General features: G+C 41.8%; 1 protein-coding gene across 6 annotated transcripts; it reads right to left on the reverse strand.

Annotated features, from left to right (window-relative positions):
- Positions 1-22,616: 22,616 nt before the first annotated feature.
- On the reverse strand, positions 22,617-102,450 carry PIK3R1 (phosphoinositide-3-kinase regulatory subunit 1). Of its 6 annotated transcripts, XM_019496014.2 has the most exons (17): positions 102,350-102,411; positions 97,736-97,828; positions 95,945-96,685; positions 50,512-50,604; positions 48,517-48,591; positions 46,058-46,189; positions 44,938-45,139; positions 44,669-44,748; positions 33,337-33,439; positions 32,568-32,666; positions 32,298-32,478; positions 31,663-31,788; positions 30,564-30,706; positions 30,102-30,278; positions 29,928-29,996; positions 28,066-28,236; positions 22,617-27,559 (listed from the first exon to the last, which is right to left on the reverse strand). In XM_019496014.2, the coding sequence occupies exons 3-17, from the start codon at positions 96,297-96,299 to the stop codon at positions 27,370-27,372; spliced, it is 2,196 nt and encodes a 731-aa protein (XP_019351559.1). In that variant the 5' UTR covers positions 96,300-96,685; positions 97,736-97,828; positions 102,350-102,411; the 3' UTR covers positions 22,617-27,369. The 6 variants fall into 6 exon arrangements, with proteins under 6 accessions (XP_019351559.1, XP_019351558.1, XP_059581101.1 ...); XM_019496013.2 differs by lacking the exon at positions 97,736-97,828 and having other exon boundaries at positions 102,350-102,450; XM_059725118.1 differs by lacking the exons at positions 97,736-97,828; positions 102,350-102,411 and adding an exon at positions 102,036-102,055.
- Between the last annotated feature and the right edge of the window lie 41,729 nt (positions 102,451-144,179).

A 144,179-nucleotide genomic window follows, 5' to 3' on the forward strand; every position in this document is an offset into this window, starting at 1 on the left:
TGATGGGTAGAATAGCCATGTATTCTACAGAGCAAAAATTCAAGAACTAGCAACAGAATCTTTATTATGTTGTTTTTGAGGAAAGTTTTCCAGACTTGCTGAAGGTGAATTCAACAGGAGAGAGTGAGCACACAGGTGGTTATTTCTCTTTACACCTTGTCTAGTCGCTTCCAAAATAATCATTTTAATGGACCTTTCATTTTGGCAGGCATTATGGCAGCCCTCGAGAAACCTGGATTTTGCTGTTACCTTTACAACTACGCACTGGTAGTTTGCCTTGCCTATTTAGACCATGAGCTATTTGGGGCAAGGACAGTCTCATACTGGGTGCGTCTACGCAAGATACTTACTGTGCAGTAGCCTAATAACACTGGGCAGTAGTGTGCCACTCAAAAAACATGTTAATATGCTACTGTGCAGTGTTATAAAGCTGCTGAGCAGTAAGCATAACCGTGCCTCCCCTACCCCCCGTGCACCGTTGTTACTGCGCAGTAGCAACAAGTTAACCAAGTACTAAACTTAATGTTCAGTAACTAGGGCACATTAATGCATGTGTAGATGTGCCCACTGTGTGCCTGTTTGGTTCCTAGCACAATCAGATCTTGACCTCATCTGAGGAATCTAGGCACCCTAGAAATTAAAATAACTGCCCCAAGCCCATCACGATCCTTGAGCTGCTACACAGTGTAGGGAATATAACACATCCTATATCCAAAGAAAATCAGAAAGAAGAAAGTATTGGTCCTATGGAGTGTTCAAAGTCAATTAAAACAGAGAAAATCTCTGAAAAAAAATAGTACTTAGTTCTTGCTTACAAGATAGGATGAGATCGCTGCCATGGATCTCTGCCAAAATCACTGCCAAAATAAGATCCATATTTGAATATTCCCAGGTTTGATCCTGTTTTATCTTTGGGCAGTGATGAAAACTCTAAAATATATTAGTTTTAGAACTCAAGGATCTGTAGGGTAACAACTTAATCCTCAAATGCAGATAAATCTAGCTTCCTTCCAAATTACTTTTTACTTTTGGCAGAAGTCAATGAATGCCTGAGGTCAAAGGTCAAGGGATTCTTCAGTTCTCCCAACAACTGTATTAAAATTCAAATCCTTTGGAGCTACTGGGAAGAGGACTTGTACTTCTAGTCATTTTGGCCATCATATCCTTGTTCTAACAATGTGTCACCCAGGAGCATTGTCTTATCTGCACAAACAGTTGAGTGTTAATTCCATTGAGCAGTATCATTGTACAGTTTAAACAGGAGGAGGGCATTCATTTCAGGTCCTATCTGTATGTGGATTATGTGGTGTGTGGATGATGTGCACTTATGTGCATTTAGTCTTTCACTTGATTTCTGACCTGCAACCTGATACACTGACACCATCACAGCAGCTGAAAGACACTCTACCTGAGGGAATCCTAAAGCAAGCAGCTGTGGGCAGAATCTCCAGATGTACCTAGAAAAGGCCACCAAACCTGGACAACAGGGTTCTTCTGAATTACTACAGGCCTGATGGAAATCTCTCTTAGTTCTTATAGTAGTAACTATGTCATTTCAAATAAGCAGGTTACATCCAAATGAAATGTCAATGGTATTTTTGTTGTATGTCACAGGAGGCAGATAGACCACAATCTTTCAAGAACTTACATGTGTTCAGTAGAGATTTTAATAGGGCACCTCAAAGATATAGCTAAGCGCATGCCTGTAAGATCAGAGCCTTCAACATATGTCTGTGTTTGTTTAGTTCAAGGACAATATCCCTGAAAACTGTGAAGCATAATGTGTCCTGGCTAGGGATTGGTAATGCAGAATGAGTAAATAAGACCTTGCTTAAGCTTTTTCCTCCCTGTCCAAATGAACCAAACTAACTTTTTCTGGGACTGGATGAGTTCCTTCCTGAGAGGTTCCTTGTTGTCTCCTTTCCAGGCTGCACCACCCCTTGTTTATTTTTAGGATCTAGTGGTAAAGTCCAGCAGATTCAAAGCCTCTCTTAGGGTCCTGTACCTTCTCTTTTGGCTCTACCATTAGCCAAGTCCACCCCTAAATGCACAACACAGTCTCAGAATTGCTGAAGGCTCATTAGCACCTGAATTCAGGAGCGAAATGTGCTCCTGTGGGACCCACTTGAGAAGTGTCAGCTTTCAGAGTGGCACAAGCTTTAAACATCTCAGTGCTCCGCTGTGGTTAACAAATGAACTATTGGATTCCTTGAGGAAGGGACTTAATATCTCAAAAGACCAGAAGGGTAGGCAGTGGATGAAGTGAGATCTGTACAAGCATGGACATGGCTTTAATTTTTTTTTCAAGTTTTTCCAGATGTAAGAGAAAGGAGCCTCAAGAAGTTACTGCTCTGAGGCATCCAAAAACATTTTTGAGTCATATAATTTACAAATTGGAATTTCTTCCTTCTAGATGAAACAAAGTGGGAACCTCTGCCTGTTTTAGGTGATAATTGGAGTACAGTGAAGATCAGAGCCCTGACAGTTGCAGGGGATGGTTACTGAAAAAAGATGTAGCCATGAAGTCACTGACTGTAGATCATCCCTGTGCTTTTTATATACTCACTAGTGAGGGGCAAAACTGAAGATATATATCAAATTCAGGGTTTCTTCTCTTTGGATCTGACTGCCAGGTACTGAGCACTTCTGAGTTCTCAATGAGTCCAATGGGATCCAAAGGTACTTCACATCCCTCAGGAGCTGTTCAGCATCCAGTAGGACTGTTCTTTCAGGTTATTTGCAGTAACTTCCCAATGAATTGCACAGAGAGTTATCAATTAGGCTTCCAATGACTTCAGTGAAAGATGTGTGAATAAACCTTCCGGCATCACCCGAAAATGGAAAGGCTTTAGTGTCATAGCATGTGATATGTCTACTTAAAATTCCATTATGAAGTTGGAAAACATTTTGTTTGGGTGTCCTATGTGGGTTTGTTTGGGGGGTTGGAGCTGAAGGGGTATGAGAATTAGAGAGGAGAATGTATACAGATAGTACTCACACAGCACAAAAAAACTATTCTGAATGTGATTATACTTAAGCCTTTTCCAGAGATTTCTTTTTATTGTTATTAAGAAAAGATTTGATGCAAGCATATGCCAGAGCTTTGTTGTGTGTGTTTGGCTGTGTTGGCTGCAGCGAATGCATTTGAGGGCATGTTGGTTGGCCGGTATTTAGCCTAGGGAGTGTCTAGGCACATTAACACACTTACAAATGTGTCAGCTGGTTGTTGCTTCTTTGCTCTTTGTACAGCATTAGTAGCCACACAGGAAACCACACAGACACAGCTGGCTTCCAAAGAACCATGTTTACATGTTATATACAAACATACAAGGCTTAATGACACATACATATACGCTGCTCCTCAGGCAGGGTTCTGGCAGCTTCTTCCCCCTATGACAAAGAAAGAGGCCCAAAGGAGGGCTCACAATCTATTTGCAAGGTACTATCCAATTTCTTTATACTGATCTGGTTTCTTGATTGTGTCTGGGAGTGTTTGGCCGCTTTAAGGTAACTCATGCGCACATTTTTTTTTACTATTTTGAGAAGACTAGACGTCCATACCTCAATCACTTTTGAATCATGGTCTGAAACTAATGGGGTAGCAGCCAGGCTAAATCAGGAGAGCATCTGTGGTAAGATTGAATGTTTGTGACAGATGTTTCCCCGTTGTTCCTAATGCCCAAGACAGTGCAGTGTATACCAGTTAAATGCGTGGATGTTACTCACTGATACTTTAGTTACAAAGCTGTTAAATTACAGTCCCTATCTAGATACAAACTTAAGATTTCAGGGAACTGGATTCAATCCATTGGAAAGAGAGGGAGTTGTAACAAATTTCAGGTCCAATCCAGGTTCTTTGGACATACTGTGATATTAAAATTCTATTTATGATATGGGTCCTCTCTATCCCAGCTCCATAAGCAGAATGGGGATTTTCCACTTCCTCAATGTCACACTGATTTTTCTTTTTCCCTGTGGACCTGTTTCTGTACATAGTAAACTGCTATGTATTGTTCATTATTAACAATGTGAGAAAAGTGTTCTGTTTCCATACATTGGATGTCTCATATAAACAAAACAGGTCCCAAACCAACCTTAGTGCTGTCCCATTTCCATCTAGAGATGTTATCATTTATTGGGTATTGTTGCTTCCTGGAGCTGAGCCTGCTATGTATCCCCCATCTATTTAACTCCCTTACTATCATTTCTTATGCTACGCAATAATATGCACTAGGGAACCTTATCAAACATTCTTTGAAAGTATGACTAAGAATATCCACTGCAACCCCCTCATCTACCATAGCATTAACAGCTTTACAAAATCCAAACAAGTTATTTCAAGCCACTCCTCCATTTTATAATTCCATGCCTCTAATCAAATTATGCTTCTGCTAGCTGTTTTCTCAGTAATCCTTACAAAATTGTTTCATAGCTAAGCTGATTGCAACAAATTCTCCTCCACAGAATCAGGTCCTGGCCCAGAGCTTTTAGTCCCTTCATTCCAATGCCCATCCTTTACAATTTTCAATCCTTTCCCCCTGAAACCTCAAGAGATGTTCAAATTAAGGAAAAGCAGTAGCATGGAACTAAAAGTCCTGCTGCAAGTAAGTTCAACCTGCTGCAAGTAAAGTCTATTGCCAGCTTTTTCAAAAGGACTTTTTCTTTTATTCCAAAGCTCACCAGAAAGGTAATCATTGAGCATTAAAAGCATTTCTTCTATCTTAGACTGACTGCAGTTGCCACCTCACTCTCAGAGCACTGTAAGACATGGTCTTCTTGTTCCACTAATTTTTTTTTGAGATTTCAATCTCTTTCTGTTGTACACTGGTACAAAGAAAGGATTTTTTTTCTTTTGGTTTTTTTGTTGTTGAAAGAGACCAACCCCATGCACTCTAGAATAGCCAACAATCCAGTCACTAGATCTCATACTGTCTCTTCTTTAGGACAAAGGCTACAACTTCAGTTTTTCTCATGGCATCTCATCACCCTAGCCACCAGGCTGTTGGCTGATTTGGGACAGGTCTTTCTCAGTCTCCCCTCTTGGAGCAGCTCCACTGTTTAGAAATAATTAAATATTCATTGGAGCAAGGACATGAACCTTGGTCTTCTAACAGTCCACATAAGTAACCCAGGCACTGCACTATAGAGTCAGTATTCAGACCACTTTCTCTCTGACCCAAAGAATGTTTAATAATTACTTTTACAAAGTGGAACAGCTCCAACAAGGGAGATTGATTGCTGGTGGGGTCCAGTAGTAGCACTAGTCTTCCAGTCTTAACATTCAGTTATAAACAGGGATCCTGGTTTTCTCTGATAAAAAGGAAATCCCCAATTTTTGGGTTAAAAAAGTCACCCACATTTTTCCATGATTAAAATGAAACACCACTAATATATAGAGAGAGATATAGTGGGGTTTCATTTTAATTAAGGAAAAATGTGGATTTCGGGTTACTTTTTTTAACCAGAAAATTGGGGTTGGGGGGTGTTGTTAATCAGAGAAAACCAGAATCCCTGGTTATAATATTACACTGTTCTGCTGGAAGGTATAGATAGGCCTTTCCTTCATAACACCAAGAGCCCCTCTGGCTGATCTGTAGTGGAGATTTTAGAATCAGCAGAGGCTGTAGATGCGAGTCCCATTAACTTTTTCTTTTTTAATTTTCCAGTTTTCATTATATACAGATGAAGTGTTCCCGCACCCTGACCCTCACTTCGAATAAGCTTGTGGCAGTGAACTGAGGAGATAAGACTTTGCTGAGGCAGAATAAAAGGAGGAATGTGACCAATTGCAATGACAAGCTTCCACTGGGTAATTTACCACACAGTCAAATGAATTCCCTGCCCAAGGTGTTAGTGCAATACATAGTCCTAGGCAGTCACAGGAGTCCCCTGCTTGACTCCAAAATGATTCTGTGTATGGAAAAGCTAGTCAATATACCACCAAAACAAATTGGACTAAATCCGCCATTGGTGTCAGGACTTCTAACCTTCACAGATGAATCATGTCCACTTATACTAGTAATAACTCTGATCCAAGAGCTGTGCTAATGGGGATTGCAAATATTAGGCACCATTTTAACACTATGGCAGTGAACATGCTAATGAGACCATTAAACATCTGAGCATGCCCATTGTAAAGTAGATGCTTCCTAGAAACACAGGCAGAGCATTTCTAATCTGGGTTCTCATTTGGGAATAAAATAGCTGTTTTATCATTAATCTCCTGTCCCACGTGATTACCATGATTTAATTCCAAAGGCTTCTCTTTCTCTGACAGAGATAAAGCAAAATGGCTCTGAAGCTTTCAAGTAAAATTCAGGTTAAATAGGGTGGGACCTGGAATGGATCAAAAACATTTAAGGTGACAAATTCCCTCTTGTGATAGATGCTCAGTTAGTGACCTGAATTAGTTTCTATTATCTTCCTAGCACTGAGTGGGAGTTGGATGCTTAGAATGGCTCAGAACTGTTTTGCTTGGGTCTGGATGTGGTCTCTTGCTCAAAGCTTGGGGGTATTCAATTGAAGTCCAGCTGTGGCAGAGTACTTTTGGTTCCTGCCACTTTAAGGTTTGAGAGCAAGCAGCAAGGCAGCTTACAGGTCTGGTATAGCCTTAATCAGGTAGCCACATGACCCCAGGAGGGCCCTGGGACTGGAGGAGGGGGCAGAGCAGCCTCCATTTTAACCTGGGCCCTTATTGCTGGGGCAGCAGTCTGCTGGTGGCAGTTGAAAGAGCAATGCCTGGCTGAGCTGCTGCTCAGAATATCCTGGAAGGTAAAGGCAGGAGCTACAGGGATGGCAGGAGGGTCCTGGTCCTGGATATGACTGAAAACTGCACCCTACCAGGGAAGGGTGATCTGGTGGGACTGTCTGTGGCAGGGCAGTCCCCCCAAAATGCCAGGCCAGTTACTCCCTGGTGAAAGGTAAGGAAGGGCACCTTAAAACCCTAGCTCCCACAGCCTGGTGGGTTACCCTGAGCTAAGGACAGGCAAGGGGCCAGACGCAATGAGAGAGAGGCACCTGGGTCCATAGGGTGAAAGACCCTTCTGGCTGCAGTGAGGGGGGAGAGAGAGCAGCCCCAGTGAGGGGACAGGGTATGTGGAGGCCTGCATAGAGTAGGGCATGCCCTGGCAGCCCAAAGTGCAGTGTGTGAGAGGGGCCAGCAGCTGAGCTCAGCCCAGAGTAAGGCATAAGGCCATGAAGCTTGTGCATTAGGGTCTGTGAGAGGATGGCCTGAAGTGCTATGTGTATACCTGCTGGAGAGTGAGTGGGCAAGCCCCAAGTGCTGCATAGAGTAGGGCCCGAGGGAGACCTGAAGTGCTGGTGAGTCAAGGCTTTTTTTTTTTCCCCCTCCCCAAATGCTGGGAGCTGAGGTGGGCGGGGAAGCCATTGCTGGGGCTCAGAGTGGGTGAGAGATGGGCTTGTGTGATTCAGAGGTTCGGCAGCAACCAAATCAATTCGGGACAGTGATTTTTTTTTTTTTTTTTTTGATTCACCAAATTGAATCGCTGTCCCCCGAATCAGCCAAATCCAAAGCAAATACTAGCTGCTTTGCAAAGGCCAAATTTGAATTAGATTGGGATCATTTTACTATTAATTGGTAATGCCTAGAAATTTTAACCGAGTTTAGGCCCAGTGTGCTAAGTGCTACACAAATACATGGTAGGATACTCAAAGAGCTTAAACGCTAACAAACGAGGTAGGAGGAAAAAATGTGTGTTTTCTTCAGGTGAGATAATGTTCATGAGGAGATTAAGCCCCTCACATTCACTTAGGAAGCTGGTGACAAAATTAGTACTAGAGTCAGCTCTGTTGCATCCTAGGCTCTCAGCACCAGACCAAACTTCCCCTGAATAAAGGGAACATGTCTCCCTTTTTCTGTCTTCTCTAGAAGATAATTTAAGCTCCTGCTCCAAAAATAAGAGAAGGTTCTGTTGAAATCATTGGGAGTTGGTGGGGCTATGATATTTTTAACAAGGACTATGTTATTTCCTTTTAGTTTGAACTCTGCATATGTGGATAGGCAATTAACTAATCTATTATAGGCTGCCACATACTGGATGACAGCTACTGAACTCTCTGTTTCAAATTGCTTAGAGAGATACCTTCATTCTTCTTCCCCACTCAGTTAATGGGAAGAACAGCAGCTGGGAGGAACATTTGCTCTGGGTATAGTGTAGGCTACATTAGGGATCAAACATTTAAGTACACCATTTCAATATTTATGAAGAACCCATTTAGATTTCAGCTGTGAACATGTTTAATCTTGTTTTAAATTGAGCCTCTTAGAATGTTGCTGCAAAAGCTGAGAAATATTAGAAATTAAGCTTGCATTTACCTCTGAAGCACAAGGTCACTGGGATTCAGGAATAATACCCCCTTATTGGTTGTATTGACAAATACATAGCACAATTCTAGTACATGAGGTATTGGTAGGACTGGCGTTTTTACTATGTGCCCATGCTTCCAGGAATTCTTTACTTTGAGGGGAAGGAAACAATAAGATTGAAATTCTTAAGGTTTATTTTTAGCACAGTGATTGAGTTCTGACATTTTACAAAATATTTCATCTGAAAGCTAGTGAAGTGTGAAAAAGAAAGAAAAATAGTGGTTTTTGATACAGACTATTCAAAATTCTGAAGGATACAAAATCTACCCAGGGATTTGGGTTTGAATAGTGTAAGGGGTCTGTAGAGATTTCATGCCCCATGAAACTGAGGATTTCTGAACCCAGAATGAATTCTGTAATTTAGGCCATCTCTTGTCACCAGTAAGTAACTCTCTTTTTTTTTTTTTTTTCACATGAGAGTATAATAGCTAATACTAGCATAGTAAAGGGCCCTCCCCCATTTTAATATTTACCAAAACACCCCTCAAAATATATGAACCTCTAGAGCAGGGGTGGGCACTTATTTTGAATAGAGGGCTGCTTATCAACTTTTGATGAGCTGTAGAGGGCCACAAGAGTAGCCCCACCCTTTGACAGATGCCCTGACCCGATTGCCATTTCGGGACTGGAAGTCCCACCTCTAACCCCTGACTTTTGCCATTGGAAGTCTCCACTTCTCATCCCCTGGAAGTACTCCTTCTGGGAGGTGGGGTTTGCCATCTTGGAACCAAAAAGCTTAAAATCGTATACTAAAAATCAAACATCTACTTACAACATGTTTTAATTTTATTAAAAAAAATATTGTCCTGATTTACATGTTTGCATATATATTACACCCCCCCAATAAAGTCTTATTCTTGTATATTGTGTGTGGGATTAATGGGGGGGGGTGCTGGGTTTGTGAAAGTGTGGGGGTGTGGATCAGGTTTTGGGGCAGTCTGTGGGGGGTGGGGAGCTTGTGGGAGGGTGTGTGTTTGGACAGATGTGGGGTTTTGGGGGGGGGGATATGCGTGTGTGTGTGTGGGGGGGGGAGGGTGTACCTGCTTGCCTCATGCCCCTCCCTCCCATACCTCACAGCCATCACTGTTAGTGGCAGCAGCAGCAGGCAATGGGCCCTTGGGGTGTTCCTGGTCCATAGCAGGTAGGACCCCCTGGCAGTGTGCAGCTCCAGCTGAATCTGGGAGCTGCATATGGCAGCACAGAGCCAGCCTGGCCTGCGGGCATGTGCCTTCAATCCAGACAGAGTTGGCTCTGTGCCAGCACGTGGGACTCCCAGCACTGCAGGCAGGATCTGTGCACCATTGGGCTGGGCTGGGCAAGCTTTATGCCTCCACATGGGGCTCCTAACACTCCAGTAGGGAGCCACACATGGAGGCATGGGGCCCACCTAGCCTGATAGTTCACTGACTGGGAGCTTCAGGGAGTCGCATGCCATTGGGCCTGGCAGGCTCCACGGTGCAGTGCTGGAAGCCCCACATGAAGGGATAGAGCTGGCCCAGCCTGCTGGTGTGTGCCTTCAAGCCAGATGGAGCTGGCTCTGTGCCAGTAAGTGGGATTCCCAGCACTCCAGTGGGGAGCCACATGTGAGGCATAGAGCTCTGCAGCCCAATGGCCACAGGAATTGGGTGCTGCAGGGAGTCCTGCACCATAGGGCCAGGCCAGGTGGGCTCCATGCCACCACATGCAGTTCCTGGGATTCAGCCAGAGCTGTGTGCTGCAAGGGGGGGCTCTGCCTGCAGTAGGCCACGAGCACCCAGAAGGCCCGCTGCCTGCTGCTGTTCCTGCCGCTGGTGGTGAGGGCTGTGCACTGTAGTGGGGGGAACCATACCCACCCACAAACTCCACCCCCTTGCTCTAGAGCTAGTGTGCCTGACTTTGAAGACATGGGAGGCAGTGTGGAAAAATGTGTTTTTTGAGCATCTACAGGTACAAAGTTAGTGTGCACCACATTTGTATCCATTATTTATTGATTTATACAGCATACCCTACCAACATGTTAAAATTGGTCTTTTTTTCTCTTTTCACAAGAGGAAATGGACTCCTCCCTCAGCCCTTATAACACTGACAAATAAACCACTTCCTCCCCCTCTACCCTGCTAACCTCACATACGTAGCCTTGAGATGGAGAGGTACCTTGTGTTCTAAGAAAGGTTAGTTGACATTGACTCTATTAAGCTAATTTGGTCTTGAAGCAACCTTAAGAAAATGTCCTTATGCCGGTCTACACGTGATTGACTGTCAAAACTAGGAGCTAGTTATCTGAAGTAATTTTAAGGAGCTCTGTGACTCATGCCATAACATTTAAATAAGCCTAATCAAAGGCAGCAAAACTATTTGAACCACATATCACGTTCATAGTACAGAAATTTGAATGTACAACCATTGAATATTCTGCTTAAATTTTAAAAAGAAAAGGGGACAATGATGGGAAAACAATATTAAAATTGAGTTATATCAATAATTGTGATTTTTTTTTTTTTCCTTTTTTATATGCACAGCATTCTGAAAATGTGTTATCTCTCTAGACATTCAAGTAATGATTTTCACTACATGTGTGTTTTGGTCACCTGTCTTGTGTATGGTAAGGCAAACTAAAAGCATATACATTACACTAATAAAATAACCTTAATTTGAGCAAGAAATCTGAGTTGCATTTGGAGACCCATAACTTGGATTTCTTTACAAAACATTCATGCAAACTTCAAATATATAGTACCAAAGCATTAACTAGAGCTAGGTAACTTATAAAGAACTTCGTCAACTGAATTACTTAATGAAAGTTGCTACTTGGCAAATGCTCTGTGAGCTGAGTAAGATTTGAACTGCATGTGTTTTAAATATACCAAAAAGTATGTATTGAATGAAATATTAACCTAAACTTCTATTTCCTCACTTTGTTCCAATGAATATTCTTCAAACAATTCTCCCATCATCAACTTGGGACTCTCACATCGTGGATCTATTCCAGTTCTAGTCAAATCTAGGGACGTCAGATTGAATCTTTTAATATTGTGCATTTCTTTAAGGATAGAAGGAAAAATCGGTGTGGTTTATGAACAATTAAACCAGTAAATGCTAAACAAGAAAACAACAGAAACCAACTGGAAGTATATTAACTCAGCAAGTAGGAGGCCAAATAAATCACCTTAACAATAATAAAACCTTTAGAAATCTGGCTGACATTCAACTCTGACTACAGGGACTGAAAATAATTCTTACAAGATTTTTGTGTAGAGATTTAGGGGGATTTAGTGACCCCAGAGAAATTGCTGGCTGACACTGACATGTACATGAGAAGTGTCTGTGTCTGTTTATCAGTCCATTTCCAATGCACATATGATTGGACTATAGGAGCTTGGGGAGGGAGGAGGAGTTGTGTTAATTCTTAAACTAAAGTTCCTAGAAGCCTTTGTTTTCAGAGTTGGCATCATTAATCAATTTACTATAGTTAGTATATATTGTGGTATGCTACACAGTTCAAAACCATATTCCTAGAGCCATATAGGTGTGGCCCTGGTTCTATAATTGAACTCGCACACTCTTTTAATTTCTGATGTAGATTTTAGTGTACTGTTTTTGTTTTCTAAAAAGATAAGCCAAAACTAGCTTGAATCCATCCCTCTTTTTTCAGTATGCTCATTCAAATCCCCAAATATGACCAGACTCATTTAGTTTGAATTCTGGTTTAGATTCAAATCTGAAATGGCTTGATTTCTTGGTCTGTTTTGAAAGGCATTGAGTTTTTCTGTGAAAGCTCATGATTTCTGTCATCTCTCACAAAAAAACCAAAACCATCATGGAAAAACCTCCCATGATTTTTCTGTTTTATAATCCAAATCTGAAGCCAAGCCCTAGCCTTGATTAGAGCTGAGCATCCAGATCCAGGCATCACTTCCAGCAGAGCTCTAATATACAGAAAAGAATAAAGGTATCAAATTGGTTGAAGGCGTTATAACCTCTTTATCAGCTGCATGAGCACCCAACTCAGACTGAACCTACTTAAAGTTTTTCCATCTTCAGGAATAACTACAAAAGGAAGGTTAAACAAAGGAGCCAGACTGACTAATGTGTAGCGAAGGGCAATCACCTGAGATGTGAAGCACAAGTTAAATCAATCACTAGAATTAGGCACCATAGGGACTTGAACTGGATCATCCTCCTGGGTCTCCTGCATTCTCATGAGTGCCATAACCCTGAACTACATGTGAAAGCATTCCCTTTTTTTGAGAAGAAATTCTTCCTTAGAGCTGAAAGAGCTCTGTGAATCACAGCCTTCCCACAAGAAAAGTTTGATGCATTGGCATTTTCTGACCCCCTCCAACCCCCTGGTTTTGTTGGGAAAAATCCTAACCACCAACAACAGGATGCCTAACAGTGCATCACCTCTTTCTAATTTTCAGTCTATACCTAAACTGAACAGCATTACTAGGAATGGATGGAAAGTCAATACTAACCTGTTACTAAATGTCATTTGTGCAAACATACAAGTGTATCCCTGAATATATAATGCATCTACTTAATCAGGTTTATTGATAACTCAAGATACAAGATTATAAAACAAAGGGTCTTAGAGTGCAATACCTGAGAAAACTTAAAAAACCCTCCAAACTTAGGCTTTATGAGAAGGTGGAAACAAACATGCTGTTCTATCACTCTATGCTGCAGATCTCTGTTCTTTGGCTCTACTCCCTCTTCCATTTTCAGATGGATCTCCCACTAATATGATTTATAGAGAATGGAACAAAACACTGCAGGCCATTTGCTCTCCAACAGCTCATTACCCCTTTGATGGGGAGGCTCATTCTCAGAGCTGAAGAACCAGATTAATTTGAATCCACTGAGGTGAAAAGCTGGAAGAGAGCTGCCAGGGCTGTCAAGAAACATAGCGATTCAGCAATCTCCTGTGACTCAACGGTGGGGCTGGGATTTTCAAAGAAGCCCGAGGAAGTTAAGGTGCACAGTTCCCACTAATAAGAGCTAGCACTTAATGTCCATGAAACTATTTAAAAATCCCATCCTAAATTTGCTCCTCATTGACTGAGGCCTTGGAGAAGACAATGAGGTTGTTGAGGGAGAATGTAGATATCATTTGAACAGTAAAACGTTACAGGTTTCCCTTGCTTTATGCTGGATATGCATTCCTGGAAAACAGCGCATAACTCAAATTTGCATAAAGAGAACCCACTTTACAATGTAACAAATAGGGATATGTTCCAAGATGTCAACTGTACTGACCACCAGACCCATTTCTACCACTTTTACAAGACAATTTTGGTGCTCACCTACAGCAGACAGTACACACAAGCACAGGGTGGTGGTGAATGTTTACTTGGTGTGAAGAGAGTGGGGTGAAGGGTCTCCAGTGTCAGACTCCACATCACAGGTAGGAGGTACAGGATTAGGGAGAGGGATAGGAGATAAGCTAGCAGGATGCTTAGAAGCCATAATGGAGATGGCAGCTACAGAAACACGTGTTGCAGACAACAAGGGAGGAGCATGGATCCACACAAGAAGCTACATTTTGGTGCTCGTCACTCCCACAATGCACCACAAAAAGCAGCTGATGGTGGGCTTCCATCACGCTGATCGCGTAAGTGTGAATTTATCTTGCATATAAAGACTTTTTGGTATGAAAAGGATCATCACATAAGAGGTACTTCACACATACAGAACCTGCATAAAGCAAAGGAAACCTGTACAGTAGAACCCCGTTTTACACGTATTCAACTTACTCGAGTCTTGCGTTTATGCAAATGAATGAGGATGATATGTTGAAAAGAATAGCTTGTCTTTCAGATCCAAGGCTCTTTTTTGTGGGGGCTGCAGTCACACTGAGGAAGTCTGATTTAGAAATCAAAAAGGCATAATAAAGTTGAAACCCAGTGGTGTTCTACTTGCAGGTTCATTTTCATATGACAACATTTTCAAGTCCCTCCAAAAGAAAATGATCAGGAGTACTTAAATGCAGTGCAGTCCTGAGTAAGCCAGAATTGCCTATTTTGTGTACATGTAGCTCAGTTGCATCTCTTTTAAAAAGAATGTATTGCTCTCCATTTCTAAGAATTATGAAGGCACCTAAAATCACCAGTGTTCTTTGCTAATTTTAAGTTATTTTAAGAGACAAATTTAATTTTTACAAAAAGATATAGAAAGAATTTACAAGCTTTTTATAAAGCACTCTCCTGCAAAAGCAATCCAGGAAGGTGCCTAAATACTTGTATAACTGGTCTGTATTAAGCTCCATGCTATTGTGTCTACTTTGCTACCAGTGCCTGAGTGTGGTTATTTAAGTTATTCACAGTTCAGGTACTAGAAGCCCTGCTTGCTCTTGAAGGTTTGCTGTTACTTCCAAAAGTGCATGTTTGCCAAGATTTTTTGTTAGGTAACAAGGCATTCCAAAGGATCTTCCTTAGATAACTTGAGGAATGCTGGGAATCTAAGGTTATTATACTTGATGGCATATTTTTAAAAATAATCTTTTTCTTGTGCACATTATCCCTTGTCAGCAGAGCAGCAGCTACTTGCTTGGCCGCTTTGTGCCATTTCTTTCAAGTCTTCCTAAGGTTCTTTGCAGAATTTTACAGTTTTACCCCTAAGACTCAATTCTGCAATTCAGTGTATCTGCCCAGAGACCTGCTGAAGTCAATACACCTGTACAAGGACAAGGCTTTCATTTTACTGGAGGACAAAGTGAAAGTCTCTCCCAATGCAGATTGATGAGATTTCTTTTCATTTTAACTGTGGTATGTGTACAGGGCTGTATTTTGAAAATGCTGCAGGGTCTACAACCTCCTTGAATCATCCAAGGAGGGAGTCAATAGGGAATATTGCTCAGCCAGGCTATGCTGAGGTACAGATCAATCGGATTGACAAACTGTTTACCTGTAATAATATTCATATTGCTGTTATCTTCATTATTACCTCAGATTCCTACCCTGAATACTTGGCCATAGGTCTACTGACAAGAAGGAGAAGCTGGAAAAGCAGGCAGCTGTAATTCCTCCTCAGAGAAAGAAGGAAAACAGGTGTGGTGATTAACAGGTTGACCTTATAGAAAGAACCTGCCAACATTTCTTCTCATTCAGCCATCTTTCCTCAGTTGACTAGGATCACATGACCTGGCAAGAAGCTATATTATTAACTGACAAGTACCACAAAGGGTATTTGGTCCTACGCCCTCGGGTAGCCATTATAGAGGACAATTCGATTGTTCTTTGTCCTCTATTGATACGAAACTGGATGCCTTCATGTCCTCTATTTTTCTCTTGAAGAGAGAAATGGAGGACATAAAGGCATTACGTTTTGTATTAATAGAGGACAAAGTAGCAGAAAACTGGAATGTTCTCTGTGATGGCCACCCTACTACACCCTAAGACCTCAGCCAGACACAGCTATAATAATACCATGACTTATTTTGGGAGCAGATATAGAAACTGAGATGCAAATATTCCTGTGTTATAATATTCATCTCTTGTTACCTTTAATAAAATAACTGGTATTAAGTCTGAGGAGGCTAAATCAGTTAGGCTCTGGGAGCAGTGCAAGAAGCGCGGGTAAAAGCCTGATGCGGCCCTGTACCCCGAAGCCCTCCAGCGACCCCCCCCCGCCCCACTGCCACGGAGTGCCCCCGCCAACCCCCAGCAGCAGATGGAGGTAAGCAGGGCCCCTGGTGGGAGGGACTAGCTCCAGCCTAGCTGCAGGGAGACGGCTAAGCCCCAGGGAGTCTCGCCTCGCCCTGGCCTCTGCTTGGCCCAGCCCCCCAGGCAGCTACACGAACGGGCTACACGAACAGGTGCACTTGACTGCCTTGCGCATGAGTTAGTGTGGAGTTTGCACAGGAGGGCCCGAGGCCCTGCCTGTGTGCCCCCTTGGGTAGGCATTCCCAGCCGTAGCCAGCCTACCAGCGGCATGCCACGGATGGGCATGTGCCACACTCCGAGGGTCCACTCTGGCACCTCAGAGGCCTCTACCCAGATGGAGCCCATGGTTCCGGGCTCCACGCAGACGGAGCCTCTGGCTCTCGGCTGCAGGGGCTGCCTGTCACTTTTTCAGGCTCTGGGGCCTGGGAGCATGGCCACTTCCCCTTGTGAGGTCTGCTCCCTTTTGGGGTCTCCAGTGCACCAGCTGGAGGAGCTTCAAGATTGACTCCTACTGCCAGGCCCTTCTCCCCTGGGAGGCAGAGGGTAGACCACGGTCTCCTTCCAGGACAAGGGAGGACTCGGGGACCTCCCCTTCTGTCCAGCCAAGGCCTACTGCACCAAGGTCCCTGCCCGCTGGAGCTTTGCAACAGGTATGAACCTCTTGCAGCCCCAGCAGAGCCTGCTAAGCTGCCAGCTCCCGCAGGCAACACAGGCTCAACTGCAGCTACCGCCCGGCTCTTCCCAAGGCAAAAAGCAAAGTGTTTGTTGTGGGAGACTCCATCCTGAGGGGGACTGAGGGGGTAATCTGCCGCCCCAACCCCTTAGCCCAGGAAGTCTGTTGCTTCCCGGGAGCCCGAATCCAAGACATTGCAGAGAAAGAAGATCCCTAAACTCCTCCAGTCCACTGACCATTACCCAATGCTCCTTATCCATATGGGCACCAAAGACACAGCTCAGAGCGCTCCCAGCTGGGTCATGAAGCACTACAGGGATTTGGGAGCAAGGTTAGAGGGTCTGGGGGGGGGCACAGGTGGTGTTTTCTTTGATCCTCCCAGTCTCGACCTGTGGGCTGAGGAGAGAGAGGAGGATCCAGGTAGTAAACCAAATCCTGCAGTGCTGGTGTCATCGGAAAGACTTTGTCTTCCATGACCACAGTCCAGTCTTTGGTGAGAGAGACAGTGAGCTGCTGGGAAAGGATGGCCTCCACCTCTTGCCACTGGGGAGGAGGCTCTTCTTAGCCAGACTGGCTGACCTACTCCACCAGGCTTTAAACTAAGCCTGTTGGGGGACGAGGGGACTACCGCCACTGCTGGCCCACTGAGCAACTTTTGCCAAGCCAGCAGGTCAAGGCACGTAAGGGAGCCCACCCCTGCCTGAGCCCTGGAACAATCTGCAGGCAAGGCTGGGGCCCCCAAGGGGACACTTTCCTGCATGTACACAAATGCCAGGAGCTTGGGGAATAAACAGAAGGAACTTGTCCTCCTGCTTAACACAAATTATTACAATGTCATGGGGATAATGGAGACCTGGTGGGACTGCACCCATGACTGGACTGCAAGTATAAACGGCTATACCCTGTACAGGAGAGATCAAGTGGATAAAAGGGGCAGGGGTGTAGCTGTCCATGTCAAGGAGAGCTACGTGTCCCTGCAAGCTGATATTGGTGACCAGGGTGGATGATCTTTGAGATCTCCTCGTGCTCTGGTGAAGTGCTCAAAGATTGGAAGAAGGCCAACATGGTGCCTATCTTCAAGAAAGGTAGGAAAGTAGTTCTGGCAAACTACAGGCCCATCAACCTGACCTCTATCCTGGGAAGGTTTGTTGCGGGTAGGTCTTGCTTGACCAATCTTATTTCCTTTTATGAGCAGGTGACCTATCACCTGGACAAGGGAGTGGAGATTCATGTTGTATATCTTGACTTCAAAAAAGCCTTTGATCTGGTATCCCATGATCACCTCTTGGCAAAACTGGCCAACTGTGGCCTCGGGTCCACCACAATCTGCTGACTGAGGAACTGGCCCATGGTCGGACCTAGAGGGTGGTGGTTGATGGAAGTCAATCGTTATGGTGCGCTGCGACCAGTGGGGTCCCTCAAGGCTCTGTCCTTGGGCCTATATTGTTCAACATCTTCATTAACTATGTGGACATTCGAGTCATAAGCCGACTGGCCAAGTTCACCGATGATACCAAACTCTGGGGTAAAGCATCCACACCTGAGGACAGGAGGGCAATCCAGGCTGACCTTGACAGGCTCAGGAAATGGGCAGATGGGAACCTGATGGTGTTTAACACCGAAAAATGCAAGGTTCTCCATCTTGGGAGGAAAAACCTGCAGCATCCTCATGGGCTCAGCAGTGCTACATTGGCAGGCACTACGGATGAAAGGGACTTGGGGGTCATGATTGACCACAAGATGAACATGAGCCTTCAATGTGATGTTGCAGCTAGTAAAGCAAGCAAAATGCTGGCTTGCATCCATAGTTGCTTCTCAAGCAAATCCCAGGACGTCATTCTCCCGTTGTACTTGGCCTTGGTGAGGCCGCAGCTGGAGTACTGCATCCAGTTTTGGGCTCCACAATTCAAAAAGGATGTGGAAAAGTTTGAGAGAGTCCAGAGAAGAGCCACACACATGATCAGAGGTCAGGAAAACAGACCTTATGACGACAGGCTGAGAGCTATGGGACCCTTCAGCCTGGAAAAGTGCAGGCTCAGGGGCGATCTGATGGCCACCTATAAGTTTATCAGGGGTGTTCACCCAGATCTTGGGGAACGATTGTTCACCAGAGTGCCCCAAGGGATGACAAGGTCGAATAGTTATAAACTCCTGCAAGACCGTTTCAGGCTGGACGTAAGGAAGAATTTCTTTACTGTCCGAGCCCCCAAGGTCTGGAATAGCCTGCTATCGGAGGTGGTTCAAGCACCTACTCAGAACGCCTTCAAGAGAAAACTGGATGTTTATCTTAGTGGATCCTGTGACCCCAGCTGAATTCCAGCCCTTTGGGCAGGGGGCTGGACTCGATCTTCTGAGGTTCCTTCCAGCCCTAATGTCTATGAAATCTATGAAATATGGCCCTGAACATTTCAAATATTTCTATCTTCTTCAGTGAAAAATTAACCACAGTACAACTCATTAAAATGAACGCTTATGGGACTGAGAAAAATGTTCATTAAGGAAAGTGTTCACTATCCTAGGGTTAGTCAATTTGCTGCAACAGAATGAAAAAAAATTGGTTCCTGCTGTTGGGACTGTTAAAAGATTCAGTTTGTTATAAACAGGGCTTGTTATAGTGAGGTTATACTGCATGTGAAATGACAACACACCCGAATTCTAGAAGCTACCTGTTTTATCTTGCAAACCAGTCACATCATTAGAATTAAGCGTAGCACATCGTACTATAAGGATTCAGATGAAGTTTTAGTATGCATGAATGAACATCCTTGAAATGATTCAGATTTCACTATCTGATGGAAACAAGGAATCGAACAGCAGAAAAATATATAGAAGATTACTCCTAAATGTAATTCTTTTAAAATTCAAACCCAGTGTAAATTGGTACAGCTCCATTAGTGTTTTAGAAGTAATGTTACCAAGCAGTAAATAAAAACACCAAACTTATAGTTTTGTAATAACTTTCTCCTGAGGTGCTGTAAGCTCCTTACAACCCTTTATCCTCGGAGTATGCCAAGAAAACAGCTAAATGCTTCTGTACCCATTTCCTAGATGAGTAATAGCTATTACCTTACTCACTTGTATGAAATGGTATGGTTAAGGTCAATTAATTACATACAGAACCTTAGACACCTGGTTTGTCATCTCCAGTTTTAACCATTAAATGGTACTTCCTTCAGGCATGTCACTAAAATACTTACTGTGGCTGGATTGACTGTCTTTCATGTTCTCATATCTGTCAAAGTAATTTGGGAACCTCAAATGCAACAAATTGCTTAATAGATATGGCAAGTACAAAATCTGCAGACCTCAATAGTTGTATTTGTGTACAAAGCACAATTTTTTCCAAAATTGTGGAAAGAAGTTTTGAAAAGCATGCAAATAAAACTCATGTGTGCAGAGAAAACATTTTCTCTATTATGAACACATTTCCTGGTTTTCTATGGGCTTAAACATCCATGTAAATAGTTGTTAGTAAAAGATTCATATTAGAGCTAAGTTTAGCATTTAATTAATTGTGTTTATGCCCAATAGTGTCATGAGAGAGCTTTTGTTTGCTTAGATGACTTGTGGAGGTAAGTACGTGGGTGCTGTTATACTCCAGCTGTCAAATCTTATTCCTTTGAGTATCTGCATGTGCCAAAATCAAGGCTTAAACTCCTGTGGTATGATATGGAAGGTTCATTCAATGTGGTTTTGACGATAGATAGATATGGCCAGGCACTTGCATGGTTAATGTTCCTAATTTTTCAAAGAAACTTCAGCACTTTTCCAATCGGTTGGTCGATGACTTCAATCCCCATTTTGAGGTTAAAGTGCTAATCTCCACATAGATCAGCCAAAGTTTGGATAGTGGTTGATGGATCAATGTATCTGTTTGAATAATGTAGGAAGAGCCCTTGCAGAGTTTTTATTTTTGGCAGCTGTTTTATTTGAGGGCATAGTTCCTTAAAAGATCATCACTGTTCTTTATAAGAATTGTGTCCTCACCATCAGAGTTCAAAAAAAGAATGTTTTGTTGTGCCAAAGTTATTATTAATGGCATAATATCTACAGTGAAATTGAAGTCCACCTGAGACCCCAATCAAATCTGCTCTCTTGGACCTGAGGGAATACAGGACTGCTTATTGCACTGTTTTCAGCCAGGAAAGTGACAACAGCTTCCTGTATTCAGTGATTTCCTCTTCTACTATTTGTGATTCTAAATTAGCCCCACATTTAGATAGCCTTTTGATGGAGGGTAAGATAATTGATCCTGTTCCTGGCTGAAGTCTTGATTTCTGCAGTGACTTGGTCCAAGACATTCAGTCTTTGTAAGCTACAATCCTATGAAGTGTCAGCCATGTACATCCATTTTTAGGAAGAGGTTTCTGTGACCCAAGGTACCCCACTGACATGTTAGGAAAACTCAGTTACATTAGTGTTTAAACCATGGAGGCTATTCATGCAACTTGCTAGATCCTGCTGGGGTGGAGGAGGGGGGAAAGGACCAGTAATAGAATTAAGGGGGAAGGGCTAACAGTAGCATCCTTAAGGATGTCACATTAAATCCATGCAGTTTCCAGAAATCCTGAACAGAATTTTTCATATGGTCTGAAGGAAGAACAAACTGAGGTGTTTTCTATTTCTTCTTTTTGGGTTCACCACCTCACACAAAGCCACTAGTATGGAAACTGGCTCACAAAAAAGAACCTCTAACCCCAAAAAAGGATTATTTTCATTGAAGGGAAATAATCAGCCCCTCAAAACTTAGCAGGAAAGGGGTAGCAGTTGAATGCAATCAGTAGCATGAGATGGACCATCTGGATGTGTATGTAATCAACCAAAAGGGAACGACAACATTTCTGCAAATTGTTTTTTCTGTTCCTTGTCAAGGGTGTTTTCTACACATCTACTATGCAGTGCAGAAATATGCTTAGCTAATCATATATTATGCCAATAACCAATACAAAATGTTCTTTAGTTCAATAGCACTCAAAAAAGTAAACTTTTATGGAAACTGGATCATGTGGACATTTCCTTGTTTTGAAGAGAAGACTGTATGTTGCTTAATATACAGTCTGGTAGGGGAAAAAAAAGAGTTTCTATGCTTTAGTTTTAAAGCATCAACTATTTTCACTGACAACAATTGCAGCACATTATATCAGTTAGAGATCCACCCAAACTTGACAAACTGGAATACAAAGTTAATAGCATCCTATAATAAATATTTTATATCTGAATGCCTCATATTTTAACAATATCATTATCAACAATAATTATTTGCATTGCTGTGATACAGAGAACCCCAAGAGATAAGAGTTGTAGTATATTCTACTATGCTATATTATATTATACAAAGCTCATGCAGATTCTGGAATGGAACATTTTCTGCACCTGCTTCCCCAAATAAAGTCCTGAATCTTCATGTATTTTTCAGTGGGAAATAACAGAAGAGGAGAGCCTGATTGTTTCCTCCAAGTTGTCTTTCACGAAGTTGGGAAAATAAAAGACATGTTTTCTTCTAGTCATGGTAGGTAAACCAACGCTAAAAAGTATCCTCTCTCTCTCATATTAGTTCCTTCTGTTCCTTTAGTGAATTGTATACATGCTGCTAACTTCCATTTTGATAGAGATGAAAAAACTGACATGGACTTCAGTAACGCCAGGATCACACTTGGAATTTGAAGGCAGAAAGGACAAAGTTTTAATTATAGTGATACCTATTTAAGCAAACTGCTGTTTTTAGAATCAGTCCACACAGAAGACTCTCTCAGTTGTTCAACTCTTACTGTCCACTCAGTAAATTAGTTTAAATCATATACTCAATGAGCACACTCATTTCTACTTAAAGAAAGGAGCAAAGATACAATAGAAGCAGTGATATAACCTGTGAAAATATTTTCTTAAATAGTCGTTATTGAGACTTCAACCAGTCAAGTGCAGTTTCAAAACAACTTTTATTCTGTTTGAAGACCTAATACAATTTTAAAGCAACTTAAAAACAAGACACAGCTCATCAAATCTATAGCTTGAACAAAAATTTCAAGGAGGCACAATTTTAGTATTGCCTTGTAAAGGCAATTTACAAGACATCTTATTCTTCACCTCCTCAAAGACCATTCTTAAAACAAAGTAAATTTAATGTTTTAAAGACATTTAACAGAACAGAGCTTTATTTTTAAAACAAGAATAAAAAAATAGCAGCATCTTGGGCAGCTAATGCAGTCTCATAGGGACAAGTGCAATGTAACTAACAGCTCACACAGTCCAGTTTAGTCTTCTATTATAGCAATATTTCATTATTCTTTACAGAATGTTGCAGTTTGGAACCTTGTCCCATGGGAGGCATTGTGCTTCGAACTGCCCATTTCAAGTGACCCTGAAGAAAAACAGTATCAGGATACACTTTCCCAACTGAATACCATGCATAGCAAAAGCACTGTGTTAAAAATCAGCAGAAGTTTTCCCAATTAGAAGCATCTGAAGGTTTTCCCAAGCAATAAGAGATCATTGCCAATTACAAGACAAAGCTATTTCTTTACTACAGAAGAGTTGACATCAAACAGAAATTTGAAGATTTGGCTTTACAGATTTTTGACAAAAAAAATATTTTATGATAAGTGAACCAATAAGACAAGTTATTTGTTTTAGAAACAGACACTCAGCCTTCTGTCAAACTTGCACTGACAAATGCTTAGTGTGTGCATGTGCGTGTATGCATATGAGTGTGTGCGAGAGTGCACGAGAGAGACAGTGTGTGCATGCGTGAGAGAGTGTGTTAGACAATTAAGCAAAATCATGTGGCCGATTCAGCAAAATTTGTACATTTGGCAAAAACTGCACCTACATAATGATCCACACAAACACAACCAAGGGCTCTGAATTTAAACCTGAATTTAAAGAATCAAATGCTTCGTCCCACTGCTCATGATCACCACATTCTCTCTTTGTGCGTCATGTGAACAACCTTTTAAAAGCCCCACTACCGCTCAGCAGAAACTTTGTTTATTTAAAAACACAAAAGCTTTTAACCAGAGTAGATGGAAAAAATATATCTGAATAGAAAGTTCTATTAAAAGCACCATGTGTTTTCAGTATATCAACATATCTTTGTTTCATGTTCATATGAAGTTTAAGTTTCCAGGTATATTCATCTGTTTTAGCTCAACCAAGACTGGAGTGGAGTGTATAACATGAAGGGGTTGAAACTCAGCAGTCAGAAAGGTTCAACACTGTACAACACATTACAGAATTTCACCCCTGTGGAGAAAGACCACATGAAGCTTAGATACTATATAAATCCCACTGACGCACTATTTTGAGGTTTTAAAGTGGCCCTGAATGAGTATAGGAGGCTTACGCAGGCAGAATTTCAATTTAAGATGCCTTAATGAAAAATAGTCTTAACTTTGTGCTCATTTGTTGTTGTCGTCTATGCAAGAAAAGTGAGGGCCAAATCTCACATACACTAGTTTTCCCCTCCTGTAATAACAGATATTCAGGGTTAAGTACAGACAGTCAAAAAGCCTGAGGCTGAATTGATTTAATCTTCACAGGTTAGTTTAAGCTGTGTAGATTGAACCAATAAGAAAATGAACAGACATTCACTTTTGATTCCAGAAATGCAGCCACCTGCCTGCAGTGGTCCTGGCCAGAAGCCCAGGGGTGCTAGAACATGACTTTCCTGCTCAGCTGCAGCAGACAGTTTGGCCCAAGTCCACCTGCCCACCCTGTGAGGGAGAAGTTGTGGGAGGGATGCAAAGCATCCTGGGATGCAGTGGGACTGTGAGTTAACTTGAATCTGAAGGGGATCTGTGACAGAAGTTCAAGAAACTGATTTAACTTAAATCAGTTAAGTCTGACACTACATCCATACAGTTTATCTTAAACTGGTTTCAGACATTTCAAAAGTAGTATATGTGCACTGAACTTCTGTTGTGTTGCAAATGTTAACCAGTTTCCAATCACTTATACCAGTTTATGTATAATTTCTGCCCCTAACCCAGGTGACAAACTGGTAAAGCACACCTGAGTCCATGGAACTGCACACCAAGTTGTGCCAGCTAAGAATTACACCAGTTGACTTCAGTAAAATTCCTCTGGGTCTACAATGGTATAAGTAAAAGGAAAGCCAGGTCTCAACTGTCTAATTCCTATGTTATTTCCTGGAAAGTATTTTAAGTGAAACATTCCTATTACTCACAGAGCACAAATTTAATATTTTACCTCAAACAGGTTAATTTTTTAAAAATTAATATACTTTAGAAATATATTTTCATGTAGTGTGACAGTTATTGAATTGCTGTACACTGAACGAATTTATGTTCGTGAGCCCTTCAGAATGACATTAAATCCAGAGTAATTGACAACCTAAGGAAAGTCATTACAGAAACACACTCAGCTTATCTTACTTTGAGAAGTCTGCCCAGGAAGAAGAGATGAGTTGCAGACTTCAGAAAAAAAAAAAAAAAATCACAAGAAAAAGAAAAACATAAGAAAACAAAAAATGTTCAGCACGGTTTTGAAAGAACTATTTCTGATAAATTAATGGCAGTTGAACTTTGCTCTCTGACGTGAAAAACTAGGTTCAAGTAAGAAAATTCCAGAGAAAAGCAAAGTCAATAAGCTTATAAAATAAAAATGAAAACCTCACAGCCTCAGAAATGAATGGTAATGTAGAAACTATGGGTGATAAACTAATTTTCTTATAATATTTCCTAAAAGTAAAAATTTCTAAATACAGACTTCATCTTAAGAGACAGATTTCTAGTAGGGTCAGTATTCAACGAACTCAATGGGATCTATTTTTTCCAGGTAATAATGGATGTTCCACTTGCATCTTAAGTGAAGAACAGACTCAGATATTCACCTACACTAAAAACCTTCAGGATTCCCCACATCCATCACTGCTATGATATGTGAAGTAGCAGCACAAGTTTGTGTGTGTTGATAGGGACAATAATGAGAAAACAATTGGAGGCCACCACAGAAAATAATTCTACATCCTGTTGGTTAGTGGGACTCTGACATTCGTTTTTTTTTCAGTGAATAAACCCTATAACTCTTTGGTACCTGAAATTTTAATTTTTTCCTGAAGGTGAATACACCTTTCGGTTCATAAATTTGTGAAAAACTATAGAATATTGATTCTGGAAAGCCCAAAAATGTTTTACAAAAGCAAGGTTTCCTGCTCTTAATTAGCCTGCTGTTCCGCATAAACTTGGGAATCTTACACATATACTCTAGAGAAACTTCCTTCATATGAAAAGAAAAGTACCTTGACATGCTGACAAAAAGTCTACCAAGGTAGGTTAAGATGTCATTTTACTTGCTATGAAGAATCTACGTGTGTTAATTTTGAAATTAAAATGGACTATTCTAGTATCCAATTTTTCCTTTGTTTTTCTACAGTAACCATCAGAAATGGATACACGTTTTTCTTCTTCCAGACACAAAGACAATCTAGACTGAAGTCCCAAAAACTTTACAAAGCAAACAGCATGGTACCATATTCTAAAGATATTCTTGAAACAATATTGTTGGACTCAATGATACTTTGTAATGTTCATATATTTTATTGAATAAAGCAGCTTTGAAGCTTATCAGGCACTGCCCAACAAATATTTAGTCAAAAAAATTATGAACTTTTTAAACATTGAGCCTGCAGCTCAATATTCTATACAAAGAAAACTGTAAAATATTTCATAGTTTTAATTTTGAGGCCAACTTTTCTGGCATCCTGTACACTTATAAAACAAACAAAAAAAAACAAACAAAAAAACCAACAAAGTGAATATTAACAAAAATAATAAATCAAGAAATCATTTTCAGGCAAAAAAGAGAGAGAGAAAAACAGAAAAAAAGCTTAGCCTATAGGTACACTTGAAAGAGAACTACAGCCTAAAAAAATTCAGTATTGCATAGCACAGGCTAAGGATTCAGCTTTCAGCAAACAGAAGAGAGAAAATAGAAGCAGTTTGGTATTGATATTTTCCATCAATGATAGTTAGTCATCCAGGATTATGTACATTATTATATACTGTATGCCATTGAAAGTCCTGTTTTCTTCAGTCTTAAATATGTTCTTAAAACAGGATTTTAAATGTCTAAACAAACACTTCCTGGCACTTTGTTATTACGTCAATTCTTCTGAAAAACGTACTGTAACTGAAGTCCTTTTAAAGTGTCCCTTATAAACGAAAGTGCCATTCTGCTACATATCATTCATCAGAAACAAACTCCACAATGCTGCGTGTCTGGATCCACTGAGTATTGTAACACCAAATCCGAACCAGGTCACAGCCAAGAAATTCCGTTAACTGAATTACAAAGACCTGTTACACCGTGGCTCTGCAGAATCCAACATTTTAGCTGGTAAAGCTTCAAAGAGATCGTAAACAAGCACCATGGTTAAAGGCCTCTATGTCCCTGCAGGGAGACAGGTTTAGCATTTCTCTCTCTCGTGTTTTTCTCTTAATAAAAAGCACTTTAGATTAGAAACATTCATTCACAGCTTAATACTGTGATCTCTCCCTCTGCAGTTGCGAAGAAAGCTCTAGTTCCATCTGAAGACAGACAGCTTTGATACTGCAGCTCAACTTCATCACTTAAGTTGAAAGGAGCCTTCTCTCTCTCCTGAGGCCTCAATGTTGTTGCATTTTTTTAAAAAAAAAACCCAGGTATCAAGGTCTTCATCGCCTCTGCTGTGCATATACCGGGTAGGCTAGTGTGACATTGAGGGAGTCATTGTGCTGCACAAGGGATGTATGCTGGTAATGTAGCACCAGTTCTTTCAGGGAGTTGTACAAATTATATGGCTCTGCAAATCCATACCCAGTTGGAGTTTTGTTTATCACACAATGCTTTACTTCACCATCCACCCTAAAGGGAAACAAGAAAACAAGAGGTGGTTTGTAGGTTGTCAGTAAAGTTGAAATATTATGAAACAGCTCAGCTTGAGAAAACTGGCAGGAAATAGAAAAATGTTGGTAAATGTAGAGAGCAGTAGTGCTCTGCGTTAAGAAAAATACTACACATCTTTAATTTAACCAGAATCCTTATCGTAACATGCTTTAGCCTCTGCTTTGGGAGGCAGAAGGTACAAAGGACTAAATGACTCAGGATCCAGGAGCTGTTTCATGCTTTTATTCCTCTCCCTTGTCTACAAGGCCTCTCTGTGGGGGTCCACAGGACTGAGCTCTGTCAGACAGGGATGCGCAGCAATGAGGGGAGATGACCCTGCACCTGGTAGCCTGATCCACCCCCACGGAAGGCAATGGGGAATATCTGTCCCTAGCTTAATTCAGTGCCTCACAGGCAACAGAAAATCTGAAGTCACAGTCACTGTGAACTTCAAAATCCATGCAAAAAATTATGAGGATACATACACCACAGAGCAGGCATAGCAGCCTTGTTTGCTGCTTTCCCGAACAAGGAATGTTCCATCCCGTTTTCCCCTCAGCAAATTTTCAGCTTGGCTTCTATTGATATTTCCTACATTCCACGTTCGCTCATCATGATGGGGCAAGTCTTCATCATCTTCCACCATGGAGTATTGGCTGTACAAATAAAACAAGGATGATGCAGTGTTTCAGAGCGAACACTAAGTATAAGCAACTCTTTCCCTCAAATCACTTTGTTCTAGATTTGAATCCCCATGTCTTTGGCCCCTGGCTTCTACCCTGGTGAGTACAGAGATACATGGCATAAAAAAAAATCTGCAAACTGTAAACTTTAATTAAAAAAATGAAACGAAATGTCTAACCCTTATTGTGACTCTAAAAGCAATACAAATGGATGAAGTGCTATCTTCCAGAGGTTGCACTAAGTGCTTTAGTACAACTGCTGCTGCTCATACTTTTGACAACCAGTGAATTCAATGCTGAAAGTTATAACTCTTTGGAACTAGTGGAACAATCAAGAATCACATCAAGATCACACAGCTGTTCGGGAAAGTTAGGTGCACTATTCAAGACAGGCACTTTATTCATAGGCGCCTCTTGGTGCAAAAAGGGGAAACATCAGAGAATTCTCTTTCCTCTTTCTTAGACCCTCCTGGTTATACTAAAGGCCAATAGAGGCCCTTCTCACCCTGCACATTTCCAGCAGCTGTAACAGAGGGCTCCTCCCCCTCTCTCTCAGTGGTTTCATGGTCATGGCTAATAGCGGGTATGAAGTAGGAGCCCTCAAGTGGGCTCCAAGGGCAGCGCTTTGGGAGAAGTCTGAGAACCCAACCTCTTTCCCAGAAGCTGATGGCTTTAGAACAGTGGGAGTGAACTTTTTTCCAAGGTGAGGCCACCTGCCTGCACAAGTGCCCCCCCCCCCCCCCCCTTATGTCTGGCTAGCAAATATCAGCTTTCTAATTTGGTGGACTCTTTTTTTTTTTTTTTTTTTTTTTAAAAGAGTAAATAGGGCGTTACCTTCATCCCCAATTCTATGTTTTTAAGGATCCTCAATCTGTGTCCCTTCAGTCTGGGACACAGATGCCAATGTCCGCACTTAGAATACAAACTCCTAAGTTCTGCTCTCTCCTTCCTGGTGCATGCCATCTAGGCTCCGTTCTCTCTTCACACACCATTTAACTGAATTGTATTCTTTCTGCTACAAAACTATAACCAGTTCTCAGAGATGGAGATTCTGGCTTTCTAGTTATGCTCATTTTGATTTAGTCTGGATTTTTTACCATAAAAAATCCATGCCTGGAATTTAATTTGAACAAACTGAGCAGAAACCTGAGGTTTTACTAGCAAGGAAAACTTTAAAGTTGTAGTGTAGTACACTACACAGATGAATCATATTTGAGTATAAAAGCAGAGCAGGACCACTTGCTGACTGACTATTATACTATTCCATCAATTTCTGGTGGTAGTTGCTGACATAATACAGCCAACAGCATTCTGAAATTGAGAATTTTTTTTAGAGTTTCTTAGAGAGGTTTCAGCCACATAATACCCCTGTGAATTATCATGGTCTGCATTTTACAGATAGGTAAAACGAGGTAAAGAGTGGTTAGCTGCCAGCTCCTTTCCATACCCATCTGCCCAAACACGTCTTGAAGGGTGTATGGAAGGTGACGTATCCTTTAGAAAAAGAGAAATAACGTTGTGCTTTTTCCAACAGTCTCAATAAACAAGTTGCCATGTGCAAAGCAGTTCCAACTACTACTGTGCCTAAAAAGATATGCATAAGCTAATTTTGCTGGATAAAATTATTTGAGGTATTTGGAATATTCAATTCCTTCAGTACTTACTCTTCAGTATTTTCATTGCCCAGCCATTCATTTAACTTCTTTGGTCGAACACCTTTTTGAGTTAGCCACCTAAAAATAATTAAAAACAGGTTTATATAATTGTCTCTGGAAAAAAACTGAACATTGGATTACCAAGAATTCAGATAAGGCTTTTTTCAACATAATTGTACTCACATCAAGTACTGGTCTCTTGTCTTTCTCAACTGTATGAGGTCTGGTTTAATGCTGTTCATACGTTTGTCAATCTCTCTATATTCAGCTGCTTGTTTCTTTAAATCCTCTTCCAGTCTGCGTCTGCTGTCCACAATTTCACTTATTCGAGACTTCAGTTTTTCATAGTTGTGCATAATTCTGAAAGGAAGAATTAGGTTAGTGTTTTTATTAGGTCCTGTTACCTCAACTAGCTTTGCTAATTTCACTTATGAGTATCTAACACAAAATTTAATTTTCAAGATTTAGCTACAAATTTTGCAAACTCTTACCCCATCCATCCCATTTGAGATTTATTTTGCTTAGGTCTCTGTAATTGTAAACTAAGAATCTTGCTTTTGTTCTATATAATTACAAAGCTTGTACTTTTTTTTTTTTTTTTAACTGGATCCTGTACATTTTTAAAGGGCTAATTTTGGCACCAACCTTTGTATTTCTTTCTCATTTCCTTCCCGTTTAAATTTCTCGATGTACTCCTTGCTGTATCTTTCCTGCGTCTGGCACTGCTCTTCAAATATTTTTATGGTCTCATTAAATGCTTCAATAGCTGTTCTTTTCATTTGAATTTCCTGAAAATAAAATAATTACCATTACAGATCTGGGAAAACTGAAAGGATGGTTTATTGGCCTGTATCACTGGAAAGGAGTAAGATACCTTGACTGTACTTTAGTAACCCTAATGCAGACTATATACGGTTTGTAGACCCGTCTGATATAGGAAAAGAAGCTTTAATGAAATTACAATGAGGCTGCTTTGCAGGAAAGGATGTAGAGTTACTTGCAACCTTTCTTTTAAATATGCATTTGTTTTATTTACATGACTGGAGCTTTCTGACAATGTTCTTCATTTAGACTCAGTACTAACTAGGTCTTTAGAGGTACAGTTGGCACTCCTGAAATACCAAAGTGGAGCTACTTAGACCCCCCTCAGTACACTTCAAATCCCCCCCCCCCATTTTTTTTTTAAGATACAATTCGTGTAGGTTTTAGAAGGTGATCATCATCCAGGAACTGTGGAGCAGTATCACACTCTTGGCACTGCAAGGCTGTGTTAGTTATTGGTTAAGATAACAAAATGCAGGAGAAAGGGTGTTTGCTGTCTATTTCTGTGCTGTTTCTAGGTGTCAGACACCCCCCACCAATATATGTGAAATCACTTTTGCCCCAAATAAATCATAAAGTACTGTGCTTATCATGCCTTCAAGGCATGACAGCCTGACCTCATAAGCAGCCAGTATGCAGAATTGCTGCCAAGCCAATGGGAGTTCTGTGTCTGAAGTGGATGCAGGAGTGGGCCCCAAAGGACAGGGTTATATTGCAGAGAGGGTGATGGTTCAGCCATGAGTAAGCAATTCCAACCTACTGAACTATTCTATCAGCCAATTTCTCTTCAGGAGTGTGCGTGGGGGAGGGGAAGAAAAGAACAGAACAAAGAAAGCAACTCAAAGTTACAAAGAGGGTTTACATCAACATCTTTCTAAATCTTGCTCTTTTTCAGTTTTGTTTCAAGGATAGCTCAGCTCACCTGAGATGTTCTGGTGTAGTCTTCATAGAGTCTGTCATATTCTCGGCTCTTTTCTTGGAACTGAGAGTTATATTCGTGTAATTTCTTTCCCACTGCTTCAATACTGTCTTCTTTTACAACTTGATCCTGAGACAATAAGCAGAATTAAATATATAACTAAATCCAATAAACACACAATTACACAGTACAAAATCTTAGAATAAAATCAGTTTACAAAAAAACTTGACATTTAGAGAATAATGTAACACTATAACATAATGCATCTTTTTGCAATATGGAGAAGCAATGGACTTAATACGTCCATAATATGGACAATAGAAATGATGCCAAGTACAAAAAGCAATTTTGCACTGCTAATATGCAACATTCTGCTGAAAATAATGTATTTCATCATTAATTGCTATGCTGTTTATTTACTCTAATACATTTATTTTCTTATTTGCTAACTTCAGTATTTAATGTTTTCAGTATTTATGCACAATGTTATATAGTTATTTTTCTTGAATAAACATGTTTTTAAATCCAATTTATTCCCCCAAATAGTAACTGACTTGCAGTCTTCCCATACTGAATGATTCTTCACCTTACAATGATTTTTCTTTAAAGTGAAATCTCAAGAAAACCAAAAAATGTACCTGCTGATACTTGGATACAGGATAAAGTAATTTTACATCCAGTTTAGGATTATACTGGGCTAGAGACTCATTCCGGTAGTGGTTTATTAGCTCAACCACAGAGTTGAAAGTTAATGGGTCGGAAAAGCCATACTTCCCATCTCGATGAAATATTTTGATTAATTTGTTATTTCCTCCTTTCCTGTAAATAAAGTTTGGGAACAGTCAGCTACACTCAAGACACTTTAGTATAAAGAACAGCATACAGTGAAATATCAGAATCTGCTTGACCTTAGTGTGAGCGTATAGTCTCCATGCATCTTTGTAGAAGCATCTCGTACTAGAAAGGTGCCATCAGCAGTGTCTCGAAGCTTCTCATTTACTTCCTCCCTAAAATGAAAGCAAAAGTAACCAATGATTTTAGCAACTCTGCCAGTCATTTCTCCCTAATCATTTTTTTCCTTCTTCCTTATCATTTGATTTTCTTAAAAATGATATCCTGCTGTATTTCAACAGCATTCTCTAACTACAAATTAACAGTGACAGTCATAGTTCTGCTGGTGAACAAATGGAACACAAAATATGTTGCACACAATACCCTCCCTCACACAGCTAGAACAGATTTATATTTATGAAAAGTTCTTCATACTTGTTCATACAAGCCTGCACAATTGGGGCATGCAGTGGCAGTCTAGTCTACCTATATATAGTAAGGTTAGAAATGCTGCTTATATATGGCACTTTTGATTATCAAAGTAGTATTGTGCCCAGTGTTTTGGTCTTGGATATGAGGGGGGAAAATTGCTGGTTCTCGATGTTATCCTTTCATTCTAGTGTTTCATACATGTCTTAAAATAACAGAATAATTACCAGAAAAAAATATTTTACACATATTACATTCTGACTGCCAATAACTTTTTAGTCATCTTTGGAACAAGACCAATTATGGTATGTTTATATTGGAAAATGTCCTGAAAATGGCTCCCAATACCACAGTATTTTTTTCTAACTCAAGTGTAACATAAAGAGAACAGCAAATACATGCCTTTAGCAGGCTTACCTTGAGATATCTCCCCAGTACCATTCAGCATCTTGTAATGACATGTTGTTATTCATACCGTTGTTAGTTACAGTACTAGGTTTTGGGGGTTTAGGAGGCAATGCTGTAGATGAGAAAAAAATCTCTTTGTAATCCAGGTATAAATTAAACAGTATATACCTTAAAATTATAAATCATTGTATGAATGAAAACAAAATCACAGCGTTGGAAGAAAACGGAATGACTGCAAAGTACAGGTTTCCCTTACTAGCAGCTGTGAAAGATACCAAATAAATCAAAGGATTTAACTGAAAACAAACTTAATTGCATAATAAGTCTGTATTATACCGAAAGACTTGCATTTGTTAGGAGTAATTACAGTTCAAACAAAAACACAACTCCTGAAAATATTTCCTGGCCAAAAACATTTAAACTAAAGTTTATTTTCACCTTATTCCACCTTCTACAGAGAATGACCATCTTCACCTATTATAAATTATGAAACATGTAAAGCTTCCTCTTTATTTTTTTCTTCCATCTAATGATGCAAAGGAACTTTTTTCTTTCTTTTTTGCACAAGAGCTGGTGTAGGTAACAAAAAGCAGCAAACCCACAGCAATACTGTATGTTGCAAGAGGAGGAATTGGGTTGCTCTGCTCCACAGCATTTTATACAATGATTTATCACAAACCACTTCAAGAAACATATCTATGACCCAAATATTCTGTCTATTAATCTTAGTATTCTACAGGATAAATGATGGTCCAAATGCCAAGGCTGATTGAAAACCACATCCCCTTTTCTCAATGTCAAAGCTGCATACATAGACCAGTGGGTGCCAAAGAAGATACTGCAGCATTTCTGATTTACTAGCAAAGAGGGGCAACAGTGGAATAAGGATTAAAAATCCAGCAAGCTTTTTTAGTTTCATAGTAAGCACAACACTGTTTCTGTACAAGGCTGTGTGCTTGGATGCAAAACACAATGTCAGTACTGCAAAGTGTGTCAAGACAGTAAAACAATTTAAATTTCCTATTATAAAGGATGCAACATCAGGAATTCAATTAATATTGATAGATTTTAAAAGCCTGTACATTGATATGTAAATCGCTGATTTAGGAACTACAAAGTGTTATTATAGGATCTCTTGTTAATCATAACATGGAGAAGAAATAGAAAATATATGCAATACACTTAGTTTGTAAACAAACAAAACCTACTATATGAGAGAATAAAATCAAAACCAAAAACACCTCAGTTCTGTTCAATTCTGATTAAGTTAGCAAAAAGGTATTAGACTACAGGTTATGATTCTATTTGCTACTCCCATGCACTAAAAAACAAGTTAATCTCAATTTATGAAAAAAATGATAGCAATATCAATCAAAGAAAGTAAATCTTAACCATCTGAGGAAGATTTTGTAGCAGCTATCATAAAGACCCAAATGAACTAGTCTTCTGTAATAAGACTGCAGTTTTACCTGGTGGATCCATTTCTATGTAAAACATCAAGTCTGTGCCACAATTTATATCTGCCTTAGAATATTCTACATCCAGTTCTTCCATATTCCAAACAGTGTTGTACATTTCTATGAGTTTCAGTGAGTAAGCTCAGTTATAAGAAAAGAGTCAGGCTCTCTTTGTAATGGTGTCTTGGAATTCATTTTAAAACCTATAAGGGGCTGCACTGTAACCTATTACATCATAATCCTCAGCCAATCATGTCAAAATAATGTCACCAAACCACTCCTGTTTCATCATTTTGTTTTACACTAATTTTAAAACAATTTCAGTTTCAGAAAGAATCTACATTTAGCAGAATTCCAATGTAAAGCTGATGATATATACAAAAAACCTGAGGATGTTCCCCTTACTTAGCTTTCTATTTCATTTTTCTGGCTCTTTGCAGCATGGTACAGTCCACTGCTGGCAGGTTGACAAAGGCTGATATGCTGCAGCACGTAGCTCTTTAGCACACACCCCCCTCCCAGTCTTGGTTTATAGATAGGCAGGTTGGCAAAAGATCACCAATCAAAATTCTTTAGAAGCTTTTTGTACCTACTGTACATTTTATACATTTAAAGGAAAAAACATCTTGCACCCCAGACGCAGAATGAAAAAAAATTACATTCCTACCCAGCTAAGAGTTTAAACTTCTAAATAGTCACAATGATTTGATGCATTTGATGCCATTATACAAACATACTGGAGTGAGGCATATTTCCAGTAGCATTTTATAGTTCAATACAATTGTTAATCAGTTGGAATTAATTAATTTTCAAAGCTAGAAGCCAAATATTTTTTCCTTGGATTAAAGATGTTAATGAGGTTTTTTTTTTTTTTTCATTCAATGAAGTGATTCAAAACTCAGCAAGATCCTGAAAAAAAATGATTTTTCTGAATATATAAAGCTTGTCCAGAAAATTTAGTCTGCCTTTTCACATCCTCTCTCTGACCTTTTCTCATCAGGGTATTTGTGTTGGCTGTTTTCTGAAGCCCTGGCCCTTGTCAGTTTCTCTTTTTTTCAATCTACTTTATATCATCAAAAGCCTTCTGTTATTTAAAAGTATTCCTTCCCAACCACACTTAAAAAATACTGGACTATTACTCTCACAACCTCCACCAGAGAATCATCTGCTCTATATACTGTTTATCACACAGTGCCATGCCATGCATATTCATAACCATGAATACTTTCATATTTGTTATAGTCTATCTGGGCAAAAACAAAAACCAAAACAGCAAAAATAGATAAGTGACTGTAGCAATTCACAATGCAAATATCTGAAGAAATCCTTTTGAGTTGGCAGGGCTAACAATGCATGCAGATTACAAAAGTACCTGTTATATAACTAAATATTTCATTTAGTTAAAAATTACTTCTCCCAAATATGGCATGCACATCTACCCCCAATCACAATAAGCCCCCCACTCCCCATAGTGTCATCCTTTTAGAGAAGTTAACATACAAGGAAATATCTACAGTGCCATCATCAGCAATAAATGTAAATAGTAGTTTCTCATTATGTGATTATGCCTTAACCCATTTTGAAGAAGCCTTTCTCCCCACCCCATTTAGGTAGACATGCTCTTAAGATGCCTTCCATTTGCATAGTGTAACAAGATACTGAAGATGATCCCAGACACAAGTCCAAACATTGAACTTGAGGGTTTAGCCCATCTGTTATCCAAACAGTTGAGTTGCTGAAGTACAATGTTTAAATTAGCTTTTGAAAGATTTCTGACAGAATGCATTGTTACATGCAGATCTACTAGTAGGTTAGTACAATTTTAACTATAAAATTTATTAACAATATTGCTGCCACCAAAAATATGTGCCCAGGATTTACCACTGGCAAATTTTGGACTGTCACACTGGTATAATCAGGTTCTTGTTCAGCCCAAACTCGTCTAGCTGGCTGTGACACTATATGGCAAACCAGAATAGGCAGGACAGTGACAGACAGGTGATTTTCCATTGCTCCAGCATAACCCAGATTAGGTACTGACTTCCATTTAAAATATGTTACAACTAGAAAGCTTCTACCGGCAGATTAACTGTAGTAAGGGAGATAAAATATAATGATACTGCACTTTCAAAAAGGGTTGGGGAGAAATACATACAAATTCAAAGCCACTTACTTTGTAAATTATGCATTGCAAATACTTGCCACCCTCCCCCGTAACCTTGTACGAACAACCTGAAAAATTTTAGCAGTGCTTTCTCATAGAAACCTTTCTAAAATTCCTTTCAGAGACTTCTTCATATAAAATAGGTAAATTCAGTTCTAAAAAAGGTCTTCCAATTAATCCTCCATAAAATCCATTAGAAAGAGCTGAAACATGAAGTCAGAAACATCCAAGCCTCCTCTTCTATTCTTAACTGATTAATGCTCTGTGCTGTGCAGAGGGTATCCACTCTTTTCTAGTTCATCATTAAAAAGTGAACCTGATTCTAGTACTGTAAAGAAAAAAAACCAGAAAAAAATCCAGTAGCTTGCACGTCTCTCAGATAAAGATCTCAGTTTCATGATTAACTCGGGCAGGTTCAAATATTTGCTGAGCCAGGGATTTCAGGTGGGGGAGGGGGAGCCAATGTCAAAGTAAAAGTTGTCATCAGCTAACAAGTGGCCAATGCAGGACTAACTCTCTCATTTTAGCCAAGTAAATGAGAAGACCATTGTAAATAGACTTAAAATAGTCTCTGTAACTGGCTGCTGAGAGCAGTATTAAAGTAACTGACTGTCAAGAAAAGCACTATGAACAGCCAAATACAGGAAGTGGCTGAGCTACTTCAGAAAAAATAGAATCAAAGCCTTCCTTGTCGAATTCTGTACCTTTCAGAACAGCCCAGTGCAAAAGTAGTTTGCATGCACTGCATCACCTTCCACACACTTACACAGCACCACAAATACAGGTGTCACTTGACGACCCTTAGAATGAAGTTATAAACTGTTTAGTATGATTAATATCAACCAATAACACTAGAAAAAAAAAGTGCATCTATCTGTGGCGTTTCCCAATATGTAAAGTGATTCTCTTCATTAGCTGATGAAAAAAAGGTAGTTGCAAAGAGCATGGAAGTGATTTGGTCAATTTTCTTTATCTAATGTGTGGTGGAGTGTGTACTTGGTGATGGAAGAGAGAAAAGAAACCACTTCCCCCATCATTGACCGACTAGCTACCTTTACCTTAAGTATTCCCGATTCATTTCAGCGCATGTGGAAGGAGAATCAAGGCTAAAGACTTGTTGAAAGGAAGGAGGAAAGTTGTTTATAGCTTTGTTTCTTTTAGCTTGAAATAATTCATCTCTCCCCTAAATTAGCTGTTGTTCCTCAAGGTCAATTTAATCTCCTCTGCCTTTGAAACTGTTATTGCAAAATGTTGCTTCCTAAAATCCTAAACTAAACTAAAGAAAGTACACAAATTCCCTGCAACTAAATAGGGAAACACGACTGGCTTCTTTTGTCCCTCTTCTCCTCCCTCCCAAAAAGGGCTTGATTTGTTAGTTTATCAATTAAATGATTCCACCTGCCAAAAAATTCCTTTACTTATTTTTTTTCTTTTTCTTGCCAAACAGTTACCAACTGAACAACTACCAATTCTGGGTGTCCTTTCAAGCAGCATTGCCTGGAAAAAATACAACATATTTCTAACTTGGATAGTAAACTGTCTTTCTGCACTAATGATCAAGCACAGTAACTAATAAGCACACTATAACAACAAACATGGAATCACAATAATTTATTGGACAATGCTGCACACAGCCGCAGTTTGAGGCATTATCAAAGCAGTCCTGGTCTTTGGGCTGACACAGAGAGCAGGAGATGACACTTTGGGTGCATCCCCATATGCAGAGGTGTGTGTTTGCATATTTGTGCTGCTGCTTTGTGCCCCAGGGCACACCCCTGCACATGCACTCTGGCACATACCACATTATCCCGGGTGGGGTAGGGGAGGCAGGGGCCAACACCTGTGCTGGTTCCAGCGGCCTTACCTGGGGGCATCCCAGGGCATCAGTGGCACTGATCCAGCCACATGCCACACGGAGCCTGGCTGGCAGCCAGAGTATGGCTCTGGATGGCCAGGCTCTGTTTCTAGTGGTGCATGCTGCTAACATGTGCACTGCCCTACTTTTTGTGGCAGGTTTTTGGGTTTTTTGGAACTGGGACATCCCACTATCAAATTCTAGCACTGAACTGCAAATTAGCAGCGCGGTGCACAGTTGCACATTTGCCACGTGAGTTTTGCAGTGCCTCAAACTGCATGTGTGCACTCATCTGGACACACCCTTTCACTCTTCAAAAGGGAAAACACAGCATGCAGTACACAAGCCCCATCAGTTGGCCACAGTATAGCATGGTATTCTTAAACAGGATCAGCTATAGCTGTGAAATATTTACCACTTTAAACATGTACTGCTACTTGTACACAGGCAAGACTAAGCTGTCACACTTTTTTCCTGGGGATAGACACTGATCTGGCTAGTCTGTTTAGTTTTTAATAACCCATGCAAAGCAGAGTTCTCACCTGACCTCATTGATCAGACTGCGGTTTGCATACTGACATATGTATATACACATCAAGGTATCGTTGAGCCTTAGTTTTAAAAGCTGCATTAACTTGAGTTGCATTTATCAGATCTATAGCTTTACAAATTTACAGAAAAAAGTCAAATTTCTACTGCTTTTTGTGATCATACTAGTTATTACTTCCAAGAAGGTATAGCAGTTTGTGCCTCAAAAATGCTAATACAGTGCAGGAAGTGGGAGACAGAAGAGATCAAAAGGTTGAGTAATTAATTTGTACAAACTCCCGATCATGTAGCACACACATTGTTTTACCAAATACCTTCAACCAGGTATTGAGGAACAAACTCTGCACTAGCATCAAACTTTAAACAAGAGAACTTAGTATTGCTAAGGCTGGAGATTAATCAGTAATATTTTTTTCTTCTTTAATAAATGAAGCTTATAAAAAAAAAAAGCTCATGATTTTTATTAGCTTAGAAAGGGAGCCCCCTGCTGGATGAAGTGCAGAATGTAAAATAGCTACAAATGGGGGGGGGAGGTCAAAAATAAATGTGCTATTATTACCTTCTCAGCATATGCCAAACTATTCTTAGGACTATTAGCATTTACTTAATAGTGTTGAATTACCAGTATTTAAGCTAAACTTGAGACACCATATACAAAATACTGATAGCTGATAGTACTCTTAAATATGATTTTATACAATGTAATACACTGTAAGACAGGTAAGAACTGTGGGGGTTATTCTGCACAGCCGATACCAAAGGGAGCTTTGCCACTGATTTCAAGGGAAACAGAATTGGGCTTTTTTATTCCCTGCTCTATAATGGCACTAAACAGAAATAATTACCAGAATTTACAGCCTGACCTATTTACTATTACATGTCAAAAGTCGTGCTAATGTATTTACTGTTGAAAAATAGTATTTGGTTTTTACCTGAACCCCTAACACTTTTATGACCAAAGTTTAAGCAGGTGACCAACTATATATGGGAAAGAGAAGTAAAAGAAAGTGTCATTACCTCATCTCTAACCCTATAAATAGTAAAATCGGACCCTTCACACTTAAAGGATGTAATATTTTACAATAGAAGACATCTTTTATGATTGGTTATCTACAAGCTGGGATTTTAATTCAATTGAGATGAACAGCCTAGAATCAAAAGCCAGTCATTCCAAACTCACCAAACTGAACTGAAGAAATCATCAGGCCTTTTACACCTGAAAACCCTTAAAGCACAAGTCTCACTTTCTCTTTTAAAATATGGAAATATCAAATGGTATATGCCTGATGGTATTTTAATCTGTATTATAGTTAAAAGTACTTTTGTCCCAGCACTACTGTTTCATGCCTAAGGATCCCATACATTTTCCTAATCATATACTCATCAATTCAATACTAAAATTCCCAGAGACCTGAACAGCAATTTTCTCCTTGACATTTTTTTTTTATATTTGTTTAGTTCATCAAGCTTCAGTGTAAAAAAAAGTGACAGATAATCCATCCATGTTACCTACTAATTCTGATCAGAAAAAAGCAGATCAGTTAAGTAAAACTAGATAGGGACAATATAATGCAGAAAACAGACCTAATTAATAATTACTCGAATCACCAACCATTTTTCTAATTGCTCTTCTCCTGCAACATTACTTTCTCTTCACAAAATTTCAGTTATACCCAAAATGTATTTAAATTTGGCACCTTTTATGTGAGGTTAAACTGAGTTCTCAGAACACAAATAAAAACATTTCTGCTTTGTGTTGGGTATCTTGACAGATTACAAGTCATTACACAGTTGTGCAGCACATGGGCCTAGGAAGTAACCCTATGTTTGCTACAGAAGCCTTACATAAGCACACAAATAATGCAAACAAGTCCTATTCTCCTTACTTCCTAATGCTGCATGAAAAGAAGGAGTATCTGCATTAAAAAGCCCAGAGCAGTTAAAATATTTACACACTCTATGGCAGGGGTGGCCAACCTGCAGCATGTGCCCTGAGTGGCACAGGCAGTCTGTGTGCAGAATGTGGCAGATTGAGAAGGGAACAGAAAGCAGAGCAACAGATCAAGGAAGGAGCACACGACGGGAAGCAGAAAGCTATAGGGCAGGAAGCAGAAAGCAGAGTGGTAAACTGTGCAGGGGGCACGGGTTGGGGAACAGAAAGCAGAGCAGCAGATCAGACAGAGGAAGAGGATAAAAGAGTGACACTTGGGGAGGGTACAGGGCTAATTTATGGCAGTCTTCCTAAAAAGGATTGGCGCCCACTGACCCAGGGGTTGTTACAATCTGCTCAAAACACTTGGATTAAAACTAAAATTGTTGAAAGTTATCCTTTATTTTTCTAAGAAGCTTCCTTTATTTTAATATCTTGCATCATCCTGAGTTGGAAGCTCAAGCCAGTGATACACAGTATATTATGAAAGAGCCCCTTTAACTTGACTTTTTTGCAACATACAAGAAAACAGAAATTAATTTTGGCAGTGTGTACAGTTTTCCATAGAAACAGAGAATTGGAAAGAGCCTCCTAGGACATCAAATCCGGTCCCCTGCATTCACAGACAACTATTTACCCAAAGATTCCCCAAAATCATCAGTTCAAACCCTTACAAACACAACCACAAAGCACAAAACCAGAATCATCCTAACACGTAAGGTAAATCCAGGGGAGGTCAGGGCTGTGCCAAGGCCCTGCCACTACAGTAACAAGAAACTAATTGGTGAAAATATATTCAGTGTTTCCTAACAGAAGAGCAGATATTTTAGCTGGGAACATCCTTTACAAAGCCTTGAGAAGAAATTTTTAGACTTCAACTCTGATGCAGTATACCTCTGAACATTATAAAAATGACAGTCTCCAGTTTTGTGTCTTCAGGAAGGAAAAATGTCCTCCAAATAAAGGAAATACAACTGGAGATGCCATCTTAAGTACAGTCAGCATAACATGGAAACATTATTTGTATATAAATATAACAGAATATAAATCCTGTGTTTTTATAGTTTCATTTTACAGAACATTTGTTTAAGTGTTAGAAGCACTGTTAAATTAATATGCAAATTAAAAATATCCACTCTGATAAGCTGCAAATATCTCTTCCCTATTTAATAACAAAATATAATTTTAACAGTTTCAATTTAGTTTGTAGCAAGATATTTGTAATGTAGTTAAAAGTTAACATTTTCTAATTTAGTTATAGGGAAGGTCACATTTTTAGAAGAGCTCAGTTCCTAGGTAGTCACCAGATTTTCAGAAGTGTTCAGAAACTCCCACTGAGATCAATAAGGTGGAGACACTCTTGAAAAATTCAGTCTTCCATGCAAGCTTTGGAAAATTAGATTGTTCATTAAGCACAGAGTTGTATCCTGATCTTGCAAGAAAGTAGACTTAACTTTTGAAAAATACTCACGCGTGCAAATTAGCACCAGTACAGAAATAGCGGTCTGGGAAACTAACCATAAACTACCAAGTTTGAAATTTTTGGTTTAAGAGCTTAACTATACACTAAATGCATAAACACATCCATTAATGAACTGAACAATAATGTGCTGAATACCATCCACTGTATGAATTTTTCTCTTGCAAAGTGTGGACCTTGATGAATACAAGTAAGAACTTTTATTCTTATAACAGATCCTATTAAAAAGCACAGTTAAAGCTTTGCTGGACTTTCCAAATTAACACTGCTCTCCCAAAACATGAATTACCTCAAAAGATGTTTCTTAAATATGGTTTTACTAATTTGATGCAAGGTATTCTAGGGACAAACCCATAGTGTCTGATGGGCATAGCTGTGTTTCTTAAAGTCTTTTAATAAAATATTCTCATATCCCAGCTTGTAAAACAACGTTGTCACTTGACTGCTAATTTCTCTGTCCCTTTTCAGTTCTAGATGTCAACATTTTTCCATTAAAGTTTCTAAATGCTAAGGGCTAATAATGCAATGTAACAAAGTGATCTAAATAACTAACCTAAGATACTATCACTTTTTCTTGTCCCTATGCTATATGACCACCAACCTTCCGGTTTAGAGCTGCCCACATTTTATATCAAAAGTGCTTGCAAATTTACCAGTTTTAGTACACACTGCTACTGTTTCTGAGTCTTCATGAGATTTAATAATGTATTTTATTTGTCAAGGCTTCTAACATGGCAAGAACAAAATCGTTCTTTGATTCAATTAAACACAAGTTATTTTTGGCTTGGAACAAAATATGGCCAACAGTTCTTAAGGTTCTGAGTCCTTCCATTTAATTCTGTCTTTGTACATGCCTAAAAGTAATGTAGACTTTTGACATTCCCCCCCAAAATTTTAAGATCACATTAAAATAGAAAAGCAAAAGAAAAAAAAAGGATTTGGAAAATAATGCACTATTGTTCTGACAAGCCTGCACCAGGCACTCCTATTCCAATCCAGTCGTGCAAACACCTACTGATGCAACCTTTTTATTGTACTTCAGAAGAAGAGAGGCAGGAACACCGGACCATGTGTAATATTCTGTCCATAATGGTCCTCCTCACCTTAAGTACCACTTGCTAATACATTGTAAAATGGATTACTTGAAGCCACTGCTTCCAGTTCTTCCATATCAAACACATTTCTTTTGCTGAAGTGAGAAAAATAGCTTGCCGGGCAGCAAAATCTCTTTCGCACAAGTCAAGCAATACTACCTTGGTTACATGAAGAAAAGAAAGAACTTTTGATTTTAAATGCCACCTGTTGCATAAAGTAGCGCTAGGCTCAGGTTTTAACAGACTTCGAGCATGCAAATGCACCCCCACCTCCTGCATCAGCTTTCTGCAGAATAAGAATTTGACACTATTTTCAGCATATTTGGATTTAAAAAAATATAAACAACTATATAAAGAGAGATACATGGTCTTCAATAAGTACAAGTCTTTTGGGGAAATTTCCCTTGGAAAGACTGAAAATTCATTGAGAACTTCAGAACCTGGCCCACACTTAATAACATAGAGAAAAGGAAATATTTATTGCCTCACCGATATCTGACATGCCTGACTCTCTATGCAGTTTCTAAAAACAGTAAAGTTCCTAAGGGTAAAAAACTAATCTGCAAAAATTATTCATTCTAAAACAATTTTATTTAAAAGACAGTTCTCTGAAAACCAATTAGCCTCTAATACGTATCTACTTAATTCCACAATCATTATATTAAATGCACTTTTGCCCTTAAGCTTACTTTGAAGAAAATAAAATGTACATTTAATGTTTCCCGAACCAATTGTTATTTTAAAATTGTCAATAAATAACAACATTTAAAATATAAACTGTTTTTTTTGTTTGTTTGTTTTTTTTTTTTTACCTGGTACAGGTTGTCTCTCATTCCATTCACTTGTGATTAAAACATCTAGGATTTTTATGTGGTGCTCAGCATTATCAGAGCTGCAAGACATTGATTACACAGTAAGAGTTGGAAAAAATATATAAGCTTACATTAGCATCCTCCAGAAAGTAGTTCATAGGCAAGATCTAAATACTAATTGCATGCTCATTTATTAAGTTAACTTCTCCGTATTAAAAAGTTACATTTAATGTTTATGGTATAGAATATAATCACGATATATCACATACCTTGATATCTGGAATTTGAAAAGTAGAGGGCTAAAAATTTCAGCAAGGGATCTTGCATTCAGAAGATTTTTGCTGGAGGCTTGACAAAGTCTGAGGAAATGTTTCAGTAAATACTGAAGGGTGAGCCAATACTGGGGAGGTGTATTTGGAGATCTGATGAGTCTCTTCAGCAACTGAACATAATCCTCTGAGCTCTGCACTTCTGCAAGCAAACAGATAAAAGTCTCTTGATATCAGCAGAGACGCATTCAACAAGTAAAATAAAGCCAATGAAAAGTTCCCCTGGAAGCATACTTTTTACAGAGGAAAAAGAGGTCTGTCCTTCACAAGAAACAAGCTCCCATTTCTTCTTTTGAAAAAGTGAAAAACTCAAGTGAAAGAAAAAACAACTATTTAAAAGTCAAATGGAAACAGACACTAGTTTGGTAAAAACCGCAACATGTTCAGCATGTACTGGTGGAAGTCTGTCTTGTGTTTAGCGTCATACACGATTGGGTAATTCTGAGATGCAGTAGATAAAACTCACAGGTGCTATTCTAACTTTGAAGGTTACCAGCCACAATATCCTGCCCCCAGACCATGCAAGAGCAGAGTACTAGGCCAACAGACTGAAAACTGTAAGGTGTGCTCATCTGAATTGACCAGGACAGAAGGATGTTTGTGGCTCATCTGTTTCTGAAGCTTCATATTCCATAACTGTCAATGGTCCCTTAGAACACCATGTTCTCCGATACATTTACTTTGCCAGAACTGATAAAAAGTTAAAAATTAGCTTCTTTCTACATATAGAGAAGTCCTTGGGTTGTTGTTTTTTTCAACTGGCACTTGCTTAGTCATTTTTACTTGTTTTAAGGCATCAAACCATGTAATCTCTTACAGTTTTTTTACATATGCATGTAGATATGTAATGCATCTCTTGGGCTGAATTTAAGCAGCTTTTATCACCTAAACAGTTCATACATTGTGAGTAGAGAAACCCCCCTTTAATCTGGGAACTTCCTGTGGTGTATAAAACCCTTCCCTATATGATGTAGGGTGAACTGATGTGTGCTGCAGACTTCAGATTCTAAGAAATCTTTTTTTTTTCTTGCTGCAAGTAAAAACACTTTTGTATTCATACCTTGAGCTACAGAAATCATTTCACTGTACACAGATGCTGGAATGACTGGATTTGGCAGGTCCAGGAGATATCTCTTGAGAGCATCTGATAAGGTCTGCAAGTCAATTGTGTCAAAATCCAATGAAGAGAGCTCTGAAGGAAAAATATAATATTTTCCAGACATAAGATATTTCTGAATTTTGTAGGGCCTTAAAATTATTTCACAGCAAAGTGAAACAACTACCCTAAATTTGATTTACAAAGAACAATTTGTATGAATTATCTTGAGGCATCTAAAGATGCATCTTTGCTGAGACAATATACAATGTGCAGCATTTCCAATAGAAGACACGAAATTGTACAGCAGTATCGTAAAGTGCAGGGATTGGATCCTTCAGTCATACAGAAATTAACTAATAAATAGCAAAGTATTAGGTATTTGCATACGGTATTTAAGTGCTCAAACAAGGGGTATATTGTGTGAAAATGTTGCAATACCTCAAATATTCATTAGCACTGTGTGGTCCAATAAATGGTTTTACAACACAAAAAAATGTAAGCCATGTACCCCTCTAGTGGCTAGTCTCCGTAGTGGATGACAGTAGATTATATCATTAGTAAAGTGGATCTGTAAATTGCTGATAAACATCCTGGCTTTGGACCCTACAGGCAGCCTATTCCAAGGGTTGCTATGACTTTACTGAAACAGTTTCTGATGTAGCCACTTTTTCTAAACATATTTTGCTTTTTTATAAACCAATCATGTAAGCAATATAAGGCATACCTTTATAACATAATGCTGCAATTTATGCCTGTTGCAATAGAGGCAAATTGTTATAGTTCTGCAAGGTTATATCGCACCTGGATATTTTTTAACAGGCCTATATTTTACATGCAAATATTATGCATATACAATAATATAATAAGCAGCAACACAAATCCAGGTTTGGTGCAAATGAAGTTTTTCTACTGGTTTCTTAATTAGTGATTTGGGTTCCCAAATCTGGAAATATTTTTTTTGAGTAAACTGAAGAACATGAACAAGCATTTTCAAAATGTGATATAGTATATCACCTATTACATTATAGGTGAATACAAGAAGTCAAAAGGAGCAAGATGTAAAATTTGAGGTGCGCTTGCCCACTGCAAGGCAGGTTGTTTTTCCTGACAGACATAAAACACTATAAAAACGCTTATGGGGGAAGAAATTGGCAGGAAAATCTGAATTTACTAATACTGGAAAAAACAAGTAATTGTACTACTAATACTACTATATATACTGCTGTCATTAGTAACCATGATGCCAGTTAGATTTAAAGGAACAATTCATTTTTAATACCCTCAGTTATTAAAATTGAGGAGTAGAGAAAATTCCTGTTTTCATTTTGCATATTTTGTGCTCTTGGTAATACCAAGCGTAATATTTCATTTTCTAGACTTGTTCACTGGTAGGATGCCCTTGCAGTTTCATGCACACCTTGGTAAAGAGAAGCTCATGAGCACACTGCCGCAGACCTTCCAAGAGTGTGTTGAGTACTGCCATTGTAAAAGCAGAGCTACTGCTCTTCCACAGTTCAACTGGGTGTTGCTGTGTGCTACTATTTTTCATCTAGATCGGCAATATGCTTGGCCCGTGGCTCTGAAGTTTAGCAGGGGCATGGACAGAACTGCTAAGTTTAGTCTAATCTGGCCACAGACAGCAGTCTGTCTGACCAAGCACAAGTACATGGCTGCAGACTGCTTAAAAATGGCCAATGGGGGTAAAATTTGAACCCCCATTGCACGAGGGTTCAGAGGAAGATGTTTCAAAACAGAGCATCTTCTGTAACTTGTGTCTACTGTCTGCACTGCCTCCCAGCCTGTTACTGTTTTCAGAATGGAAGGAGAGAAAGCACGTGGAGGGAGTTTGGTCTGGGTTTTTTTCAGCCCCTGCTGAAGGGTGGGGTGAATGTATTGGAGCCCCCCCACCTGGGGGGGGGGGCGGAGAGGCTCCTGTACACCTGGCCCTACCCTCTGGTGCCAGCTAGAGAACTCCTAGAACGAGCGCCTTCTGCTCCTCCCCATTCTGAAAACAGCACCGGCTGAGAGGGAGCAGGGGCTGTTGCTATGGGAAATCAGCTGTAGGCTGCAGCCTGCAACTAGATTCTCCTCCCCCCTGTAACCAACACTGAGCTTCTGTTTGGTCCAGGGGATCGCTGTAACTCAGAACACTTCCTGCAAAGCATTCTCAGTTACAGCAGAGAGCTGCACTTCTGTCTGCACCCCAGTTTATTACCTGTGGCTCATCCCAGAAAATGTTAGCAATTTATTGGATTGGGTTTTTTTGGATGCTTGCATTTTACTGTACAAAGTAGATCCACAACACTATACAACAGTGGGCCTATGTTGAGAATTTACCAAGATGTGCTACACTTTTTAAAAAAGTGATCAGTATTACTACAAGCCCTTCACAGTACTGTAAAATGGATAACAGTACCTACCACATTCAAGAATTTGTCTTAATTCTGTGGAGCTGCTTGACCCTTGAGTTCTGTACAAAGTGGAACACTCCAGACCTGAAAAACAGAATACATTGGAGATGTGACCCTCAAGTCCCTGTGCCTTACTATTTTTTTCTTCAATAGCTTTTTACAGTGTAATTTAGTGTGATTCTCCCACCCATCATTCTTCTGCTTTATGATAAACTATTGTGCATGACTGCCTGGATAGAGCAACTGCATACCATGCAGTATCCCACACCTGACATGTGCCTGAAAACTGCCAGGCCAGCAGAAGCTGTCAGCCAAGAAATACTAGAAATCCAGTCAGTCCCACCTGCCCCCACAACTCTCCCAGCACTGGCTTTAGAAGGCCAAGACCAGCAAAAGGAGACACGGACACCAGCCAAAGAAAAGGTTTGTCTGCACTGGAGCAGAGTTCAGCAGTGAGGGACACTCAGACCTCCACTGCCACTCCACATTCCTTTCCAGCTGAGAAGCAGATGGCCTTTAATGTCCTGGGAACTGCTGCTCCTTTGTACATGTGCCTTGCCTAAGTGTTATCATAACATGCAAAGAGAAAAAAAGGACAAAGGCATAAGGTGAAGACACATGCCCTTTGGGCTGCCACCCCAGGAACACAACTTAAACAGATGCAAGACCTATATATTCTGTGTTAAGGGGAAGGGTGCGGTTAAAAAAAAAAATCCTTGACAGAATAATTCCTTAGCTAACAAAAGGACTGTTTGGCAGCTATTTCACTGCTTCTACCCCTAGAACAAATAGGCATCTATGTATTTGCATATGCTTTTTTATGTGGTCATACACAAAGGAGCACATATGCAAAAGAGCAGCTCTTAAAGCTGTCAGGCAAAGGTGGTGTTGCTCTGTTTTCAACAGTTGCCCTATTTTAGCACCATTTCAATGGTGAATGAAGCAATCCCCATGTAGGTTTTGTGAAGAGCCTGTGAATCCCTCCAAATGAAAGATGCCATTATTAATCAAAGAGTGTTCTTCATATTAAAGATGCTGTCTGCTATTTCCTTAGTCCAGAGGAAAATATCCCACACGCAGGGATCCAGGCCACACCCAGGGATACAGGATGTATACCATTTAATGAGATGCATGTGGTCTCTTGAAAACAGTGGCTGCCTGTGCTAGTTACCACTAAACACTGGCTCTCCCTATTGGCATCCACCAGCACTCGTCCATCCATTAAGGCTGGTCACAGTCATGCCAACAAGAGAGTAGTCAGAGCCACCCACAAAACCTGTCTTTCTCTCCCACTCCCTAACTGCAAGACCAGTGGGTGAGCAGGAGGTAGTAGGCACTTAATTGCCATGCCACCCTAAAGAAAATGACATCAGAGGATGTGGATAATGATGCCAGGGATAAGGGAGACAGGAGACAGAGAAAGGGACACAGTGGGTTAGGCAAATAGGAGGAAGAAAGAGACGCAAAGGTGGGGATGCAGGTACTACAGAGAGTAAAAGGGGGAGAAATGGAAGGGGAAGGGCAGAAAAAAAAAAAAAATCAAAGCTCATAAAAAAAAATCCTTGCTGATTGAGCAAAGAGTAGCAATACAAAACTGGATCTTGAAGAGTAAAATAACTTCTACAGCTTAGCATACCAAGCAATTTTCCCTCTATCTTGGGACAGTATGTTGCTGCTATTGTTCTAGCAGTCAGTTCATTTTATACTTATGTATTTTACTGTTTTGCCAAAATCCCACTAATTTTTGGATAACAGCTAACTCTGTATTAGGTTGCCAAATGTCACTTGGTACAATCTATGACATTACCTTTATAACCTGAGTAACCTCTGTTGAGTAATACCAATAAAATAAGCCTTAGATTAGATTTACTTGAATGCCAATTGAGCAATGTGATATATAAGAAACCCTAGGAATGGGGATTCACAAACTCCACGCGTTATCTGGGAATCTTACATATATTATACAAGTAACTGAAACATTAGTAGACTATTCATGTTTCTTACCTCTCTTTTCGATAGCCTCCACTACCTTGATAAGGAACGATGGAGCCACTTCAGGGGGTGAAAACTGCTCGGTGAGATCTGGAAGTGCAAAAGCTATAAAAGAGAAAAAAAACTGGTAAGATGCAATTAAATGCAATTTCCATTTATGCAAGTCATGAGACATAATGTGACTAGTTAATTTTTAAACTTTAAGCAAATTCATTTTATCAGCTATAAAATTATATGCTGACATTTTGCTTATCAGTCCTGCATGCAAATTAGGTTGATATGCAATCCTTTGGAAAGCCATTTAAAAAAAATGCACATGCTATATACCAGATTTGAACAAACAACAGATATCCAGACATAATTAGCAAAATCCTAATAACTCCCTAGCTTGTTCAGTATTGTTTCCCTTTCCTTTTAACCATGGCTGCTGCAACAATGCAAGCACACACATTTTATGGCACTTTGCCTAAAGTATTTGGGTTTCAAAACTTTTTGAATGTCTATAGCTCCATTCTCTTAGACTGAATGATGGTTATGACCATAATAGCTACATAATAACTGTATTTTATAACATTTTCATTAAAAGAATTTCAATGGTTTACAAACAACTAATCAGTTTTCAATACTCTTGTTTGAAAAGTAATTAAACTAAAATTAACAAACTTAGAATTGATATTAGATACCCCAGGGATAAAAATAAATAATAAAGGAATGTTCTGGCTCTGTGATAAGAAGGATGACACAACCCTAAATGCCTTATTTTTGCCAAAAAAGTACTTTCACCAAAGTTTAACAACAGTCCTGTTTAATTCTTGGAAAGTAAGAATGTTTATGAGAAAATATTTTCACTATACAGCTGCCAGCAACATCTGGCATGATTGATGGATTATGATGGATAAAGCTGAATCAATCTCTGGACTGGAAGTTGGTATTTGCTTAGAATTAGCAATCGTAACTGGAGTAAATTCAATATGCACAAAAAGAAGACAATCCCAATCACTCAGATACATATACTGGTGCTTCAAAATAACTGATTTCTGAAAACATGAGTAAAATTATGAGCATATCTGACTTGGAGAAAACATTTAAGAAAAAAAAGTGAAAATTGGGGCTTCTTTATGAGGGACAAAAAACCATGGAAGGGGGACAGTTTATGCTGATAACTCACCCTGGTTCAGTGGTGAAAACACCAGTTAGAAATAAAAAAGGAATACATAACAGAAGTAAAAGCATTTGATATATAAATGAAAGCATGTGATATACACTGAAAGCAATGCAATGCAAAAAAATTGTGAAGGGAAGCTAAAGAGGATATATGTTCAATAAATATTGCTGTTCTGTATTTAGAAAGAAGAATGGTGAGGTACTCCTACAAGGATGATGGAATACTTTCCAGTCTATTTGAAGCTAAGGAGGGTGTTAGCAAATCTCGAAACTGATAAATATTTTTAGCACTGCTGTAGCTAAACGTGCTAATGCGATTCTTGGATTTACAAGCAGGGGAGTAGGATCAGACTTTATCCTTGTACAGGGCACTGGTGAGACCAACAGTGGAATACTACATACCATTCTTCTGTCCACATTTTAAAAAAAGATGTTGAGAAATTGGAGATGGAACAGCAAAGGACTCAAAAATAACTCAAGGAATAAAGAAAATGACTTACAGGGAGTATGAAGAAGCTCAATCATAAGATAGATAGTATATAATACCTTCAAGGGAAAAAATACAAGCAACTAAAAGTTTCTTTGTGGTCACTTAGCTGAAAAAGGTGTAATAAGAACCAGAGGCAGAAAGATGAAGCCAGGTATTTTCAATTTAGAAACAAGGCATCCATTTTTAACAATGAAAGTCAATTACCATTGGTACACAAACCAAGAGAAGTCGTAGATACTGTATTTTCTCACATACAACCCATACCTTTTTCCCCCAACATCAGACACTCAAAATTAGGTTGCAAGTATTAAGCAGGGAAGCTGATTTTCTGACTGGGATAGAAGCACCCAGCTTTGATTCCTGCTCCACAGTGCAGCAGCTGTGCTATTACTATTCAGTCAGCTGAGGGAGTCATTTGACTTAGGCTTTATACAGACATTATTGCTAGCAGTTTGGGGAGTTTGATCAGGTTAAAAAGGCGCCTATGATCTAAGGTAAATAGAGGTAGGGGGAGGAACAGGTGGGGCTAGTGGAGTCCACTGCGGGGATTAGCAAGGATAGTGGTATTTGCAGGGGAGTTGGTGAGGACTGGGATGGTTTGGTGAGGCTAGCAGGGTCTGAAGGGGGGAAGATGGGGAGTTAGTAGGACTGGAGAGCCTCTCCAATCTTGGCAATGCCCTTCCCCTCACTATCCCCAAATCACCCTGGATACTGCAAACCAGTCTGAGGGCCAGTTTTATTGGCATTCACTGGTCCCAGGAACCAGATTCAAGTAAGTTGGGGGGGGGAAGGGGGGGAAGTTTGGTGAGATTGGGCATGGCTCGCAGCTCTGCAAGGTCACAGGGCTCTATCTCCCTGGGGAACCAAGGGCTATTTTTAGCCTTTAGACCCATACCCCCACCTCCAGACAACCCCCCCCCCCCAGTGAACCAATTCCCCCTGATCCTGCCTAGCCTTCTCCCCACCCAAACTTACTTCCATTGGCTTCTAGCACTGGGAGCAGCTTACAGGTTCAGGAGGGATTGATGGGCATGGGGGAAGGAGGCAGGGGGCTGCTGACCATCTGGGGATGGTCCATCTGGGGGTGGGGGGCTAAAACCAGCCCGGTGCTGGGGGTGCAGGGAGTAATAAAAATGTAGCCTCAGGTCTTAGGCCAGCAGCTACGCTTCCCCAGCCCCAAGGCCATGCTTGGAATGTGTACAGAAGTTCAGTTAGACTGGTTTCACTGTAGCTGATCTTAATGCACCTCCAAGATATAATTAAATTAGATTGGGTTGGCCATATTTTGACCAATCTAACCTCCTTGTCCCAAAGGGCATCTGTGCAGTTTGCACCAAGATTGACTTAACTAGGGATCTAAGTGTAAGGTCTGCACACGGGTGAATTAAGTTAGATTGGGTAGCCATTTTTAATGTGATCTAACCTCCTTCTGACCTCCCAGAACATCTGTGCCTACCCTCAGTGGCTCATTGCTGTTCGTTCCATATGTGTTAATGATAGTCTTTCCTGCCTAATGATCTTGATGTTTAACTAATCAACTTTTTTTAGGGCAATTTTGCCGTCTGGTCCTAGTCCTTCTACTGTAGCTCTTTTTGAAATCATAGATCCACCCATGGAGACCAACAGCTGCAGTTTCAACTTCAGATTGGCAGGAACTGGATGGTGAGTCAGCTGATTAGGTTCTCTCTCTGCTCTCTGCAGCCATAATTCTGAGATTTTTTTTCCCTTCATTGTACCTTTCAAAAACAAGGCATGTATTATATTTCAGGGTGTGTGGTATGCAAAAATATATGGTATTCCATCTCTGCATGTCTTCAGACCAAGGGTGAACATTATTCTTTAAGAGATGCCTTAGCCAAACACAACTTATACTTTATACAAATATAAGTCACTGTGTCTAAAAGCAGGCTAAAATGTACTAGCATCCAAGGGCAAACTAGACTTCTTTGTATGAAACTTACTTACTTATCATAAAATATATTCATCCAATATAAGGCCAGAAGAGACTATTAGACAAAGATGTCAAATGACAGGCTTCTGCTAAGAACATACTGTATTCAAGATTTAATATTTCACCTGATGCTGGGACAGTGAAAGAGAATTCATTTAATCCAGGGGTGACTAAGATGTGGCTCAGGGGCTGCATCTGGCCTGCAGACCTGGGTCATGTGGCCTGTATGGCTCCCTACAAGTCTGGAAATTTGGTGCCATGGCAAGTGGTGGCAGCACTAATTGCCACATCTTCTGGAGCCATGGCAATTTATACTGCTACCATGCATCTTGCTGCCAAATTTCTGGACCCACAAGGAGTCCCATGGGCCAGATCTGGACCATGGAGCCAGGTCATCTGGCCCACAAGGCTGGAAGTTTGGTGGTGGGGAGAGTGACAGCTGCCACAGCTCTGGCAGCCATGGCAATTAATCCTCCTGTGGCCAGATCCCAGGTCCATAAGTCAGATGCACCATGGGCCCAAGATCCAGCCCACAGAGAAGGCTACTTCATGCTTTTTAACTGGTGGTGCGCGAGAGAAAGAGAATGGATGGATTTGTCAGTGTTAAAGGACATTCAAACAGAAGGTGCTGAAGCATGAACAGGGCAGCTCTATGTTCTAACCCATTGCAGCTTCTTTGGTTCATGCAAAAGAAAGAACTCCAGACAGCTACTCCATGGCAGTTTAACAGCCTGTGCTAGATACTATAACAATAGGTACATTACAACTGCCTACTTGGAAAAAATCTCTAAGGTGTCTGAGGAAAAGAAATGTCCTTCAAATCTGTTCTAGCTGGAATTTTATTTCTCTGAGTGAAAGTTGTAGACCAGGAAGACCAAAGCTAAAAACCAATCTAGCTGGTATGCTAGGAGAATGCCATGTCACAACAGGAAGCTGCTGTTCAGAAAAGCATCTCAGAATTGAAGGGCCATAAGTTTTGGACAAAGTTTCTTTCTATATTCAACCTCAGCTCTCTTGCTTTTGATCTACATTTTAAGAAGGAGATGTATAGCAACATATATAAGCATGAAGGAGGGGAGCAAAATTCAAATAAAATCCTCGGTCATGTTACTCTTTGGAGAACAGAAGCAAAGGTTTGCTCTAGAACAGAGGTTGTCAACTAGGGTCCCAGGGAGTATGCGGGGGTGGGTGGGGACAGAGCACTGCTACCTCACAGGAACAGAGGTGGGGCAAGAGCATGGCCACTGCTGCTCGCCTCCCCCAACCGTTCCCCTCTGCTTGGCATCTGGCCGCTTGACACCCCCCCGGGGTACTCTTATTAAAAAGGGGGCCACCAGGGGTACACTTATTTAAAAAGTTTGAAAACCCCTGCTCTAGAATCATTTCTCAAAAATCACCTGAAAAGATAAAATAGATAGAAGAAAAAAGTTGAAACCAATTTATGTCCATTTCTCGTCTAAAATAAAAGCAATACTGACCACTCTCCTCTGCCTCTTGCCTTGGGAAACAGTGCTGCCAACATTAATGCTGATTTTCAGTGGGACTGTGCTCCCAATTTTGAAAGTTCCACCAAAAATCTCAGATGCCTAAAGCTAACTAGTAAAATCCTAACCTTGTTCCTCCACACCCCCCCCCCCCACCCCCAACACACACACACTTCCCCTGCAAAGGTCTTAAGCTTCTGGAACTCTTACCATAATTGCCGGGAACTGTAAATGGTCAACACCCCTGTAAATGAGGGTACCTACAAGCCAGGCATTTTACTTGCATAACTTAAGGCAACCATGACTGAAAATATAAGTTTTGAATTTTATAATGCAAATGTAAAACTACCAATAATGCCCTTTCAAGACACCAACACAGTATTTCTAAAAGCACAAGACTAACTTACAAACTATTTGACCTCTCTACAAATCCTCTTTTTGAGATATTTAGTGGATTAATAAGGGTTAATGAAAAGGAAACAATCTTCTAGAGTTGGTTACATGTGCACATATATAAAATATATTCATTTAGAACAAACTTTATTTTTTTTTAAGTAAAACTTCCTGTATTTTTTCACCAAAAGAAAATAAAGTAAAGAATATTATATTGCATTATTATAGAGGGTATAGAAGATTTTAATTTCATTTCTGCAAAACATTGTATTACACCAGAGAAACTGAAAATAGTTCAAGTAAATACTGAAAATTGTTCAAGTGCTTTTGAAAATATCAATAATGCTACTCTAACTGCATGCACTATAAAATATTCCTGGATTCACAGATGTTTAAGCTTTGAAATCCACATTTCAGTACCAAGTATAAAATAGATTAGTTTTCTATCAAAATGCATACATATGGCAATTGTGAGACACTATGGTCATACTTTAATACCTTGTTAGAAAAGACTAGTGAGCAAAACTGATAAAACCAAATTTTGTGATAAGAGAAAGTTTTGGCATGTCACATTTCAATATATATATATATATATATATATATATATATATATATATATATATATTCTATAAATAAATACATATTTTTAACCAATTCTAGGATTTCCTAATCCCTGCTTTTACTTTCCTTATAAAATTCCCAAGAGTCTTATACCGTCATTCATACTTCATACTATAAACTTTCCACCCTTGGCACAAGACAGAAAATTATGGTCTTTTTAAGTTGAAAGACCTGAGGAAATATACGCCTGCCAGAATAAAGACTTTACAACATGCTCAGAACTAAATGCCAATTTATAACGTTTACACAGAAGGAAGCCAGGTTTCTTCATGGTGCCCTTCATTTTTTAAATGCTGACAGGAAATGGCAAGCACTGATCAAATATGACAAACTTTGGAAAAAGTTGGTATTTTGACTTCTCAAGCCAGAAAACAAGGTATAGTTAAAAAACCCTCCTGAATATCGATTTGATGTTTTAGAGCAAAGCACAGTATGCACACACAGACATCTACTGAGAACGGAAGAACACTTTTAAGCATAGCACTTCAGTCAAAACACAACAAATAAAAACCTACATGCAACCTGCATTTAGTACCTGATTTTAAAATTATCTGTTGTTTTGAAGACTGCTGTAGCACAGCACAGAGATTTGAAGAACTAAATCCACTTTTAATAATCTGAGCAACTTTGTAGATTCCTTTGCTACAATCCAAAATCAGTTTTTCGCTTAAATTAATCATTTTGCTTTGAATGAAACAAAATCTGTGATTTATATTTTTAATCCACTGTCTCCAAATTATCAAGGCTTTCAGGAGTTGTTATATTCTATTAGTGCTTTCTTTGCCAGTCATTAGGTCTGGGGATCAGTATGTATCCCAGATAGTAGAAAGGCTTCTCATGACACGTTGTAAATGCTGGATTTTCCACTAGCTCTATTTTTACCTTGTCACCATGATAACCAATCAAATCAGGCAGAAGTCAGGATTCCCTCCAATCTGAGAGCTCTTCTCTTTCACCAATACAGACAGGCCTGAACAGCACTAAAGCAACAGCAATGTGTGGGAGAGCATACCTTAATGTTTAAACGCTGCCAACATAGTTACAAAGTGCAAGATGAAACCAGCACACAGCTGCACCTTTCAGGGGAGTTCTCAGTAAAAAGAGATATTTAAGAGTTAGTACCTGGCAAGGACAAGTGGAAATTTAAAGCTGGAATATTGGCTCCACAATTTTCTGAGCCAAAGCTTTCATTACTGCTGGAAGAAACATGAAAGTGAATAGAAAAAAATTATAACTTAAAATGTAATAAGACACGCCATGGAAAAAAGGTTGATTTAAAAGTATTTTAGAGACCATACACTAATGATTGAATTTGGTGCCGAACCAAGACTAGCCACACATTCTTTTTCAGAGTTTAGAAATAAGTGTGCATAATTGCATATGCCTAAAAACCGCATACAATAATACCACAGTTGTATAAGTCTAGTATTTGATTGTAGGTCTTTTATTTTTATAAAGGGTTAAGTATGTGCACAGATATTCAATTCCTGCATGCAACTGAATCATTCAACATATGAATTGTATGTACCCATTCTTCTTGAAAATCATACTTCACACTCAAACATAAAAGTTCATCAGATGATGGATGCTAACATTAAATACAACTAATAAGCAAACTGAGACAATAATTCCAACAAGATGAGTCAACAAAATACTAGGAAATAATGAACACTAGGGCAATAAGAAAATTAGGCCTTTAACAGCCAGTACCTATACATCAATGACCTCAAAGAATATGGATAGTTACAGTATAACCTGTGATGTTGTATGGGCATTAAAATGAAGTGTCCATACTATTAGTTGAAAATTTATGGGAAATATAGCCTTTCCTAGTTGCTTCCAGTGTTGTTTTAGAAAAGAAATGGTTACATATTTGGTAGGGGAAGAAAAAAGGAATGTAAAAATAGTTTCTCTTTACCATCCATCTTCCCTGAAGTAGTTTCTAAATTGAAATCAGAATCCATAATAACTGAATTTAGATGGCTGTGAAGCAGGTTATGTAAAATTTAAAATAAACATGCAAATTAGAAACAAAGCTATCTCTGCACATCTGATATATGGTCTGCCTACCAAAGGCATTAAGGTAGCTTGCAAGACAGTTTATCAAAAGTAATTACTCTGATGTAAGGTAAGACAGTCCACATATTTGTACAAAAAATAACAGTGCCCAAGATACAGAAAGCACAAGACTCAAGAAGAGGGTGGTCCTTTGATGTATTTGGCATTCTCCATGCTATAGTCACAGTCCACCTAAGCCTAGGAGGCCCATCAGGCTAGTATGGCCAAGGCAGTGGTTCTCAACCTTGTAGACTCAAAGTACCACTTGGAAAATGCCAGCTCTTCACTATCACATACTTTTAACTATGGAAAAAATAAAAGAGCAATTCATCTGTTGCAAAGACCTCGGAAAGATCGCAACAGATTCAAGAATGTTTTAAACGCTATGAATTCCTATTTGAAATCTCTGTTTATCTACTGCAAATCACATGTAGGTATTTCAACCTCTATTAGTGACAATAGTGAGCAGGAACAGATGTCATCCTTAAAAAGATCTCATGGCACCCTGGCTGAGAATCACTGAGAAAAGGTGTGCTAGCTGCCATAACTAATGGCAAACAAGGAAGTGCCATTTACATCTACAAGCATGTATTTACAGATGGGTTAACTGGATGACAATCCTATCACAAATCTAAAGAAAGGGCTTGGATTTGCTTCTGGAGCCATAGTATAGCACTGCATCACTGCATACCTTCATGCTAACATAGAATCTACAATGCTTGGTGGGTGAGCTCTGTAATCACTTGATGAAGTCTTTCATTCAGACTATTAGTTGCCATTGCCCAGTGAGCCTGAACATTATCTGTTTTTTTTTAAATATGTACCATATTGAATTTTGGCAGAAGAGCAATACATGTTATTATCACAAAATTCACACGTTTTACTAAAATATCACTTCATAGCTCAATGTAGCTATTTCTTTTTATTTTTAGGAAGAAAAAATACAAAAGGACAGTCCCTTGTAGAAAGTTTGCAGTGAAATATTTTTAAATAACAATACCAAAAAAAATCTCCAATTTTTGTAAATTGCCAGATGGCACAGGCACCAAAAAACAATTTTCCCACCCCTTAGAAATGAAAGAACCCCCCTTAAGTGTTAATATCCTTAAGAAAGCAGAAAGCAAGGTTTCAAAAGGAAGATTACATGGAGATCTGACTCTTAGGTTCAAATTCCAGACCAGGACGGCATTGGCAAAAGAAGAATCTGGGATTACAAATAGCTACTCCAGTTAACTCTGAGAATTGAGAACTACAACCTTGCCTTGGCATTAACAATTTTAAAGATCTTAATGGCAAAAATCAAGCAAATGAGGTATCTATAGTCACCAATCTCTTGTAAAGAAAAGTTTTACCTGGATTATGGATAAAAAGAAAGAAAGTGGGGAGCAAGGGGAGAGAGACAAGGGGGAAGAATGGGTGAAGTCCATCATAAATTAATCAAGTACTATAGCTGCCAGTAAACTGTTTGGAAAAGTTGTGGGGGAAAAGCAGGCTAATTCCTTAAGACTCTCATTATCCAGGAGATTCGGCTAACTATATTTATGTCTACAAGAGTGCAAGTGCCATCCAGAACCACTGGAAACATGCATTTAACATTCTAGAGATTATTACGATGGAGTTAACGAACATTTTAGTCAAATGTTTTAAAAGGAAACACTGATCCTGGAAATAATGTGGTGGAGAGGACTCAAGCATCAGTGTCACATGTGATTATAGATGGCTTAATAAGGTTGGTACACTATATTTGTCTTTTTATTTTTTATCAAATGTTGTCATCTGGACAGTCTGTACTGCCACAGGCCACCACAAAAGTTCTGAGAGTGAGGGAGATCAGGGGAAATGAGGAAAGAAAAATGTCTCTAAAGTAAAGAAAGAAGCAAATTGGCCATCAAAGCCAAAAGACTTTGGATTAATGAAGTTTTTTGTTTGAACAGGGAGATGTCGCAAATGAGCTCAAAGCTATAAGCACTGCTGAAAAGAAAAAGTAGTAGAAGAATGTCTGCTTCTCTCCTTGCCTGAGAAAGATGCAACTGGGAACCTTGGGAAAGATGAAGCGGTGGCATAATTCACACCAGAAATGCCTTCAGTAACAGGCTGCAAACCAAATTTTTCATTTTAGTCAGCCACTGGCACAAATAAGTTATTAAGTTATGGATGATGATGATGATGACCTTGAAGACAGAATTATCAACTCCATTCAGACATTCCATATAGACATTACTGCAGAAGATTTTAGCCACAGTAAGTGATACATATGTGTATTAGCAAGACAATTGCTATAGCAGAATGTCAGCCCTCCTCTTCCTTTAAATGGAATGGCGAAAGCACCGAATGAACCAACAATGCCTTTCCTATGGCATCTCAATGACCCATTACTGGTCACGGATAAACAACATCCTATTAGTGCATAACTTGGATTTTAACCTTCTGAAAAAACCCATGCACAGAAATGCACAGAATAATAGTAAGAATTCTTTCAAGGACCAAAAAAGTTTGCTTGTTAAGAGGGATCATGGAAGTAAAGAGGGGAAACCCTTATTCACTTGAGCTTCTGAACTGTAATCAATCTATAATACTGCTCAAAAAGCTTAGTGAACTTCTGTAGAATCCTGTGAATAAGGTAGGAGTTTATAAAGGAAAGTGTAAAAATATTTTTGTATAAATATTGACAGAAAACTGTGCACATAGCTTTATAATGCATGTGATATTTAACACAATGTCACTATCTGGTTTTTTTCCAAGCATGTAAACACATGTACAATATGACCAAATTATTCACTCTAATCAACATAGTCTAGGAAAGACAGTAAAAACTGTCTGTTACTTCATTCACCATTGGCTATTCAAATTTATTGCAAACATACAGTCCCTATGTAAATTACTGCTGTAAATGTGCCAACTCAAATATTTTCCTAGAAATAGTTTTAGCAATACCAACAAAACTAAATGAGCAAAGATCTGCTTAATATCAGGCTTCAGATAAATGGAAGAAACTAATGCAGAAGATAATCTCTCCTGTAGCTGCATAAAAGATATTGCATAGCCGAGGGCAGATCTAGGATTTTGGAAAGCAAGGTGCAGATGGTGTGGAACATCATCACATATAACACAAGACATTTTTCTCCAGTTAAATTGAAACTAGAAGTGTTACTAATATGGTAGGGGGCTAGCACTATATTATTCAGTTTAACATCAAAGCAAAAAACAAATATAACTATTGGCATGTGCCTTAATTTGCTAGAGTATATAAAACAGTTTTAAAAAACAACAGGCTAGTCAAAAATAGTCAATGGGTATTGAATCATTTGTCCTGTAGTCATCATAGTTAAATGAAAATTTCTTACTCAGACTCATAAAATAAAATCTAGCCTTGAGCATTTTGACAGTGCCTCCAGTACTAACTTGTCAGTCATTTTTCCACCTGAGTTAGTATTACCAGAGATAAGGGTTTTAGGTAGAGCTAAAAACATCTGAAGGGCTGTAAAACACAAGAGAGACTACCAGAAATGGCTATTAGAACAAAACTGCAGAAGGGATAATCTGAATCGTGCAATATCAAGGTCATTAAAAAGGATAGAGGGTGGTTAACATCTCTGTAGAGAAGACAGATTAATAGGAATCAGGCAGATACGGAGCCATAAAGTCAATTGACTTCTTCACTCCTACCTGAGTAGAGATGCCACTGCCCCTTCCAGGAAGTTGGTTTTAAAGTTTGGGTGGAGCACAAATTAAAGGTAGGGAGGGGAGGAGGTTGCAACTGTACCTCCCCCCCCTCCCAGATCTGCCCCTGTGCACGGCTGTCTAAGGATATTTGGGTGAAGGGAAACAGGGGTAGGTGCAACTGTGAAATAATAAAGGAAGCAAAGCTTAGGGGAAAGTTTTCCATGAAAAATAATGTTATGGTATGGGCACATGAACAAATTAGTGGGAAGGAAGCTTAAGTATGAAAATAGAGTAAACCACTTTGCATTTACCGTGGGGTAAGAGCATGTGCATAGGCAGTTACTGAGGAGCAGACAAAGATTATATACTACAAACCAAGTTAGGGTGTGAAAGTATCTTCTTACAATGCATGTACCCATAGGGGCAGATCCAAAGGAACATACATGCTTCCAGGTTGAACACTATAGTGCCTAACTTTTAAATTACTAGCTCCCTGGAGTGGAATCCAGGCACTTAGGGCCAGATCTAGACATACAAATCTGGCACCTAAACTGAGACTTAAGCAAAAAAACCCCCCAAAACCCAACCAACAGCTTAGAAAACCTACATGACATGCACTTAAATTCATGAAAATGCTGTACTTTTGACTGTGAAGTTCCATGGAGCCTGTTCATAGGGTCTTGCACATACACAGAAGTGCTCCTTTTTAAACATGGAGCCCTTGCTTAAGCTTTGCTGTGATCTAGGTATGAGGCAGAACAACATCTAGCCTCCCTGAGCAGCCCAGTTGTTATAGCATTTTTGCATTCAACTCACATAGCCATCACCAAGTCTAGCTACCGTTACTTCACTCAAAAGCATGCTAGAGAAGGTAGTGCTAGTGTTGGTGCCCACCTTTTTTACAATTGCTTAACTAGTGTAGCTTAGCTCCCCCAGGAAGTGGAAGACTTGGGTTCTAGGATCTGCTCAGCCTCAAATGATTCTCAAACCCATACATCTTACTTCCCAGGACAATGCCCTAACCACCAGACTATAGTGCAGCCTTGGAAACTAAGAACACAAGTCATGGGGCCAGAAGGAGAGCAAGTAAGATGCCCGAAAGTCAGGGCAGGCATAGATTCATAGAACAGTTGGGTTGGAAAGGAAATACTGCAGAATACTGTCAGCAGGTCCTCTAGTCCAATGCCCCCTGCTCAAGGCAGGATCATCCCTGACTAAACCATTCCAAGCAAGTGTCTATCTAGCCTGCTCTTAGAAATTTTAGAAGATGCTTTTTCAAATCTCTTCCAAGGATGTCAATTCCTAATCTCTGGGTAACCTGTTCCAGTGCTTAACCACCTTCATAGTGAGAAGTTCTTCTTAATATCCAACCAAAATTTCCCTTACTGCAATTTAAGATTATTGCTTCTTGTCATACCTCTAGAGGCCACAGGAAATAGTTTATCATCATCATCCTCTTAAAAACTCCCCTTCCTGTATCTGAAGACTGTGATCAAATCCCCCCTCAGTCTTCTCTTCTCCAAAGTAAATAATCCAATTTATTTCAGCTTTTCCTTGTAAGCCATGTTTCCCAGGCCTCTAATAATTTGTGTTGCTGTTACCTGGGGAGGAGAATATCTAGGTTCTGGTTCCTACTTTCAGGATTATCTTAATTTCTTATCCAATAACTGTTGAAGGTAAACTGTATTAATAGCCCAAGAAGCAAGGCCCAGAAACCCAAGTCAAGTCCTGCCCAACTGAGTTTTCTAAAAGGTTAATACAGCCAAGCCCTCTCTTGCTTGCTTTCCTTCCAGCCCTGTAATTCTTGACTTCTTTTCACCCAGTGGCTCAATTTAAACCGTAGGGGTAAAGAATGTCCCTAGCCATCCTAGAAAACAGACTACTGCTTAGGGCACTTGTACGAAATGGGAAATACGGGCTTGAAAACTAAAAGGCGAAATAAGACCCAGAATCCAGATCTGATATCCTGCACAGAGCTCGTCCGAATGTGCACTTAATGCGCAGAAAGTTTACTAAATTGTCCCCTGCCCTAGCAGCAGGTAGCTGCCAGGGCTGGAGCTGGCTCTGATCCTGAAGCTGTGGCTGGGACATTGTCCCCTACCCCAGCAGCTGCTTGCTGCTAGGGCCTGGCTCTGATCTTGGACAATGTCCCAGCCCCAGCTGTCAACCAGAGCTGCAGCTGGGAAGCAGGCAGCTGCCTGGGGGAAGGAATTGTTCTCCTGCCCCCTAGACCGACCAGGAAGAATTTGCTCCTGGTCAGTTATGTAACTGCGCTACTGCGCATTAGCTTTTTCATTGTAAATCTACTACTTGTAAAACCGTGCATTAGCCTATATTAATGTGCAGCAGCTGCTGCACATGGTTACATAGTGATGCTTTACTGTGCAGTAGATTAGTCTACTGTGCATCAAGTATCTCGCATAGATGCACCTACAGGTTCTCTAACCACTAGGTGATTACAGGTGGATAGCTCCTCTAGCTGTGTTTTTGAATGAAAGCAGCTGCAATTGCTGCACTTTGTGCTGACCTCAATGCTGGTTAGGTGTGTGTTAGGTATGCTCAGAGCTCACCTAATAGATTGGGTCTCTCAGCAGGCACAGGGGATTTGTAGACGACACTTTAAAGTAGGTTAACTGCCTTTTGCACTGCTTTAATGGCATTGCTGTTTGCATATTGGGTGATGTATTGCATGTTAATTCCAGCTGCTGTAGTAGCACATTCGGCAGCATAATGTGCCCTAAATGACTTCGGGATGCTGCAAAGTAAAACATCTCTGAGGAGTTTTAGTTTCCTACCCTTACAGCCACGGAGGGAAACAGGGCTCCATGCAGCTCAGGGGCTATGCAGGCAGCCTGGCAGTGGCCCAGGAAGGCAGGCTCCATAGAAGGAAAAAAAAAAAAATAAAGCAGCAAGCCTGGTAATTTCTCCCCCCCACCCCAGCCTGCCTGAGCTCATTTTAAAGAAAATACTGCTTGAATTTAGGGAGAATTAACGCCCCCTTGTCATGCACAAATGCCCACAGATACCATATAAGCACCACTGGAGTGTAGATCTAGGGAGCTAGATACCTACCTGGTTGGACCAGAGCAGCTGACCCAGGGAACTTTCAGGTCTAAAAGGGAAGCATCTAATGAGTTCCAGCAGCTCCAAAAATTGGCAATTAGTGAGCAAGGCTACTTTTGATGGTGATTTTGAACTTGGGTGCCTAGAATCTGCCTGAAGTCTGTTTTAGCAACCTATGTTCTTCTTTGGAATTAGACCTTATTCACTATTAGAATCTTGAACAGAATGCAGAACTGGACAAACCAAATGTCCTGATCTGGTAGGGCAAGTCAGACATAATGTACTGATTTCTGGCAAACCATCTGACTAAATATGATGCTGTTGCTGCTTGAATCCTAGAAAAAAATATCCTTAAAAACAATAAAAGAAAGTTAAAAAATATGGTGTCATGGTTTGGAAAATGGTTGCCTGTGAATAGGCAGGCAAAGTGAGTCTCTTAGATACTAAGCTTTGGTTTAAAGCCAAGAGGTGACAGCGATTGTGGAATATTATTTTTCTTCATTAAGATTTAATACCTTTAACAACTGCTTCTAATTATATTTCACAGCTATTAATTCAACATTTCATAAAGTCTTATTTCTATCAACTGTTGAAAGGGAAATGATAGTGTCTGTGGTGGGAAAGACTTTTGTACATAATGTTCTATCAGATTAGACCTCAGTAACTTTATGAATTATGAGCTGTCAAGCACTTTTCTTGTCTGCTATAGAATATACTTCTTAGAAATAGGAGCTATAAATAAGACAACAGATGTTTTTTGTTGGCTTCAACTGGAGCATAGATAATCTCAAAAAGTAGTCTGTCGTTAAGAGCTTGTTGTAAAGACAGTATTCTGCTTCCCTCTATGGGTGAGCTATTGTAGTACTTCTTTAAAGTCTGATTACATTTAGCTTTTGAAATCTCTGCCACCGTTCTCGAACAGTTTTCTATAGGACATGTGCAAACAATACAACTAAAGAAAGTTGTTTTTTTTTGGGGGGGGGGGGGGATAAAAACATGCAAGCTTAACAAAAAATATTACATGCAAACATATATTATGTATCCCAAAGCTACAATCATAGTGATGATTAATTTAATAATTAACAACCCATTTTTTATTATTGTTGTTATTAACATAGTTTCATAGTTTCATAGATGTTAAGGTCGGAAGGGACCTCAATAGATCATCAAGTCCGACCCCCTGCATAAGCAGGAAAGAGTGCTGGGTCTAGATGACCCCAGCTAGATACTCGTCTAACCTCCTCTTGAAGACCCCCAGGGTAGGGGAGAGCACCACCTCCCTTGGGAGCCCGTTCCAGACCTTGGCCACTTGAACTGTGAAGAAGTTCTTCCTAATGTCCAATCTAAATCTGCTCTCTGCTAGCTTGTGGCCATTGTTTCTTGTAACCCCCGGGGGCGCCTTGGTGAATAAATCCTCACCAATTCCCTTCTGTGCCCCCGTGATGAACTTAAAGGCAGCCACAAGGTCGCCTCTCAACCTTCTCTTGCGGAGGCTGAAAAGGTCCAGTTGCTCTAGTCTTTCCTCGTAGGGCTTGGTCTGCAGGCCCTTGACCATACGAGTTGCCCTTCTCTGGACCCTCTCCAGGTTATCCGCATCCTTCTTGAAGTGTGGCGCCCAGAATTGCACGCAGTACTCCAACTGCGGTCTGACCAACGCCCTATAGAGGGGAAGTATCACCTCCTTGGACCTATTCGTCATGCATCTGCTGATGCACGATAAAGTGCCATTGGCTTTTCTGATGGCTTCGTCACACTGCTGGCTCATGTTCATCTTGGAGTCCACTAGGACTCCAAGATCCCTTTCCACCTCTGTGCCACCCAGCAGGTCATTCCCTAGGCTGTAGGTGTGCTGGACATTTTTCCTCCCTAGGTGCAGCACTTTGCATTTCTCCTTGTTGAACTGCATCCTGTTGTTTTCTGCCCACTTGTGCAGAACTATAATAAGCAGAATCCACTAAATAAATGTAAGTGAGAATGAGTTTAAAGCAGAATTAAAAAAAACAAAACAAAACAACCCCACCCCCCCCCGCAAAAACAACCCATCTGCTTCTGAGGTCCCCTCTACACATTATAGGTAGCCCACAATTAAGTGGCTAATTGTGCAATCACCTTGAGGCCAGCCTTTCTTTTACTTTTTCATGTCCTTGTGACAAAGTATTTAGCAGAATTTGCAGATTCTTAGAATCAGAAAAGGCCATGCTGTGAGTGCTTCTGCTGGGGCCTTACACTTGAGATCTCAGGGCTGTCAACCATGCGCCTTCATCTCCCTCATCCTCTTTGTGACCAGCCATGTGTGCAAAGTACCTATCACACCTCAGCTGTAAAGTTAGACCTCAAAAATGTGTACTAACTTTATAGCTGCTTGCTGTCGAGCTTTCATTTCCACGTGTAGCAGGGTCTCCCTTGAGACTGGGAGCCCTGTCCATGAACACCATGTTCATCTTGTGCGCTATGCCTAATCAGGGCTGGGAGTCCCACAATCAAGGAGACTTTCCCCAGCAACTGTGAATCCTAGCAGCAACCCACAGAGGCCAGGAGCCAGCTGGGTCCTGGTAGTTGTGGGGCATGGCTGTAATCTCCCGGGCTCAGGAGTGTGTGAAATGAATGAGGCTGGAAGATTGTGGCTGCTGCAATCTCCCTACACTGGGGTTTCATACACCCTCGAGGCTGTAAGATTGAGACAGCTGCCTCTCCAAGCCACGGAGGTGGATGGGGTGCCCCCCACAGCTGTGAGCCTCTCAGCCGAGGGTGCTCCCAACTGTGGGAGATTGCTTCTTGCTGGTACTGAGGGAAACCAGGACTGGGCTCCTCCTGTACCAGTGATTAGCACAGATCCTGGTCTTCTCCATTTAAAAATCGCACATTCGCCGATTTAAAACACCCTGCAAATGCTCTGATAAATCCCTCCCCTGCCCAATTCATGATTAAAATGAAACGCCAGGTAGGTATCAGTTGAATACAATGTTTTATTGATATATTTATCATAGTCCCGACAAACTATGAACTATTTTCAATTTTAAAGCAATTTGGAAGCCTACCAGTGCCTCACAATCACTATAAGAAGATACATTCTGAATACCTATAAATCCTGACATTTGATTTTAGGTTTTCTTATCATGAAAAAAAAAAAAACCTCAAAAAAACCCACAGAGCTCCCCCTGCCCCCTTCACTCATCAGGATGCAGGTACAGCTGTGACTGTCCCTTGCCACTGCTTTGTGGTGCTGAACAGACCTGACATACCACTGCCCTGCCCATGCCATTACTCCTCACTCCCCACCCACAGCCCCCCACCCTCCAGCCTTGCTGAAGCGGACCCCCAGCTGCCAGGGACCCAAGTCTGCAGCCCCCTGAGCCCCGCAGAAGTGCCCGAGCCCTATCTGCCACCTGTGGGAGTCAGCAGCAGCTGCTATGGCAGAGCAGAGCCCAGCTCCCCCCTTTATGGAGAACACAGCCCATGGGGGGCAAGGTACATGCAGGCTGCCTGTTGTGAACTGCTCGCTATGGGCTTGGGCTCCCCGCCCTGCTGCCCACCCCCAAGGGCCTCTGTGGCCCAGCGGGTGGGACCCAGCACAGCAGGGCAGAATGGGGCCAGGTAGGGAGGTTTGTGCTCCCACTGGGAGCTCCATGCTGCCATGGCAAGGCACCCCCTGCCCACCTGGCAGCAGCAGAGGGCACAAACCCATACTGCCACCCCAATGCTGCCAGGTGTGCAAGGGGCACCTTGCCATGGCAGCATGGAGCTCCCAGAAGTGGCACAAACCTCTCTACCTGGCCCTGGTCTACCTTGTTGGGACAGGTCCCACCCATTGGGCTGCGGAGGCCCTGGGGGGTGGGCAGCAGGGCTGGGAGCCCCAAACTCACAGTGGGAAGTCCGCCTCTGCCCAGTGCACAAATACGAGGGGTACATGCCCCCCATACCTCCCCGGAAGTGCAAACAGGGGTGAGGAGCCAGTCCCCCCCCCCAGTCAATGAACTGCCTGTGGCCCCATCCCACTCCCCACCTGGGCCTTGAGGCCACATATGGCCCTGGCTGAGTAGCAGCAGCTCCAGCTCCAGTCCTGCCCAACTCCCTCCCTCACTATGGGGGCCTCAATCCCTTCCCTCCCATTAGACTTACCTGCGGGAGCTACTCTCCAGGCTGCTTGGTAGCTATGTGCATATGTGAGCACACACATTCACATGGTGCCCCCTGCCCAATTGCCCTCCTCCCTTTCTCCCCAGCCACTTGCAGGCTGGAACTCTGCCAGCCTGCTTGGGGAAACTCACCATTTCCTGGGCATTCCTCCTTTAAAGGAGAAAATCTGGGTTTTACTCCTCTTTCCCATGGCAATCAGAAAACCTGGATCTTTGGTGATAAGGCATGATGAGATCTAATGCATGATCCCACTATCATACCTTCTGCCATGCACGTGTAGCATAATGGCAGGAGGTATGATTGTGTGGATTGCACATTAGAGCTCATTGTGCCTTTCCCTGCACATATAGCAGGCCCCTAAGGAAGGGAGAGTGACCAGGGAAAGCTGAGAACAGGAACACCCTGACAGGATATCATTGCTGCTGCAATGGGAGCATAATCATGCCATTTATTTCCACCACTGTGCCTGTATCAAGACTGAATGTTATCCCTTCACTGCAGATTGGCAGAGGTACGTACATATAAAAATGCTGGTTCAGCAGTTCCCACGCTTTTTCTAACTGATCCTCAATTAGAAGCCAATGGACATTTCAATGTCTGGCTTATTTCAAGTCCATCATCCAAAGCATCCGAGTGCAAAGCATACAGCAAGATGCCCACAAGTCATGATGGTTTCTTTACATGGTAAATCTGGGTAACTAGATTGAAGTACCCTTTGTGATCTTTAGCATAAATATTTATTATTTTGGTATTTGGGGTTGGGGGAATATTTTCTGACCATCAATATTCACTGGGCAAGGGTTTTTTTGTTTTTGTTTTTTAAAAAAAACAGTATTCACTTTTCATTTCCTGTTGACCTACTGCATGTCCTGAGGCACACTATCTCCCCCTGTTGGTTAGAATAGCTGTTCCAGAAATTAAAGCAATGTTGTGCTCAAAAGTGCTTGAGTAATCCTATTCAGTTCCCTTCTAAGTAGGCACCAGTGAATAGGACAACAGAAATATGGCTATATTTTAATGTTCTAGAGTTTTTTTTTTAAAAAGTAGCAAAAGGTAGTAGGGGAGGAAAGTGGATATCAACACAAATGTGTGTTCCACCAAAGGCTCTGTTTTGTGACTTAATTACAAGTCTGCTTCATAACTTGAAATATTACTATTGATATTAAACAATTATATTAAAATAGTATTCAAGAGCCTTGACCAGAATTAGGCATTAATATATCTCAATTACTTGCACAGTGGCCATCTCGATTATCTTATCACTTAGTATGTAGCTTCTTGGAATGTTACCTTTCTATCAATATTAAAATAATTTTTTCTAGCATTATTTTGAATGGGACCATGAAATGTAGAAGTAAATTGTAAAATTTTAATAACAGCAAACTTTATTTTAAATACATTGTATGTAGGCTGCTGACATCATTCAAATAAGTTACACAGGTTTTCGTTAGGAAATTAGACCTGAGGAAAGCGCAGTTTGTGACAAAAGCTTCTCCCTAACTATACAGTTGGTCCAGTAACAGACATCACAAAAAAAACCCTTCCTCCTCATACATTTTCTAGAATACCATAGCTACACCAGTAACCCCACTACATTATGAAAGAAGAAAATAAAGCAGTGATGCTCAACCATTTTCTTAAACTCATGGTGCTCCTCAGAACCTATCAGCTCTTAGCACTCATTTTTTATTATAAAAAATAATAGAGCAATTATTTTATTGCAAAGAACTCAGAAATCACAACAGGTCAGAATGCTCTTGACACTATGGATTCCTATCTGAAATCTCAGGCTTTATTCAGAAAGAATGCTTTATTAAGTGGCCGCCAATGGGGAAATAAAAAAGAAAAGGAGGGTAGGGAAGGGAGGGGGGAACAACCCAAGAAAATAAAATAGTCTCTCTCAAAAGTATCCACCAGATGAAGCTGAACGCAATCTTCCTTTACTGCAACAGCAACTTACTGTGCACCATTATATCTGAAAAGTTAAATTGTTTAGGTTTGGAAGATTTATATAAAAAACACTGACAGAAGCGTTTGGCAGACAAAAGCCAAAACAACTACTTCATCTGGGGAATTATGGAAAGCATTTATAAGCATCTCTCCAAAGTACAGAGGGAAGTTAAAGAAGAGTGTTAAGCAGTCACCCAGCAACAAAAGCTAACAACTGCAACAGAATTCCAGTTTTAGGATGGCTTTCTAAAGGGCAACATATTTCAATTTAGGGTTTTTTCTCTCCCCAACCCTCACCCCCCTGGAAGAGAAAAGGTGAGCTGCAGTTACTGCTCTAGAAATCTAGAAGTACAGAACAACATGAGAAGGATGGTAAATCAATCAAATAAGAGACAAATCTGCATTTAATCCATGCTCTTGTGAACTCAAATTAAACTAAAGTAAGTTAAACATTCAAAGTCATTAAACTATGGCCTGATATGACATGAATATATCATCACAATAAAAATTAGCACTAGAACTTTCCAAAGATGAAACTGTCTCTTAAATTTATGATCTGAACTGAGGTTAAATTTAATAGTGATAATCTAATTAATTTGAGATTTTAAAAAAGACTTTTTCTTTGAATCCAGTAATACCCTTGAGCCCTAACACTTTGCTACCTAAATGTCACATATTGCATGGAATAGCATATGGTATTGGTATACATAATTTCAGTGCACTTCACATTTTTAAATACTGCACATTCCTTAGGATACTCTCCACATGACTTTTTTACAGAATATGAAATACTAACATTTATTCTGCAGGAGTGCCAAGTGATCTACACTAACACCTTCCTAAAGGTGCTATAAATTTGGTCAAATGGTCCTGTCTTTCTCCTCCCTTACCCCCATCCTCCACCCCCAACAGTAAACTTCTGTTTGGTCTGGGGTAACCTTGTAACTCTGAACCTTTTGCAGAAATTGTTCTCAGTTACAGCTGGGAGCTGTACTTCTCTGTCTGCACTGTCAATGACTGCTAGGAACTTGGCATTTCTTATTCAGGGCTCATTTGCTAAGTTAACAATTTTATTTCACAAAACTTTATGAACTCAAAGGAGTAGGCATCTTAACTGACTTCCCATTTAAGTCTAACTTGACAAAAAATTTGCTTTTATACACTGAATAGCTCTGTTCAAGTATATGCTCAAGTATATTCATAGAATGAATTACAAAACAAATAACTGAAAAGATCAACCACACTGGAGGTAGCAAAAAGTTAACACTAAGATCTTGAATTCTGAATTTCTATATTTGTAGGTAAAATCCTGACCATGTTGAAGTCAATGAGAATTTGCTACTGACTCCAGTGGAGATGGAATTTCACGCCAGGCAGCTTGGTGGTATTAAGTTGAAGAGAGACTGGGAAAATATGCAAAAGTTCCTTCTTTAAGAATATCCACATTTAAACTCTAGATCCTTGAGCCTCTGAGACAAGTCCTTCCTTCGTTTCCTTTCCATACAATTCTCAAGTGCTCATTGAGATTTCCTTACATAAATCAAGACAGATTTTGGCGCTCAATAGAAAAGTAATATTTTTACACGTCAGATTCTAACTCCAACATGACAGCAAACAGCATGTTAATTGGGGAGGAGACAAAGGACCGACAGGAACTGAAATACTCATGAATGTGCGCGACCAACTGGTGGCCCTGGAACTCTATGCTGCAGTCACAGAGTGGTTTTACTAAGAAGTCCTTGAGTCAGGCCCATTGCTACAGGGAGGAAGTAGGGGGGCACTGACTCACCACCTTCCCTGGGTAGAAGCTGATGGGATCTGAAAGTGCTCCAAGCAGCTGCCATGCTTTCCCTGCTGTGGTGCATCTGCTGCTCCCCTGCCAGCCACTTACCACAATGCAGGGGGAGGGCAGAAAGAGTAGCTGTAGGGGCTCTTACTTCTCTGCCAGCTGTGAGAAATAGGAATAGGTGCTTGGGTCAATCATACTGTTGGAGCCTAGGTGAGCACCAAGCACAAGTGTTCATAAGCTACGATATACAAGTCTATTGTATATTTGTTAAAATGTTCCCAGTGTACAGATTCCTTCCCATCTCCACAGATGATATTAATGGGGAGGGAGGGAAGCGGGAGGGAGAAGCCCTGCCCACAATACCAGCTCACTGGTCTTGTAAAACATAATTAAAATTTATGTAAAAAGAGATGGAATCCACTTACCTCTTCTAGTCACTCATTTTCAAGATATGATACATGAATAATAAAATATCTACACAATTACGCAAGCTATGATAAAATGTATATGACTCCAGCTATGACTCATTAAACAGTGGGTGGAGATTTCCTAGGGTTCAGAGGCTCTGGCTGGAAACAGCTTTCATTCTTCCAGGCTGGCCAGCAAGGACTTGGAACCAGTTGCCCTAGTGTCAAAAGGCCAGCTGGTTTTTATTTAAGAACAACGACAACAACAACATTTCTATCTTGCTGAAAAAATAAAAGTTCTGGTCTTGTGTATTGTGCCCAAGAGGGAATCCCTTGGTTCTGTTCCTGCCAAGACAGGACCAGTTACCTTTGACACAGCTGCAGAGAAACTCCTCTTTAGATTTTCACTATTCATAGAAAGAAATAAAAACTCATTTGGACCATGCTAAGAAAGGTGAAGGACTGAGTGCCTACCTGCCAAAAAGGCAACCCAGAAAGGGGCAGAAAGAAATAAGAACAGCCACCAAAAGAACCACCAAAGGACAAGGAAAAGGAACCTATTTGTGATAGGCTAAGCCAGTAGCCCTTATTCTTGAAGGTACTGCAATTATCTTCCTTTAGCACTCGAACAATATTCTTTATATTTCCTTTTAGTTTTACCTTTCTAAGCTTGCCTGTGCAGCTAGAACTAACTTTAGTTAGTTCATTCCTAGCATTTTCACACATGTTCATGAAACACTTCTACAGTTCAAGCTGCTTACAACCTGCTGACTCTGCAGATGCCTTAGATAACCCACCTCGTACCCATTTCACAACCAACACCTAAGTTTCTTTAAGGACATACTGGGTGTATGTAGCCTGCTAGCACCTAAAAGCATTCCTTGGTTCTAACATGTTGTGCTAAACTTGCTGTGGAGTGTCTCTTTCAGCAAGGACCCTTAAAAAGCAAGTGACCAAAACTAAAGCTGTGCTTTAAATTAAAAACAGTGGATTTCTTACCAAGAAATTAGTTGGTTTCTCAGGAATCATTAAACTCTTCCATTTCTCCTTTTCTCAACTCTTTCTGTTTCAGTCTGTTTCATACCTCATCTCCATTAATATTTAAATCAGGGAAGATTTGGGAGACAAAGCCTAAAGCAAGTCCACAGCACTGCTTCATTAAGGTTTTAGATTAATACAACTTCACATCCTAGGGTTTTGTGCTTGGTTAACTAGCTGTATCTAGTTAAGGGTGAATAACGCAAGTCAATAAGTGTTCTTATCTATGCTGCCTGAAGCTCCTGAGCAAAGTTTCTTGAGAAAAGACTGGAATGAAAAAATGCTAGGAAAAAGATGCAGGCTACTCTGGAGACATGCATTCATTTCTCTGACTTCTGTCTCCAAGCCAGCCTTAGAATTCAATCCAGTTTTAAGGTTTTAAATGTTTTTTAAATGGATGTGGTCTAAATCAGGGAATCCTTTTAAATATGAGACTATATGACAACAAGTTACCTGTAATATAAGATGTATACGGTATAATGGGAGCCAGTGGCATAGTCTCCTACAAATCTGTCAAAATAAAAATCAGAAAGGGCCTAATTCAAAGCCTTTTTAAGTAAATGGCTTTCCATTGACTTCTGTGGCTTTGGGTTGGGCCCAAAGCAAGCTTACTCTTTTTTGACAGAGGAAACTACACATGGACTGAAGACTTCACTGAGGCCTCAAACAAGAATTCAAATCACACTAGCAGTCAGATGAAAAGAAAGTTCTAGATTTTCCAGTATCTGACCCTGAAAGAAGAAAACCTCATGATTTACTATTGAATGGCTATCATGTTGAGCCTAATACAACAAATTGGAACCACATTTAATTCTAGTTGTTCCTGTTCACTTTATAGCTTCCCCAGCTTTAAACATGCTAGATATTCTCCCTCGGCATTTGGTCCATTTTTCTTCCTCTGGCATTCTGTAATTTTGCCAGCTGACGAGCTTTGCTTTTCATAAGTAGATCTGCCAATTTAAACACCAGTCTCCTCAGGCAATCAAATAATGAAACACACATGTATATTCTCGCACGTAATGTCAGATCCCTAACACAAAAGATTCCTACAATTTTGGTTTTTCATATGAACCTAAATTCATATGTTCTTGGTTTTCAAAAACTGAGATACTGCGGTTCTCCCATGGGTCCTATGCTTCCCATTCATACACAAAAGCTTTCATTTTTGTGCACCCTTTAATTACATGTCAAACTCCAGCAGACGCACGTGATGGCAAAAAAGTGAAAATTACAAGACTGTACAAATGGCTTCACAAAGAATATTCATACCGTTTTTAAAAATATGTAATATAGAAGACTGGTGTGAAGCAAAACAGATTCTTCTAGAATAGAAAGAAGTCCCCGTAATTATATCATGTTCATATGAAGAAAGGAAAAAGTAATGAGCTTTCTGTTTAGATCCAAATGCCAATACTTTTATCCTTCCCTCTCTCCATTTGCTTTGACTTTCTCTCCAATGGTCAAAGCTCCAGAGTACCATATTTATTCACCTACCACATGCCCCCAAATCAGACGCATCCCTTTGTTTTGGGAAAGCAGCAAGAAGACATTTTGTTTTCCTTTTAACCAAACTTTTCGGAATCAGCTCCTCATTTTAAGACATGCACCCCAATTTTCAATTGCTAATTTAAAAAAAAAAAAAAGGCAAATGTGCCATGTGAATAAATAAGGTAAGTGTATCCAAAAGAGAAAAAAAAATTGACAAGCTTTGTCTCTTGTACTGGGCAACAGACACAGATGTTTGGAAAGATGAATAGGTTGGATCATACCTCTTGATTCAATTAGTCTTCAGGTCTAATAGAGGCAGAATGAAGATGTTAGCAAAAGTAATCTTAGAACAAGTAGGCTAACCGCGGTCATAGGAAAATTAATCAGACATTAAATCCTGGAACATCTCTGTCAATTTGTCATGCCTTAGAAAAATTCATGCTCCATTTCCACCATGACTATAAAACAGTCAACCCCTACTATTATCACAGATAGATGTTAAGGAAAAGTAAAACAAAGGTATTTCTAGTGTGCTTAGATAGGGCACTACAGTATGTGTGTTTGTATGGTAAGATATGCTTTAGTTTCATGAATTTAGCACAGACAATTTGGACATTTATATCCCATAAGTGGGAAAGGAGTGAAAGAACACTGCAATGTCACCACATGTTCACTCTAATAATTCTTTACTTCAATACTTAGATTTCAGTTGGTGAAACTAGAGAAGGAAGCTCACATGATGTGTTGATATGATGTGTTCTAAGAAGAATCGGCTGGAGGCCCAAAACTAGGTGACTAAAGCTAATGATCACAGGGGCAGATGGCATTCTCCCTCTGATCAAAGCAAGCCCTATATACACACAATAAGCCAAATTTATCCTCTTTGTGGGGAAAAAGGAAACTCAAACTGAAGTTTACCTTAATTTTGGCCCCAAGTATGGCTGTTGAAAACATCTGCCGACATGACCCTTTCCTTGCCACTTCTTCCCCCTCAACCTGGAATCATTCTAATATATTGTGTCTGTCAGAAAAAAATGGCAGAACTGACATGACTAGTAACATTTTACAATTCCTGACTTGTCAAGTGGCCAGCAGAGGAGTCTCGCTACTCCATTTTAAAGGACTGAGGTCATGTATGACTAGAGGAAACTGTGGTGGCAAGGTTTGGGAAACAGCAACTGGATTCATTTGGAGTACGTTGTGGAAGATCAAGTTACAAGTGTTTTGCACATAAAATTGAGAAATATCTACAGAAAAAGAATCTGAATTCATGACAACTGAAAGAAAAGAAAATAGCAGCTAGTTGTCTGAAAAGCTGAACACCACAACTCTGGTAGAGCTATATGCTACCACCCGCTCTCATGGATGAAAATGCCTCACAAGCATAGAAATTTAGGTGCTTTCCCCTCCTCTGTCCCCCCCCCCCCCCCCCCAATTTCATCTGAAAGACTTGAGATGAAACAAAGGAGTCACCAGCTACCTGGGTCTCACTGGACTTCAGGCTTGCTTTCTGGATCCTGATATTAGGAGTAGTTTCAAACTGGTAGCTTTACCTTCTGCTTGGGTGTGTTACAAAATTCCCTTCCCTCCATCCTTCCCTTGGGTCATTCCAGCTAGACCCCTCTCTCACTTTCTATTTGTTTCAGGCTGGTCAACCAGGTGACCTGGCTGGATAAATTCCTGAGGGGAGAGTGGGGGGATGCTTTCTTCTTCCTGTAGACATTTTGAAAAGCCACAAGCAAAGTGCCTCCAAGTAGATTTTTGGATGATTCCAGTAAGTAAAAACTTGGAAACTAGCCAGGAGTTAGGTTTTATGTCTAAGCAGATGCATGTCCAAGACTGTATAAGACTCTGATTTCTTATGTTTGCTCAAAGTGTATTTCTGACTTCCTTGTTCTACCCCCTCCCCCCCTATCAATAAAGGTATTGGGTTACAACGTGCCTTGCTGTTTTGCTGTGGAGCAGGGACAGGCCAGCCTTTATGCTCCCAGCTTGGCCAGCAGAGCTTGTCTCTTTACGTTCCCTCAATCCTACCTGAGGTTATCTTGGGATGCTTTGGGCTGAAAGTGTGAGGTTATCTTGGGATGCTTTGGGCTGAAAGTGGCACCCAGAAATATTACCAGTGGACAAAGCACCCCCCAGGGTTAAAGGGTCTGCATGCCCCGGGCTGCACAGAGCCCTGCCAAAGACCAGTGCCCAGGTGATGGCAGCGTCACCCCAGGATTGCGTGTGTTCCCCAGGAAGTGGAACAGCTGTCTGTAGGCACCCCATATGAAGACTCCCAAAGCAAGGTTTTTGGGCCTGGCACAAGGAGGCAGGTGGCTCTATGTAGTAGTGCCCCCTATTGTGCCACCACAGAGCACACCCCAAACAATGTTTTTTATTTTCCTTTTGGGAACCCAGGTAAAGAGGAGGAACACATAGCAATCCCTCCTTTGTATTGGAGTCCTCAAAATAACTACCTATGGTGGTATGACAGATGTTTTGCATGGTTAGACCAGCACAGAGCAGCCATTACAAGGGCTACACTGGCTCACCACGCATTCTTCCACATGACAAAGATCATGGCTTTGTCAGGTCCAGGTGATCACAGTCTATTTTTATTCTCATTCGGTACACAGAATAGATCTACTCAGGAAACAAACAACCAAGAATGCAAAATGAAGAAAACTATGATCTGTAGGACTCTCATTTAATTTGTTTCAGAAATCAAAAAAAAAAAAAAAAATAAATAAATAGCAATGAGGCATGGAACTGCAGGACAGGAAGAGGTAGTATCCTGATGAAGACAGCTGGAAGGCTGCCTTGAAGAATGGATTCTGTACAGTGAACGAGTTTTGCAGAAAAAAAAGTGTGATCATGCAATTAAAAATGCATTATACTGGGTATACACCAAGAGACCCAATTACAGTTCCACGTGCAATATACAAGTTAGGAAATGGCAGAATTAAACTGCTTGATTTTGCAAATGTAATGTTCTGTTGAAACAATGTGTGTGTATGGTACTCTCTCTCTCTCTCCACACGCACAAGCTTCAAAATTGTAAAACCCCATGTTCACCCTAATATATAGCAATTTGGTACAGTGACAGAACATTAAATTTAAACTGTAGCTGTTTCATTTCCTTATAAGAAACCATACTCAACTAGTTACTCAACTGTCAGGCAATCCTAACAAACAAAGTATCCTTGCCAAACTATCCAGCACTGTGGAGCATCTATACTTACATTAATGAAGATGGCCAAATACAAAGACAGCAACAATTTGGCCAAAAAAATTCTATGTATAGACACACAATTTTTCCCAAAACAACTGTAATTGAATGTGTGGCCCATAATTTGAAATAGACTCCTACTGCTACGTTTGCAATACTTTATTTGTAAATGGAATCTAAATGATGAAGAAATTAAACCAACAGCATTAACCGTGCACCAAAGCAGAGACTGAACTGATTGAGGGATGCATGTTTGCTTAATCAACAGTGATAGGTGCAACGCCCTGTTATGCTGCAGGTCAGACCAGACTAGATGGTCCCTTCTTTTCTGGCTTTAAAATCTATGAAAGGGCAATCAGTAAATGTTTTCCTTTTAATTAAAGTATACAGTAATCATTTATATGCAATTTAATGCACTTTAAGTATAGTAGATTTATAACATAAAGCTAGAATAATTACAGTATTTGTGATCCAAATTCTATAGTCTCTCAGGCAAAATTCCCATTGACCTGGTTAAAGGCTGCAGAATTTTTCTCTATGCTGCTAATCCTTGACTATAGGTCTGGTCCTCTCCCAACAAAGTAAAAGTGGGTTTTTTCTTCAATCTAGGCAAGAGTAGGATCCAAGCATGCTATTTCTTGTATTACTAGTTCTTTAAACAAACAAAGGCACCATGCACACATATAGTCTAGTGCTTAAAACTCTGTATTTAATCAGACTCTGAATAAAACATTTAGGCTCTGTTAATAAGTTGTGAGAATTTATCTTCTAAGCAAGCACAAACATGTTCCATTTAAGCTATTAGACACAGTTTATCATTGACTATGTTGGATTGGATAGTTAGAACAGATAGTGGAAAGTAATGAAGACTCATTTTATTGGTGTACTAATACTGTGTCATAATAAAACCACAGATATATGTCTTGGAGGAAACATCTGGAGAAAAAACGATTACAGCCTCTAACACTCTTCCCCTTTTCTTAGCTGCAAAAGCATGTTAAAAAAAACACAACCAAAAAACAGGTTTTATATCTTTAGTCAAAAATCAAGATAGCCCTCTTTCCTAATGATTTTTAACTGTGAGATTTAACATTAACTGTGATAATCAAGTGTCTTCAAGAATGTACACTAGCACGGTGCAAGAAAGCAATTAATATTGTATTTAACGCGAGAGCTGTTTTTGGCTCTATAGGTCAACAGAATTATACAAACAAGTCAGACAAATAAACAGCTCAATAAGAGGTCCTTCTCAGCAGGACCTCTCATTAAATGTCCTGTGGTAAACAGTTACCCCAGTGATTTACTGTACCAAAAGAAAGTGTCCTAGTAAGAATAAGATTACAAAAACCTAGTAACTTAAAATTTTGAGACTGCAAATTACACAGATTTTAAAAAAATGGAGGGGGGGTTAGAGATGTCAGCACTAAGTCTGAACCCAAAAGGAAGTTAGTAAAACATAAAGCAGAAGAGAATAGATGCTAATCTTTCAACTGATGGTAATAAATTACAAATACAGCAGAGCAGAAAGAATTCAACACTCAACCCCCCGTGCCCTTGAGGACCCCTTACTAAAAGAACAGAGAGGTCTTTTATTTCCAGATACTTGATACAAAGCTTTTACTACTTACCATTGTGTAACTGAATATGTATTCCTCAACACTTTCTCTTACCAACAGGCCAGAATGTGAAGACCACAAAGAGAACTTAAGTCTCAGAACTGGATTACACTGGAAAACAAACCCTCAACCGAGTCTTCCATTTCATAAGAAAATTGCTTATGCAGGCTAATGAGTAACTATGTTATTTTGGCTTCAGAACAATTGACTCCATTTGGATTGGCAAGAATATAGTTTAAATTATATTCAAACAGTTCTACAGATTCCACTCCAAACTACCCAAAATAACTTGCCTCAAAATGTCAAAAGATGACATTTTCTGAAGTTTCTCTCAAGGGAAAGACTACACTGAAAACAATACAATACATACAAAAAAAAAAGAAAGGGCTAGATCTCAACTCTTATGGCAAGAGGCACAAAGGGGCTGAAAATCAATCAGTTCTAGATAACTAAAGGCCCAAACAGAAGCGACAGTTTTCGAGCAATCCATCCCCTGAAAGTGCTCTACAGCCATGATTTGACACACATGCATGCATTCCTGTGCTGAAAAACATTTAACACGCATGCAGAGCACTTTTAAAATGGCTGATTGCACAAAAAATTTACTCTGGTTAAATTGGGTATTACCATTAAGATGCTCAAAAGCAGAGTGTCTTAGGGAACTTGTGTTCCCTCCAGGGTTAATTTTGCACATGTAGCTAATCTGTCTGCAGGGGGAAGGAGAGGTAGCTGCTGGCTACTGAATGGAGGAAGGGACAGGGAATGAGGCCCCACTCACCTTGCACCCTCCCCAGATACCCTGGCTGGGTTACTGGGGGGAGCTGGGTCAGGTCCCCAAGGTGAGGGGGCTCTATTCCCCTGTCCCCCACTCAGCTCTGGCTATTCAGCAGCCATGATGGAGCTGTCAGCTGCTAAATGGCCAGAGCTGAGGGGGAGGAATAGAGCCCTCTTGCCCCATGGGCCCAATGCAACTCTGCCCAATACCCCAGCCAGGGTAGTTGGGGGTGAGGATGCAAGGTGAGGGAGCCCCCTCCTCCTTCCCAGCTCTGGCCATTCAGCAGCTGGGAGCTCCCTTGCTAACAGCCCCAGAGATGGAAAGAGGGGAAGGGGGTGGTTTGGCAGCCTACGGGGAGGTTGCTAGAATGCCCACACCTGCTGGCCTGGGTTGGTGCAGGCTGACTCCAGTGCATCCCCACCACCCAACAGGCAAACGTCTATTAGTTTGAGGGGAGGGGTGCTCCAGCTCATGTAAATCACTTTATGTAAATTGCAATGAGTTACAGTGGGACCCTATTGTCTGTCTGCACCCTAAGGATTTCCTGTGTTGAAGAGCACTTAACTGATATGAAACCAGCACAGCCAGCTCCTGCATTACTCCCTCTAGCTCGCTTTGGGGTAGGGGATTTAAGTCGGGACAGAAAGAGGATATGGCTCGAATACAGTGAATTTAGCCAGTTCCTAACTGGTTTAGCGTGCTTTGCAGACCATTAATAGGGCTGTGCGAAGCCTTGGTCGCCGATTTAATTAGGCGGAGATTTGGCCTCATTCGGTGGCTGAATCTCTGAATCCGATCAGGAGACCCTTTAATCTCTCCAAATCAAATCCGAACCCTCCAAATTGATTTGGAGAGATTCAATGATTCGGACATAGCCACAGCTTTAAATGTTTTTTCTACATACCTCAAGGTACCAGGCATCTCGTGAATGCTGAGATGGTGGGGCAGATGGAGCATCCCACGGGAGCACAGGGGGTCCCCCCAGCACACTCGGCAGTAGCTCTGGAAGTGGACCGGACGCACTTTCAGTCTACTTCCAGGTGCAGCACGGAGCGTGTGGGGGACACCACCCAGCAACTGGTGTCTCCTGGGTCTGCAGGGTACCTGGGAAGTACTTCTGGTCCACTTCTGGGTCTGCCACTGAACTTGCGGGGGCCCCTTGCACTCCTGTGGGATGCTCAATACATCCCATCATCTCAGCGTTCACAAGCCACACTTAGTACCTTGAGGTACGTAGAAAAAACATTTAAAGCTGTGTCTATAGCCGAATTCAGCATCAAATCTTCAGATTCAGCCAAATCAAATTGGGACAGTGCTCCGAGTCAAATCAGTCCCCCAAATCAGGCCAAATCTGAATCCAAATCAAATATGGTCTGCTTTGCACACCCCCACCCATTAACAACTGGTGCAGTTTGGAGCAGCCTCTGCAATCTATGCTAATTAACTCAGAGAATCAAGGTGCTATACATTGCAAGGAAGAAAGTGGAGGAGGGGGCAGTTAGGGGAGCAATCTTGATTTAATGCTATAAACACCACAGACATTTTCTATTCCTCCATCCAAATCCATCAAGTAGCAATTAAACCTAAAACTCTGAAATGGAGCAGTAGACCGAGTTATTGATAGTGCTGGAAGCTATATACAGGTGTGAAAAGAATGCAGAGTCTTTCCACTTTTACTTATTCACCTACTTTTTTAGTTTCTGGATGGATGAGTACTGCAGCCTGACAACATTTTAACTTTTTTTAAAAGTACGCAAAGAAAACTCTCCCCAGGAATAGGTTGCGATAGAACTTGGGGGAGATTCTCTATGTAGTAGTCCACATCCTCCTTAGAGCTCTTGAAAAACAACCTTGTTATGGAGAACAAGTTTTCTTTTCATTGCTGAAACACTAAAAAATGAAGTCTCAATGTATAATGGTGCCAGGGTGCTTCACCAGTGCTGTAGCTCAGGGTCCTTATGCTCCTATTCTTGTCTACTGTCTGCATACATCAGCTGGATGTGTCAGATAACATACCACTGTTCCTCTTCGTGTCAGGCCAGGCCTCTCTTGGTCTGCTGTCTGGTACCATGTAAACCAGTACTGCTTGTTCCATGGTCAGGTTGTCAGCACCTAAACCAGCACCCCCACCTGGGCTAGCCTGGGTGAGGAGAGTGTGTGGACACCCAGCAGGCCTAAAAAGACCTGGCAAAGGGCAGATGAGCTCCCTGTGAGCCAACAGCCATCCATAGCTGGAGAGGACATGGGTGCCGCCAGGTCACTCTGCCCGAAGAAGTCACCAATGATCAGGGATCTAGGTTTTCTGTTTCCCATGGGAAAACAGAGGAAAATGTGCATTTCACATTCAGAGAAACCCCGATTTTGCAGTTTTGCAAAGAGCTCTCTGCAGGATGGCAGAGTTCCAGTCTGCAAGGGGTTGGGAAGGAACAGGAGGAGGGCGGTCAGGGAGGGGGTGCCACATGCGCATGCATCTGCACATGCCTGCCAGGCAGCCTGGAGAGCAGCTCCCACAGGGAAATGGGGGAGGGAGGGGGACTGAGACCCCCATAGGGAGGGAGGGAGGTGGTTGGGCAGGGGTGGGGTTGCTGCCCAGCTGGGCAGTGCACAGGGCTTGGGGTCCAGGACCACAATGTATGGCCGCAGGGCCCTGGTGGATGGGGCCATGGGTGACATATCTGGAGGGTACAGGGAGCCCAGCTTCCCACTGCTGAGTGCACTCCCGAGGGGGCAGGGGGGACCCACATCCTGCAGATCTGTGCACAGGGTGGGTGCAGGCTACCTACTGTGGGCTCAGGCTCCGCACCCTGCTGCCCTCCCCTGGGGCCTCCACAACCTAGTGCTGCAGGGAACAGCAGGGCCATGTGGGAAAGCCTGTTGCTGCTGTGAGCACTGTGCTGCCCTGGCAACGTATCCCCTGCAGCAGCAGCAACAGGGGTGGTGGCAAGGGGTTGTGCCCCTTGCTGCTGCTGCACGCACAGAGGATGCAGCAACAGGGCAGCACAGAGATCGCAGGGGCAAGCAACTTCCTTGCATGGCCCTGCTGTTCCCTGCAGTGCCAGGTTGCACCCACTGGGTTGCAGAGGCCCCGGGTGAGGGCAACAGGGCAGGGAGCCAGATCCTGAAGCAGGCAGTCTGTGCCTACCTCATGCACAGATCTGGGGGACACAGGTCCCCCCTGCCCCCCACCCAGGAGTGCTTGCAGTGGCAGGGAGCCACCCCGCCCAAGCCTGCAGCAGGCAACTAGCAGGCAGGAGTTGGAGGTGGGGGGGGAGGGAGTGGGGTTCCACTCCACTGCAGCAGCCACCACCTCCTGCTGGGGGCAGAGGGCTGTGGATCCAGGTCCCTCTCTCCATAGCCCTGGCAGCTGAGGGTCCCCTTTGGCAGGGCTGGAGGGTTGTGGGGGGGTGAGAATTAAAGGGCATGAGCAGGGCCAGGGGGATGCGGGAGGGGAGTGAGGGGTGCTTCATTTTAAATCATGGATTTTGGGGGTTTTATCAGAGAAATTGCAATTTGTTTTAATCAGGGAAAACCAGGATCCCTGCCAGTGATACAAAGCAATTCAACTAACCTAGGAGGGTTGTTACAGCAACTAAGGTGCCCCAATAGTCACAATAGTCTCAGAACTGACTTGACTTCTCTTCCCCTTCTTGGTGAAAAAGAGGCTGAAACCTTGTCTACAGAACAGAATAGCTATTGCTGCTGTATAGGCATGATGACAGAGCCTCATAACAAACATATTTTAAGCCAGCAGATGTCCTATTATGTTGTTACAGCATGCATACCAGAGACTTTCTTGACACTGCTACATTGGCAAAGAGGTGTGATCTTTTCACACCCCTAACTGGCATAGTTATACCATCAAAAGTTTTAGTTGAGGCCAAACTGGAGTTACATCATCATGGTAGATGTAGTCCAGCCACAGAGCCTGGCCCATACAAGGGGAAGTTACAGAAGGCACCCAAACTACAACACCCATGCAAAAACAACAATGCCACTTTGAACTGAATTATTTTTGGATTCTGGATAAAATACTTCAGCTTTCAGGCACACTGGTTTCTGACAGAAAAAAAAGTTCTCCCAAGAAAAATTTCCACTTTCATGAGCAATTTTATTTGGAAATACAATTTTATGTCAAACAGGTTTTTTTATATATTTTTCAGCCAAACTTATTCTTTGCTTATTTCCTGAAACATGCCGATCCTCTCCCAGACTTGTGAATACTGGATGCTGCCAGAACTGGCAGCAATCGGAGGGTGTACACCTGTCTTCTACCAGCAGGTCTGCCTATTGAGGAAAGTCCCCCATCCCTGCCAGCAGAAGGAATCCTCTCAACCTGCATGATCTGAAGTATGTACAACTGTCTCACCACCAAAGATCAAACCCAAGACCTCCTCCTGAAAAGGTTATTTGCACTATTTGTGCTAGACAGCTATGCTCTCAAGCTAAGGTGTCAGACTCATGTTCTTGTAGATTGAGTGGGTGCAACCCATGCACTTGCACAGCCAATATATTAGACAAGAAAAATGTTTGACAAATGCCTGAAATGTCAAACTTGGTTTGGTGATTCACAATTAGTGTTTAAGTTATTTTCTTACTGTGTGAACCAGGTGCCTCAAAGGTCAGCAGAAGATTTTGATATGTCTGACCTTTAAATCCCTGGCTTAGATCCTTACCTACTCAAGCTATGGCATTAACTATCATTGCCTTTCTAGACCAGCCACATACATTTGCCCAGCAAGTTACAAAAACAGTCATAAGTAGAATCATGGAAATTAGGAATCCTGGATATTATCTGAGGATCTGGGAAAGAAGTACAGTTTATGTTGGATAGAGGATAGGGTAACCAAAGCTGGTATAGTCATTCTGAAAACCGCACAATGCAAAGACTGGGGTCTGTTAGAGAGCTGGGTCCTAGTTTCTTACTGACTTTACGTAAGGTCTTAGTTAAATTATTTTTGAGAAGTAGAGAAGAACCGTCAACAGCAATTTACAAATGCATTTCTGAGCTGGAGTTTGTGGTTTTAGTCACTATTGACTTAGCACATGAAAGGTCATGATATAAAATAACATCACTTAAAATACTAAATTGTAACCAAGTACACATCTATATAAAACAGAAGCTGTAAGATTCAAACTCACAGAATACTTTCTTAGGATTCAGGGGTAGGGGAATTTGATTTTTCCCCTCCTCTGGAAAGGAGCTGGTGATAGGAATGACATCAAATATACTACATCTAGTGCAGTTCACCTATTAATCATCATATTTAAACAATGATAAAGGAACTATTTAGATAAGCATTATCTATGTGAAAGTGGTATTCTTGTATTTGGTACAAGACAAGAAACAATGGGGACTGAGAACAAATCTGATATATTCTGGGATCTCTTGCTAAAGGCAGGGAGTCTCTCTTGCTTGTTGTCTTTTCAATAAGATTTTTTTAAAGTCTTTAGACAGACATTGAATATGTAACTTTAAATACTTCATAATGAAACTCTCTTCCTACTTATAAGCACCAGTTACCATCATAAGTGATTATCTTTGATACTAGCCAATTGTAAATGTTTTTGTAATGAGTGTCAAACTGAAAATATTCTATACTATATATTCTGTACTATATTCTGAGATGCTGAATGTACCCTTGAATCCACCTGTAATATACATATCGGCTATAACGAAAAGCAATCAATTTGATACAGACTGTAAACTGGTGCAGCTATTCTTCGCACCAAATTAGGTTCAGTTATAGTTAAGCACAAGGTAAAGTTAAAAATGCTGTTTTGGTTCGAAAATGGTGACAAAAACAAAAAACAAATTTAAACACACATATATAAAAGCAACAGAATATCCTTTCCAAGAAGAAAACTTCAGGCTATGTTCCGACTGTGTATTTTGCTTGAACAAAGTTAATTAAGTTAGTCTTGCTAAGAATGGAAAATCTTTTCAAAATAAAACCTAAGACTGATGTTTCAATTTCCCTCTGTGCTAAAATAATCCAACTATATTCTCAAATCTACAGTACTTTCAGTACAATGACAAAAGCATTGTTAGAACAGATAACAGAAGGGCCTTCACTACAGTTAAATAGATATACTAATCATGCAACTGCCTTCTCATTCCTAGCCATTAAAATAGAGTAATTCTTCAGATTTCAGCCTTCAGACTGATTTCACGGTTGTTCATCATGGAAACTAGCATTGTGAGCAAGTTATACAAGTGAAAGATTTGGAGGCAGCTGTATTACTAACATCTGTGTTCTTTCACATGAGGGAACATACATGAGTAAGTGCCACCATGCAACTATTAATGCAGGTACGGCCATTTGCTGATGATACAAAATTATCCTTTCCTGGCAATTATTTAGCAGCTGTAACACACCATGTGTTGCTGAAACTCAAAAGTTTATTTTCTCATGTATACACCTAAATGAGAAGTATTTTACACAGTCGTGGGTCCTGGCCAGTAGAATAGGTTAAAATATCCCTGATTAAGATGAGAAGGCCAGTTTTGCATTTGTGGTATTTTAAATCTTTCCCAGGTGCATGACTGTAATGGAGGCTTTAAACAGTTAAGAGTACTACAAAAGGCTAGAAGAAGGCAAGTCAACTAAAAAAACCCTAAAAAATTACTCAAAAAACAAAACAATAATTAGCTAACTAATGACACAGGTAGGGGTCAATATTAAAACTACTCCACTATAAAATGAATGGGTGAGTACTCTTCATAGCATAACTAGATTTTTTTTTATTTATCTAGTTTACTGAAGTCCTTTTACATTTACTAATAAATGTTTATTTCCTACTGCCAGCAGGTGGGCTTAAGCAACAACCATGAACTGATCCTAATCTCGATGCTTGACATATAGGTTAGGGACAGAAGTTACACACAAACTGGTAGAAGTGATCAGAAGCCAGTTTAAATCTGTAACACAAGTTCAATGCATATAAGCCACTTTCAAAATGGCCAAAACCAGTTTAAGATAAGCCTGGATGAATGTGGTATCAGACTTAACTGACTCAGTTGAAATACTAAGTGTCTAAGAGTATGCCTGTGCAGAGAAAAAGCAAGAATGAATCCTGCTATTTCTTCCTTTCCCTGCAATGCTCAGCCTTCCTATTGATTAAATCAGGGGTGGGCAAAATAGGGCCCATGGGCCAGATCCAGCCCAACAAATGATTCTATCTGGCCTGCAGCTGGCCCTCTGAAGGAGAATTGTATCCAGCCCATGGCTGCCCTGGCTTTCAGTGCCTTTTGTCCTTCTCCCTTCCCTGAGCTGCAGCCAGCTACAGCAGCTCCAGTGGTCAGGCAGCCAGCCACTTCCCTCCCTGGCCTGGCCCACCTCACCCTGCCTCGCTCCACAGCCCCCAGCGTACGTTCCAAGGCAGGGAGCACTGAGGTCCTGGCCAGGCTTCTGCCCAGTGAGGCTGCCTGTGAGCAGCTCTGACCCTGCAGCCATTGGCAGACCAGACAGCCTGGCCCCACAGTGAGAGTCAAAACTCAGGTATGGTTCTTCCCATTGTCAAAGAAGAGGATGCAGGGGGAAGACAGCCAGGACCCACAGGTTATCTGGGCCCAACCGAGGCCTGGCCTGCCAATGTGGTGCTATACCGTGTTCCCGAGTGCTGCTTTGAGCCGTGTCACAGCTGGCACAACTCCTGCCCAATCCTGAGTCCCTGGCACATGGCGGGCTCAGGCAAGAGCTGCTCTAACTGCACTCATGTGGAACAATGCAGCACTGGCTTGTTCACATGTTGAGGTCTCCAGACAGGGAAGAGGGTACAGAGAGGGGGGCTGAAGACAGCACGGCACTGCCCCAGCCCAGGTTAACCCACAGCTCCTGGCCCCCTTTTTCCTGCACAAGGCCAGGCCAGTGCCATCCTATGTTTCCATGTGCTGCTTCAGGCCACATGGGTACGGCTGCCACAGTTGCTTCTCAACACAACCGCATTCAGGGACTCAAAGCAGGGGAGGGGGGTGCAGAAAGAGCTGTGGGGGGCATGTGTGTGTGTTTCTGCACATGCATGCCTGTGAGCATGTAGTGTCTGCACATGTGTGCAGGCATGCATGTGCAGCCCTCAATAGCTCAAAGCTTGTTAAGTGGCACTCCAGCCCAAGTAAGTTCCCATCCCTGGATCAAACGTTCCACCCCACTCCAGAATCCTGAAATGCAATTTGAGCACCACCAACCATTATTTCTGAATATTATAGAATTTAACAAAAATGTAACCTCATATCAAGTATGTGCAGCAAATCAAGATGCAGGCAATCACTAGCCTCAGCAACAATGCTCTAAGCATTTTTTTATGTCTTCTTTACTCTGAAAGGCATAAGTCATTTTCAGACCCAGAGTTAACTTTGTATGGAATGCATGCATCTCCATCTCAGTGCTGAAAATTATTTACATCACAAAGAAACAGTACATTGAGCTTATAAAACAATTATTAACACAAATAAAACTAAATTGTTTTTATTTCAAGCATACATAAGGGCATTTAGTCTCCCTAATTTGGATCTTCTGCCATATATTGATTGCATCCTAAGTTTGGTCAGTAGTTGTCTAACCCATTTGGAACAGACAGGCAAGTGCTGTGTGCCATGTGCCATTATCTATATGTGACTTGTTGATCTATATTCTTTCTAGCAGGAGGGAGGGATTAAAAATCCATGTTGCATTTCTCTGATAGTTAAAAAACCTCTAATGTCTATTAATGCTTGAACTCATTCAAACAGTATGCAATATCAACATACGTGATCATTTTAGCCTCTTCTAAAAAGCTCAGTAACTTCCTGAGCAGAAAAAAAAATTGAAAAGAGATTACTATGAAAGTCTGCTCTGGTTCCTAAACTTACTTACAAAAACAAACTTAAGAATTCAGCATAAAAAATAATTTAATAAATTAAACTTGTTGGCAGTGTCCCTGGAGGTAGCAGAGATAGACATTCCCTTCTCCAGAGTTCAAATGGGAATGGGGGAAACAGGACTATGTCCTGCTGGAGCAAAAGGGATGACATTCAATGGCACAAATTAAGGCTGCCATTGTAGAGCCCTGACCTGTGCCAGGCCTAAATGGCTATTCTCTCCCCTCATTTCATTCAGATGCAATTTAATTAAGAGGGAAAGAAAACGCTCAAACCTGTACCATTTCGATACGCTTTAAATTAAAAAAAAGGGAAGGGGAAGGGAAGGGAAGGCAGATCACATGAAAGAGAGTCTTACAATTTCATATAGTTATCCAATATTTTAGCCCTAAAAATGATTTAGAAATGGCACACTGGATGATCAAGCTTCCCCTGGCAAAGGTCATGATTCTGCGGATACAAGATGCATTTACATATCTGAACAAATCCACTAAAATTTAGTGAGGTTATGATGCAGAGGTATCTATTGGTATTTTCAGCACTATGACCAAATACTGTAGGTAAATGAGTGCACAAAAACTTGAATAAAGCTACCTAGAAAGGGAATGACCTGAGGAATACAAAAATACAAAAGAAACACAGACATAGTAAATAGTAAAAAGTTAATTAAAATTGAGAGAATTTTAATTATTAAAATACTTAAAAAAGAATGAGTTGAAATGAAAAAATCTTTTTGTTGGCTTAAAATTGAAGGAACTTAATGATAATACTTTTAAAAAGCCCTCCAACTGCTTTGCACTTACTAAAATATGTACTCTCCCCCTGCACAAAGCTGACTAAGCCAACAGAAGGGGGGAAAAAAATCATGCAAACTATGAACAACTGACTGTTACAAGAAAGATGTCCCTACTTGCAGTTCCCCTGTCAGTTTGTCACTTTGATACACAGCAGTTCCAAATTATTAAGCACTGAAAATATAAACTTGACCATATACAGTAAAACAAGTTACACAACTAGTATTAATATATTTCAAAATGTATGCTAGGGCTGTACAGAGCAATATTTTATCGTCCTGGGAAGAATCTTGCTGGCCTGCTGCCAATCTTAATTTGACTGGTGGACAATATTAACTATTCTGTTGCCTGTAGCATTTTTTAAAACAGAACGTAGAAAATAATGAAAGCCAAAACTAGAAGCCACCTGAAAGCCAAGTGCTTTTTTTAAAAAAAAACAACACTTTGTTCTCATTTTTATTTCAACAGATTCATAAGTGATTCTACATGTACATACCTCCCTCGTCACAGAAATCATAGAAAATAAGGGTTGGAAGGGACCTAGTCTAGTTCAACCCCCTACTCCAAGCAGGAGCAGCCCTAATTAAATCATCCCAGCCAAGGTTTTGGGGTCCTAAAAACCTCTAAGGATGGAGATTCTACAACCTTCCCACGTAGCCTGTTCCAGTACTTGACTATCCTCCTAGTGAGAAAGTTTCGGGTTTTTGTTTTGTTTTTAAATATCCAGCCTAAACTTCCCTTGTTGCAACTTGAGACCATTACTCCTTGTTCTGTTATCTGCCACCAGTGAGAACAGTCTAGCTCAATCCTCTTTGGAACCCCCCCCCCCCAGCAGGTAATTGAAGGTTGCACCCGCTGGTTTCATTTCAGATATCCTCCTTCTCCCTCCCCCTTGACTAATAGATAGTTTATATTCCTTTTTTCCCTTTTTGTTTCTAGTATTTGGTACATCTCTTGACTTTTTTTCTTAAACAACAAAAAGAAATTACAGCATGCCTTTAAAATCAAATGCACAAAAAGCCCCTTATAATCCTTTGCTTTTTTCAATGTCTCTTAAAGGAACACACAAGATTAAAAAACAAACTCTTCCTAATGGTACCTGAAGTTCACAGTTCTGCATTTCTCCTACAGGTGGGCAGAGAACTCTAATCACTGATCTTTAGGTATTAATGAGCTAGCCATCCATTATAGGCAACATACAGACCCCATGAATTCAAAAATGGGTGTTAGCATAAAGAATTTTTTTTATCAAAAAAAGTTACAGGTTGAACTTAAAGATCATCTTCTCTTAAAAAAAATAAATAAAAAAAATTGTGTATTCACAGCTGCCGTAGTCTAATCTTGTTTCATATCATCATATCATCCATTATATCTACCATGCTCTAAGCCACCACAGTTTTAGGGTGATCAAAGTTAAGTGCTAGTATTATAAGTAGGTAATATTCTGATGCAGCATGCCTCAAGCAAGGACAGAACCTGCCATTGGCATTTAGGACACTGTCTTACTTAAAAAAAAAAAAAAAAAAATCCTAGAATAAACTAAGTTTAACACTAGTGTACATGCAGACACAAAAGGAGTTAATTCTAGAGCTGAAGAAGAATATCACAGAACAGCTCCAGCAGCCATAACTTAAACACAGTGATTCTCAACCAGGGTGACTCGACATCCTTTTAAGGTTGCTGTGGGTGCTATGCAATATTAGCACTGATAAGTGTACAAACATGATTCACAAGATAAACCTAGACATTTCAAACATGAATTCATAGGGTTAAAATATTCAGGCCCGCTATAGTCCGGCTTCTTTGCAACAGAAGAATTGCTCTATTATCTTTCTGAAGTCAAAGGAGTAAAAACTAAGGGTTGGCATTTTCTAAAGGAAGCCTGGAGTCTAAAAAGCAGTGTGAACTACTGCTTTAAGAAATACCCATAATGAGCACATAGCACAGGGGTCCCCAAAGCATGTGGTCCGCAGACCTCCTGGGTGTCCACAAACTGTCTAAGAGGTCAACAAAAGATGATCATAAATCAATCAAAAGTATTTGAATACCCACACTTACAATTCAGAGGGGTCCACACCACCATTTGAAACTTTTTAGGGGCCTGCAAATGAAAAAAAGGTTGAAAAACCACAGCCCTAGCATAACTAAGTGCATGCAGAGCTCAGGCAAGTCCAACTGTACAAACTAAACTTATGTTCATGGGAATCACTGTTTCAAGCCTATTAGTGGTAACTACCTCAGATTAAAATTTCCCAGGGTGAACAATGCTCTTATAAAGGCAACGTATTCCCCTACTACTCCTCAGAACTACCTGCCAGCTATCCATGTTTAAGGTGCCCAAATACAACTACATTCCACAATCTCCTGTTCTGCAAGTTACTAAGTTCAGAGCAAAAACAAGCTTTACAAGCCACGCCAACACATTGACTTTGTACTACAGACTGCTAAAAAGATCAGAGCTGTTGAAAAGCACCAGTGGTGCTTTATTCCCATTTTAAATACCCAAATCAGTTTTTAGGAATCTAAATCTGACTAAAAACAACTGGGGTTTAAAAGACTAAGGATAAGGCTTTCAAAGGTTTTAAACACTGCTGGAGATGCAGATATATGCCTAATGGGTCTGGAGTTAGATGCTTATCTGCATGTATAAGTATTCCGATTTTTAAAAACCTGACTTTTAGAGACTGATTGCTTTTGAGTGGGAAGTATGGACCTGTGAAATTTTTACCCAGGCTCTTAACAGTCTGTAACTAAAACACCATGGAGTTACAAACAATTCTTAAATGTCTTTGAGGAAGTTGTTTTTCTGAAGCATAGCCCAGGTCTGGTTTTTAATACGTTGTGGAAGCTTTGTAAAGAAGTGTTTTACACATTTCCATGTAGTGGTCATACACAATGCTCCGTTTCCTTTTTTTTTTTAAATTACAGTTTACCTGGATAACTGTGTGAACAGAGGCTTGCAAATCAGCTTTCACCCCGCCCCACCCCACCCGATAAACTGTGGCCACAACTCAGTGACAGAATAACTATTTAGAATCATAGAAAATGAAGCTTGGAAGGGACCTCAGGAGGACATCTAGTCCAACCTCCTGCTCAAAGTAAGACCACCCCCAACTAGATCATCCCAGTCAAGGCTTTGTCTAGCTGGGTCTTAAAAACCTGCAAGGATGGAGAGTTCACAACTTCTCTGGGTAACCTGCTCCAGTGTTTTACTACCCGCCTAGTAAGAAAATTCTTCCTAATATCTAACTTAAACTTCCCGTGCTGTAACTTGAGACTGTTGCTCCTTGTTCTGTCAACATATCTGTAGTCACATGGTGTGATGTCACTGGACAGGACTGTTGCACCGCTATAGGAAACAAATCTAACTTATGTTATTTTTTAAAATTACTGATGGAAATGAGAGAAAAATATATTATAAAGCTACTTCTTGTTTAAATGATGATCTGAACATTTCTACACCTATCATTCATAAGGAACAGAATGCAGTCAGTCATTCTCAAACCTTCTCAAGTCATCTTTAAGTTTGCTATACTGCTGAACACCCATATAATTCTGTGGCGTGGATAAAAAAGGAACACTCTCTACGCCTTTATAGCTATTCTGTAACCTCTCTAACAGCTTGAGACAGTTGTTCTTCATTTTTCTTCCTTTTCTTCAACTTATGTTTCCCCTTTCTCTTCTTTCCCCATTTCTTCCTTTCACATAACTTCTAGAAGTGTACCATATGCTGTATTTTGAGAAATTTGAAGTGACCCGCAAAGCATCAAAATAACACCTACTGGGCCTGGCTGATTTGTTTTCATTTAAAGTAAGTCTTGAGAAGTCTGAACTCCAGTATGTAGGACAGAGAGAAGTCAGGGTCACCCTAGGACAGGTATACATCCACAATTCTCCCAACAAACAAAAACCCTTTCCGTGGTCTGCCAGGGACTATGAGCCAAATGCATCTTAACTCTAACCAGAACACTGCTGCAGCGTCAGATAGCACAGGAAATAATTTTCATTGCTTACAGAAGCCAGTGTTTTCTGGACAAGATGCACAGTAAAATAAAAATAATTTAAGCTTGATTTTTTTCTATGATTATCCCATTACTCATTTTATAAATATCTGATCTTGTTGCAATATGTAGCACTATATATTAAACCTCCAGTTGTATGCCTTTTTAGCCAGTTGATAAGAATTCTGTAGTGGGACTGGTTTACACAATTGAAAGTTTATACTGTCAGATTCACCACAGGATTCCCATTAGTGAATCTGATGCACCACAAATGGGAAGTGTCTACTGTCTTCTTAGAGAATAAAAGAATCTAAGACCAAACATAAGTTTGCTCATTCTGAAAATCTTTACGATCCATTACAAAAGTATATTGGCTGAATTGTCGTACAAGAAAATTTATATCCAAATTAAAACTCTGAAACAGAGAAAAAGTATATCATATGGTAAAGTCATAATAGGGGGTGGAGAAAAGTACTGAACTCCAGCACTAACCTTGTTGTTCACACTCTGCTTCAGCTTTTGCAGGGCTTGGTGCTACAGGAAGGGGTCGTGGAGGACGAGGCTTTGGAGTTGGAGGAGAAATCTTTTTTCTTCCAATGTACTCTACATATGTTCCTGGAAAGTCACCCCTTTCACCTGTGGTTTCATTAAAGCCATTCAACCAACCAATTTCTTCAGGCTTTGCTTCTTCCCCTTCACTGAATCCAAGTGCTAGTAAGGTACCTTTATTCACAGTTAATATATCCCCTACATGCAAGTCAATGTCTTCTTCCCGCTCTTTTTTGTAGTCATATAAAGCTCTGTACTGGTATCCTTCTGCACTCATCCTTGGGAAGTATTTTAACATTCAATAATATTATTAAACAATACAAAACCTGAACTGTCCAGTTATATTTTATGTACAAATATATACTAAAAGGGATAGAAAAATGTCAATAGTAATTCCTAAAGAATAAAATCATCCAGAGATTCAAAAAGCACCAAGATCAGTCATTATGTTGCCGATAATTTGCGTATTTATTTTTAATTAATGATGTTGCAGAAGAATGGGTTCCACTTTTATAGCAATAGTCTTCCAGTCAGTTTCTCTTCCAAGTTTCCCGGCAGCTCTGGGTCCAAATGTTTGAGTTTATCTGGGTTTTAGAGCCTGCAACTCCTCCTTCCAATGTACTTGCCATAGAGGGCTCATGCGTCTTATACCTTTTGTCACTGAGCTTTGCATACATGCTTTACCTAAAAAAGGAAAAAAAAATACAAAGGAAAATTTGTGGGGTTTTTCATATTTTACTAGACTTGTTAACTTAAGACTGAAGCCATGTTTTGGATAGGTCTTGTGATCACATGGAAAGGCGCAAGAGAGGGTTGAGAATTGCACCAATTTAAAATATAAATACATGAATGTAGCTATATTACTCATCTATAATTGACTGAGTACAAAATTCTGGGTTATTTTTGGTGAAAATAGGGTATCAGGCTTTGGTTCAGGAACCAGTCCCCCACTTATAACATTGTTCCTATGTGAAAATCAGTTCTAAGTTACAATGTTTCGACTTAAGACAGTTTTCAGGAACTAATTGTGTCATAAGTCCGAGGACTGTTTGTATTTGGAAATTCCTGGTGAATACCACAGTATCTGGAAAGGACTTTCTCTACCACCTCTCTCACAATGCAGCCTCTAACCTGGCATTAGGAGTCCATCTAGCCTCTCTGATGGCCCATAGCCACAACTTTTCTGTGCAAAGTAATGACAAAACAGAAACCCACTAGAACTGGTGCTGACATGGACAACATTATTTTCTGAGGTATTCTTCTGTGGTTCTAGCAGAGAGGATGAGGATCTGAAGAGTGGTTTCTGCTTAACCTACCAGGGCTTTATATAAATTTGCACAGAACAGCTTGGGAGAAGAAAGACTAATGCTACTTGGATTAAACAACCCTTCAGGGGATATCTGGGATATTTCATAAAAGTGTACAAGAAAAAAAGTCAGAGGTGATCTTTTGCAGGTATAATTTCTCTTAAAATTGCACTCTTCAGGGTTTTTAGGTTTTCTGCCCACCCTATTTAAAAAAAAAAATTCTAGTGCTAAATATCAGCAACTGAAACTGACACACCCTGGCTACAGAAGGAGCAGCAGCAGCTCCTGGGCAGTGTCGGGGGAGGACCCTGAAATTATACATGTATGGCTGCAGGTCTGAAAATTCCTATCTGGTCTTTTTGACTAAATGATGAAAAAAATGCTGTTAAATTTTTTTAATATACTAAAAAGTAGCTCGGAAACTTACAGAACACTGAGGTCTTTCTAAAAATCTTTATTATTTCAACTGTTGTTCATTTCCATTTGTTTAAAGAGCCAATTTGATGCATAATCTGAATAGCTGTGTTGGAAACAAAAAAAGTACAAAATATTCAATGTCATATTGTAAAATATAAATTGCAGTTGACTAAACACCTTAAGGGGGTTATGTAATACCACTAGGTAATAATTTTATTGAATACCAACTTCTTAGTTTTGCAGGAAGCTGGATTTATTCAGAGTAACACTCCCTTTCACACTAGAAAGAGGTGATATCTCAGTCAACAAATTTATATATCACATAGCTAATTGCAAACTGTTTTGTAAGGAATGATGTGGAACCACGTTTAATCAGATTCTGAATCAAACCATCTATTCCCTTAACTAAGTCAAAATTTATCTCTTTCTCCCCAACAAACCCCAAAAGATGCGTTCACTTATCAACCATATAATAGGGTGGCTCAGTTGTTTCTGCAGCACCGTTCTTTACATTTCAGAGACCTAACAAAGTGTACTCAGTAGGTCCAAGAACAGTAGAGACTGAGCAGGAAAAGGAATTATAAATACACTAAAAATCTCCCCCATGTTCAGCACTAGAGCATGCAGGGAAAGAAGGAAGATGGGAGTGCTGAGGGCTACAGCCTTTGCCTTCTATCTGATGGTCCTGATCTTCAGTAAATTCATCATTTCATAGATATTGAGGTCAGAAGGGACCTATTAGATCATCAAGTCCGACCCCCTGCCCTGGGCAGGAATGAGTGCTTGGGTCAGATGACCCAAGCCAGGTGTCTGTCAATCTCCTTTTAAATACCTCCAAGGAAGGGGACAGCACCACCTCCCTTGGAAGCTTATTCCATATTTTGGCAACCCTCACTGTAAAGAATTTTTTCCTGATGTTCAGTCTGAATTTGCTCTCTTCCAATTTGTGGCCATTATTTCTAGTTACCCCAACAGGTGCCCTGGTTAACACTGTATCCCCTATTTCTTGCTGCCCCCCCCCCCCCGATGAGTTCCCTCTTTTCTGCTTAGCTCCCAATGGAGCCACAAGAAGTTGACAGGTCCCATAACCTACATGACATAAGGATTATCCCTAAAGCCCCTGCAACATTATACAGAGACGTCTGTCTGCAAGTGCCTGGCTCTCCCAGCTTTCTCTACAGTATGACCAAATATGACTCAATTCCCTCTGAGCTTCAAAGTGAAGTTTCCTTATGCACTTTGGAAAATCCCACTCCCAACTTGTAGCTCATACTGCTTAATATAAAGAATCTGTAAACTTCAAAATTAAAATGGATATTTTTCTTTGTTGGCACCTAATTTAGTTTCTCATTCAAAGGCAAATGTAGACAACCCTTCCAGAATAAGGGGGTAAGGGGGAGGGGGAATCTGCAACACAAGCAACAATTAAAAGGTACAGCAGTAATTTTGTAAGCATGGACTACTCCCATTTCTTACAACAAGGGAACACAGTGCACTTACACACCTTAGTTCTGGATTTGGAACTCAACTGTTTCCCATTTAAAAAAAACAACAGAAAGGCCCAGCAAAACCTGTTACAAAATTACCACTTCCACAAGGCTAAATTTTCTGAAATATTTAATTTTCTTGTTAAGAAAGGTTCAACAAGTGCTTCACTACAACCACGCACTTTGCTCTTACTGCCTGCAGGCATTTTGGCAGATAACCAAATCATTCTTCTGAACACTGCATAATTTAACTGACTTGACCTACTCCTCCTATCTTTTGTCATCAGATATCACAGCAACTTTAAAAAAAAAACCCCACTTACTATCAGTAAAGACTGGTTATACCCCTCACATGTGGTCTAGCAATTCAAAATTTGAAATCTTGTAGAAACGTGAAATATTTTGATCTAGTTTAAAATAGGAAACTCCAAACTGATTAAGTCCACATCCAAAAGAAAGAAACGTGAAAAAAGGCCTAACTTGTATGTCAGAACTATTTTAGACTTGAGCAAGTAGTACAAGGTTGCCTCTAGTCCAGCTAGCTGGACACTGGCAGAATCCTCAAGAAATACTGAGCTGCTGTAATGCCTTCCGGCCCAACCACCACCAGCACGGCCTTGTCATCTTTGCACGTGACTACAGGTTTCCCTCACTTGATGCAGGCTCTGTATGTCCAAATTCACTCTTAAACAACAACGTTTTTTATACCAAAAATTTGTTACATGTGAGGTAAATTCACTCTTATGCGATTGGTGTGGTGGAAGCCCACAGTCACCTGCTTTGTGCAGTGCATTGTGGGAGTAACACGCACCAAAATATAGCCTCCTGTGTGGATCTGTGCCCCTCGCTTGTTGTCTGCAACGTGTGTTTCTGTAGTTGCCATCTCCATGATGATAGTGCCCTGTGCTTGTGTGTACTGCCTGCTGTTGGCGAGTACCAAAATTGTCTTGTAAGTGACAGCAATGAGTCTGGGGGTCAGTACAGTCAAGATCTTGAAACATATCCCTGTTTGTTACATTGTAAAGTGTGTTCCCTTTATGTGAATTCGAGTTATGTGCCATTTTCCAGGAACGCATGTACAGCATAAAGCGAGGGAAACCCAGATCTCTGGTTGCTGCAACGAAACCTGGCAACAACTAGTACACTGTTGTGTATAGGCCAGGGCAGAGTGGCTGGATTCACACTTGCAGGTACCCAGTAACACAAACACCACCACACAGGATGCAGAATTGGCACCGTCTTTATAGTTTATGGTCAAAAACAAAGAGCCTCAAGGGGTTAAATGGAGCATCAGGTCCTTGTCCGTTTGGGGCTGAGGACAACTTGTAGCCCCTACCAACTTCCTCACATACATACCAATTGCTCCATGTTTGTGCACTGGTAAGCAAACATGCCCTTAGAGAGTTACTAGAGGCTCTTACAAACCTATACAACAGAGGAGGAAAATGCTCTTTTCCATCTCTTCCCCACTAAAATGATATTCAGACTTCCAAACCAGTGGTACACAAGTATTCCCTCTGACAACATTCCTTTAAATGGCTGAGGAAAAAAGGCATCCGTTTCTACACATTGCTTCCAACAAGGCTAAAGCAACATCTGAATCCAACACTTATTCCACACATCCCTCATCAAGGTAACAAAGCATTTTTCCCTTCTTAGGTAGTCATGCCTAAGGAACAACTGTATCTTGTCTTGTCTGACAATGATATGCATGCTTTCATCTGACTTTTTTTTCCCCCAAAGATTCCCTGAATTCACAGTGGAGGACAAATAAAATCCTAGAGGGGGAAGGGACTGCAGAGTGTATTAACTTCTCTTCCACAGCAATCATGTGAGCTTTGTCAGCAGAAGCTGACCAACGAATTTAGAGAAGCAGAGCAAAAGCACTAAAATGAGACAAACTGAACTTTAATACAGACTTGCTTGAAGGCTAATTCTCTTCTCCCCACTAGGTGTCTATACAGGTGCAAGTCAAATTTCAGTTATCTCTACACTGAATTGCTTTGGATGCTGCCATTCTCTAAATAGAAATAAACAAGATAAGCAACTCATTTGGATATTATCCTTCCTTAGGAAAATAGCAAACAAAGGAGGATTCATTACCTAACTTGTATCCCCTTATCTTTGGAGAAAACTGCCTAAGCCTCTGAGGTTTCTTGCACTGAAAGAGTTCAAGTATTTCTGTGCAAAGAAGTTAACTGAACCAGTTCTATATTTCAAAAAGTTATACCACTCTGGCACGCACCATAAAACACTACATGTACAACGACCACCACTGCAGGGCCGCGTTACAGAGGGGAAAAGAAAAAACACAAGAATTTTTCTTTTACCAGCTTATCTTGCTGCCACTGCTAAGCGTCTTCCCATGGTATTAAGCAACAGAAGGAGTCACCCTCTGCACGGCCCCAGGAAACCTCCACTGACAGCAGTCAAGAGGTCACCTACAGACTGAAATCTCCTTTCAGGGGAAATCGGCTTTGCAGCAGGCGAAGCGCCGGGCCCCTAGGCCAGCTCCTTGCAGGTGTCAGCACGACCTACTGCAACCGCAGCCCCTCCGCGGCTTGGGGCAGGAATTTGGCAACCAGGGCCAGTCCTTTCCTCCCCTGCCGAACCCGAGGGCTCCTCGGTTCCTGGGAAAAGTCCACGGCGGGGAACAAAAGCTGTGCGCGCAGCAAGCATGGGGGGCTCCAGGCGCCCAGAAGCCAGCACTTTCTCTAAGTCTCTCAAAGTCCCCCCGCAAAAAAAAAAAAAAAAAAAAAGACAACCCCCCCCACACACTCACACAAAAACCCTCCCTTGCCAAGCAAGGCGATGGCTAGAGACCTTTTGTTTGAAATGTTACAGGAAGAGCTGTAGGAGCGAGGAGGAGAAGAGAAGGGCAAGCCTTGCACAGCTCTCAGCCCGGGGGTGCAGGGCAGGCGGCCGGCGGGGCTGGGTCCCGGGGCCGCGGCTCCTGCTCCTGCTCCGCTCAGCCCAAGCCGGGGGGCAGCGCCCGCGCCCGCGCCCGCTTTGTTCCTGGCCCCGAGGTCTCGCTGCAGGGAGGCGGCCGCACTTCCGCGCACAACAGGGAAGGGCAGCGCCGGGTCCCGCCGTCTCCCCACCCGGCTGCCCGCCCGGCCCGGCCCCGCCGCTCCTACCTTCCCGGCCGGGCGCTCCGTGCCGTGCCGTGCCGTGCCGTGCCGCCGCCGCCGCCAGAGAGTGTGCACGGGGCCCCTGCCGGCTCCGCGCCGCCCCCGCCTCCGCCGGCCCCGCCAACCCGCGCCTGGGCTCGGCCGGGCAGCGCCGCCCACCCGCGCTGTCACTCACCAGGCGGCAGCAGCGGCCGCGGCCACAGCCGGCGGCTCGTCACCGGCCCCCAGGCGCCTGCGGGCGGGAGGTGCGGCCCGGGGGGCCCGAGGCGGGAGGAGAGGACGGGGAGCCCGGCCCCGCTGCCTGCAGTCCCGCGGGCCCTCGACCGGCCCGGGTTTCGGGACGGAGAAGCGTCTCAGCCTCTCTTCTGCCAACTCTCCGCAGGTCCCTGGGAAGGAGGGTGGGCACCGGGTGCTTCATCCTCGCGGGTAGCAACGCCCGCCCTCCGTTTCTAAAAGAAACCAGAAGCTTTCCTAACATACCAGAGGCCGTGAGCTGCAGCATGCCCTCGCAGGGCCCAGCAAAACCAAACCCAACTTGATCGGGATGGGGCTGACCCCACCGTAGACCCCGTTTGGTCTGACACAGGCCAAGGAAGGAGGCAGAAATAATACAGGAAACCCTCTCTACTCGGGGATTTGGGATTCACTGTTTCAAATATTCACAGTAGGCTGCAATGACCGGGCCTGTCTTGCCCAGGTAGCATGATGACACTTTGTTACTGTGCTCTGGTGATACTTTTACATCAATATGTTGCAGTCTCAGCTAAGGGTTTTATTAGAGCAGGGAATAAAACACTAGTTAGCATTTTATTGGAATTACTGTCTCCAGCCTGTTTACCCTAGCCTATTATCAATACAGTACGGTGTTCACGGACTTCCGCATTCTCAGGGATCTCTAGAATGTATCCCCCACCAATGGTGAGGGACTCCTGTAATGAGAAACGCTGCTCAGTAGCCTTGCAGTCCTTGGGCTGATCTGGGCACCTCTCCAGCTCATAAAACACTCCTGCCTGTTGTGAGTGCCTTGACGGTGTGTCCTGGCCTCCATGGGAAACAATGTCCACTCTGGAGCTAATGTTCAGCTGAGTTGCCATTTGCCCGCCTGCACTCTTTTTTCGCTAGAGTCAAAAACAAGTTGGCAGGGCTGTGAAATAGGAGCTATGTTACCAGGAGCAGCTAATGCACAGCAGAAGGGCTCCGTTAGTGGAACGTCAAGACCGTTCCAAAGGAGAGAGGGTTGTTAATGCCTGGAGAATTAAGAGTTTAGAAAGAATAGGATAGATTGTAATAAGCCATGAAATCAGTTGATTCCCTCTGCTGCCTGAATAAAACTGCCAGGCGGTTGGGTTTAAGCTCTGGGTGGACTAGGAATCAAAGGGCAATTGCACCCCGCCAGATCTGCCCCTGGCAGCACTTGGTATGTGGTGCGCCTCCCAGGCTGCCGCTGCAGCTGGGCCTTGCCACAATACTTGCAAATTAGCTCCAGTGCAGCAAAGGCTGCGGTCCAGGCCAAGGAGGGAGGTTGGGCAGGGAGAGCTCATGTGTTCCATGTGCTTCTGCTAGTTCCTCTTTGCCTTTTCTTTTTTTAATATCTGTCATGGTGTAGGGTTTAGAGACAGTGTCCAGAAGAAAAGGGAAGCTTGTATATATGCCTGCATGCTGGCAATGCTGATTCTCAATCTGTTCAGTGCAAACCTCAACCTTACTTGCCATCTCAGCAGGAGACGACACGATGACCTCAGCTCAGCAAGTCAGAGCCGAAAGGCATTTCTCAGGTCCCCCACTCAGACTCTGAAATAGTTGCGGGAGAGGAGACAAGTCTATGCTGCAGAATTGGAGGCCTGTTGAGATAAGGGCTTAGCATACAGCACATTGTTTGCTGCTAACCCCTGTTCAGCTGTGCAAGCTGTAAGCCCTCAGGGGCCCAGAGCGTAGGTGACATGTAGAGGGTGCATGTGTACCCCCTGAGAGCGAGTGCTCTCAGCTTACACGATGGGCAGGGGGGGCAAGTGGAGCGCTGGTGCCACCCTCCCACACTCGAGAAATGCTGCTGGCACTTCCAGGCACACCACCAGCGCTTCCGGGCTTGGCAGCCAACCACGGCCCCTCCCCCCCCGTCGGAGATCGGCTGTAAGGGGGACCCCACCCCCCTGCCACTAACGGCTACCTGCGGACGGTCCCCACTTGACCCACCCTCACTACCACCTGCATCAGTGCCTGTGGGTGGTCACCGTGTCCCCAGCCTCAGGAGGCATGTGTCGCCTATGGCCCAGAGTTTTCCAGGGTGCACATCGTGCTTCTGATGAGGGGGGATATATGCCTGGGTAGTGAGGAGAGAAAGCACAGCCACATGGGAGACGGTGAGAGGTGGGATACAGCTATACCTTCAGCTGCTTTCACTAATTACAGCAGTGAGGGCCAACCTTTTTGGCAGGCATTTCACAAACTAGCTCTAAACCCTTCATGAGCACCACTGCCATCCCCTTCCTCTGACAGATCTGCTGGTCTACTTCCTGCCCTAACTGCCATGGCTGCCTATCCCCTCCTCGATCTGCCACGTGTTATACACAAATGTTGCTTGTGCCACTTGTGGCGCACATGCCGCAGATTGGCCAGCCCCAAATTAGAGAATGCCAAAGTATGCTTACCTCCATATAATACATATTTAAAAGACTCATTTCCTGCCCTAAGGAGTTTACAATAAAAAATGGACAGAAAAACAAGGGACATGTCAAAACACTATGGGTAAATGCATGGGCTATGTGATAAGAGTAGGTTGGATATGTAGGTAGCAGGAAGTTATATAAAGCTTGAAAGTGAGGGCAAAGAATTTAAGCTTGAAATTGTGCAGTAAAGGGAGCTACTGAAAGGATTCAGATGCATGAGATGTGGTCAGGTGGATTAGCCAGAGATGATTGTAGCAGCTGTACTTTGTAGGCATAGGGGGAAGGTGATTTTAGTGCCAAAGAGGTCAGGGAAAGTAGTTGTGGAAATTAAGACATGACATAAGGGCACAAATACAAGTCTAGCCTATCTGGACAGAGTGAAGAGGTCAGCTCTTCAAAATATGATATGAGAAACAGCTACAATTGGGCTGGTAAAGGGATTTCAGTGTCTAGAAAGACATCATAATTAAGACAAACTTCCATTTTTATAGTAGTCTGTAGGCCTGTGTGAGTACGCAGCTATTTGATTCAGCTTTGGATCTGGCCGCTTCAGATGCCAGTGGTCCAAGCTGGACCTCCAGACCAGGTTTCCGCTTCAATCTGCCCGAAGCGGCTCTGAACCTTTGGAGCTGCCTCAGAGATCTGGCCACAGGGTATAATGGGGAATCAATGAAATATCTATAATTTTGTTTTTTGTCTAATTTGGATAAAACTTGCAGGGATGGTAGCCTCTGCTGAGAGCATGATGGCTGCCAAGTTTTAAGAAGATCGGTGCAGGGGTTCGGGTGGAACTGCACCCCAAATTCTTCAAAGCAAAACTCATGTCACGTGTATGTGTTACACCACGGGGGTGGGGGGGATGGATGGGACTGCAGAGGTGGTAGCCCCTGGTAAGGCCACAAAGCCTGACAAGTTTCAAGGTGATAGGTGCAGGGGTTTGGGGGGAACTGCACCTCAAGCTGCTGACAGGCAAAACTCGTGACATAGATGACCCTGTGTGTGTTCAGGTGCAGTAAGCTGAAAACTGCAGGGGTGGTGGCCCCTGCTGAGGCTGCAAAGCCTGCCAAGTTTCAAGGAGATAGGTGCAGGGGTTTGGGGGGAACTGCACCTCAAGTTTCAGACAAGAAAAACTTGTGACATGGGTGACACTGTGTGTGTTAAGGCGCTGCAGGGATGGTAGCCCCTGCTGCAGCCACAAAGCCTGCCGGCTATCAAGATCAGTGCAGGGGGGTTCTGGGGCACTACGCCTCCAGCTGCTGACAGGCAAAACTCGTGACATAGGTGCTTGTGCAACTGACTGTCTCTGTCTTGGGGCAGGGAGGGGTGGGGAGACACTACTGCAGGCCTGGCTGCTAAGCTACTGTGTTACCAGTTACCAATCAATCATGATGCAGGGGTTTAGGTTGTAGCCATGTTGGTCTAAGGATATAGGCAGACAAGGTTCCTTGGGTGAATTTGATATCTTTTATTAGACCAACCCAAATGGTTGGAGAATAGTTATTAAGCAAGCTTTCGGGTTCAAAAACCCTTCATCAGGCTAAGGAAGCTGCAGCAGTTGGTGTGTGCCTCCATCCAGGAAGAGCACACACCAACTGCTGCAGCTTCCTTAGCCTGACGAAGGGATTTTGAACCTGAAAGCTTGCTTAATAACTATTCTCCAACCATTTGGGTTGGTCTAATAAAAGATATCAAATTCACCCAAAGAACCTTGTCTGCCAATCAATCATGATTCACTCAGGGACCAGCTCAATACACAGTTGCTAGCTAATGTAGCCAGTTATTTAGCAACAATTAACATCTACAAAACCATAGACTAAGGAGAGGAAATAATACAGACAATCAACTGCCTCAAGACAGAGACAGTCAGTTGCACAAGCACCCATGTCATGAGTTTTGTCCGTCAGCAGCTAGGGGTGCAGGGCCCCAGAATCCAGAAACCCTGCACTGATCTCCTCAACAGCTGGCAGGCTTTGCGGCTGCAGCTGGGGTTACCATCCCTGCAGCTTTCATCCTGCTGTGCCTTAACACACACACTGTCTCCCATGTCACAAGTTTTGTTTGTCCGCAGCTTGCAGTACAGTTCCCCCCAAACCCCTGCACCTATCTCCTTGAAACCTGGCAAGCATTGTGGTCTCACCAGGGGCTACTACCCCTGCAGTCCCCTCCCCCCCCCCCCCCCGGTGGTGTAACACATACATATAACTTGAGTTTTGCTTTCAGGAATCTGGGGTGCAGTTCCCCCTGAACCCCTGCCCCAATCTTCTTGAAACTTGGTAGGCTTCATGCTCTCTGCAGAGGCTACCATCCTGCAGGTTTTTATCCAAATCAGATTAAAAATCAACAAAGTTATAGATATTTCATTGATTCCCCATTATACTCTATGGCCGAATCGACGAATTGGCTCCGAATCTTTTCCAAAGTGATTTGGGAGCTCTGAATCAATTCAGAAAGCCTAAAGCTTCCAGTGATTAATTTTAGGTTCATAGATTTGGCTTCTGAATCATCCGAATCATCTTCAAATCCGAATCATGATCCGAAGCTTTGCACAGCCCTAGTAGTCTGCCTTTCTGTTAGAGGTTTAGTAACAAAAAATAAGCAGTTCATAGGGTAATTATTATTGGAAGTAGTAAACAGTTTAACTATAGTAAAATATAATCAGTTTTCATGAAAGGGACTAAATATTTTGGAGTCCCATCTTTCTTTATATTTCCCCCAAAAAAACCTTTTAATCCATTTTAATGCATTGAGTTCTGAAAATTATATTAATAACTTCATGTTTCTCTTGAAATTTTCTATCATTAGTCCATCACAGTTGTATAAGATACATTAAACACTTACTTTAAACTCTGCAGCGTATACTTTGCAGCAGAATTTTATTGACATGACTTTACATGATTGTAATTACAGTATAAAAATCTACATTATTATTTTCGAAGATGCTTCCCTTGGGCAGGGTTTCTCATTCTGCCTTCATAGTGTTGTTGGGACCATTTTCAATTTTTTTTCCCGTCTATGCACTCCCACTCCTATTATCCACACTTTCACTGCATCTAAGGAGAACTGGTGCACTGTGTTGGAAATCCATCGACACCTGTAGCAGGGGCAGGGAAGTGGCCCCTGCTAGATCCCTGTAGGAGCGACCAGGCTGTGGAAAATCACCCCCGGCGGGGCTCGGACAAGTGGTACCATGCCGACCTGCTGGCTGCAAACTGAACCCCCCCCCAAACCTAAACCCAAACCCAAACCCAAACTTACCCGGCCAGGTATGTGAGGAGCACCAGGCAGCCCAGCATGCTGAGGGAAACCGCTGGGAAGTGTGGGACTCATCTGGCAGAGACCGAGCGAGTGGCACTGCCTTGGTGCTCCGAGGGGCCTCAGGGGGCGGGAGGGGGCAGGGCAGAGTCAGAGAGAGCAAGCTGCTGGGGAAACATTTGGGAATGGGGATTCATCTGTCAGGGTCCTGAATGGACAATGCTTCCCTAGTGTGCTGAATGGAGCTCCAGGGAAGGGAGTGGGGGCTGCACACCTGGCCCCAGAAGCACGTGCCCTGAGGATGGGTGCTGATTGGCTGAAGGAAAATCCAAGGAAGTTTAAAGGGAGTGTCCCAGGAGAGAACAAGAGGAAGGACCCCGAATAAGAAAAGAAAGTTACAGGGAACAGAATAAATAAGAGGGAGAGGGAACAAACGTAAAAGTTAAAACAAAAAACTGTTTACCTACAGCAGGAGCCGTGGTGCAGCGGGAACAAGAAGAGAAACCCACGCAGCTCGTTAGCCACGTCTTTATACAGCTGAGGCCGGCCAATGACATTACCAGCAATCACCGGCTGGCGGGGATAAAAATGGCTGACGGTGGAGGAAAGGAAAGGGGAAGAATGGACCGGAGGAGCATGTGGCCCCAGGACCCACTCCGGGAATCCCTCAGGAGGAGAGGAGCACCGGATGAGGAGCCAGAGGAAGCTCCTGATGCTGGTCATGTTAACGACAGCAGGGAACATGTCGTCAGTGCTAGAGACAAGCCAGAAGTAGCCCCTGCAATCTGTGAAGGCAGCAGCAACAGGGGGAGCAGAGAAGGGCATATGAAGACCCACAGCATAGCAGGTGGGAGTATTGGGAACAGTTGGGAGGAGGAGGAAGTGGCCCCGTTGGGAAGGTCCCAGCAGGAGCAGCAGGAAGGGCTATGGAAAAGCAGGGCACCTACCCTGAACACAGAAAGTAGCCAGCCATATGCAGAGGAACCATGAGACACCCGGACTGGGACGCTCCAGCAAGGAGAGAAGTGGGGCAGCACAGGGCTCACGGAAAGAGCTGAAAAGGGGAAAAGGATGACCCGAACAGGAGGCTACGGATATACGATCCAAGCAGGGGTCATACCCTAGTTAGACCATAGGGGACTAGATACCTGGTACTCGATTGTAAGGGAACAGGGAAGGGGGCTACCCAGGTTACCAGCGAAACAGTAGATGTGTTGTCTTGTGGTTTTTCTTTTGTGTTTTTCTTTTGTATTGCCCCACGTGAAGGGGTTGAGAGGCAGGACAGGCATATATAAATAGAGTAATTGGTGCAGGGCCCGTAGGGCTTTTCATTGTGATTCAGTCCTGAGGACAGGAGCTCATCCTAGGCAAGTACAGGTTCCACAACCGGGACCTTCAATCATAGAAAGCCCATGATGGAGTTAGTGAATCATCCTCTGGACCTGATACTCAGGACGGGAAGAAACCCAAGAGGACCCACAGCTACAGAAGAAGGGAGACGTGTCCCAAGAAGACTGAGTGATCCATCGAGGTGGCGGAAGGTTGGGGTGTAGGGGTGGCGGAGCCCTGCAAGTGACTGTCGGGCAGACCGTGTGCCGCAGAAGGACCCCGGGTAGTCAACTCGCCACTGGGAACATTCAAAGTCGTGGCAGGAGAGATAGAGGAAGACTACTCCAGGAGTGAACAGCTACTTGGCAGTTTATGGGAGTCTGCAAGGCGTACATCACCCATTGCTCGGATCAAGACTGCATGTGACAGGGTGTTTGAGACCCGGCGGTCACAGGGAGGATGCTGAGAAGGGCTTGGTGTGGAAAGAGGAGGGCTCTGCTACAGCTAAGACCCAGCTAGCTGAACCCCTGGGGATGCCAGAGACACTGCAACCTGAGAGAGGAGCGAACCCAAACAGCTACCCAGATAAGTGAAATTGGATGGTGGGGTGTTTATGGGTGGTCCCCATTGGCTGGGGAGATGAGGATGCTGGGACGAGAGTACCCCTGGGAATGGGTGCCAAACTCTCAAGAAAGAGGGCAAGGGGAAATGTTTGAGGCTCCCCCTTGCTCTCCTGGGGCTTCTGGCTGGGGGGGGCGGGGCCGGGGGGGCTTCCCCTGGGTCCTACTGCCCTTGGTTCTTGTCATCTTTGACAGGAACCAAGGGCAGATAAATATTAATTTTCTAAAATTTTTAGGGGCCCTGTGGGCTGGATAGAATGGCCTCATGGGCTGGATGTGGCCCATGGGCTGTATTTTGCCCACCCCTGATTTAAACTGATAAGCCCTATTTGGGACTCTTACTGTCAAATTCCATTCTTGGACAGTAATATTTCAAAACCTTGCTGCTACTTTTAAAATCTTGAGCCAAATTTGTCCCCAAATTTGAAATAATTTAATTGAGTTCAGTAGATTGGCACCAGGAATTTAATTTGATTTCCAAGGGATAGAGTAATTGCCACCATGGGACAGAGTGTGAGTTTGTGCAGAGATGTTCTGCTGGAATGTGCTTTGGGAGGAGTAAGGTGCCCCCACCATGTCAGCTGAGTGAGGTCAGAACAGAGTCTTGTGGCAGTCTAAAATGACATCATTCTATTCTGGAACAGGAAGGCCTTCAGTCAGCTGATTTAAAATCGGTTAAGAAGTGCAGATTGTAAAAGCCTCAGGATATACACTGTAAAAAGACACTGCTGCTTCCTCATTCCCAAAAATGAAAATGTGCATATTCAGTGTAATTATGGCTATATCAGCACAGGTCCCATTGTCTCTGCTAAGTCAGTTACATGAAAATTTCTGAAGGATTGAGCACAAGTAGTGTGGAGTTGGGATACATACAGAAAAACTAGCAAGTTAATTGTAAACATGAAAGAAGAAAAATATCAGTGAAGCAAAAGAGTTAAGACTGTAAACTGTGACATGTTCCTGTTATAGTTTGGGAAAAGGATATGTTGCTTTTCCAAGGAACACAATTTAAATAAAGGCCATTTGGAAGGCAAAACAGTAACTTTAAAAGCAAGAATCTTTCTTGCCAAAATGTGGTTTTAACATTGCCAGCCATGACATACAGAGGAAAAGAGGGAGTTAAAAATTAGACAGGAATGCATGAAAGGAAGAATCTGAGCTTTTCTCATACATTGACAACTATGGGAAAAGACTCAACCACATACATACTAGAGACTGTAAAGAAGCTGAATTGGTAATTCTGCAAGTAAAAGAGGTGAAGAATGGACTACTTCTGTGGCTAATAGGGATATTGGAGAGAGCAAAGTATAGCTAATAGTTTTGCATTTACAAAGAAGTAGAATCATATATATATATACGTATATAATCCATATTTCAAAGATGCCTATTTGCTTTGTGAGAGTGTTTAAAACATTTTAGATTTTTGTTCTGTACCATACAAAATATCATCTGATGGCATCTCCCAAGAATTATTTTCTATTCGGCAAGATTGCCCTAATCCAGGGGTAGGCAATGTTTTTTGGCTGGAGTGCTGAAAAAAACACTATGTCTACCTTGGAAGGTGCCGGTGTGCCGATATGCCGAAGCCCAGAGCAGCTGTTTGCAGCCTCCCGGCTGCAGCCAGCCCATGGAGCCTGATCTGCTTGCAACAGGGCTTGCTGGGAGCAGGCTGGGCTCCGTGACTGGCAGCAGCTGCTTAGAGCCCAGGCTGGCGGTGGTGTGCTGAGCAAAATGGCCTTGCATGCCATGCTTGGTACATATGCCAAGGGTTGCTGACCCCTGCTAATCTATAGGAGCATCATGTGTATACAGGTCATCAGAAGAAGCACCAAAATCCTACTGTTCATGCTGCATCTTCCTCTTTGTTTAAGGTTGTTTTACCATAATTAGAATGGCACACATAAACATCACCCAACTTTTCTACAGCCCAAAAACAATTTTACCCATGAGCAGGTTTCTATAACCAGCAAACACAAAGGAGTCAAAGAATCCATGCTATGTGAATTTATTATGTAGAAGTTTCTAAAGTTTGAGCGAACTAATAAAATGCTAGAGCTGTTGAGGAACAATTTTTTTCCTTTAAAATATCAACAAAAAAGATTGTTTCATAAAAAGTTTTATTCAAAATTTCAGATTTTCTACTTAAAATCCAAAACTATTATAATCTTTTTCAGATACTGAATGATGACATTTTTGTACTGTATTTTTCTTTCAAAAAACCATTCAACATTTTCAACAAAACACATATTGAGTGAAAATTTCCATTGTATCAAAAATCCATTTTCTGCCAAAAAATGTTGATGAAATTTTTCATCAGCTCTGCAAAATAACAGGATAGAAATGTAGACAGACAATGATTTTTATTGCTGAGTATTTGCGATAAATAATCAACTTATTACAAGACTCATATCTCCAAATATGACATCTGTGTTTATGTTTCAACACAGTAAAATTATATAAACATAGATTCTGCCTTTTATAAAATGTAAATAATTCTCTTCCTGCTGTTGCAGTTCATTTTACCCTATTGTGTAGATCATTGTGTTCTCATGAAAAGGTGTACAGCTCTGCAGATTAAAGTCTTCTGAAGAGCTAAGAGGTATAGCATGAACAGCAGATGTACAAGCTACACATGCCATGCTGATGCACTTAATGTAAATCAATACTTTCTGAACCACCTAGGACTGAGAAAGCATAGTGAAGTTTCCACAGCCATTGAACAGATACCTCTAGTGAGACTGTTTTAATGATGGTGGCAATTATGAAGTGAGCTTTACTTGAATATCCAGCCATGAGATAACTCAGATTTGATGGTGAGGGTCTCAGTGTGAGGAATGGCTAGATTAAGTATAAATGAATTAATTACTCTGTGAACATAAACTCATTTTGTATATATTTTTCTATGGCAAAGGCTCTCCAGTTTCTTCCTCTGGCTCCAAAGTGAAAGGGCTCATATCCCATTACTAACCATATGAGATCCCCAGTTCCCCATGCATCAATTATGCATAACAATCAGTGATCACATTAAGTTACAAGGCATCTAGAAAGTAGGCAACACGTGCACTTCTGCAAAGTGTGCAAGGCACAAGACCCTGCCATATTTTCAAGACTCCTGTTGATCTGTCTACTTAAATAATCTGGGTTTGGTGGGGGGCACAGAATATTTCAATATGAATGTGAATTCTGCAGGACAGGAATGAAGAGCTGCTTCTTTTACATACAATGTCTCAAGTGACACTAGTAGCAGCAGCAGCAGTGCAAAGCTCACTTCAAATTAGGGTCCCATCCTGTAAAGTCAGTGGGAGTTCCGGGTGCACAAGAAAGGTATGATCTGGTCAGTTTTCAGCTGCTGCTTGGGCTGGGAAAATACTCCTTGCTGAAGCAACAAAAAAGAATGATTCTTTTCTGCCACTGAGACTAAAGCTGTCACTTTAAAGCCTTTGTCCTTTGGGACAAAGTTGTGACATGATTAACTTGTGACAGCTGTATCATGATACTGTGGTGAACTCAAGTCACATAGTGTCAAAACTTCAAAATGTCATGTTATAATATCATTGTTACACAATATGGCAGATGTTGTTTTGTCAGGCCCCAAATGATCGTGAAATGCCATAGGGCAGGGGTTGTCAACTGGGGATACGTGTACCCCTGGGGGTACTTGGACCGGTTCTAGGGGGTATGCACGGGCGGGTGGGAATGGAGTGCTGCTGACTCCCAGGAGCAGAGGCAGGGTGGGGCGAGAGCAGTAGTGCCCCTTTGCAGGTTGGGTAAGTTTACACGCTGCGGCCGCCACTGCCACACACTATGGTCCTGCTCCTGAGAGGCGGCAGTGGCACTCCGTCCCCGCCCACCTGCCCGTCCGTCCCCGCCCACCTGCCCGTGTGCTGTCCCCACCTCCCTGCTCTGTGTCTGGCCGTGCTCTCCCTCCTCCCCCTCCCCTGCTTGGTGTCCCCCCTGCCCCGCTGGGGTACTTAGACTAAAAAAGGTTGAAAGCCCCTGCCATAGGGTGCCATTAACAAAATCAGCATTGCCCCATTGACCTATGATTAGTTATAGGTGCAATAAAGCAGAAGATAAAAGATAAAATATTTGCATCTCACCTTTATAGATTGTGTTAAACTACAACAGCAATTCTTCTGTTCTTCCACATAAGGGTTTCCTACCAGGAAAATAAAACTAACTATGACTGTATCAATTTCATTCAATTGTTGTAGTCAGACCAGTGGACAAGTCCATAGAATAGTCCATAGAATCACTGCAGATATAATTCTTTATTATGATACGCAACAAAAAAGCCAGTTTCTAATGCATTCTTTCTAATGCATAATTGGGCAGCAGCAGCACACACTGTAGGAACAGTGGCCAGAAGTTCACTATTCCTGGGGGAGAGATGTCACCTCCTTTTTTGCCACCAACATCCTGTCAAGCAGCCAAAAACTCTATTTTTTGCAGAAAAAAATTGCTGCCATCTACCCTACCAGCCGGCCACTGGTCCTGCAGTGGACACCGCTGCTATTTCTCTGTCCTCCCCACTGCCAGAGTGAATGCAGAGTGTGAGAGAGGGGGAGGGATGCGAGATGGGAGGATGAGGCATCCCCCTGACTACATTCCTGCACCCCCCTTAGGCAGCATCCAGAGCTCCTACCCCACTTGCCCACTAATTATTATTCTCCTGTATCCTTTATTTAGTTGCCTACAGGTCTAGAGTTGGGTACCAATTACAGAACTGTTTTGAAAATCTGACTTACACTATAAAAATATATGCATCAATGCTATCACTGTTATTATCCTTTTGTATAATGTTTCTGCTGTTTATAGCAGCTAGAGTTTCAATATTATGAAAGGTTTTAAGTGGCAATAATTTATTTTAAGAAAAAAAGCTTAAGTCAGAAAAAAGCCAAATGTAATAATAATAATAATAATAATGTATAATAATAATAGTATTACCATTGTGACATTCATTGAGAAAAGACTTTTAATTTCAATTTGCAATGGCATTTTTTGAATTTGTATTTATTAACGAGTCCAATAAATTGTTATAGAAACATTTTGATGACACTAGTTCAGCAGTTTTACAAAGATTAGATTTAGTGTGCATACAATGACAACTTTTTAATACACTAAAAATAATTACATTTTCTTTAATTAGAATTTTTATATATAAACGGAATAGTTGCCTAGCAGTTGTTTTTTTAACCAAAGCAGTAAAAGAGAAGATATCACACATGCCAGGTAATATAGTTGCAGATTGTTTTGTTCAAAATTACAGGTAGCCTTATAAAGACCACTAAACAAGACAAGTATCAGGTTTTGCTAATTTGGAAAGAGAAAAACTAGAATGACATACCGTCTTCACTGTTCAGTATGTCATCTTCAGACTATCAGTGGGTGTGTCTACGCATCCATTTCCGCCAGCTTAAATTTACTGCACAATAAGTTACTGCGCAGTAAGGAGGAATAGGCTGACTTCTATGTGAGCACTTGTTAAAGCTCATTAATGCTGTGCGTGGGCTGTACGCACATGTAGACAGCTTTACTGTGAAGTAACTGATCAGATATAAATTTGATACCTGCATCATGCAGGTATCAAATTTATGCTCAAGTTAGCATAAGTCACCATATTTACTGCACAGTATGACCATGCATGTGTAGATGTGTGCCTGTACTGCGCAGTAATTTTGGTTACTGTGCAGTAAATGCACACATGTAGATGCGCACAATGAGTCTCACAATAACAGAATCATTTCATGTTTTTGACTTGCAGCAAAAGTGGTATAACTCCCATTTTCATTTTATTTGTTCAATCACAAAAATTTGTATTAAAAGTGAAGTTTTGAGGCTAGGGAAAAGCATGGAAATTCATAGATAAGGCTGATACCCTGCCCTATCCCACACCAAAACATTCTTTGTTATGCTGTTCTTTGTATGCTCATAAACTTTTACGAAACTCCTACAACTCTTGAGCTTTAATTTAAATATAATGTGGAACATGGAGTTTCTTCATATAACCTTTCCAGTAGAGGGAAAGGTGCTAGAATAGAGCCAGTCAATCTGCTAATGCTTGGTAATATTTCTTATGTATTTTCTGGATAAAATGGAGCTTTATCAGACAGAAGGCAGGGCAGAGTAGCACCTCGTTCAGAGAAGCATAAGCTTTCATAGGTGAAATAGGCTGTTGCCTATGGAAGCTGATGCCTCTTTGTACCAGTTAGTCTCTAATTTGCTGCCCTACCCTGCCTTCCCTTCTGCCAGTTATGCCTGTAACTAGTTCTTTGGCTGCTGTTGTCCTACAAAAAGAGGGAACATTTAGAACAGCATTTCAGAAGTAGAAGTAATTTGCTCTGAATGGAAAACATGCTGTTTAAGCAACAAACTTTTTTAAAGACTTTTTTGCAGAGATTCTGCACTGTAGGTTGCATGTCCAGCACCACTGTGATCTGGAGACCACTTATATTGCACCTCTTAATAAAGCATAATAGGTCATTAATGTGCCATAGTTATGGCGCATTAAATTTAGTACTTGTATAATCAAGCACTAATTAAATTAATGCACAGTAACCAGCATTACTTTGCAGTAGTGCCAGTGCCCACCTTTTTAGTGATGTCACTATGCAGTAGCCTAATAATACTGTGCAGTAGCATATTAGCACTGTTTGTGCTATGATGCGCTACTGCACAGTATTATTAGGCTACTGTACCATTAGTGTCTTGTGTAGATGTGCCCAATGTTTCTAACCCCCCATGCTTGGAGGTAGAGGGTTTACAATACAGTGCATTAAAACATGAATGTTTTCAGTTTATTTTGGAAGCAGAAGCACATTTGTGCTTTGGCCTAAAATCAAATGGATTCCTGATCTATGAATATAGGCACTCTATACCAATGTAATGGTAAAGTGGGATTTAAGTGACTCTATAGGCGTGATGTACACAAGGCTAAATATTACCTTGTCTCAACACTTTCTAGAAAATCTTAGTAAGCTTTGTCACCAAACAGATGGTTTATATTTTTGGAGATATTTTGAAATAAAGATTTCATTTTTTACACAGATGTCTGTGATGATGCCAAAAATGTCTCCTGCATGCAGTGAAGACAGCAGGGTTGTTGGAAGGTTTGTATCTCAAATCTTCTGGGTATTAGTCTTCTCCTCTGGCAACACTCTAACTGTTATCAGCTGCTTTCCAGGGCAAAAGATAACAGATAATTCTGGATTCCAGAATAAATTGGGCCTCTATTTCCATATATGCAGCACATTATGCATGCCATCTATTTTTCAAATTGCCATTTTACAATCAAACTCCTGGCTGACACATGGTCATGAAAGAAGATCATTCCCCTCTCTCCCCCCATGGTATATCTTCATAAGGCTAGATGCATCATGACAGATGAGGTGGGTTGAGGTGGGTGATTATAATCCCATGAGAGAAACAAGGTCACTTCTCTTATTTAATTATTGAGAAGAAAAATATCCCTGCAGTAGCTGCCTACAGAACTAAAGTAGCAGATATGACCTGCTGGTCTCATTTTTTGCATGCTTATGCAACATGCCTGGATCTGTGTTGTGCCTAAACCCATATGGTAGTCCTGTTTACTAGCAGAATAAGCATTGCAGCCACTATAGACATCCACCTGGTCCAATACAGGCAAAATGTTGCATGCTGTTTGCATGTTGACCCTATCCTGTACCAGCTGATACTCTGCTCTATGGGAACACAGGTAAAAGTTTACCTCTATTAAGTAGTGCTCTTTCCTTTTTTTACAAACATGTCCATGTTGTATGGGCTATGGCAGGTGGAGCTGCATAATTGCAAATCCAGCAGCCCCTTTACCGTTGCCTTTGTTTCACTATTGCCATAAGTGGAAACAGCTGCTGAAGGTGCTTCCAGCCTGTGTTATTCCCTCGTCTCTGCATAGAGAAGTTATACATATCCTGCTGCCCATCAAACCTTTGTGCCAATGGAAGAGCTGGGTAAAGATTCTTATGCAATGCTATGGTGTATTTATGACTCCATCACTGGGGGCTATACTAATTGTAGGAAAGTATAAGTTGTGCCTGATACTTTAAGAGGTTTAAGCAGGCTGTGGAGCAGCCGGCAGGTGCAGTCTGGCCCAATAAGGTGATCACATGACCACAAGAGGGCCACCAGATTGGATGAGGGCTGGGCAGTCAGGGTATAAACCCAGGCCTTAGTAGCAGAGCTGGCAGTTACATCTAGGTAGTCAGTGGAGAAACATTGCACAGCCTGAGGAGAGCAGCTCTCAAAACATCTGGAGGTTAGGGTAGGAACTATGGGAATGGAGGAGGTTCTTGTTGGAGGAGGTTCCTGTTGGTGCAGTTTCAGTAAGACCTGAAACTGCACCCTGCTGGAGTTGGATGGTGTGGTGTGGCTGCCTGTGGTAGGGCAGTCTCCAAGAAATGCCACACCTGGGTCTCCCCAGTGAAAGGTGAGGATGGGGTGCTGTAAAGCCTCAGCCTCCGCTGCCTTTTAAGTACCCTGTGGAGGGGAAAGGCAAGGGAAGCACACCCTGACAGTAAAGCACAGGGCCCAAGGCCCATAGAGTGGGACCTGAGGCCCAAAGGGTATAAGGCCCAGGAGTCCAAGTGAGGGGTGGACTAGTGGCCCAGAGAAGGGGCCAGGAGGCCAAGTCCTACACAGTGGGGCCTGAGGCCAAATCTGGGCCATAGGCTGAGTGTGGCCCAGCAAAGGGGCCAGGAGAAGTTGTAGGTGATTTGAATGCCATCTGCGCAGCATGGGACATGGTGTAGGTGTGGTTTAGAGACATGTAATTGGCCCAGTACACCAGGGCCACAATTAGAACAGCCTCCTTCATTTTACATCAATTCATTTAACATCAAAGGCATGGCAAGTGAGTCAGGGCAGACTGCCCTAGGTAGGGGGTGGGCCAATGATGTGCATGGCCTTGAAGACAGAGCTTGTAGCTATCCCTCCCTCCCCCCACAACCACACACACACTAATCTATGTGGGAAAAAAAAAGAAAACCCCTAAGGTAGCTTTACTGTTTGTGGTTTATTTTTATAGATGTGATTGCTTTAAAAGGGAGGCACAATCCTGTATGTCATGCTGCAGAGTTGCCTAAGAATGTTTTTTATATTAAATGTTTCTCCTACTATTGTTCATAAAATTGGATACGATGTTAAACCATTCTTATGCCATCAGAATCCACAGTGTTGAAGCTGAAAAGGCATTTTAATCCTTAACAAATCATATCCCCCAAACCTATGACCTAATCCCACAAAACATCCTTGTGCTCAAGTCATTGTGTTAGATTCTGAGTTGATATAAATTGATATGAACCTACTTAACACCAGATGAAGACCTGAGTCTATACTGACAGATCTTATAGGACTGGGTCTTACCTTGGCCCTTTCCTGAAATATTATGAATGCAAAAAGCTAATTAATTGTGTAAGAACCAAAGAGTTTTCTGAATACTACTATCAAGTAGGATTGTTAAACAATCACAAAAAAATATAATTATACTCCTACATCTGCTGACTGGAGTGTTCCCAAATACAGGAAAAAAAGGAAAATAAAGTTTTAGTTGACACAATACAGAAGCATCTTATTTTCTTGATCTTTCTTATGATAGTATGTGGGAGAATTACATTTTTAGGCATCCTTTTGTGTTAGGAGTTTTACATCTATGGTGAAATTTCCAGGCTAAATCAAGATTGCGCCTCTTAGGATCCACTTTCAGTATCTGAGAATGAACATACAGTACATGCTTTCACTTCTTTTTAAGTCATGTTCCAACTAGCAGTTCACTAAAATTGTTACTTTTGTGAACAGAGTATAAGAATAGTTAATAATTGATGTTCTTCTGATTCCAAAGTGCAATAGTGTGAAAATGAATGACTAATTTGTTGATATGGAATGGAATTTTAATCTTTTATGAGAACATCCTGGCTCTGTGTGCATGCCTTTGAGACAAGGGGCTGGAATTCTGTAGTGGATTATACATGAATATTATCTGAAGCAGTATTGAAAGTGAAAATAATTGAGCAAGGAACTAGTAACAAGCTGTTCTTCTACATGTAGGATTTTGATCAGTAACTTTCCAAGCAATTGTTGGCCCATGTGTAATATGATATTATTATAGAACCAACGCCTATCATTGTAGGCACATCTACATGTGCAGTTAGTGCTATATAGTGGATTTACTGCACAGTAATTTACTGTAGAGTAAGCCTGCCCTGGGCAGGTGTCTACACCTGCAGCCATTTGGGAGCAGATTGGCATTAGCCATCTCCAGCTCTGCACTGTTATCCTGCAGCTTCCAGGGGGAGCAGGAGGCTCCAGCCACAGCTGCCTGTTTAAAAGGCATCCCTACATGTGGTGCTCTCTGGCCACTTGCCTTTTTGGGCCACAGCAGTCTTCAGCATGCTGGTACAGCCCTCTCCAATGCTGTCACTAGAACCTGTGCCCACCGTGTGATGGCTAATCCACCCTCAGGCCCTGAGAGAGACAACTCATGCCCTGGGCTCTTTCTCACCACCCTGCTCACTGCTTTTTGCCGCTGCAGCGACCATCACCTGGCCAAGGTCAGTCTTGGCCCTCCCTGCCAGTCTCGGCCCTGCACGGCCATTTGGGCAGGCTCACCATAGTGTCTGAGGCCCTCTGCAACTGCACTGCTGTTGCCCAGTCCCCAGCAGGGACACCAACAATGAGCAAGTGGATGCCACCACCAGTGCTGTCCATGAGCTCCTAGGGCTCCAGCCCTGCTGCTTGTGGGACCACCCAGCCAGCCAGGTCTGGTGGCTTCATGTCGTTCAGCACACCTGGGACAATGAGCAGTGGATAGAGTCCTTTCAGATGACCTAGGCCACCTTCCAAATGACCCAGGCTCCTTGATCAGCTCTGCCCACACCTGGAGTGGCAGGCCACCACCATGTGGCTGCCCTCACCACAGAGACCCAGCTGGCCATCACCCTACTCAGGTTCATCATGTCTGCCAGCCTGAACTATGTCGGCCACCTCTTCAGCATGGGCAAGGCAACCACCGGGGAGGCCATCCTGGAGGTATGCGGCACCCAGGGTGTTCGTAACCCCCTGAATGTGGTGGCAAGGTTCCACACCCTGGGTTTCCCCCAGTACATCAGGGCCCTGGATGGGACCCACATCCCCGTCACCTGCCTGCCTCATGGCAACCACCCCTACTACAGCCGGTGGAGCTTTCATTCCATCGTGCTACAGGCTCTCTTTGATAACTGCAGTGAGCACTGGCTGGGTGGGCAGCACCCACAATGCCCATGTCTTCTGGAACTCTGCCCTGCCAGCCCCAGTGGAGAGCAGGCGCTTCGCACCAGGGGTGCTGGATTTCCAGCTGGGTGAGATGGCATTCCTGCCCCTCCTCATCAGGCACCCTGCCCCTGGCTTATGCAGCCCTACACCAGGCAGTTGGACCCCCACCAGGCACATTTCAACAGGTGCCTGGGCTGGACCCACACATTGGAGGAGCGTGCCCTTGGCTGCCTGAAGGGATGCTGGCTCACCCTTAGTGCCCACCTTGAGGTTGCAGAGGTCAACAGCCCTTGGGTCACCATTGGGCTGTATGAAGCCAGGGTAAGCAGTGAGGGTGGGACCAGGTGAGGGAGCCAGCTGGCAGGGGTGGGTGCTGGGGCAGAGGGACCTGGTGGCTGGACATGCCACTTCACCTCAGCCCAAGCCCACTGGGTGTTTTGTGGTTGGGGGGCAGGCAGCTGCCAGGGGGCAGGCAGGGCTAGGGCTTTACGCTGCCTGCAGGGCAGCAGGAAGCACAAAGATGACTGCCAGGGCTGGGGTGGTATCCAGCACCCAGCAATCTTCTTCTATGACCTCCACTGCCCTGGCCACCATGGTGGCCTGCCACTCCTGGGTCTCCACCATCCTCTCAAAGAGGGTGAGATGCCTCTCTTATGGCCTCAAGGGCCAGGAACCTGTCTGCCTGGTCTCTCTTCCAGTCCCCTTCCAGCTCATGCATGATGTCCTCTGTGCACCAGGCCTGCTCCTCCACCATTGTGACTAGCCAGTCCAGCAGTTGGGTCAGCACTGAGTCTGCTGCTGCTGGAGCCGGTGCATACAGAGAGCTCTGGCCAAGACTGGTGGTGACCCTACTGGCACATCCCTGCTGGCAGCTGGTGCCTCTCCCCTGCATGAAAACTGCTGGACTTGCAGAGCCAGGAAAAAGGCTGTTTGTGAGAGTTCGCAACATTTCTGAGATAATGTGCATTATACCAGGGGGTTGTGTGTTGCCCAGCCTCAGATTGGGGGTTGTGTACACACAGGTGCCCAGGCACCATGTAAGGTGGCCAGGCAAGCCCTGCCACAGGCAGCCACTGGCCAAATCCCCTGTCTTCTCTCACTCCACAGGGGCAGGTGGGCTGCTGGGTGCTTGCCACAGGCAATCTGCCTTCCCCACTCACTTCCCAGTCTGGGACAGGCCTGGTTCCTGGCAACACCTGCTGCCATGGTTCCAGACCCACTTCCCCCCTTCTCCTGCAGGCCAAGCCATCTCCTTGTCACCAGCCCATGGCATCCACACTTGGGGGGTAAGGGGCTCCTGGCTGTCTGGGATGCGGAGCTGGTGACTCCCCCACCCTCCCTCTAGAAGGCTTCTCTGGAGAGGCACCCTGGGGCCACCCTCCCCACACCAGCCCTGTGCCATGAGCATGCCTTTGGTGAGAGTGTCGCAGGTACGCCATGAGGAGCTGTTTGCATGGACCAAGGGTGCCTGACCCACTATACCCTGCTGCTGCTGATCGCCATAGTGCCCCAGGCACACCTGAGAACCTATCCTGGTGGCCTGAGTCTGTCCCCACTGGCAGCAATGACGTGTGATTCCCAGTAGTGTCCTCGGGTGCAGGGGCACAGTGCCTGTCTGCCCAGGCAGGGGCAACCTCTGGGGAGGAACGGGAGCTGCTGAAGGCAGGATAAGTTGGCCTCCTGAGCAGGGCTGTGCATGTAGAGCTGGCAGGGCAGGCACTAGCTTGGGGTACCAGAGCTGCTGGATGATGCTGGGGGTGGGGACCATGGCAGGACAGGCTTCTCAGAGGGCATGTGCGCCTATACCTATGCCCCTCTGTGCATTGCCTATGCCTCCTGAGACCAGTTCCACCCTCAGGAGGTGGTATGTGGCATCAGGGACAACACTAGCATGGCTTTCTCAACTCCAGCATGGTCTGGGTGCTGCCATCCCAGGCAGGTGCCTGCAGTGCCCAACGCAGAAGCGTGGTATGGAACAAGCAAGCAGGTGTGGGGGCTGTGCTGGGGGACAATGCCGGGGTCTGGGCAGGCTGCTGCTGCTGGTTTGGGGCCACTCTGCAGGACCTGGTGGCCAGAGGTTGGCTGCAGGTGACCCAGGGCCCTGGGGTAACCTCAGTATTTTAAGGGGCAGGCAAAGAACCTCTCTAGCCCTGGGGCTGGAGGAGCCCCAAGCCCTGTGACCCTGAGACTAGTCCAAAGGTGGCCTCCTGTTTGTGGGGCTGGCTCCTTGGTGGTTGGCCTCTACATGTGTGCTACTGTGCTGTAACTACAGCACGGTTAAACTAATTTACTTCACAGTAAGCATCCGCACATGTAGATGGTGATGCTTTACCAATTACTCTACTGTGCAGTAAAGTGTCTTGTGTAGATGCATCCTCCGTGAGCTGTCACATATATGAGATGTTACATGGCAGTAATTTGAAAAAATAAAAAAGATTTGGCTCATCTCTGTGTTTTTGAATATATGTATGTATGTGTGTCTGTATGCATGTATATATACATATATACACACACATACATACTCACACATGCGCTGAATTTTGTCTGTAAAAAGAAAACAAACTAATGTTACACTTTCAGAACCAAGATAACAGTCCCCACTTGTTCCTCAGTTTTGATTACTTACATTATCTCCAGCCAAAGTATCAGAATTTTAAAGGACCATATTCCAAAAACGGGATTAAAAATTAACCAAATAATGTTCTTGCACTCTATAGGTTCAACTGTCTAATGAATAATTTCAGTTAATACCTACAGTTGATGTTTGCTACTATTTAAATGCCAGCAATGTGACCCTGAATGTAAACCAGTTTACTCATTCCACCAATTCTTTAACAACGGAAAACATGTAGTGACCCTTTCCTGGGTATGAAACAGGACCCTAATACAGGTAGGCTTCAGATGATTTTGGCCTTTGTTAGTCAGCAGCACAATCCAGAAGACATCCTAATATTCTACTAGATCACTCCAAACAAATAAGTCCAATGCCAGTATGGTTTGTATTTCCTAACAGAGTTCCCCATTAGAACGTAACTTTGGGAGAAAGTACTGATAAGTAAAGAAACTTAGGCCTGGGGACAATAACTTCCTAGCATAACTAAGTTTGATTCCTTTTTTCTTGACATATTCAAGTCTTCATGTTGTGTCTACACAGAGCAATAGCTTCAAGCAGCAGCAGAGGAAACAGGTTGGAAATTAGGAGGAATTTTCTGACTCAGAGTAGTCAAGCACTGGAACAGGCTGCCTAGAGAAATTATGAAATCTTCATCCTTAGAATTTTTCAACAGCAGGTTGGATAGACATTTGGCTGGGATAGTTTAATTAAGGATGAACCTGCCTTGAGCACAAGGCTGGACTAGATCACTTTGTGAGGTCCCTTCCAGCTCTTGTTTCTTATGATCCTGAATTGACTAGCATTTTCTCAGCCAGATTGTCTTCTTGCTCATGTCACTTTTTTGGCCAAACACAGACTAAACATGATTAAAAATATTATGTTGTTCATCAGGTGGCCAGTATCAATTACCAATATGAAACTTCCTATATTCATTTAAGTCTCAGTTAAAGAAATTGACTTGGAAGCTGCTTGTTATGTCATTTATCTGGGCTATGTAATCATGAATTCCTGTTGATGACCCTCATCTTCTTCCCCAAGCCAAGTCCTAAGCACCCTCTTATCTTACCCTATAAACTTTTTGGAGCAAGAATTACATCTGCTATGTTTGTACAGTTACCAAGAACGACATGACTTAATTCTGATTGAAGCTTTTGAAAGTAACTATTAAACAAATACAGTAAAATCTGTGTTAACCAGCGTTTAAGTAACCGGAACACTCTATTAACTGAAATTTCCAGGTGGCTGGCTGGCTGTGGGGAAGGAGGGGGGAAGCTCACCGCCACCACCCACCACGCTACCACTGCTCTACATACCCACCTCCCTCCCCCCCCCGCCCCTGCTCTGTATATGGCCACTGCCACCACTCCCTCCCCCCTGCCATGCCGCTCCGCATCCACTCGAAAAGCCCCTGCCCTCAGGTAACCAGAATTTTTATGTAACCAGCACCCCCCTTACCCCACTCATGCCAGATAACAAAGCTTTTACAGTAATCAGTTACTGCTACTGCTATTGACCCTGGTAGTTGAAACATATTTCCTTTTTTTTTAACTCTGCATTCCTGGTGTGGCGATAAAAGTGAACTTATTAGATCCTATCACGTTACTGTTTTACTAGGGAAGTGTTGGGAATCTGACATTCTTCCTGGACTCTTGTCCCTCTCTAAGCAAGCTTACTTCCAGATCCTGGAGGGAAGCTTTCCTTCCCTTGACTGCAAATTCTTATTACCCTTGTATAAGTGTTATTTTGCTTTCCCCTTTTGTGAAGCAATACTGATGTGGGGGATGAGAAATATTTGAAAGAGAAATCTAGTGGGCCCAAAGTGATTTCCATCTCCTTGTTGCCCTTTCACAGAAGGTCTTGTTCTCCTCTTCCAGGAACATAACAACTCTTCTTTCCTTATTTGCACTGTTATATTTATCAGAGGATAAAAAATATAGGTCCTTGGCATGGTGGAATGAACATCGTAATTGCTCAGCTTTAACATTCACATAATTTATGGTTTCATAAAGTGGCAAATCTGGGGGCTTCAGGGCAAGCCACAGAGAGCCACAGGGAGCTGGGCTGCATATGCGGTTGTTAGATGCCCTGGAATCCCTGTGCCCTGGAATGGCTAAAAGCCATATGTGCAGCTGTGTTACATGCACGGTTGGTTTTTAAAGGTCCTGGCACTCCATGGTCTTTAAGCACCATACATGTAGCCCAGCTAGATGCATGGTTTTCAGACATTCTAGGGCACCAGCATCCCTAGATCAAGAAGCTTCTTGAACCCAGGGCTGACAATCAGCTACATGTCAGCCCTGGTCCTGGACAGCTCTGGCTCTTGAACTGGACATGGGGCTGACAATCAGTTGACTGTTGGCACTGGTCCAAACAGCCCTGGGTCCTCGGGCTACCTCTAGACTAACCAGGATCAGGCTGGAGCACCTCTGTGCTGAACAAGAATAAGGTTTATCTATGCTGGATCCCAACATGCAGCTGAATGTCAGGATCAGTCACACAGCAACTCTAGGGTCTTGAACAGAGCTGCCCACCACCCAATCTACAGGATCAGGCTGGAGGCAGTTTCTGGCATGGCAAGACATGCAGTGTTTGGGGATGGGACATATAAAATTCTTCAGATTTATCCCAGTAACCATAGAAGCAGTTACTTCAGCTGTGGCAAAACAAAACCCTGATTTCTTTGAAAGCTTGATGCTGTCCCTTGACTTGACACCAGGTATTTTATATCACTCCCCTTCTTTCACAAGAGGACACTGCAGCCTTTGCCTTGCTACTAAGAAGAGCTACCAGTACCTCTATGCCACCAAGATCTACTTAGCTTGTGGGGTACCCCCTCTTTTCACAATAGAAAGTTGGTAGGACATCCTCAGTGAGTCTGGTGAAATTCAGTGGGATTTGGGTGTCTGGGTCCTCTGAAAATCCCAATGTATATGTATTTATATTATAGCAGTCTAAGAGGGTATCAATCACATGGCTCTTATAACAGCTTTTCTTCATGCAGTTTTCCTAACAGTGCACCATTATTTACCTTAAGATCAAGGACATCTGAGAGCAGAAGGGCCTATGAAGGTTTCTGACAGCAAGGTAGAATTATCACATGCAGTCTATTTTTCAAATCCTTGTAACAATTTCTTTCTTCTACCATTTCCCTTGAGATATTATTTCATATTATATTCAGCCTCAATTTCCCCTTGCTTAACTTCATCTTCAGATAGAATCTATCAGGTCCCTCTTTGACCCCTATAAGCATACTATCTCGTATTGGTGTTAAGAAGAATCATATTCTTATAATCATTTTAAGTGGTGCCTAAGTACTGTGCCAAGCTAACACTTATAGATATTTGTCAGTTCAAATACCCTGAATTGATATGCTCAAAAATTTCTTTGAAAAACAGAAGCAGTTACTTCAGCTGTGGCAGAATAAGAATATTTATGACAATTCCTTCAGAAACAGGATACGTGCCTTTCTATTTCACAGGTCATACAAATAATTTCTTAATTATTTCTCTTCCTCATCTTTTCTCACCTATGTCTCAAAAGATCAAAGATACAAATGGAAGAAGGTAAGCGAGAAAGAAGATGACACAGGGACACAGGGCAAGAGTAGGACTGCAAGAAAACAGTGGGGAACATCGTTTCAGATAGAGAAAAGTAAATATCTTCATTGTTTCATAGTAGCTAGGGTCAGGAGGCACCTGAACAGATCATCTAGCCTGACCCCCTGCCACAGGCAGGAATGAATGCTGGGCTCACAAGACCCCAGACAGGTGATCATCCAGCCTTCTCTTGAATTTTCCCAAGGTAGGGGCAAGGACCACTTCCCTGGGAAGTTGGTTCCAGATTTTGGCCATCCTAACTGTGGCAGAGCACAGGGTGTGTCTGCCACTTTAAGGGCCTGGAGCTGGCAGCCTCCAGGTGCCTGACGAGGGCAGCCATTTTGAGGCATGGGCTGCCTATATAAACAGGGCAGTTTGGCTGCAGGAGGCCAGGCAGCAACATTACCTGGCTGTAGGGTTGCTGTAAATGACCTGGAGGTAAGGGGGAGCTGCAAGGGGATGGCAAGGAGTGGTCCTGGTCCTGGTCCTGGTCCTGGTCCTGGTCCTGGTCCTGGTCCTGGTCCTGGTCCTGGTCCTGGTCCTGGTCCTGGTCCTGGTCCTGGTCCTGGTCCTGGTCCTGGTCCTGGTCCTGGTCCTGAAACTGCACCCTGCCGGGAGTGGGTGGCCTGGTGGGGCTCTCAGTGGCGTGGGAGCCCCCAGGAAATGCCAGGCCAGTTACTACCCCAGTGAAAGGCAGGTTGGGGTGCCTTAACCCCTAGCTCCCACCACTGGGTGGGTAACCCCATGAGTTGTGGAAGGGCCCAGAGGGCGGACCCTGAGAGAGAGAGAGAGAGAGAGAGAGAGAGAGAGAGGGGCTTGAGACCTGACCCGATGATATAGTACCCTTGACTGGCCCATGCTGGGGCCAGGACCAGAGAGGGTCAAAAGGGCCAGGGACCCACCGCGAGGGATGCCCAAGAGCCTGGGGTCCCGACTGGCCTGGAGGTGGGCCAGGGCCAGTTAGCCGAAGGTCCTGGGGGGACCACACCCGAGAAGGGAAAAGGGCTTTGGGGGGGCTAGTAGCCTGGATGAAGGCAGAGAGGCGGCCTGATCAGGAGAGATCATAGGCAGGTCCTGTTTGGAAGATGCTGGGGCCCAGCGTGGGGGGCCGGAAGAGAGATGAACACTGTGATGCCATCTGTGAGGCTTGGGCTGTGATATTAGGGGAGGTCGGAGCTGCAGAGTGCCCCCTGGCATCGGGGCATTACAATGGGTAGCCTTTCGCTGTATTGACATCTTAATTGAACTAATTATCATCAGAGGCATGGTGGGTGAGATAGGTGGGTGGTTGCCCACCAGACAGTGGGCGGGCTGTGGAGATTGGCCCTGAGGAGGCCCCCTGTCACACTAACTGTAAAATATTGCCTCCTGCTCTCTAACCTAAACCTATTCTCCATCAGCTTATTACCATTGTTCCTTGTCACCCCAGGTGGTGCTGGGGAGAAAAAGGCTCTGCCTATTTGCTGTTGATCCCCCCCCGATGAGCCTGTAGGCAGCCACCAGGTCCCCACTCAGCCTTCTCTTGCTGAGGCTGAACAGGTTCAGGTCCTTCAGTCTCTCCTCGTAGGACCTGTCCTGCTGCCCTCTCACCAAGTGGATGGCCCTCCTCTGAACCCTCTCCAGGCTGGTCACATCCCTTTTGAAGTGCAGCGCCTAGTACTGGATACAGTTCTCCAACTGTGGCCTGACCAAAGTCGCATAGAGGGGGAGGATCACTTCTCTGGACCAGCTTGAGATGCACCTGTGGCTGCATGACAATGTATGGCTGGCCTTGCTGGCTGCGGTCTGGCATTGGCGGCTCATGTTCATCTTGGCATCAATAATGACTCCAAGATCCCTTTCCACCTCTGTGCTTTCAAGAGGTGAACTCCCCAGCCTGTATGTGTGCTGTGGATTCATTCTCCCAAGGTGCAGCACCCTGCATTTGTCTGAGTTGAACCCCATCCTATTCTCATCTGTCCACTTTTGGGCAGATGAGAATAAGATCTTCTTCCCCTTCTCCTCCATTTTTTATCTCTTCCTTCCAGTTTGCTGTCTAGTGTTTCAGAGTACTGAAGGGCTCCTTCCTGATGGAGTTTAATGTTTTTCTATGTTACTGTGGTAGTTACACCAGTTGGAAAGCTCTCAAATGTTCACTTTTACTTTTTTCATCTACCCAAGAAGCAGTTTGGGTACATCTTCAGTATTCAAGTTTCTTGAGCTTTCTGTACATAAACTAAGATCGCCACTTCCCCTGTTCATTTTGCTCTTCTTCAGTGCATGCTGTTGTTGGCTATGTACTCAAATATCATCTGGATCTGGAGTCTTCCAGCTTATGATTTCATCATTGCAGACACTGAGTTTCAGAAGTCTGTTTATACTGTCTGTAAACTGAAATATTCAGTCTAGAATACTTTCAGACATTAAACTCTAATCCATAGTATATGGCTGCAGTATGCATGGTTCTACCATTGCAAAAATCCTGCTTGTTCTAAAATTGAATCAAATATTGGCATACATACCTGCAGATTTTTTTTTTTTCTGCACCCAGACACATCAACCACATCCAGGACACAGATTAAGAATAGTTCCGATCATTCTGCCACCAGAAAATTCATTTGTCACAGCGTGTATTGCCATTTGCTTGAGAGGTTTAACTTTAGGAAATGTGTTATTTTGATTTTGCTAATTCCACTGTAATCATAGCTTTTGTAAATTCCTTCAGAAACCACATGATCGTTATAAACCTCTGAATAAATCCTACCATCCCATACATAACCGGTGGGGTCAGCAGAAGTCCCTCAACGGCTGGAGCAGGTAAGATGGTGAAACAGTTCTTTAGTGGCTGTGAAGACACCCATTGACTTTACTGGGAACTGGATGGGGCTCTAAACTTCAGTAAAATCAAAGAAGCCTCACAGTGCATGAGCCTATCTGGCATGCTTTAAAAAAAAGATTGTAAATTTTGAAAATGAGTCTGTTTGCAATGTAGGCCAATTGGTCAGCTGCAAACTTGGCACAGCTGTGAAGCATGTGTCCTGGACACTCAGCAGGAACATGATGTTCCTTTTCACTTCTGAGAGCTGTAGAGACTGGAAAAAAAGGGCTGAACCCACCATGGAAGACTCAACGCTGAAATAAAGAGCTAAATCGAAAACGAAGAAATCAACAAATACCCTTCAAAGGTAAAGCTCAGCTTGGAAGAAAAAATATACAAGCAAAACATCAAAATCTAAACAGTTAGACATTTAGAGCAAGTGTTCTGATTCTTGTGTGTCTTGGAACAAAAACTAGCAAAATTCAGAGAATTCTCTGGCAAAAGCTCTAGGAATTTGACCTTTATATCAATGCACTGTAGAAATCATACAAAATTCCTGAAAAAAATATTGTGTGTAATTTTCATCCTATAACTATTTTTGAAGGGAGTAAAACCAATCTATAAGTGGGGGAAAAAAATACTCATCTCTATGGATTCAAAGTGCTACCCAAGAATTTTGTTATCCTACTTCTTCTGGAAACTTTTCAGCTAGGTATCTATGCTGTAAAAACTTACTTCTAATAACAATATTTTTAAAATCTGTTGCAACAGTTGCACTCGTAACCCGTCACACCTGCATGCACACGTTTATAACAACGAGACTGGCACTTTGAAAGTTGTATTGTGCATAGATGAAGAAAATAATGCATGTAAATAGGCTTAAAAATGCCATCTCAACTTGGGAGGCTTTTTTTACTGCTCTGGTTTTCTCTCGCATAAAAACCGGGAGTGATGCTGTGATGGACTGTAGCTACACTGCTGTAAAAGTAGCATGAAACTCAGTTGACATGTCTACACGTGCACCTGACTGTGCAGTTGTTCCTACACAGTCATTTAGTACTTGCTGTAGCTGGTACTGTGCAGTCCCAGCACCACATGGGTCTATTCCAACCCTGCTGTGCAGTAGCAGCAGCATCACTGTTTGTGCCCACTGATGCTACAGCGACATTGCATCTCATGTAGCTGCGCCCAATGTCTCTTAGCCCAAAGGCCAGAGACACCATGACCATAGGTTCCCTCAACTCCATACACTAGAATTATGTAGTAAGAGAGATTTTTAGAAGCTGCATCTATAGGCCATAGTGGACCAACTGTTGTAAGAAAATATCATGTAACAAAATGTATGTGGCTCAATTATAAACCAAGCATCCCCAGTCCTTAGATGCCTGCCTACTGCCACTCAATAATACAGTTATCAAAGTAAATGCATTTGTTGAACTGTGTTGTTGCATTAATTAAAAAGCTTTCAGATCATGCTTTTAAATAAAAGATTTGAAAAGTAATTGTTCTGAAACAAATAATGCCTATACACACTTTAAAATCGCCAGTTTCATACATTAGGGTCCTTATAATTGAACTGCTTTTTATAAGCTAGCAGTGATATCTTTCAGCTGAAATCCATAAGTGCAAGTTCTCATTCTCAGCTACAAGCTCCCTGCTGACTTTAAATGGCTTCTTTGACCCTGGATCCATGGAGACTGAGCTTAGATAGGTACAAATAAGTTCTAAAGATTTTTTTTTTTTTTATGAGGATCATTATATTTTTTTTTTTTTTTTGAAACTTCTATTTTTCATTAATACGAGGTCTTTTTAGTTGTGGAAATTGACCTATAGTAGCTGAAATTGACTCTTAGATGGTAGCAGTGGATTTCTACTTCTGTTTCTATGGAAATAGAAGTTATATTGAAGATTGAAAATGGTTTTTATTAAAGCTCTCTTACCTATCTGTCCTTTTCTCCTGAACCCTGGTTGAAAAGGCTGCTGATAGCATCAGCCAGGTACTGACTTTTAGACTTCTGCTGTCAAGTAGGAGATGAGAGCTAAAAGATAGAGGAAAAAAATAAAAATGAGGCTGCTGGCTCTGGAAGTATGATTTGCCACTGTGTACTTATTTACAGCAATGTGGGTTTGCAGAGGATTACTGTTAGTAGAATTAGACCAATTAAATAATGTGATTAAAGCTACATTTGATTCAAAGGGTAGTTCTACACACATAGCCAGGGTGTGGTGGCAGTGGTTAAAGGTATTTCACTGTGGCTTCAGAAATATTAATTTGAGACCTGTTCTGCACTCATTTGAAAGGTCATTCCTACTCAGCCCAATGCAATGTACTGATTTGTTAGACTAGGGAGAGCAGGATATGATGCTGATGACATCACTGTAACGCAGGGGTGGGCAAATTGCAGCCCGGGGGCCAGATGTAGCCCACCAGACCATTCTATCCAGGCCCTGGGGCCCCTAAAAAATTTGGAAATCTAATATTAATCTGCCCTGGGCTGCCTGTCATGCAGCCCTCAATAGCTTGCTGAAACTCAGTAAGCAGCCCAAAATAATTGCCCAGCCCTGCTCTAATGTGTGTCACTGGCTACAGAAATTAGTATTCTTGATCAGTGGTGCCCAACCTTTTAGCAGTATGGGCTAGACTTATTTGAGTGTGGGGTTAGCCCATGGGCCAGATCTGGTCTGTGGGCCTAATCTAGTTCATGGGGTTGGTCCAGCATGAGGTTCAGGCCCTGGCCCCTCACACTGGATTGGGCCCCATGTCAGACCATGCCTGTGGCCCTGACTGCATGTCGGATTAGGTCATGCCTGTGGGCTTGGCCCTGTATGCCATGTCATTTGGCTCACAGGGCTTGGAAATGTGGCAGAGGGGGAGCAGTGGCAGCATTAATTGCCACTGCTCCCCCACTGCTGAATTCCTGGACCCATAGGAAGCCCCACAAACAAATTGATATGCTCTGTAGCCCAGTTCTGGTCCACAGGCTAGAGGTTGAGCACCACTGTACTAACTTGATGGACTGTTAGGCTTGGGTTGACTTTTGACCTTACATATGTGAGAGCAAAATAAGGTATGTAACTAACATGCAGACCACCCTTGTGCTCTAAAGTCCTATTTTCAACTGCTCTAGTTTCCCCTCTGTGTAAAAAGTTTACAGTCAGAACAGCCTGAGAAGTAGGAGTAAAGATAATAATCCCTACTTCTGAAAAAGCACTTAAGGGAGAACAGTAGCATAGTTAACCATTATAGACAGAGCACGGCAGCCACAATGCACAGGGCATCTCTGGGTATGCCAATGGCAGTGGTGCTATCAGCCTCTGGTGGTGGCGACTATTTTTTTTTTTTTTTTTTTTTACCCCTTACAGAAGTGGCTCCCAGGGCTACGTGCCAGTCACCCCCCTCTCAGTTACACTACTGTTTTACAGATTTTATATTGAATACATTTATTCAAAAGAGACTTTCTGTAAGATTAAAGATGGTGAGGCATCCCATACTATCCATAGGAATGCTGGCAATCCTGTGGAAAAAAGAAGAGAACTGAATGTGAGAAGAATATTTAGCAAGCAAAGAAACCGATATAGAAATTACTCTAAAAAAAGATCAACAATCTTTTTTTTTTTTTTTAAGTGTAATCTAGTGTAAAAGCAACAGTATTATAATAGTTGTTTTATCTTTTACCTGAAGCTGATGTCCTAAGCTCTTTCTAAAAAACTGTTTCACATACATGCACAAGTGCTTGCATGTAGAGATAATTAGTAAGTTTTAACTTTATGCAAATTCTGCATGAGAAGTGTCAAGATTATCTTCATGAAAAAAACCCTTTATACTTATTTAGTTTCCACATCATAATTTTGGAACCACTTTTTAATTATGTTTGTGAATCCAATTCTTCTATAACTTCTTGTAAGTGGAACCTGCAATCCACACCTGTATGGCAGGAGGCATGACTGTGGGATCATACATTAGATCCCATTGTGCCTGGGTTCTCACTGCATGGGCAGGAAGCAGGCTCCCGCAACTCTCCTTTGGGTCCAGCTGGGACTAAAAGTCCTGTCAGCTCTCTGATCCGGCTCCGTGTGTGGTGAAGCTGGGACTAAGAGTCCCATAAGCTGCAGGACTCTTACCCTGGCAGCCATGGGGCACAGCTGTAATCTCCCAGATCTGGGAGCATCCCAGGGTTAGAAGACTGCAATGTCTGGGAGATTGCAGCAGCTGTAATCTCCCAGCTCTGGGGTGCCTTGTGCTCCCCAGAGGCTGGCAGATCACAGCACTTGAGGCTTCTTAGTCACAGACTATCTACATGTACAAATTAAAGCTAGATAGAAACCAGCTATAAAGGTGTTATACATTTTCCAGCAATATCTTTATAGCTTGTTGGACCTTTTTAAGGTGCCACAGTTAACTTGCACATGCCGCCAAGTCTAAATTTATTGCACAATTAACAAGGTAATTGTGTAATAGATATAATGTGTAGAGGGGGCCTTAGAGATGAATCCTGTAAACATTTATTGCCAGACATATGCTGACTTCTCCCTTCTGAGTCTGTTGGGCTATGCATAATGAGCACATCACTGGGCATCTTATTTTTAAAAGGATGCTGTTATTGTCTTTAACATTTATTTTCAATGCCATATATAAGCTGTGTTCAGTGTAGCTCAAGAGATGGATGGACCTTTGAGATCTCTGGAATCTGGCACTCATCAGGGACTGATCTAGATCCTGGTGTAAATTAAAACAGGTTATGGCCCTCTCTGCCTGCTCAGTGAATAGCTAAAGTGCAGAGGTATTTTGGCCATGACTCTTGCCAGGGTTTGGGAATAGAGATGACATAAAACCATGATAGTATCTCTACATCACTCAGGGATACATTTTGTGAAAGTGAAATTGTGAGGTAGTTGATGACATTGGCTTTCTAGCTGCTGTATTATTGGATAACTAATCCTCTTATTGGAAGCAATTACTGAAGTCCCTCATTGCATATTCATACATACAGGCAAAATGATGTAATATTTGAAAAATATTGTTTTCTCTCAGTACATCTATGGATGGACCATATTAAAAAATCTTAACTGTCCCTGTGTTTAATCACCCACACCCCAGAATATTTTATGGATATCATCTCTCTCTCTCTCGTATATAATATTTCTATTCCACTTTCTAAAAAATATTGAGGAAGAACAAAACAAATGTCATGTTTAAATGGAGAAGCTTGGCAGGTTAAAAACGGCCAAACAGTTTTTATTAAGTGTTCTGTAATAGCAGATGGAGGTATTGTGTTGGCATGTACTGTTACATGCAAATATTTTCATGTAATTTGTGGTGGATCTATAATGATTTGCTCTTGGTCATACGCACCAGTGTGTAAATGACTTGAATGTGACAATCTCATGCACACTGTGTGTAGCCAACATTTTTAAGGGAGCATATTAAAACAACCTACACTGCACAGCTTTGTTACAATTCCTACATTGATGGCTCTGCATTGTGTATGACCCATGAACCCTACATAGACAGACAACATTCTTTGGATAGATGTGATATCTTTTATTAGAGCAACAAAAAACAGACACCAACAGACTCTCCCTTATGCCTGAAGAAGGGTGTTTGTGCCCCAAAGTTTGCAAAGAACAATTTTTCCAACTATTTAGCTGATCTAGTAAAAGATTAAATCCATCTATCCAAAGAACCTTGTCTGCCTATGTCCTTAGACCAACATGACTACAACCAACAACCCTAAAGCATGAATCCTACATGTGGTTTGTATCACTGAAGTCCTGCCCTTCATGGCTTTTTTCATTGCATGCTTTGTCCACTTGCTCTGTTGATCAAGTCATGACATATTTCACTGAACACAGGAAGCTGACTAATGCTTACACCTGGTCTGAGCAATTATTTTATATTGCCTTTCAAGATGGCCTCATACTTCTCCTCTGAACATGTCTACTTTCTGTCTAAACATTTTCTTCAGAGAGGGATGTGGATTTCTAGATCTACAGAAAGTAAAGTTGGTTGGGAAATGGACTCTTTCTCATAGTAACTTCTTGTTTCTTGGCAAAATAAAATTAAAATATAAAAAAGTTGAGAATTTTGATTCAGAAGTGGTGTTATGATGTGTTCCGCAAGCCTGGTGCTTCATGTTCATTCTTTTTTATGGCCAGAGTCGCGAGCCAGACTACACTTCCTATGAGACATCCTGCATTCCCTGCTTGCTCAACTGCTGTGATACCTCACAGGAGTCCCTGGCCCTGGCTCACCTTCATGTTCAGCCCCCAGAGGAAGAGAACAAAGGTGCAAGACATCCAAACTACAGTTCCTGGGAGGTAACACAGTGGCATTCTAAATCAATTATTTTCCCTTTCACATGAGAACAGAAAATGTTTTCAGGTTTGTTGCAATTTTCTATGGAAATAGCATACCGTTTGACAAAAACAATCAGTTAATTCAAATCCCACTTTTCTGTTGAAATTTAAAATGTTGTTGAGAAGTGTTCATCCATTTCTACCTGACAGTCTGACACCATACCGATACCAGTCTGAGTGGAGAGCCTGTGCCACTTTTATAGTTTGCCACTTATACTCACAGAAGGAGTAGTTTTAAAGTCTATCTTTTCAAAATATAGTAATCTATTCTTGTAGGTGTGTGTAGGCAGTTTGGTGGATGCAGAATCACTTCTGTGTACTTATGCTTAAATGATCCATTACAAAATCCATTCGTATATCATAAACAGATGGATTTCATATGTTTGTTGTCAGATAAGCACATTTACAAACAAAAACCAGATCCAGGCTTTTTTAAAAATTGGACTATAGTTCAACTATCTTACTAGCTTGCTTACATAATTCTGATGCCATTGGTGCAAATATGGCTACCCCTGGTTCTTGATTTGTAAGAGAGAATTGGGTCCTGTTGTGTTGTTATAGGTTCTTCTGTATCCCATTAAGCTGCAGAGGTTATGAACAATTTGTTTTTCATGGATCCAGTACACTTTGGTGAACCTTCATGCTACATAAACCAAGACAAGTAGGGGTTTTGGTCTGTTTGGTTTTTAACTGAAGTGTACTGTCAGCAGGTAATTACATGCCTCTTAAAATAACTTTGCAAATATAGGTAAATATGTATTTAATATTAGGACAATGGTTTTTATAAATCACTTTATACTGTCTTTAATTTTGATTTTTTTCATTTAAAATAATTTTGTATCCAAACCAAAAATGTACATTATTTGTGTTTCAGACTAAACATATTGACTACTTGATACACATTTTTTCGGTCTGTTTATTGCACAAAATAGATTTCAACTAGAAGGTCAGGTCTGATGGAAAAGATCTGGGGTCACGTTCTCAGTTTGGTGTAAATTAGCAAAGGTCTGTTGGCTTCTAAAGAGTGTATTTAATATGTCATATTCACATTGAAAATTTGCATTTGTAATCCCTCACAGTACCTGATAAAGTAGTATACTCTGGATACTCTACTGGATAAAGATGCGCAAAAAACTGTTAATTAGATATGCATTAGTTGTCATTGTTGAAAGACTTATATTAACTTTCCCTTACCTTCTAAGGGTGGAAAAGGCATAACATTTTTAGCTTATTTGTTACAAGGCACAGCCAGCTGTTCCTGGAATAGTACCACTGGGATAAGTAGCATACGATGAAGAAATTCCCTTTTGCCTGACTTGTTTTATTTAGTGTTTGTATTTCAATGAAGAATACTGTTTCAATAATGAGCCTTTTATCTGTCCAAGCACATCGCATTTAATGTCTTCTGTATATAATGTGAAAATGTATGCATGGAACAGATCACTTTCACTTTTAACTAAATGAATTATTTACATTTGGATCTGCTTCACAGCTCTTGGCCCTTCCTAGCAACTCAATTCTTTGTGACTTATCTGTTCATTTACTAGCTGTATAACACTGGTGATGTTAACAGAGGTGAAGTAAAGTTCATAGAAGGTATTAATTTTCAAATAAACAGACAGCTTAGCGTGTTCTCTGCCAGTCAATTCACATTACAAAGGGACACTTGTCATGGCACACTTAGTTTTCTAATTAGAAGTTGACTTTATAATCAGAACTATCTAACTATTGTAGCAGTGTCCTACAATTAATGGGCATATAACCTCTTTTTATAACAAACAATGTTTTCCATCAGTTTCTTAGGTCATCTATTTAAAATTGCATTGGGCTGCTATTTGGTGCAGTAGACAGGCTGTCAGATAGTCTCAGTAAAAATACACATAATTAAAAACAATTGTAAATCAAACATGCAAACTGGGGTTTAATATAGCTTTACTTTGGCTTCCTTTCAGGTCTATTGTGAGGCTCAAATTTACACTGTAGTGCAATCATTTTTTCCAGTTTTAGATTAGTTTTTGGCTCACAAAAATTACCATCAGGAAACTAAGTTTCAGAGAGTTTTGTTTTTACATGTGACTCAATGCACTTCTTGTTTTATGAAAATGTCAGGCCTATGATTGGAGCGGGGTGGGAAGACAGTGCGAGAAGATTCTCTCATTAGGGCCTGTGGACAAGGACCTGGCCTAATTGCTGTATGTTGTAGTCACAGTTTGTCTAGCTGTTATTTGTCAACCCTAACAAACTGTTATATGTCAACCTTATCAGTATAACGTTCTGTCAGGATGGATGTGTAATAACTAGATAGAACTGCTTCTCTTTTCTGAAAGGCAAAAAATGTTATTCTCATCCCTTTTGTCTGAGAGATTTTTGGGAAAACATGGGCTTCCTTGAATTAACTACTTCTTCCTCTTTGAACTGAAGTACTTTAGGGCTGGTTCTCCTCTGTATAGTCACTTACACACACATAAAAGGGATGTAAAAGACTCTCTGCTCAGTAGTTTGTAAGGCAATAGAGGATTAGCCCCTTATTTTTATCCACACAGATTTTTGAGGAAAACATAGAAAAGCCAATGCATAGCTAAAATGGGGGGGGTAGAGGGATGGGGAGGGGAACTATTCAGTGTCCCAAGGTGAACCACAGGGAACAAAAGGGAGATGTACATCTCTAATTGACAGGAGTTGTAATTTGGGGAGATGGACAGGGGAGGGAAGTTTGCAAACCTTTATGTTCTCATGTCCCTCTTGGGAAAAGCCTTCCTCATGCTCTTGTCCCTAGGTCTTCATTCTGGCATGCTAACAAAGCTCCTGTAGAATCCTTATATTTAAAGATGTTAGATTGGGATGATCTAAGTATATTCCTGCCTTAATGCAGGGGGTGGCCTAGATCTCTTGAAAACCTTATAAGGCCTATATGCCTATCGTTTCACGATTCCAGGCTGCTACTCAGTAGCTCTACACTGCTTTGATGAATGGAGAAGCAATTGAGGTGGGTTAATTATGTATTTGGGGTAAAAATTGAAGTCCCAGCTACATTCAGAAATTCACTGAGTCATAAGTGAAAGTAATTGCTTCCAGACTGTTCCTGCAGGCTTCAGTTCCATGCTAGGCTAGAAAGTAGCTCCATGAATTTCCAGGGAATTACATGCATTGTAGCTTTTTCCCTTCCTTTCTTCACTCCTCTGCTTCCCCCTCCCCTGCTCCAAATATGCCGTCTTCTGCTTTCTGCAGGCAGTGTGATCGCTTGACCACAACTTGGCTGACATCGCCTGACTGTAAATTCAGGGTTTTTGCCTTGTCTTTTTTACTGTGAGCTAAATCAGAATCCTAGTATGTTGTTGTTTAAGCTGTTCTTGATCCCACCTATGTTAGTGAGGTATTTCTCCCAACCACTATGCAATATTGAAGTGTGTGCGTCTCCCAAGAGAAGATAGCTATTTAGAAGGGAGCAAGAGGTCAATACATATCATTGTTAGGACATTGAAATCACTGGCACCATGACAAATTACTCCAAAAAAAAATCTTAATTCCTAGTTGCTAGATTTCTTTATGAAGTGATTGGTTACAAATCAGGTGAAGCCATAGCAGTCTTGTTCTTAGAAGGCAAAGACAGTGTTTATTTATCTTTCCATGGCATGGCTCCAGCAAGGCAGCTTCTAAGAACTGTGAGGTCTTGGTGGCCTTTGAACAAGCATAGTCTTTCCATGTACTGCCAAGTGTCAGATTCTTTATGCAACACTTCTGAAATTATAGAAGCCCTAGTCAAAGGGTCACCCATCCCCATTTCTCAAGCTGTTTGAATCACTGAGGCATCCAAAAGGACTTCAGGAAGCTGTTTCTTAGAGCAGGATCTTCTGAGACAAACTGATAATATTCTGTGTTATAGGACATATATGGATATATACTCTTTTGCAAACAGCCAATATAGTACTTTAGCTAATGCCATTTGAATGTGAAGGTGGGTATAAGAAGCAACCTGAAGAAAGTATGGTGGCAACAGCAAGGCCCTCTTGAAGAGCTGAAATGAAATGGTCAACAATGAAAGCTATTAAGATGCAGTGTGAAGTATATGGGGAAAAAATAATTGTAAAGTGAATGCACAAAAAAATAAATGCATGGAAAGGATGTTGCAGCCTGATCAATTTATTGGTTAAATATATAAAGAAAGGTAATCTACGTTATTCTTACTGAGAAGAATTCTGTTCTTAAAACTGCTCTTCTGGGGGTTGTTAAATGAAGTGAGAGATTAATGATACTAGTATTGAAGTACGGGTTTCTCTTGCTGTATGCTGTACATGCATTCCTGGGAAATGGCGCGTAACTCGAACCCACTTTACAGTGTAACAAATAGGAATATGTTCCAAGACCTCAACTATACTGACCCCCAGACTCATTTCTACCACTTTTTCCAAACAATTTTGGTATTCAGCAACAGCAGACATTACACACAAGCACAGGGCACTATCATAATGGGGATGTCAACTACAGAAACGTGTCGCAGACAACGAGCAAGGGGCACAGATCCACACAAGACTATACACAGGTGTGTCACTCCCACAATGCACCGCACAAAGCAGCTGATGGAGGGCTTCCACCACACGGATTATATAAGAGTGAATTTACCTCGCATATAACACATTTTTGGTATAAAAACAGTCATCACATAAAAGCGAATTCACACACAAAGAACCTTCATAAAGCAAAGGAAACTTGTATGTACGTCAACTGGAATGGAAAAAGTACTAACAGCATAGGAGACTTTTTGCTTAGACTTTCACCATGACTCAAAATGATTATTTCTGTACACAAAAAACACCTAGATTTGAATTTCAGCTGCAGGCTGCAAAATGAATAAATATGATCCCAGGTGAGAGAACGCCATAGATTTTATTTCTGCATCACTTTCCTGATGGGCCTCAGGAGGGCTGCTCCTAAGTTTGCTCTACCCATCCATTCAAACCTGGAAATGCAGTGGAGAGACTACCCTAGAGGGGTCCTCATACTACAACTGCTTTGTCTTTAGTGTTCTTGAGAATGATTGTTGGCTGTGCCCACAGAGTGGCTTTTCCATTGCTTTTTCAGGTTTGGTGCATGTAAGTGGGTAGAGGTGAGAAGGGCATGCTCAAGAGTACTGAAGACCTGGTGTAAACTTGCCCAATAAACAGTAGCATAATTAAGGAGGAATGAGTGGGACACTTATCCCAAGTGCTGACATGGGTGGGCAAGTGGCTGCTGCTGCCTCACACCCCTGTGCAGCCTAGGGAGGAAAACTGCCTCTGCCAATAAATGCTTAAATCAGCTTTAGTCTCTGATTGCAAACAAACACTAAAAAACTTGCTTTATCTAAACTATTGATACAGCTTGGAAACGAGTTAGAGACACTTTCATAAATCAAGATGGGTTTAATGTATACAATTGATACTAGTTACATAGCAAATTGGCTAGTGCTGCTGGAGTAAAATTTTCATCGGAATTGTCCTGGAACAAGTTATCCGTTGCATTAGATATAACATTGCTTATAAACAACAGCAGGAACTTGATGTTTGCTGTAGAAATTCATTTATGATAATCAATACTAACACAATGGTTTCCAGTAACACATCACCTCAGCAATTATACAAATTTTCAAACTAGAAGTATGGCTGGCAGCTTTATTCCTACAATGGAGCCTAGTCCATTGACAAAGGGATTGATCATCCATATTGACAACCCTATAAGGCCTATGTTACTGTGTACAAATCATTCCTTTAAGATAAGTTCTTTTCTTTCATCATCTGGGCTTATGAAGACCCAAGGAAGGACCTTGCTAGAGTGAAGGATTTGAAAGCAGAGCTTAGACCATCTAGGAAAAAAAGAATCAATATAATGAGTGTTAACAGTGTTAGCAGATTGCATTTTGCACCTGTCCACTTTCTTCTACTTGAGATTACTTCCCTGTCAATAAGGTATAAAGTTGACCACGTTAAAATTGTTCTGTTGTGCAAATGAAGAAGGGAATCTCATCCTTTTTCCTTATTTGAAATCTTAATGTGTTTAACTTGGAGTTGAGATTTCTGTACTCTGACATTTGTTTGTGGAAATGCTGGCAATTAATTCAGCTTTCTGAAAGCAGAGAAACTATGCACATAATATGGAATTATGCATGCAAACAAAAGCATAGCATTGTTGAATAAAACCTATTCTTGCAACAGATTTTTCCTTAGTAACAAAAGAAATGTGAAAACAAAAGTTATACGGTCATGTGACTTGTTTCATAAGACATTTTAAGTACACTTCCAGAGGTACCCTAATCAAAATGAGTACCTGACTTCTGTATAAAAGGAAACATCAGGGGATGAGCCCGAGCCAAAATGTTTGGTCCCATATTTGAATGAACTTCACCACTCCTTTCTTCTCCTTCTTTAAGGATTCAAATTTACCATGCTAAAACTGAAATTTGACATTTCCTAACTTTTGAATGTTTGGGGTTTTGCAACCTTCTTAATTTCTTAACTGTAACTTTGTGCATGTGTAGGTATCAAGTCTTAATAGATTAACGTAGGGAAATCCACCTAAATCTTGAATCAACCTTGTTTTTTCATGTTTGGGAAATACTTCTCTTTTCTCTCTGTGAGAAGCCAAAAGGCTTTCTCCCATACCTTGACACTCTTCTCCTTCTAATGAGTGTATCATCTCCTCTTCAGTCGTACAATGCAGTAGTCCCTGTACACAGTCCCAGACCAGCAATCCCATTCATGTTATTTAGTAGTTAGAGCATTCTTTGGAAGTTGTCCCTGGGAGTGGAATGCAGACCAATAAAATCCCAGAGTATGCAGGGTTTATAAATAAATTAAATAATTTTATCTGAAATTCTTGCAAGTGCTTGGTATTTGGCTTTGTAACATACACAAACCATGGGCATATGTATGCACCATCTCTTTATGACATTGTGGCTTCTTTAAATAGTCTGTCTCTCTATTCCCTAGGAAATTTGTGCAAACCACCAACATAAAAATTCTTCTGCTCACAACTTTCATTGTTATGTATTTTAGTAATGAGCACTTGGAATCCTGTATTTAAAGCAGGGGGTTGAGGAAGGAAGTCAAACTTATGAGAAAATGCCTATGATAGTCCTTCATCCCTTTCCAAAATATTTTTACAACCCTTTCTGGTGGGAAAGGATCACATACAACTCCTTCATTATTCCATAGCCAATTTAAAAAGTCTTTACCTGAGAAGGAACAAGGTTATGCCTCTGCCACTTCCATAGCACTCATTAGAGTGCTGCCAAGAAATACAGCCCCATCCATCCAGTTTGACTTCTCACACACCAACCTCACAAACTACCCTAGAGTGCCTCTTACCAT

The sequence above is a fragment of the Alligator mississippiensis genome, chromosome 3 (genome assembly GCF_030867095.1).
Source record: "Alligator mississippiensis isolate rAllMis1 chromosome 3, rAllMis1, whole genome shotgun sequence".
Classification (NCBI taxonomy): Eukaryota; Metazoa; Chordata; order Crocodylia; family Alligatoridae; genus Alligator; species Alligator mississippiensis.

Bases quoted from the DNA above. Each gene is read 5' to 3' on its own strand.
- PIK3R1 (XM_019496013.2), bottom strand. From the start codon at position 96,299: ATGTTAAAATACTTCCCAAGGATGAGTGCAGAAGGATACCAGTACAGA. The intron at 50,605-95,944 runs GTTAGTGCTGGA...TCTCTTTTATAG, and splicing joins AGCAGAGTGTGAACAACAAG to CTTTTGCACTTCCAGATCTC. The intron at 48,592-50,511 runs GTAAGAAACATG...TCTGTTTTTCAG, and splicing joins GGAGGCTATCGAAAAGAGAG to GTCTGGAGTGTTCCACTTTG.